Source organism: Mustela lutreola, chromosome 1 (assembly GCF_030435805.1).
Source record: "Mustela lutreola isolate mMusLut2 chromosome 1, mMusLut2.pri, whole genome shotgun sequence".
NCBI lineage: Eukaryota > Metazoa > Chordata > Mammalia > Carnivora > Mustelidae > Mustela > Mustela lutreola.
In genome coordinates, this window is record NC_081290.1 from 163,265,156 (window position 1) to 163,406,042 (window position 140,887).

At 46.0% G+C, this 140,887-nt stretch overlaps 1 protein-coding gene and 2 long non-coding RNA genes across 9 annotated transcripts in view; 1 reads left to right on the plus strand and 2 right to left on the minus strand.

The window, feature by feature from the left end:
* Positions 1 to 54,401: 54,401 nt before the first annotated feature.
* Positions 54,402 to 90,290, minus strand: SLC25A37 (solute carrier family 25 member 37). Of its 5 annotated transcripts, none has more exons than XM_059178014.1 (4): positions 89,950 to 90,290; positions 58,974 to 59,202; positions 56,892 to 56,948; positions 54,402 to 55,042 (listed from the first exon to the last, which is right to left on the minus strand). In XM_059178014.1, exons 1-4 carry the CDS (start codon positions 90,160 to 90,162, stop codon positions 54,522 to 54,524), a joined length of 1,020 nt encoding a protein of 339 aa, XP_059033997.1. In that variant the 5' UTR covers positions 90,163 to 90,290; the 3' UTR covers positions 54,402 to 54,521. The 5 variants fall into 5 exon arrangements, with proteins under 5 accessions (XP_059033997.1, XP_059034006.1, XP_059034034.1 ...); XM_059178023.1 differs by lacking the exon at positions 89,950 to 90,290 and adding an exon at positions 64,878 to 65,026; XM_059178051.1 differs by lacking the exons at positions 58,974 to 59,202; positions 89,950 to 90,290 and adding an exon at positions 58,496 to 58,947.
* A 63-nt stretch (positions 90,291 to 90,353) lies between these two features.
* Positions 90,354 to 112,587, plus strand: LOC131834009 (uncharacterized). Of its 2 annotated transcripts, none has more exons than XR_009354711.1 (3): positions 90,354 to 91,597; positions 92,158 to 93,660; positions 112,469 to 112,587. It is a non-coding gene; the product is annotated as an uncharacterized LOC131834009 (long non-coding RNA). The 2 variants fall into 2 exon arrangements; XR_009354712.1 differs by lacking the exon at positions 112,469 to 112,587 and adding an exon at positions 104,115 to 104,292.
* An 11,554-nt stretch (positions 112,588 to 124,141) lies between these two features.
* The window catches only part of LOC131820074 (uncharacterized), a 17,414-nt gene continuing 668 nt past the window's right edge, over positions 124,142 to 140,887 (minus strand). The window contains exons 2-3 of one of the 2 annotated variants that reach the window (XR_009349452.1): positions 131,228 to 131,288; positions 124,142 to 124,710 (exon numbers count right to left, since the gene is read on the minus strand). This is a non-coding gene — a long non-coding RNA (uncharacterized LOC131820074). The remainder of the gene's footprint in view (positions 124,711 to 131,227; positions 131,289 to 140,887) is intronic. The other variant, XR_009349451.1, reaches the window with a different exon arrangement.

Here is a 140,887-nt window from a genome sequence, read left to right on the forward strand (position 1 = left end):
AGCCTTGTCTCAAAATACACAATTCAGTCTACAGCAAGAAATGAACCATAAAAAATATTGAACATCAGATCTTATGAGTGAGCTATTGACTGATAATTGAAGTGTGTAGTTTTATTTTATTTTATTTTATTGTTTTTAAATTTTTATTTAAATTCAAGTTAGTTAACAGTATTGGCAGTATTGGTTTCAGGAGTAGAATGTAGTGATTCCTCACTTACATACAACAAACATCCAACGCTCATCCCAACAGTGTCCTCCTTAATGCCCATCACCCATTTACCCCATATCCCCCACCTCTCTTCCAGCCACCCTCAGTTTGTTCTCTATAGCTAAGAGTTTCTTATGGTTTGCCTCTCTCTCTGTTTTTACCTTATTTTACTTATCCCTCCCTTCCCCTATGTTCATCTATTTGGTTTCTTAATTTCCACATATAAGTGAAATCCTATGATACTTGTCTTTCTCTGATGGACTTATTTTGCTTAGGATAATGCATTCTCATCACATCCATGTAATTGCAAATGGCAAGATTTCATTTGTTTTGATTGCCAAGTAATATTCCATTATATGCACACACACACCCCCACACACATCTTTATCTATTCATTAGTCAATGGGCATTTGGACTCTCTCCATAATTTGGCTATTGTTGATAATGTTGTTATAAACATCAGGGTGCATGTATGCCTTCGAATCAGAATTTTTGGATCCTTTGGGTAAATACTTAGTAGAGTAATCACTGGATTGTGTTGTGGGACATGTATAGCTTTAAAAGTAAATATTAGGAAGGAGAAAAGGTTGAAACTGATTATCTAAGACTCCGTCTCTAGTCTAGAATATAGAAAAAGTAAAACAAAATACACCCAAAGGAAGTAGAAGAAAGATATATCCTCATAAAAATTAATGACTACAAACATATCATAGAGAAGATCAACAATGCCAGAAGTTACTTTCTTGGAAAAACTAATGAAGTTGACAAACCACTGGCAGGATTAATCACCAAAAGAGAGAAAAAGGAAAAAAAATTAAGGTTAAAAGGGAGATGTAACTATAGAAACTACAAAAATCTAAAGAGACATTAAGGGAATATTAACAAATTAATTATGAATAATTAACTAATTACACTTAATCAGTTATTCCATCTGCACAAAAACCTGAATACAGGTGACCATTTGTAGCAGTTTTACTCATAATTGCCAAAACTTGGAGGCAACCAAGATGTCCTTCAGGAGATGACTATGTAAATAAGCTATGGCACATCCAGACAATGGGATATTGTTCAGTGCTAAAAAGAAATGCGCTGTCACATCATAAAAAGACACCGTAGAAACTTAAATACTTGCTACTGATTTAAACAAGTCAATCTCAAAAGGCTACATATGGTATGATTCCAACTATATGACATTCTGGAAAAGACGAAATTATAAAGATAAGAAAATGGTCAGTGGGTGTCAGAGATTGGGGTGTGCAGTCGTGGAGGGTGGGACGACAGATGAACAGGCAGAGAAAAATGGACTTAAGAGCAGTAAAACTACCCTGTATGATATTAGAGTAATGAGCACATGTCATTTTATATTGGTCAAGATCCATAGAATGTACAACACCAAGAGTGAACTCTCATGTAAACTATGGACCCTGGTGGTTATAATGCGTCAATGTTGGTTCATGAGTTGTAACCGATGTACCCCTCTGGTGGGGAAGGTTGGCAGTGAGGGAGGCCATGCACGTGGGGGGAAGTTGTGTGGGAACTCTGTACCTTCCAGTAAATTTTGCTGTGAACCTAACACTGCTCTAAAAACCAGTCGAGGGGTGCCTGGGTGCCTCAGTGGGTTAAAGCCTCTGCCTTTGGCTCGGGTCATGATCTCAGGGTCCTGGGATCGAGCCCCACATTGGGCTGTCTGCTCAGCAGGGAGCCTGCTTCCTCCTCTCTCTCTGCCTGCTTCTGTGACTACTTGTGAACTCTGTCTGTCAAATAAATAAATAAAATCTTGAAAAATAAATAAATAAAAACCAGTCGATTTAAAAAAGCAATTGGAACTCCAAAATCTTTGAGTTGAATTGTGACTCCAAGAAACAAGTTGTTGTTCTATACATCAGCCAGTCAGATAAAAAATAACAAATTTTAAGAGATAACATTTATAATACCCTAAAAAATATGAAGACATACCTAAAAGTAAATCTGCAAGTGATGTCCATCACTTTGTAAATATAAAAATCTTATTGAAAGACACTAAAAGATATTCATAGAAAGGCATACTATGTTTGTGGAGAGAAAGAATTCATACATTAGAAGTATTATAAAGTTTGGGCGCCTGGGTGGCTCAGGGGGTTCAAGCCTCTGCCTTCGGCTCAGGTCATGATCTCGGGGTCCAGGGATCGAGGCCCGCATCGGGCTCTCTGCTCAGCGGGGAGCCTGCTTCCTCCTCTCTCTGCCTGCCTCTCTGCCTACTTGTGATCTCTGTCTGTCAAATAAATAAATAAATAAATAAATATTTAAAAAAAAAAAAAAAAAAAAAAGAAGTATTATAAAGTTTGACAAAATTATCTAAAAGTTATCAGAAGAGCAAAGAACCCATAGTAGCCAGTTACTTGAAAGACAAACTACAAGGACTTGCCTATGAATATCAAGAATTAATATAAACCCATAATAATTAAGGCAATGGCTAGACGAACTGACTAAGAGAACAGAAGAATGGAAACTTGCTTCATGATTGAACCAGCCCTGCAGATTGATGGGAATAGATGGTACTGGGAAAATTGGATCTCCGTGTTGAAACATTGACATTGGGCCCTACCTCACACCATTCACTAAAGTCAATTCCAGGTAGCTTCAGGACTGAAATGTGAAGGACAAAACTAGAACTCTTCCAGAAGTCCATGTAGGAGAATAGATTTAATACATAGGGGTAGGAGAGGATTTCTCATCCTCAGAAAACCAAAACTGCAAGCTATAAAAGTCTATAATAAAACTAAGAATTTCCATTTGTCAAAAAAATCACTAAAAGTCTGAAAAAGCAAATACAAACTGAGAATATATGTCAGTTTCAGCATTCACGTCATGAATATTTAAAGAATTCATTCAAATTAAAAAGAAAATTATAAATAATCCCCCCAAAATGGGCAAAAGACTCAGACACCTTATGGAAGAGAAAAGCCAAGGAGCCAATAAAAGTGAGAAAAACAGATAATCAACCTCATAAGTAATCAGAGAAATGAACATTTAAACTGTAGCAAGGGGGCGCCTAGGTGGCTCAGTCAGTTATGTGTCAGACTCTTGATTTTTTGCTGAGGTCATGATCTCAGGGTTGTGAGATGAAGCCACACGTCAGGCTCCATGCCCAGCACAGAGTCTGCTTGTCCTCCCCCTTCCTCGGCTTCTCTCTCTCTTTCTCTCTCTCTCTAATAAATAAATAAATAAATAATTCCTTAAAAGTTCTTATTTATTCATTTGTCAGTGAGGGAGAGAAAGAGAGCACAAGCAGGGGGAATAGCAAGGCGAGGAGAAGCAAGTTCCTCACTGAGTAGGGAGCCTGCTGCGAGGTTCAATCCTAGGACCCCAAGATCATGACCTCAAGCAACTGAGCCACCCAGATGCCCCAATAAAATCTTTTTTTTTAACTGTAGTGAGAGACATTTCTCTTCTACAAGACTGGCAAAAATTTAAAATTCTTTCAACATCAAGTTTCTACAAAGTTGTGAGCAACCAGAACACTGGGAGGCAGGCAAATGGGTACAGATACTTTGGGAAACAAATTGGCATCTTAGCAAGGCTAAAGACACATGCACAAACCAGGGGTGCCTGGGTGGCTCAGTGGGTTGAATGTTGGACTCTTGATCTCGGAGTTATGAGTTCAAGCCCCACCTTGGATTCCACCAGCATGGAGCCTACATTAAAAACAAAACTTAAAAAACCCTTAAAAGATAACAAAACTTGTGACCCAAAAGTTTCACTCCTGATCTGTACCCTAGAGAAACCGTCACAGCCCCAGGGGAGATAGATACACGAAAGAATGACTAGCGGTGTTTTTGCAACAGCAACAAAGTAGAAATAACTCAAGTTTTCATCAACAACATTATTATTAAAACATTAGGGCATTCTCTTACAGTGATCCTTTGTATAGCAAAGTAAATGAACTACAGTTTGAACTTTTAACATGATAGTAAGCAAGAATGCATGTCAGGAGTGAAATAGTTGAGGGGTTGAGGGGGAAGAAGTGGGGAGTTGCTAATCAATGGGCATAAAGTTGCTGTTAACCAAGTTGAGTAAGTTCTAGAGATCGGCTATACAACATTGTGCTTGTGATTAACAATACTGCATGAAACACTTAAAGATCTGTTAAAAGGGTAGATCTCATATTAAATGTTCTTACCACAATTTTTAAAAAAAGAAAAATATTGTAATAAATGTTAATGGAAAAAAATAAAAGCAAGTCAAAAAAGAGTGCTTACAGTCTCATGTAATAATACATAATATATATAATTACATATATAATGATTACACATATGTAAATATACATATATTTATGTAAAATAAATAAAGATAAACCTAAACAATGTACTGCTTTGGAATGTTATCATATTTGGTAAAACTATAAAGACAAGTCAAGGAATAATGAAATAAAAATGCCTTTAAAAACAAAATAAAATAAAAAATAAAAATAAATCTTACACTCAGATTTCCTTCTGAGTGTAAGAAAACAGGATACGGTTCCAGGATGTGCATAGGAGAATTTCAAATGTAAGGGTTATATAATTTTTTTTACACTGGATGATGGGTCATATTTATTGTAGCTATATACTATTTTGATCTACTTTATGTTCAATTATAAGACTTTTTAAAAAATATTTTATTTGTTTGACAAAGAGAGATCACAATCAGACAGAGAGAGAGGAAGGGAAGCAGGCTCCCTGCTGAGCAGAGAGCCTAGTGTGGGGCTCCATCCCATGACCCTGGGATCATGACCTGAGCTGAAGATAGAAGCTTTAACCCACTGAGCCACCCAGGTGCCCCAATTATAAGACTTTTAAAAATAAGTATTCATTCATTCAGCAAATACTATTGCATCACTACTGCATCACAGGCACTGTTCTAGGTGCTTAGGATACCTCCATGAATAAAACATCCCTCCTTGCCTACCTATGCTTGTGAGGGATCAGTCATAGCGTAAATCATAAATAATAAACATTATAAATAAGTAAACAAGGTAGTATGTTCCAAGATGACAAATGTTATGAAGAAAAAATTCTGAGTAAGATAAATGAGAAATGGTGTTGGATGGGAAGTTTTGCCAAACAGCTATTTTGAAGAATAATCTGGGTAAAAGGAAGAACCACATGAAGGCTCTAAAGCAGGAAAGCATCCAGGGGTTTGAAGAAACTGGGAGGCCCCTGTGGCTGAAGTAAAGTAAACATAGAGGGGAAACAGTGGAACGTGGGATCAGGGAGGTACTGGTTAGGGGTGGAAGTGAGGGGTGAATGATGACCACAGCTTATGTAGGGATTTTGAGCAAAAGAATGATGTATTAGCTTCCCGTTGCTGCTGTAACAAATTGCCACCCATTTAGTGCCCTCCCCACCAATCAAAAACTTAGTATCTTTTTTTTTTTTAAGATTTTATTTATTTATTTGACAGAGAGAAATCACAAGTAGCCGGAGAGGCAGGCAGAGAGAGAGAGAGGGAAGCAGGCTCCCCGCTGAGCAGAGAGCCCGATGCGGGACTCGATCCCAGGACCCCGAGATCATGACCTGAGCCAAAGGCAGCGGCTTAACCCACTGAGCCACCCAGGCGCCCCTCAAAAACTCAGTATCTTATAGTTCCTCTGGGATAAAGTCAGGGTTGGCTCTTTTTGGAGGCTGGAGGGAAGAATCTGTTTCTTTGCCTTTTTCATCTTCTAGAGGTGGTCCTCATTCCTTGGCTCTTTCCTCCATCTCCAAGGGCAGTGGTTTAGCAACACCCAATATTTTACCATCTAACTGCTTTCTCTCCGACTCTAATTCTACTGCCCCCCTCTTCTAAGTATCATTGTGATTGCACTGGACCCACCCTGATAGTCTCTTCATCTTGACAGCCCCAATCACAATTGCAAAAGTCTCCTGCCATACAAGGTAATACATTCACAGGTCCCAGGAATGAGGATGTGGATACTGTTGGGACAACAAAGAGACCACAAGAAACATGATTGAACATATTTTAAAGGGGATTTTGCAAGAGTGGAGGTAAGCAATTAGGAAGTTACTCTAATCGTCCTATTGAGAATTGATGGTGGCTCACACCAGACTGGTTGGGGAGGGATGTGGGGTCAGATACTGGATATATGTCTAACAAAATGCAAACGTTATCTCATTAAGATAGGATGAGGGATGTGAAAGAAAGGGAGAAGTCAAGAGTGAATCCAATTATTTTTTTTCACTTGAGCAACCAGAAAACTCAAATTACCACTGGTGTATGTAGAGAAAACCATGGACCAGTACATTTTGTGGGGGAAGATCTGTTCCATGTGTACACTGAGGGAGACCACAAAAAATAGGCACATCCTTATATATAATCCTTCTTGGTGATGTGACTCTGCCACTCGTGCTTTTGAGGGGTGAATGTTACTTCTCCATCCCTTGAAACTGGAATGGCTTTGTAACCAACAGAATGGGGCAGAAGTGACACCATGTGACTTCCAATCCTAGCTTCAGGAGCCCTTGCTGCTTTTCACTACCACTCCCTTGGAAAGCTTCCCTGAGACTGCCAAGAGACCCTCCTCTCCCTGAGAGGGAGAAGCAGGCTCCCCACTGAGCAGGGAGCCCCATTCAGAACTTGACCCCAGGACCCTGGGATAATGACCAGAGCAAGGAGTCTGGTCTAGCTTGCTTGAGGATGGCCAACCAAGGAGAGCAGGCATGATGACTCCTGGGAGGCCCTCCAGAGCAGCCAGCCAACCACAGGCACCAACCACCGGATATGTGACTGAGACATCTTACACCCCGCAGGCCAGTTGAATTTTTAATGGTATCACAATGTCTTTTTCTTTTGTCATTCTTTTTGTTCTGATTCAGTGTTACTGCTGCGTATGGTGGTATGCAGAGATTGGATTCCCCTGCCTCCTGATTTCTGATTAATTAAGGCCAACGGAGTGCACTGGCTGGAGATCCAAGGCCATTTTTTTTTTTAATATATTGCAGGATCATAGACTTAGGATACTTTAACTCCTCACAGTGCCACTCGATCTTACACATGATTGTTGTCTAATATTTTAGTTTCTGATTGTTTTTATAGCCACTGTATTAATTGCATGTATTCTAATGAAGTCCGTTCTTACAGATGTATACAATGTGGCCTGTCATTTTTCACCATTTCTTCTTAAAGAACACTTCTTATGTCTCAGTTACATTTAATTTTTACTGAGTTTGCTCCTTAATAATTCTTTCAGAGGGTTCTGTGAGGGGTAGACATTTTCGCTTTATTTTTCTGAAAACATCTTCATTTTACTCGGAACTTTGAACATAGTTTGAGTATAGAATTCTATGTTCACATGTATATATTTTCCTTTGGCACTTTATTATTTATTTGTCTTTGGCCTTTATTTTTGAAAAGTCACACATTTAGTGGCTCTAAAAAACTCAAATTTATTATCTTCCAGTTCTGCAGTTCCTCTGGGATAAAGTCAACCTGTCAGTGTTGGTTGTTTTGGAGGCTGGAGGGGAAAATCTATTTCTTCTCTCTTGGTCTAACTGTCATTTCTTGGTAAAGGACATATCTTTTTCTCTGGATGCTTTTAAGATATTATCTCCATCAACCCTACCCACACCTCTGCCTATGGTATGTCTTTGTGTGGCTTTATTTGCATTTATCCCACTCAAGACTAATTATACCACCCGGATCTGAGTATACTTGTTTTTTTTCATAATTCTGTAAAAATTCTCATCAGTACCTCTTCTTATGTAGATTATTAAGAGCAAACAGGGTGTTGTGGGTCCCTCTTATACCTTCAAAGCATCCTAAACCACCCCTGCGTTACTCAAGCAACACTATTTCTAATGGCCTGTTCACATGGCTTGTGCTATATTGTAACCTCCAAAGGCTCAAAGTCATGCATCACTTTAGTTTCATAGTTGGACCACAACCACCTTGGATAGTTTGGGTTTGGTTTTGGTTAGTTTTTCTCAAGTTTTTAAATCCTTTTCTATTTCTTATCTGGGAGAGCAAGCCCACACCTTCTTCACTATGTGGCCTTTTTTTTTTTTTTTTTTTTTTCTTTTTAAGGTTTTATGGGAACCAGGGTTAGGATTAGAATGAGACAGGCTCATGCAAGGGCAGGGTTGGATCCTGCCTTTATTTAAAATTTTAAACTTTTGTTCATCATAGATTTTTTTCATGTCTATTTTTACAGCATATTGAATTAAATGTGATTTATCTTTATGACCAAGGTTTTTGGTAAAGTTTGCACCCAAACTTTGCTCCACTTGCCTCATCCTAGTCCCAGTCCACCTAGAATCCTTACAGCCCTTCAAGAAAAAATTTGCTGACCCCTGCTGTTATCTACTGCTTGGATTCCATTCTTCTCGAAGACTTTCTTTTTTTAAGGCTCACTGACGTTGGTTCGAATTTGACTGATTTAATTTTAGACTACTGCCCAGATACCATCCTGGAATTTCCTTATTGAGCTCCTGAGTGAGAGACGCCATTTCTCAGATTCCATACCATCTCTTGACAGAAATTATCTCTGAAAATCTTCTTATGTCTGAAAATGATTTTAGCTTTGTGCCTGTATTTACTGATAGTTTGACTAGGTATAAAATTCTAACAGCAAACTTATTTTCACTCTGAACTTTAAACACTTCAGCCTACCGTTTTCTAGCATCTATTATTACTAACAGGAGGTTGCAGATAAGAATTCTGATACTAGTCTGATTTTTCAGACTTTTTTTCTCGTGAGCAATATGTTGCCATCTTTGCGTCATCCTTTGTGCTCTGAAATCAGGTGAGGGTCTCTAGTCACATGTCTTACCTCCTTACCAAAGTAAGGCTGGATGGGGCATTGTATCCAGAATGTTAGCCTCAATAATTCCATATTCATCTCTTCATATTCTCTTCTCCCTCAATATTCAAATCTCTCTTCTAGAGAGTTTTTATCTGCGCCTGCTACTGTAAAGACAGCTGCTCGCTGTCTCTCTCTTTCTCTCCATCTGACCCCTTTTTAATGCTCATGTACCTATTTGGGGGGGATGGGAGGAACCTTGAGGGGTTCCCATGAGGGAAAGATCACGTAGAATAAGAGTCAGGAAATGTGGTGTTGCCCCTATTTCTGGCCACTTCTTTGCCTCATGCAGGAAATATATCCTCTTGCTAATCAAAGAGTGGGTCTTGACCAGCAGCCTGGGCATTATCTGGGGACTTGTTAGAAATGAAGATTCTCAGGCCCTGACTCAGACTTAATGAATCAGACTCTGCAACCTAACAAATCTGCAGGTGAGTTGTGTGCACCCTAAAATTTGGTTGACATTGATTTAGCCTCTCTGAGCCTAAATTTTCTGTGAAATGAAGTTTTTTTTTAAGATTTTATTTACTTATTTATTTGTCAGAAAGAGAAAGGGAGAACATAAGCAGGCAGAGCGGCAGGCAGAGGCAGAGAGAGAAGCAGGCTTCCCACTGAGCAATGAGCCTGATGTGGGACTCGATTCCAGGACCCTGGGATCATGATCCGAGCCGAAGTCAGTGGCTTAACCAACTGAACCACCCAGGCATCCCTGTGAAATGAAGTTTTAACCCCTACATAATCTTATTGCTCTAAAATTGTACAGTTTTATCAGTGAAAGTCCTCTTTCAGCTATCTTTTGAGTCGTGTCTCACAGTTAGATCCAGTGAGTGAAGCCATGAGGTGTCTTGTTGAGGTAATGGAGAATGGTGAAAGCTTTTCACACGTGGATTCAGGGACATAGGTGTAGTCACAGAATGTTCTCTAAGAATTTAGTGTCATCAGTTCCACTGGAGCCAGCCACATCTGGAGCCATTTGGGATCTCTGAATGCCACTTTCATCCTGGATGTTGTCTTTGAGGTTGTTACATATGAAAGGCCAAGAGTCTTTGGAAAGTCTTTGCAGAAATGACAGAGGCTCTCTGAAGATCTAAGAAAAGCTGCATCAGAAGAGAATAAATGGGATTCTAATTAGAAAGACCACCACAAAGAAACATGGGCATTCGGCCTTGACTATGACCTTCAGGGAGGCCTCTGTCCTTCTCACTTCTGCTCTCTGGCTCTCTTAACTAGTCCTGAGAGACACAGAGATTTCTGAAGCTCCCACGGGGGACAGAAAGGTCCCCTCCATGACATATCCACACAGAGTGGTTGTATTTCTGAGGCCATGGGAGATCTATGACCACCAGCAGTCCCCAGGGATGTCCCACTGGAGCCAGAAAAAGGACTGCCCCATGCAGGAGCTACTGCAGAGCGATTTTCCAGGGCAGCAAATGATCAACCCCCTCTTTGTGGTTCTCGACCCACCCCTCACACTGTACATATATCATACCTGTGATTACAAAGTAATTCGGCGGCTATTTTGTTAGAACAACACAGAAAGCTATTATGATTCAAATGCATAGGAGTTCTTGTGTATTTATTAACAGTTTCAATCAGCCACAATCATGTCTTAGATAAACCTTAGGGATACGAAGCGGACCCCACCAGTGTAAACTGAAGATATGTTATAGGGGAAGCCATGTAGGGTAGATAAGCAGAGCCAGCCTGGAATATCCAGACATGGGTTCAGGCCTTGGCTCAGATTACAGCCCTGGACTCCTCTGTAGATAGGAAATCCAGACTAGATGACTCCTCTCACTTCTCTGTGCCTGAATTTTTCACAAATTTTTACACTGATAGTTTGAAAACACATTGTGGGGCGCCTGGGTGGCTCAGTGGGTTAAGCGTCTGCCTTCGGCTCAGGTCATGATCCTAGGGTCTTGGAATCGAGCCCCACATCAGGCTCTCTGCTCAGCAGGGAACCTGCTTCCCCTGCCCCCCCTCCCCCCGCCTGCCTCTCTTCCTTCTGGTGATCTCTGTCAAATAAATAAAATCTTAAAAAAAAAAAAAAAGAGAGAAAAGGAAAACACATTGTGGGCAGAGATTCTGTATGTTACTCCTTGTATATCCCCACTGAGATCTAATCAGACCTCATGGTATGACAGGGACCATGTAAGTCTTTTCGCAGAACAGATGTGTGAACAAATGGCTTGTTTCTGCCTAATCTCTACCCCATTGTTGCCGGACGAAAATAAAATATTTTCTTCAACTCTGTGCCATCTGGGTCATAAAACTGACTTTGCTTCAGAAAGCTGTTTGCACCTGTCTCTTTCTCTTTCCCTCTAAAATGAATAAATAAATATTTAGTAAGGGTGCGGGCACCTGGGTGGTGCAGTTGGTTAAGCGCCCAACTCTTGGTTTTGGCTCAGGTAATGATCTCGGGGTCACAGGATCGAGCCCCGCACTGGGCTCCACCCTCAGCATGGAGTCTGCTGGAGATTCTCTCTCCCTCTGCCTCCCCCAATCATGCTAGCTCTCTCTCTCTCTAAAAAAAAAGAAAGAAGGAAAGAAAGAAAGAAAGAAAGAAAGAAAGAAAGAAAGAAAGAAACCTTGAAAAAAAGAAAACTGTTTGCACCAAAAATCTTACAAACATTGGTGGCCATCAGTGGTACTTTGCCTTATAAGCAGGTTTTTGTATCTGCCAGAGGCCAGGCAGGAAACCTGAGGCACTCTCAGAACCAGTAATTTGGGAGTTTTGTAAAGGAACTGTTTTACAAGGGTGTGAGCAAGGTTTAGGAAAAGCCCGAGGGATGATGCACTAGGAGCCTGCCCTGAGGGGGAGCAGCAGGGGAGCCCTCACCTGGCAGAGGCCTAAAGGGGAGGTAGAGAGAACAGGTGCTGGAGGCCACAGGGAGAGCTGAAAGGAGAGGCCCCCAGAGGGGGCAATGAAAGGGATACATCGGGGAGAGCAATGGGATGCTGCCTGGAGGCTTGGGGCGGGGGGATGGGGGTGTGTGCTGAGATAGAGCCAGGAAAAGCAGCCCCAGAACCTCCTGTCCCTCTGGCTACCTGTCTGGTGAAGCCTGGAGGTACACAATTATTCCAGAAAAAATTCGGCAATAATAACCCTTTTCCCTCCCAAGGCTCTCGGAAAGGTCAGAAAATTTATTTTTGGAAGACGAATGACAGTGCTGGAAACAATTTTGTTTTAAATGAGATTGCGTGATCAGAAAAAGGGAAGCAAGGAAGTCACAGATCAAAGCACTAGAAGCAAAAGCAATCCTTTCCAGGAGCATCTCAGAGAACCTCCAGGCTTGGGGCATGTGAGAAAAGAAATGCTGGCCCAGGGGGACAGTTATCAGGGTTCACCACAAAAGGGAATGAACTCTTTTCTCCATGGCAGCTGACCCCCCCAAAGTTAAGCATTTTGGCTCGCAGTTTCCTTGAAATATATTCCCCGTATTTCTATCAATAACTTATGTTCTCATTAGACCTCTGCTCCTCTTGGACTAGCAAATCTAGCTCTGGAATAATCTAGATCTGGACCTCTTTCTGGACTGATGAGACCATTTAGGTCCTTCCCATCCCCACACCCATGTCCTCTCTGGGCATCCTTCTTGCTGGGGTAGAGCTGCAGTCGAACACAGCAAGGGCAGTGCCTGCATGGAGGGTGGGAGTGGGGTGGGTGTAGGGGTGTGGGGGGTGTGGGGGGGGTGTGGGGAGTGGCGATGAGATTGGGGTGGGGGGGTTAGGGGGTTTGGGGGTGCTTCTCAGTGTTGGTGGGAGAGACTAAGGGAACAATGGATACATGTTTAAAAGGCTCCCATCTAAAACACCTGTTGTTCTGCGCTCCAGAGCCTTCCACACCCCAGGGCTGCATCCACATACCCTGAAGAAAAAACCTGACAACGGTCATGCGCCCACCTCCTGACCCCCATCCCCAGCAAGAAGCTCAAAGGGAAACAAGAATTTGACCAAAGAAAAAACCTATGCCAACTGTTTACACAAACCAAACCATGGGAACGTGCTTGCACAAACCATTCTGAACCTTGCTGTTTCTCCCTATATTTTAGCCACAAATTATAAGATACTGGAAAATTCTCCCTGTCAGCCCAGAGAGAGCCTGCCTTATTCTTTATTTTGTTTGTTTACAGCTCTATATTACTTCACAGTACTGATGTATGTTATTTAAACAATTTAAATATTTTTTAAACAATTATTTAAACAATTGTTAAACATTATTTAAACAATTTAAAAATGATTTTAAAACGATTTAAAAACAATTTAAAAAATTATTATTAAACATTTATTTTTGATAGTTCAGGTTGCATTAAAAACTTTCTGATCTTTGCCAGTCGGATAGGAGATAAATGATAACTTGGAGTACTTTTAGTTGCCTATACCTAATTATGAGGGAAATTGAACATCTTTTCATGTATTTAAAAGACATCTGCATTTTCCCTTCTGTAAGCAGCCTGTTTACATCCTTTCCCATTCTTTCCATTGGCTGTTGGTCTTTTATTACAAATAGAAACCAATTTGGGGGGCTGAAAACAATGGAATTAAAACTGGTTTAACATTTCTGAAGTAAAAAAACAATGTAATTATATTTAGATGGCAAATCAATTTCACCATTTTAACATGCAGCATTTTTTTAACTTCACAAATTTAGCTTAACAATAAAGAAATACACAGCTAAAGCCACCAAACTCTTATAATCTGAAGACTAGAAAGAATCTTCCACATTATTTAGCACTATTGCTTCATTGTATGGGTATAACTGAGAGAAATCAAGGCAAGCAGCCTTAGTTAATAGAACTAGTTAATAGAATAGAACACCTCCCAGATTACTAGCCTGGGGATCTTTGTATTCTATTTTGTTGCTCCTTTTAATCTGCTATTTGGAGAAACCAAAATTTTCTGTCCTTGAATCAAAGTTTCTTTTCAAAAAGATATGGAAATAGCCAGCCCAAACCCTTTGAAGAAACCGGGGACATCTGAGCTCAATTTTGCTGGGGTGCTTCTCCTAACTGCTTCCCTGGCTCTCCCAACCTTGACCTTAAGCCTCTGTAAAGGAAAGTGTTCAAAAACGCTGGGTAAACGAACAAATATTTTGGGTTTCTCTCCAGCGATAGACAGGACAGACCAAGGTGGCTGGGGCAGAGGTGCGGCCCGGAAAACTTGAGAGTCCAGCATTGTGCTGAATCCTGCCATCCAAGGTAAACATGCAGCTGAGTGAAATTTCAAGCCTTTGGCTCTTTGCCTCTATGTCTGATCCCTTATAAAAGGACATAATATTTGATGAGAAACAAAAGATGTGAGCGAAGCAGGTAATAATCACGTACTGAGAATAGATACAGGAACTTAATTGTTTAGGTCCTGGATTAATAAGTGACATGGGGTAGAAAACTCCAAATGAAAGGACTAGGCAAGAAGCAGTGTGTTGGGAACAATATAGCCCCTCCTTAGGGGCTCACCCCTCCAGGGTGAGGAAGGATACTTTGGAGGGTGACGAACCAGAGGCCAAGCTCTCTTCTTTGAGTACAGAAGAAATCAGTTCATGCCCACATGTTGTTTTGGTAGTCTCTGAGGAAAAAAGGCACTCCTAGGAATGCGAGACTGAGAGGGTTGGCTCCGCTGAGTTGTACCATGAGGGAGAGAGAATAGCAGACTATCTCTGATGAACCGCACAGAGGACTGTCTTAGCAGTAGTCCCAGGGAAAACTGCCTACACAGTCAGGACTGCTCTGTACAGTTGGGCAGCTTGGTCAATGCTCAAAGGCACCGTTTGAAAGAATGCCTGGGCTGAAGTCCAGCCTGCCTATCAATACCCAAATTACATGGGAAAAAGGAGTCTTTTTGTAAACATAGCTTCAGGGCTGCATCTGCCTGGAGGGGAGCACTTTTTCCTAATTCAGGCAAAGGTGTCCTATAGACACCTGGCAGCTTGAGCTCTTATGACAAATGCAGACTCTTAAGCCCTCGCCCCACCCCAACGGCTCAATCAGAATCTTCCCCTTAACCACATCCCAGGTGACTTTGTACACTCATTAGTCTGGAAAGCACTGCCCTAAAGCCCAGGAGAACGTATCTCACTTTGCAGAAGGGGAAACAAACACACAGGAAAGTATTTCCTTAGAAAAGAGATGGGATTGCACTTAGGCCTCCTGACTTCCAGCCCATTACTGACTTTTCCAGTAACCTTTTATTAACTCTCATCTGTTTTATCCTAGCAGCACAGCCCAAGGACTCATGGCCTGAATCCCTCATGACTTTTAGGGCTGTAAGCCTCCCGGAATCCTCAAGACTTCGGATTTTTTTTTTTTTTTTTTAAGTCTCTCAGTTGGAATGGGGATCGTCAGATTATACCCAACCCAGCGCCGTGGAGCTGCTCCTGCCCTCTCCTGCTCAGAGCGCCAGTCCTCAGATTCCAGCCAGGCTCCAGGTCTGAGGGTGTGGGAGAGGGCTGGAGCGCACGCATGCGTGTTGAGGTGCGTGGTGTCTCGCGCGCAAGCATGAAGAGAGTGTGTGGAAACAGGACGGACAGAATCACTCTGCATGCACGTCTTACTCTTGGACCTGTCTCTTTATTTAGGGTTTTCGTACTTTTCCGAGGGCCTCAGCCATCCCCTTAGCTGGTCATAGAGTCCCGAAGAAACTGGGCTCAGTGTTCTTTGCGCTTCTCATATGTGCAAACAGATCGTATTTCTGCACTTGGGGTGTCTTTCAACTGAAGTTGTTCCATTGTTGGTATAATTGCTCTTTCAGTTACTCCCTCCCTCACTCTCTCCCTCTGTTAAATTCAATCTCCTTACTATCCAGCCTATAGGAATAGGGAAGGAGTGCCTGTGCTGTTCAGTCGGTTAAGCGTCTGCCTTCGGCTCAGGTCATGATCCTGGGGTGCTGAATCGAGCCGGGCACTGGGCTCCTTGCTCAGCAGGGAGCCTGCTTCTCCCTCTCCCTTTGCCGTTCCCCCTCCCCTTGCTTGTGCTCTTCCCTCCCTCCCTGTGAAATAAATAAAATCTTAAGAAAAGAAAAAAGTAATAGAGGAAAAGTATAGGGGGAAAGTCTTGAGGCAAAGGTATTGAGGAGGGAATTCAGAATTCTTAAAAACATTCAGGTGCCTTGTAAAATTCAGTGCAAATTGAATTCTGCTTCCAAATGATCCATTTGGAGTAGGAAGCATCATTCCCAGTTAAATATCAGCTTGCCACTTCTTAGAGAAAAGCTGTTAGGTTTTTCTCCTTAGCATGTTCTCATTATCTTTCTTCCCCATCTCTTTCTTCTCTCCCCTCTCCCCTTGCCCACTCTCTCCTTTCCCTCTCTTTCTCTCCCCTCCCGCTCCCACCAGAGGGGACCACTTTCATTTCCTCTCAGCTGATTATCATCTCCCAAGCTCTCCATTGTGAGTCCTGGGAAAGAAAGGAAGACAGTGGAAACAGGTGTCCCCAGCGGGCTTCCCCAGTGTGAGAGGCTGTTCCCAAACAGGGGCTCTTCCCCTGCCCCCTCCATCCCTCCATTCTTCAGGGCTCCCGGCGCTGGAGCCTGGGGACCCTAGGCGCTGGTGCACACAGAGGCCGCCAGGTGTCTCCAGCTGATGTACCTCCTTGCTGAAACCACTGACTTCTGTCCCTGTTCACAGACCCTCCCCCACTCTCTTTCCCCTCCACTTCCATCCATTTGTCAGGCACGCCAAAAATTGCTGAAGGAGTTTCCACCAATACTTTCTATCAAAACAAAAGCCAGAGGAAGAACCTTTGTCTTAGCTTGAGAAAGCAGGGGTTGGGGTCCAAAGTTTAAGAAAAGTGGAGACTTGACATTTTTGGGTGACCACAGATCAAGGACACAGTAGGAGGGCTGGGTGGCTTTGTGACCTCCTTCAGCCTGCTCACGCGCGCGTGAGAGGAGGCTTTGGACTCATACCCATTTTCTTCTCTCTCCTCTCACCCGCTTGGTCTTCAAAGCAAGAGGGTGTTTCTTCCAGAGGGAGTCTCAGCTCATTGATAATCAAGTTATAGGGAATGTAGTGAGGAAGGAGACATTTTTTCATCAAAGTTGCCGGGCCTGGCCCAAGCCACGTATTTCCTTGATTTGGTCTGTCCCTTCACCTCTGTGAATCTGAATTCTATGGGACACCAAATTAGGATCATGCTGGTGACCTAATCCACAATTTTGAAAGAATCATGTTAGGTAATGTACGTGAAAGAATTTTGGAAAGTATAAATTGCTCTAAGAGCAGAAGGAGCTGTTAATATCAAGTTATTGCTTAAAGGCTATATGGTTATAAGTTTGGGAGTGAATTCCTTACCAATCCAAGCATTTGCAATAAAATCAGGGAGTTAAGACCCAGAGAAGTCAATAACAGCTAATAATAGGAGGAACAGAGGCATGTGGGACAGTACAAATGAATAGCTATAGACCTACAAGGTGTAAAAAAAAAAAAAAAAAATACACCACAGACTGAAGAGTGATTTGGGAAGTTCCCATTGAAGAGATGGGAGCTTGTAGGAGTTAAATTGTGTCCCCCAAAAAGATATGTTGAAGTCCTAACACCCCAGATATCACATGTGATCTTATTTGGAAAGAGAGGCCTTGCAGACGTATGCATTAAAATGAGGTCACACTGGATAAGGATGGGCCACTTAATCCAACCTGACCAATGTCCCCGTAAGAAGGGCAGACACAGATCCAAGGAGAACACTATGCAAACAAACAAACATACACACACACACACACACACCCCACGTGACAACAGAGGCAGAGTGTGGAGAAATGCAATCACAAGCCTAGGAAGGCCGAGGGCCGCTGGCTACCACCAGAAGCTAGGAAGAGGTGAGGAAAAATTGTTCCCTACAGATTTCAGAGGGAGCACAGCCCCCCTGACACCTTAACTTCAGACTTCTGGCCTCCAGAACCGCGAGACCAATTTCTGTTGTTTCAGTGCACCCCGTTTGAGCCCGGTGTTCAAGCAGACTTCGGAAATGGAACCAGGAGCTACCTAGGATCTCATGAGCGAGGCTCTATCCGACACAGGCAAAGCAGACAAGAAGGAAATTCTCTGTGTGACATTAGATCACAGAGGAATGGCCCCCAGTCAAGTTAATCATTTCTCAATATGCTCTAATATCCTGGAAAAAATATATGTCTTCCATCTGGATAGGATCAGCAATTTCTATTTTACTATCTAGTGATCAGTATTATCTTAACTTTGCTACCCTGTGTATTTGATTTGGCTGTACAGACCCTTTCTAAACTCCTTCTCCTTGCCCATTACCTATTTATTGTCCCTGAAGAATCACACTGACCCTGTTCTCATTTTTCTTTTTTTTTAAATCAGGGTTTGGCTTTCCCATGTGTTGGTATTCAGATATTAGTGGTACTCAATTTCCTGGTAAATTCTGACATTTAGCTCTGAGGAAAGCAGCATGAACATTGTAACAAGAAACTCCTGAAGCTCTATAAGCACTGTTGGACCCTCAACTGATTTTGCTTCCAGGAAATCCTGTTCTCTGAAGAAGCTGTTATGGTCTACTGGACCATTATCCTACCTTGAGAAAGATCTAAGAGCCGTATTTACACGTTCAGCTGTCATAGATCCAAAGTAGCCATTAGTAATGATCAGGTAAATAGAATAACTTCAAATGTCCCTAAATACATATTTGCAGGATAATAGGCTATTGGGTGAGGTGTTCCTCTTTTAAATAAGCCCAGTTTTTGAAGGAAATTCTGGCTAGGCCACAAGCACGCTGGGTAAGGTTGCCCTCGGTTGTGTGTCTTACTAGTTAACATATCATGGCTTTATCTGATAATGTCTTGGCATTCTTTGGGTTTGCAAAGGATGATGTGGAGCATGCAAGATGGACTTAAGGCAAATCTCAGGATACAAACCATTATTCTAAGTGTTAGAGCAGGGGCTTTTGCTGACATGCCCCCAAGGTTAGTAACAGATGTCTACATGTTCGTTTCCTTGTTTCATAAAGTCTAACAGAAATCAGTCATTTATGCTCAAGTAACCAACGGTCTCGTTCAAGCCTCACCAATGTGTTATAAAGATGAAGACTTTACAGTCTGGAGCCAGACTGCCTGAAATTTAACATGCTAAATATGAAACCTCGTCCAATGCACGAGGAACTGGAACCTCAGTTTTTATCAGTAAAATAAGGATGACAATAGTATCCAATCGTATGATTGCTGCAAGGCTTACCTGAGTGGAAGCAAAGTAGGCATTTAAGACAGGGCTGGACATACAGTAAATTCTCAGTAAGGACTTCTTATGACTTTTTGCTTCTAGCTAAATTATATGAAGTCCAATCAAGTATTTTACACTCATCAGAAACTCTACTTAGCAAAGGTATATATCTCAAATTAATTTTTATGAATTATTAAATAATATATTCCCAAGATGCCTCTTAAAACCTGTTTTATGCAAAGGAAAAAAATTGAAAGGGTCATTGGTAAAAAAAATTTTGGAAATCACCATGTTTGGGAGATTTTTAAGACTCTTTTGTTTACATTGTGTTGACATAGCATCCAAAACCAGAAGGGGAACCATAGAGCGAACACTTCCTCAAAAGAACCCAGTCCTTAGAAGCACTATAATCTTAATATAATAATAATAATTGTAATTTGGCCATTGGACACGGTGTCTCAACCTGGCTCTCTCAATTTCCCATTAAAATATCCAAGGACACTCAGAAAAACACAAAATGAAAATGGAAATTGATTAACACTCTAATACAAAAATCCAGGAGGGGTCTCGTTTAGGTAAGGAGCCAAAGAGAAGGAAAAAACTGCTCAGGATAATACGAAACTTAAAACACAATGCACCAACATTAAAACCCATGCTGGAGGGAGTAGCTACACGACAGTTGTCACCATCATCGAAGACTAGAAAGCCTTCCTGTCCACCCTCGAGCCAAGCCAGGTAGCTGCCTCTTTGTTCATTGTCTGAATTCCCAGGACAACTTCTGCATTCCTCTACTGTATCATTTGCCACATCACATTGATACTATCTGTTTGTAGGTCCAAATCTGAATCTAAATTGTAGGAACCGTTGTATTAGTCGTATCTGCATCTCCAGTAACCAAAGGGACCTGAACTAAGAGAGAGCAAAGTAGCTCTGGGATATGCAGAGGTGTTGACTGAAGCTATTGGCTGAACACCTCGCTGCCCATGTGTGAAGTGGGATTCCACGTGGATAGGAAAAGAATCACCAGAAAGCCGTGGATGAAACAATTTCTGGAACCCAGGCAAAGCTGAAGATCATTCCTGCTTCAACCAGTCAGAGTGGAGAGCCCTCCTGATGTGTGGATATGGGTGGGGGTGTACTGATGGTGAGCAGGCTTGTACGAACTTGACATAGCTGATTGTTAACTTTCGGGGATTGTTTGATGTCACATTGGTAGATTGAAACTGGCCAGAGTAGGAAGTAAACAGACACTGTAAATTGGGCTTTATTTTTTTTTCGTTGAGAACCAGTTGTTAAATATGCAGCAACATACCACTGAGCATGGTGTAGGGTCTTTAGAAAGAACCATGCTTTAGTAGTTCAGTAGTTTCATCCTAGGACAAAATCTACCCTGAAAAGAAATAAAAACAAAAACTAAAAAGGCAAGCCTCAAAAGGATCAAGGTGATCTACAAGAGACTTAACCTTAACTTACCCTCAATTAAGATCAGACACTCTTGAAGGTAATACAACAAAATTCAGCTCTTAACACTATAACGTTCATAATCATATGAGTAGTCTTACATCCATTAAATAAATTTAATTCTTCTCGCAATCCAGGCCCAGAGGATCTCATTGAATTCTATGAAACATTTAAAGAAGAAATAAGACCAAGTCTATACAGATTTTTCTAGAAAATGGAAGAGGAGGAAACACTTCCTGATTCAAAATGCTATGAGGCCAACACCACCCTGCTATCAAGACAAGGCAAGAACATTCCAAGACATTACATTACAAGGAAACTGCAGACCAATATTCCTCATGAACATAGATCTAAAATACTTAACAAAATATTAACAGACCAAAACCATCAATAATATACTAATAAATGATGAGCCAGTGTTGTTTACCCCAGGAGTGGGATGTCAGTTTAACATCCTGAAAATCAGTGCATGTAAGTCACTGTATTAACACATTAGTGAAAGAAGTCAGACATGAGACTCTGTACTGTATGATTCCGTGTATATGAAACTAGAAAAGGCAAAACTGGAGTGGCAAGAAACCGATCAGTGATTGTCTGGACTGTGATGGAAGGAGGGGATGTACTGAAAATTGGCAGAAAGAAACTTTGGGGTCTAATGGGAATGTTACTTTTTTTAAAAATTGAAGTATAATGAACATACAGTATTATATTAGTTTCTGGTGCACAAAATAATGATTGGTCAAATGTTACATTTCTTAATAGTGGAAGTAGCTATGTGATGTTTATCAAAATTTATCTAATGGTCCACTTAAAATGGGGGATCTCATTTAATATAAGTCATACCTCAAGGAAGCCGATTTAAACATTTTTTCAGCCCAAATCAGCAAATACCCTCATGACAAGAGCAGCTTCTATAATCCTTTCCTTTCTCTAGGTCTCCTCTTTCCCTTCTTTGTTTAGCCTAGTAACCCTTAGCACAATGTCAGCTCTGGGTGGCTGGTCCAAATGCCCTGACCTGCCACCACCAGAAATGGGAGTCAGTCATGGATTTGCTCTGTGGAGAGTCTCTGAGAAAAGGTGAAGCGTGGACTTCCAGGCTCCTCCTTCCTTTCCTGCTTTTGTCAAGTGAGTGAAGGTTTAATTAAGGCTGGGCCTCCTGATAAACTGTCTTCGGTTCAGTCAGAAACATTTACTCATTTATTGGGGACCATAAATATGTCAAGGACTGGACTTAGGAGTCAAGTGACCAGATTTTAGAACCGGTTTTTGTGTGAGCTTGAAAAAGTGAACAATTTGCTTAACATTCTTGGCTTTATTATCATCCTTCAAAAAAAAATAAAGATCGAGAATTCCTAAAGTATTGCCAATAAAATCTGAGTCCTCATTTCCCTGAGGAAAGACTTCTACAGAATTACTACTCTTTTCTCACAGCATTGCTTTGACCCATTCATCTGCTTTCTATGTATAGCTTCCAAAATCATGTCTGTAATATTTTAATGCCCAATCACATTCAGTTAAGTAGATTTAACATACAATAACACCTCATTAATCTAGCACTCAGCTCTCTTGATTTCTCAATTCTGAATAAAATCAAGGATCAGATAAAAAGCTTTGAAATAGGGAGGAAGAGGGGGCTCTGAGTCGTCTAATGAAAGATTGGGGAATTTTTCTGAAAGAAGAACGCCATTGGCTTCCTTAGGGTTAACTCCCTGGGAACTTCACATCCAAGCCCAGTAAGATTAGTTAATTGGTTCTCAAAGCCATACTAGGTAATCATCAGCAGATTAAAAGGTCCTGACAAACCAATGACAAGGGAAGAGCTAAAAAAAAAACCATAGAATATGGGTACAATAAAAACAAATGATTCTACTGTAGAAAATAAACTGTTCTGTACACATACTTCCAATAGATCCTAAGAGAACCGATATTTTGGAGCTAAATGTGATTACTAATGCCATTAATACTACTTTCTTGTGTTCTAAGGGACAGCTCCCAGATTTCCAGAAAAATGGATGGGTCCTCCAGAATGACTCAACCTTTGAGTTTTGGAAAGATGATGTTGGCTGTAGTATATCTTATTTAGCAGCTGTTTCATATGTGTAAATGTTGTGATCTTCACTGTCCTGAAGCTCCCTGAGGGGAAGGCCAGGTCATATACATCTCTGTGCCTCCCATACAACCATCTTTGTCTCTCTTGTGGGACCACCGACACCACCTTCACACAGGTGTAGTTTGGGGAAGGGACCCAAGTGCCTAGACAGAGGCTGGCACACAACTCCTCTTCAATGAATGCTGGCAGAATGAATGACCTTAGTATGTTGTGGAGTTCCAGAAGTGCTTGAATGGTTTATTGACATAGAGATATTTGTGCTCTCTTCAAAGCTGTATCACATGCTTGGAGTGCCATCGTCTCTCTCTCCAAAATTTACTAATCTTCCCCCCAACAATGTCTGAAATCCCACAAATTTCCAAAGATTTTCCTGAGAAGGTCTGATGGTTACTTTTCAATCCCACGAAGAGTAGACCACAGACTCCAATGGCATTTGTCCCTATGCTCTTCCCAAAATGTTCTTGCTCGGGGGAAGAACTCAAAATTTCTCTGATCTCTACTCATATGTGACACAAATAGTTTACAGATTGGGCTTAAGATTTGTATTTTGACTTATCTTTTCTCTTTCTATGTTCATTCACATCACGTGGTTTTATTACATGCTTTTAGCGTCTTGGTGAAACATGCCTTTGTAATGATTTTTTTTTTTTTTTTACAGTTTCCTGTAGGTATTTAGGTGCTTAAAAAAATACCTTAAGAAATACAGTTGAGGGAAAAAAGAGAAATACGATTGAGGGAGTCAAGGATTCATACACTTCCAAAAGAGTATCTTCATTGACAGCAAAATAATTTAGAATGAAAAAGAAGAGTATTCACTTGTGAGTGACACTTCTGCAAAATTCTGGGACAGGTCAATAAGTCTGCTATGTAGCCCTTATACAGCTAATGCAGGGCTATGTGAGGGAGAGGATACCAAAATGATCTAATCCAATGGAACAATTCTACATAACTATTTAATACATTTAATTTGTCTTTGTATAAATATAAAAATAAAACACATCTTAATCTTGGAAAATTCAAGAAAAAGAAAAAATGCCCTACATTCCCACCCTGACAAGACTACTTATATAGACTTTTGAAAGGCTATGGGTATAGTACCCAGTAGAAAACCCAGTTCCTGCCCTGGAGGAGTTGTAGATCTCAGTGGAAGGAGACAAGAGCTACACAGCTGATGTAGCTTCAAACTAGATGAAACTGTGTATAGTTTCCAAGTGCTAAATGGAATTTATAAAGTATTTACAAAGGAGAAAAAAATACAGTCTCTAGTATCTTGGCCTCCAAAAATGCTTTAAGGTACTATATCCCAAGTATGAGAAACTACCCAAAAAACAAGACCCTCTCTTCCAGGGACCCAATGGCTGAGTAACAAGCATCAGGGAAATGTTCCTGCCACCAGTAACTCCCACTGAACATGTGGGAGACAAGGATTCTTGTGATGCAACCAACCTTCAAATAGGTTGGGTTATGAGAGGTTCTGCAAAGCTTTATCCCTATTTACACCCCTACTTCAGTACAGCTTGACACCTCTGTAGAGTCCTGGCCAAAATAAATTCCAAGTTAAGCCTGAACATTTGGGCACATACTAAAACACTCTGCAGCTAGAGGATACTAAGTCCGCCATTCTCCCAGAACAAATGGTCGCCTGCGATAAGCAAGCAGTAATGAATGTTTGTACTGGAAAATTCTTAAAATGTACACTTAGATGTGCATACATGTGCCAAACTTCCCCACTCGATGAAAAGCATGGCTTCCTTGATCCTGGGTGGGTGGCATTCTCTTTCCATGAAGTGGTGTCAGAGCTGCTCTCCACTCAAGGCACAAGAATTTGCTTTAGTTAGGATCTTTTGATTTATAACTCGGTGTCTAGTTTTGAAATTCAAATTCCATGCAGCTGAAATATCATTTGTTTCTCTCAAATCAAGTTTTAAAAAAACAATAAACAAGGTAATAAATGTCCACTCGAATGTTGTTAATTCCCTGGCCTGCTAATATTTCTAAGATTCTTTCCAAATCACAAACATTATGACTTAACCCTAGGGATTCCAGAAAATTGAGTAAACAGTTATTTAGGATAAGACAGAACAGGATCAGGAACTATCAGAGCTGTGCATGAGTCTTGGAGGTGACCGAGTCACATTTGTCCATTTGACAGTGGAGACTTTGAGACATTAAAAGATTATCAAGGCAATGTCATAGCTAATTAGCTGGAGAAGCCCTATGCGTGCTCCTACCTTAATGAAAATTCAATGAACCATTTGTTGAAAGTCTTGCCTATGTTAAGAACTTGTATGTTCTTGCATCTGGATTTATCGAGATGGAAACATTTCTCAAGGAGTTTACATTCAAATTTACATTAAAGATCGCTTATCATTTGATCTTGGGAAAATGTTAAATAGTTAACATTTAATACTTTCTGGGGTGCCTGGGTGGCTCAGTGGGTTAAAGCCTCTGCCTTCGGCTCGGGTCATGATTCCAGGGTCCTGGGATCAGGCCCCACATCGGGCTCTCTGCTCAACAGGGAGCCTGCTTCCCTTCCTCTCTCTCTGCCTACTTGTGATCTCTGTCAAATAAATAAATAAAATATTTTTAAAAATATTTAATACTTTCTTTGGTTAAAAAAAATCTTTCTTAACCATCTCCACTTAAGGAGGATGGCAGTACGGCACTTCAGATCCTAAAATCTAAAGGGGATCCTCATTATCCTAATATAAATGATCCAGGTGTCTAAGCTCTGATACCGTGTAAGGAAGAGAGAGTTGTTTTAATAAGAAAATGTTCACTAAATGCATTTCAACCTAAAAACTAGTGACCAAACATCCCTTCTTACTCAGCACAGTGTTTATCTTATCCTTTGGGTCAACATTTTTGTTGAAAATATCATCATAATGCCAAATGGTTGCAAAATAAAATTGAATCCCTTACCGAAAGAATTCATAAAGTAAATCAAGTTTACATGGAAGAACTGTTCAACCTCATGCAAGGACATTGGTAAACAAAGAACTGCTAGAAATAAAATGGTTAATGGAAGAGAAAATCCTAAGAATGGTGACTAAAAATTTACTCCAGAAAAGAATGGTCTAGGAGCACTGGTGGCTCAGTGGGTTAAACCACAGACTCTTGATTTCTGCTCAGGACATAATCTCAAGGGTGCTGAGATGGAGCCCTGTCTCAGGCTGCACACTGGGCGCTGGGTGTGGACCCTGCTTAGGATTCTCCCTCTCCCTCTCCCCACCACGCCTACCCCACTCCCACACTCATGAGCATGCAAGCTCTCTCATTCTTAAAAAAAAAAAAAAGTCTGAGTATCCTTGAATTAAGAGAAGCCCTAGAAAAAATTAATAAAGTTCTTGGATATTTTTGCAAAAATGTTCTGGTTTATAGGATGAAACTCAAAGAAGAACTAAAGGCCACTGTATTCTGCCAGCCTATACATTTTTCAGAAAAATCACACACTCCAAGAGAGAATGAATACTTAGGTCATTCTTTTTGTTCGTGCTCAGAATATAACACAGTTTTAACTTAAATAAGTGTGTTTTATATGCAAAATAAGATAAACTTATTTTTAAGACTTTTAATTTGATTCTTAAAGATCTAGATCCTGCCACTTGTTAATTTGAACATCTGTTCTCAATTTCAAGTGTACTTTATAGCCATGATTTTCAGTAACAGAGATGACCTGTAACTGGAGATATGAAGGAGTAGAAAGTGTAGCAACTTTTCTAGGGTCTCGCATCTAGTACTGGCTGCACTGAGTCACCTAAAGCTCCCGTCTCCCAGAGACTGCTAATCTCTGAGCAAAGATGTAAAGAATTCGCCTTGTATTTAACAGTGTCTTTTCCCAATCACGGTAAGAATTTGATGGCAGGAGAAGTAAAAAGGTGCTGAGGAAAGATCTTATAGCAGATCAAATAAAATTTGTTTTCCCTTCACTTTAGCTAAAGAAATGACATGTCTAAAATTGATCCTAATCCTAAACGTACATTCCAGGGATAAGACTTGCCCATTTTAAAGTGTGTTCTGGTGCAATTAAGAGACACACTTAAGATAGGGATTAATCTTGATTATACTGTTTGGGGTTCTTTCTTTTTTTTTTTTTTTAAAAGAGAAACTACACAGAGGAAATGCTAACAGTCTCCAGCACCATCACCAATGCTGTCTCGCAAAGCAGAAGAGTTCCAAGTTGTTATGGACTCAATGTTTGTGTCCTATGGACTCAGTGTTTGTTAGGGCTAAAGCCCTAACCTCCAGTATGATAGTAGCTGGAGGTGGGACCTTTGGAAGGTAACGAGGTTTCAATGATGTCATGAGAGTGCAGCCCATCATCGGATTAGTGCCCATGTAAGAAAAGGAAGACCAGCAGACTATCCTGTGCTAGCACTCCTTCTCCTAGTCTCTCCTCTGCCACATGACGACACAGAGGGAAGGTGGCCATCTGCAAGTCAAGAAGTGGGCCACTCCAGGAACTGAATCGGCTACCACCTTGATCTTGGATTCCCAGCCTCCAGAACTGTGGGGAAATAAATGTTTAACTGTTTATGCCACTTGTCTGTGGTATTTGGTTATGACAGCCTGAGCTAAGACAAGGTCTCCAGGCCAGGTTTTGGCTCTAATTTGATGGCTTTCCAAGAGGCCACAGTCTCCTCTCATGTAGACATGAAGGAGACATCATTGTCTGGAGCCAGTAGGTTAGAGATGTGCTATCTCACTCGGAAGGACAGGGACCCATTTACCTGTGCATCTCAGAGAACAAAACATCCACTGTATGACTTGTGAGCTGTGGCCTTGGCCCTAGACTCCACTAGTGATGCTACTTCACCTGCCCACTAGACCTTGGTCCAACTCAGAGACAGTCTACACAGCAAATATTGAGGCCTCTGCCTCGACCTTGGGAAACACCGAGGTCTCACCTTTCATCATTTCAGGGAAAAGCTGGGTCTGGGAGAGGAGGGCATCCCTAGGCTCTCCCGTCAGGCTCAGGCCTACCTACTGCCCAGGCCTCCAATCCACCAGATTTACTTGATTCTTGGCACAGAACATGAAGGAACCCCAAGAATTTCTGCCCCGATGCTGATGCCCATGGTGAACCTGTCTTGGTGACGGAAGGAGCACAGATGGAGGTGGATGGAGAGTGAGTTTCCTCAGCAGCCCCCAGGGGCTGCTCCACCCGGAGTTGGGTCAGCGGCAGCCTGTCCGTCACAGGGGCCCCGCCTCCTCTCTGCGCAGCCGCAGTGCCCAGGGCCCGCAGTAACCCCGCAGTAACTTCCTGCCGTGGGACCTGTCCTCCGGGTTGTCTTTTCCTCTCATCCTCACACCGCTGGTTTCTGCAACCACCGGAAGGAAGGTCCTGGGCTGGGCTGCACCGCTCCCTCTGGCATGCCGCTAGAGGGTGGCTCCCAGCAGGGCCCCTGTCCACCCCAGGATGGCAGTGGGGCAGGTGGTCTGTCTCTGCACAGACACCACCTGCGCCCCGGGGTTCAGCGTACCTAACCCAAGGCACAAGCTCACCCCTCGGCTCGCCTCTACACACGGCTCCTCCGACGCTCACCGCCTCAACTAAGCTCAACTCAGCACGAAGCTGAGTCGGCAGTCCGGGGACCTCTCCACTCTTTCCTCACAGCCAGCTGAGCCAAGGCTTCTGGTCTGGGCCCAAATTCCACCCTTTTCCCATTCCCGGCCGTACACAACTGATGCTATAAGAGGCCTCCCAGCTGGCCTCTCGGACTCCAGCCTACAGGTTTTCTGATTTCTGACCCAACCTTACTGATCCGTTCCTGCTCGTGCTCAATTATCTCTGACAGTTTCCTGTTATTGACGATTTTAAATCCTGCAGGACTAGGCCCCCAGGACCTGGTTCGGTTTTCCTGAGCCACCCGTCGTGCGCTCTCCCTTACATCCTGCACTCAGGCCTCTGCGATATTCGTTAGACGCGTTCCGGGAATTCACCCCAAATGTCTTTGCTGTGCCCCCTCCTCCGGAAAGGCCCAAGCTAGCTGCCAAATTTTTAGCCCAATTCCAGTATAAATGTTACAGTTTTTTAGTTGGCTTTCCTGCCATCTTCTTGATCTAAATTTATGCTCTGTTTCGCAAGTTCATGTGTCACTTTGTTAATTAATAGGATGACTCTGTGTTCCTCTTTGCTTGGGACAGTTCTGGTTTATGTCTGATGTTCCTGTTTGTTTGTTTGTTTATGAGGAGTAGGAGACAGGAAGAGAGAGAATATTAAGCAGGCTCCACACCCAGCAAGGAGGCCGACACAGGGCTCGATCTCCTGACCCTGAGACCTGGGCTGAAACTGAGGGTTGGATGCTTAACTGACTAAGCCACCCAGGTGCCCCCTGCCGACAATTTATTAATAATTTCCTTTTTTTCCTTTTCTCCAGAAATGTCCAGACTAGGACAATACATGATATGGCTACTATATACATCTCATTCTTGTATTCTAAAACATTATATTCTAATTCTTTATGTACTTTTTACGTGCCTCCTGCCCTATCGCTAGGTTTGAGGTCAGGAATGGCTACGTCTCTCCAGGTTGCCTTCCCCCAGGCCCAGCCAGTGTCACAGAGTAGATGTTCAGTATTATTTCTTTTAAGTACACTTTGGTTGGGCCCCAAGGGATGAATGTGACTTGAAGAAGCAGAGAATAGAGACATTTGTAAGATTATTATGTTACAGTGATACTAGGGGTAATGCTGAGATATTCCATTGCAGAAAATATACTTAATTCCAAGCACATCCCAGCCTTGACATGAGGATTTCCTGATCTGCTGAGCAAGAGCACACATGAGGCTTCAGAACATGAATTTAGGGCCTTAAATACAGGTTAAACGTTCAAAGAATAATGGTTTAAAGGGATGTCAATTCCCTGGCCTGCTTTGGAGGCTCTAAATCTAAAGATAAGCAGTGAGGAGGAAAAAACGAGGTATTCTAGATGTTCATGATATGTCATGCATTATTGCATGTAAATGCTATCGGAAACTGTGCGCATTTTTGTAAATATGTCAGTGAGTATATAACTGGTACATTCATGCGTGTGTTTGTGTCTGTGCACGTGCGCACGTTCACTGGGCACATGGAGGGATGGTCTAAGTCATGCTGTTGCTGTAAATCTGGTGATCTCCAGACACCCAGGGGCCGCTAGCAAATGACTGCCGAGTCTGATCCCAGCCCTCAGGACAAAGACTCTTAAACCTGTAACAAGAACTTCCCGGTGACTCACCTAGAAGGCAAATCATCAGAGCAAGGGCATGATGAGGCAAAGATTAGAGCACTGTCTGGGGGAAGTGGCTGGTACCAGGGGAGGGCATAGTTAAGTACAGCAAGACATGCAGTAGGATTGTTCTCTTGATCATCTCCAGTCGTTGATGCTGGGGTTCTAGGGTTGTCTGTCTTAGTGCCGCGGGGAGCACAGAGCTTTGTAGTCCCGTCAAGTTCGAGGTTAAAAAGGTACGAGGCAGCTTCCACACTTGCATTCACCTGTTGGAGCACAGAATGCAAGTGCAGCAAGGCCACAAGGATGCAGAAATGATTGGGAGCCCCCCAGGGTTTGGGGACCCGGAATCATCATAGGACTCTGGGGAGGGGGTACTCTTGCAGAGACAAGGGAAGCTGCTTGATGAGGTCAGGGCCACCGAGGAGGAGGACAAGATGAGCAAGGCCAGACTGGCCATTCTTGAGCTGTATAAGGTCCCAGGAACTCTGAAGGGCTAAACACAGGCATGAGGGGTTAGGTTGAAGAGATTAAGTCAAAGACACCGATTTGTTACAAATAGCATGACTTTGCTGGACACTCTCAGCACCAGCTGGTAGTTCTTGGGAAAAACTGGTGCGTGTGTGTATGACTGGATTTACTGAGTTTACAAAGAGGATATGTTCACATCTGGACAGCTGGAAGTCCCACTCCTGGCTGCTTACATCACAAGTGGTTTCTTAGATAGTGGAGAGAGTAGACAGCTTGCTCATTGTGGGAGCACTCATCTGCTACATTTTGGAAAGGAATTTCATTGATATTCATCCTGGTAGCATCTGGAATAATCAGCCTGATGCAGAAGTGAAAACAGAATTTTCTGGAAGGCAGAGTAAATGGGTGTTGATGTGATCAGAGGTTCTGAGTTCTAAGGGAGCGTCCCAGGACTTAAAAACCTTTCTTTCATGTATGCCCCTGACAGAGGCACCAGAGGAGGTCTGAAACCCTATCTATCATTAGGGCCATACTCTTTGGGTGTTTGATGCTGTTTGTGGCATTTTGGTGTATTTTTCTGGCTGGAGGTTGTTTCTAATAGATACTGCATCCACATAGTTGGGATACTATAGATGTACCTTCTTAGTTGATACAGGTTAGAGTCCCCCCACTTGCCTCCCCACCTGGCCCCCAGTTGTTGCCCATTCACAACACCCTTGTCCTTGGTATTCTGTGTATCCTTCTAGCATCTTTTTTTACATAGACAAGCAATAGAAATATATATTCTCACCTCCCTCCTGTATTCAAAATTAACATATTATATAATTGTTTCATTTTTGTTTATTTTACCTCTGCATTTTTTTAATTAAAAATTTTTTTACTTAAAAAGTGGGTGTCTGGGGGCACCTGGGTGGCTCAGTGGGTCGTCTTTGCCTTCGGCTCAGGTCGTGATCTCAGGGTCCTGGGATCGAGCCCCGCATTGGGGTCTTTGCTCAGCAGGGAACCTGCTTCCCCCCTCTCTCTCGGCCTGCCCTATGCCTGCTTGTGATCTCTCTCTCTGTCAAATAAATAAAATCTTTAAAAAAAAAAAGTGGGTGTCTGACACCCTTCCATATCAGAATTTAACTTATTATTTTAAAATGGTTTCTCGTAATTGTCATGTAAGTTGTATAAAATATCTTGCTATTACACATAACTTGGCAAGAATGGGTCCAAGAGAAGCTTGTCAGAATGGTCACTTTGCACAGGTGCAAGTGTATCTGGAGAACAAATTCCCAGAGGTGGAAAAGGATATATGGGTTTGTAATTCTGACAGATGTTGTGTGAGTCCATGTGTGACTTTTTATTTTGGAAACATTTTAGATTTATAGAAAAGTTGCAAAGATAACGTAGAGTTCCCAGACTCCTAACAACATCAACTCTATCCATCTTTTGCTTGTAATTTCAACTTTTGTAAAAAAAAAAATTCCATGGTGTTTGTTATGCTCTTTGTTTAGTTGTTTTTTGGGTTCATCTTTTACATTGAATTATTTAATTCATCTGATTTTATTTTGGTATATGATAAGGAGAGTGATGCCTTATAATTTAAGAATTTATTTTTGCCCTTTCTATGAAAATTTTCAAGTATCCTAGGATCTCTCATTAGCTAATACTTCCCTTATGTCCTGGTGTGCAATTCTGCTATTATTATATATAAAATTTTTATTCAGACTTGGGTTTGTTTGTGGCTTGCTATTCTGTTATGTTGATCTGGCTTTTAAGAATTGTTGCTTTGGGAACAATTTTGTATTTTAATTGCTTTATTTCTTCCATTGGTTTCTTAGTTGATTTTCTTGAATTCATAGGGAAGCCATTATGTTTGCATTGTTTTTGTTAATATGATAATTTTGTCTTCTTTTAAAAGAATACTTATTGTTTTTGCTTTCATCCCCTGTTTTATTCCATTGACTAGAAATGAGGAGGTAGAAAAAAGATAGAATCAAGTGCACAGACAATGGAGTCTCACCTTAGAAGGAGAGAAGTCCTATTTCCATCAGACAATAGGGAAAGACAAATGGGTTCCGAGAAGTAAGAAGTGAGAAGGCAGAGAGTTGAAGGCCTTCTCCTATGGTGGTTCATGTGTCTGTGGAGTGGGAGGCAAGATTGTCTTCTCAGAGACTGTAGATGGAGAGGTAGAGGAAGGAAATGAATGAATGAGCAACTTCCTCTGGGGAGGATGGCAGGGGCATAAGGTTCTCAGGTTCTCAGGTTAAGAACTGGCACCGGTGGCTCAGTGAGTTAAGCCTCTGCCTTTGGCTCAGGTCATGATCATGGCATCCTGGGATCGAGCCCTGCTCTCTGCTCAGCGGGGAGTCTGCTTCCTCCTCCTCCTCTTTCTCTCTCTGCCTACTTGTCATCTCTGTCTGTCAAATAAATAATAAAATCTTTAAAAAAAAAAAAAAAAGATGAGAAGGCAAAAGGAACATTGTGAGAAGACACTGGGGGTGTAGAAGCATGTGTTCTAGAAGGGCACTGTGGAAATCTTCAGGAGTGAGAGATGCAGTAGAAGTGTGGGTCATGGAGATGAAGCTCCAAACACTATAGGCATGAGAGCACTGGAGCAGAGAGGCGATCAGAGAAGCCTCCAGCTGGGATCTGACCAAGCAACACAGGGCTGTGCAACAAGGACTTGTTAGTTGGTGTGCAAAGTTTCTAAAAGGAGCAGGGCCAGAGTCCCATGGTTTACAGGCAAGTATGGAACTGGAGAGGAGTTGCCACAACAGGAATTGATTAACCTTCAAAGGGAGTCCCAATCCAAGAGAGCAGAAAACAACAGAACAGAGAAATGCTCAAAAAGAATTGTCAACCAAGCTTGATATCCATTGAATATAGTCCTCAAGGCAAAACAGAGACATTCTCAAAGGAAGGAAAATGAAGAGTTTGTCACCAGAGGATCTGCTCTAGAAGAAATGTTCAAGGAAGTTCTCTGGCTGAAAGGAAGCAAGGTTGAAGGGAAATCTAGAACTTTGGGAATGAAAAAAGATGAAGAGTGGCAGATAAAATCTAGATGAAAATAATAGACTATTTTTCTTGTCATAAGTTCTTAAAAATATGTATGATCACTGGTAGCAAAAATCATTTTATATCATTCAGTGCGAATGGAGTTAGTGGGGATAGAAATGATGCAGCTCCTTGGGACAACTGGTCAACAGTTTCTTATAAAGTCAAACACACATATACTATATAACCCAGCATTCCTGATCCAAAATATTTACCCTAGGAAATGAAAACTTATTACTATATAGAAATAAGGTTTTGAGTGGTTTTATTCATAATCACCAAAAACTAGAAGGCATCCAAATGTCCTTCAACAGATGAGTGGATACACAAACTGTGCTACATCCATACAATAGACACTAGTTTACAGTTTATATGACATTCTGGAAAAGGCAAAACTATAGAGATGAAGAACAGTGTGTCAAAGGTTAGAGGTGGAGGAAGAAGTCGATGACAAAAGGGCAGTTCAAGGGAATCTGGGGGGGAGCAGTGGAATGTACCTTGATCTGTACCTTGATTGTAATGGTTATTGCAAGACTCTGCTCATCTCAAAATTCAGAACTGAACACCAAGACATTTCACCATTCTTTTTTTTCCTTAAAGATTTTATTTATTTATTTGTCATAGAGAGAGAGAGAAAGATCACAAGCAGGGGGAGCAGCAGGCAGAGGGAGAAGCAGGCTCCCTACTGAGCAAGGAGCCTGATGCGGGGCTCAATCCCAGGACCCTGGGATCATGACCTGAATTGAAGGCAGACACTTAACCAATTGAGCCACCCAGGTGTCCCCATTTCATCATTCTATATGTAAATTTATAAACACATTTTTTAAAATTTAGCAGTCTGTTAATATCTTCAGTTTCTAATGTCCCTCCCTTAAGTCAACACACATATTCCTAAAAGCTAAATTCTTAAAAGCTAAAAGCAAACTGGACTCTTGTACATTTAAATATTTAAAAATTAACTAAGGAAGCTTGCTTTGAAAGAGAATCTTACTGTGAATTCTTTTGCAGAGTAAACTTGGTGCCTCCAATAAGCATTACGATCTATGTGAACCTAAAATTTTAATTTCACCATGTACTTAAAGGAAGGTGAATGTGTAACACAAGATTTTTCAGGCTCTTCTTTCTTTTTCCATAGCTCTGACCAAGAGTGGGCTAGATGAGTCATTCTCACAGCCTTTCCCAAGGCAGTTCATGTCCCCCAGGACTTGCCACTGGAGAAAGCCATGTTGCCTAACTTAGGGAAGAGGACACTAGAAGGCGGGGCTGCGGGAACCCAGGGCACCAGGACTCACCCTTTGTTAGATGGTGCTTCCAGCTGAAGGTCTCTGGGGCCTGAGCCCTGTTGAACCGGATCATGGCCACATCCCTCCTCTCACCGTGCCAGCTTCCGAGCACTCTGATGTCGAGAGCAAACAGCAATGCCATGAGAAGGAGGAAGTTGCCTTTGTCTTAGCTTGGTGCTTAGTGATGTATGTCAGAGATGACACCTGTTCAACAAAGCAGGTAAACTTTGTTTAGCTGCTCTGCCCCACCGGTTTGCACATCCTGGTCACGTTTCCTTGGTTCTCACTTTCCCAAGCTGTTTCAGGTTCAGCGGTCTTTCAAAAATCGGACAACTCTGCCTTTGCCCCCACAAGGAAAGTGTTCCTCTCTGGGCTCAACAACTTCCTGAAAAAACAACAGTTGACAATGTCATGATTCTCAATCATGGAGCATAATAAAGGCCTAGGGGAGTTGCCTCCAGAGCTAACCCAATGTGGCTCTCTCTGCAAACTGAAGTCTCCTTTTGGAAAGGAGCTGATCCACTCCTCTACACACAGACATACACAGACACACAGACACACACACACACACCAATTTCTCTAGCTCTAAGCTCCTGACAGCATTGTTTCCTCTACAGTTTGCTGCATGGAACTGCTTCTGCTTCTCTCCTGGCCCCATCCAGCAGTCCCCACCTTTACAAAAGAAGGCAGTGGCATAACTAGGGAGGATATACTAACGTCGTAAAGCACGCAGTTCTCAAATTCTAGGAAAGACTGTACTATAAATGACCTCTCACTGAACCAAAATATGCCTGGAGTTTATTTTCCTTTTCTGGGACTCTCACTCCAACTGGAAGGATAAGTGAATATTGCTAAAGGTTTAAAGTTCAGTGTGAGTCAAATTTAAATTGCTTGTCCCCTTATTATTAAGAAGCCAAAGAGTATCCACTAAGAAGGAAGTCCACAGGCCCCTGGTCCAATCCAGCCAATCCACTCCTCATACAGTGCCGGGCTCCCCCTGTGTTACCTGATCTACCTGTTGCAGGAGGGTAATGAGTCAGGAGGACTGGTGAACCCCTCCAGACCCTGCTTCGCCCGGCTGCCAAGCCAGGTTCACCCTGAAGGGCTGCATGGCTGGACCAACTGTAGGAGCAGAACTGTTTAAATGACTTCAGAGGCCTGACTTCCTACGTCCTCAAGCCACATCAAATCAAACATTTTAAATTTACCCACATCCCACATTAAATTGGATTTCCACATGGCTACATAAGAGCTAGAAGCAGTTGACTCATTGATATAATGTTTTATAGACATTTAATTAAATGTTATTTAATTTTGATTTTGTGGTTTTCTTTTCATGTTTTGAAATTAACACATTTCTTTTTGGGTTCCAAATATTCCTGCTGTCTCCTGTAAAGCTGGTCCTCCTAAGGCACCATATCTATAGTGTGGAATACATACAATGGCCTTGCATAGAAGAATCCAGAAATGGCACCTTTGGACCAAATCTGTGGTAGGTCCAGCTCAAAATGTTTTCTTTCTTTCTTTCTTTCTTAAGGATTTTATTTATTTATTTGTCAGAAAGAGAGAGAGCGAGAGCGTTTGCACACGCAGCAGTAGAGGAAGGCAGAGGGAGAAGTAGCCTCCCCACTGAGCCAGGAGCCGGATGTGAGACGAGCCCAGCATCCCAGGATCATGACCTGAGCCAAAGGCAGCCGCCTTACCAACTGAGCCACTCAGGCATCCCTCAAAATGTTTTCATCAACCGGGGGCCAATATGTTTGAATAGAGGAAGAGCTTGGATTTCTAACCCCTAGTGGCAGTCAGTTTAACTTACATTATCAGTTCAATCTTTACAGCACTTTTATGTGTTTGGAATTATCATCCCCACGTAAAGAGGGAAAATAAAGCACAAGATTCTTAGTGACTTGTCCAAGATCCCCCCGCCAAAAAGCAGGCTTTTGAACCCAAGTCTCGTGGCCCTCAAATCCAGAGTTTTCAACTGAGTCTTGTCTCCAGCGAGAATAGCAGAAAGTCACAACTGTCCTTCCTGACAAATTTTGCTACTTTCAGTGATTACTTGAAACTCTGTAATTCATAGATTGCTTATATTGTTTAGAAGCTATTCATTTTTTTCTCTTTATCTTTTTGTCCAAAGTGACCATGCTAAGTTGTAAAAGGTAATCCTGATATAAGTATTTGTTTTGTTGTTTTGAGGGGCTGGATTCTGATCACCTTCTCCTCTCTCTCTCTCAGCCTTACGTCTCATGAGGAATTTTTCCTCTGGACGCCGACATCACACACCGTCTGTCAAACTCACTTGGCACTTGGAACCCAGGGGCAATTGTTGATTCCTGCTTATCAGGTCTCTCTTAAATTATACTCTGGGACCCTCCAGGGAAAGATGGGATCTTATGCTTTTTACTCTCTCCCTTAGCAGTGGGGTTAAGTCGTAAATGATTCTTGGTTTCCAGTTCTGCTGTGAAGCTACCCAATTATGTCAACTTGGGCAAGTCACTCAACTCCTAAGTCTCTCCACTAACAACATGGAAACTATAGTTACCTTGCTTAGCTAAAGATAAGAAAGCAAGCTGAGGGTTGCTTGGGTGGCTCAGTCAGTTAAGTGCCTGACTCTTGATTTTGATTTAGGTCATGATCTCAGGGTCGTGGGATCAAGTTCAACATCTGGTTCCATACTGGGTGTGGAGCCAGCTTAAGGTTCTCTCTCTCCGGGGCACCTGGGTGGCTCAGTGGGTTATGCCTCTGCCTTTGGCTCTGGTCATGGTCTCAGGGTCCTGGGATTGAGCTCCACGTCCGGCTCTCTGCTCAGCAGGGAGCCTGCTTCCTCCTCTCTCTCTACCTGCCTCTCTGCCTACTTGTGATCTCTCTCACTCTGTCAAATAAATAAATAAATAATCTAAAAAAAAAAAAGATTCTCTCTCTCCCTCTCCCTCCGCCCCTCCCCACCCGTCTCTGCCCTCCCCCATCTCCCTGCCAGCTTGTGCTCACTCACTTCCATGTAAGCTCTCTCTCAATCTCTTCCCCTCTCTCTCTCTTAAAAAAAAAAAAAAAAAAGGAAGGCATCTGCCTGGCTCCATCCGTTCTGAACACCCACACCCAGGGCTCCTTGCTCAAGGGGAGTCTGCTTCTCCCTCTACCTTTCCCTCTCTTCTGCTTGTGATCTCACTCTCTTTCTCTCTCAAATAAATAAAATGGAAAGAAAGAGAGAGAGAGTGACAGACAGACAGAGGGAGGGAGGAAGGAAAGAAAGAAGGAAGGGGGAGGGAGGGAGGGAGGAAGGGAAGGAGGAAATCTGATACACATGTAAGTGCTTTGCAATCTAGAAAATACTATGCACATTTGCCGGGTGATTAACCAACAGCATCGCTGACTGACACTGACAGGAAAAGCAGGTTCCTGGAGTCTTTTGCCAAACTGAGAAAACTCATAGACAGTAACGGTTTTGCTGCTGTGGTGTTGGCTTCCCAAAACCAGGGCAAGTGAGTGAGCCAATGGATGGGCTACAACGTGACAGCCAAGTCAGCAACTGAGTCTCAGGAGAACAAGGAAAAATTGTCAGGCAATGGCACTCTTGTGAGACCCTTGTGAGCCTCCTGGCCCCCTCCAGAACTGAGACTGAAACTCAACCCCTGATGGTACCATCTAATCGCTGAGCACCGGGAATGTTCTGAGAGGTACAGAGGTACAGGTGCAAGCGCAGACACCAGTACGCCAGGAAGGCGCTTTGTCAAACCGCTTTCTTAAAGCCCTGAGTTGTCAGAGTGAAGACACTCTCTGTCGTGGTAGGACGAACTAACACACAATGAAAACTGGAGGAAGCTGAGACAGGAGAGCATGACTGGGATGGAGGCTCCAAAATCAGATTCTTTGAGTCAGTCTGGGTTTACCAATTCACCAGGAAGATGTCCGCCATGGAAAAATAATTCCCTCCACTCCTGACCCCAAATGAAAGCAGAGCCACCACTTGTGATAGAATCCCGAGCAAAGAAAGCCACCCGGGCTCAAGGCCCAACACAGCCACACCTCGGTCTGCCCCTCAATCTAAAACCCATCTCCTTCCCTCGCCAAGCAGTCGTCTTTGTTCATCTGGCCCTTTTCCAAACCTTCAGCTCCTGCTCACCATAATCCTAAGTCTCCTAGAAAGGCCTTCCCTTGACACTCCCCACTCAAAGCTGGTGTGCTCCCAGCTGTATGCCCAGAGCACACAGCCAGCCAAGTCTCCTCACTCACAGCCTACTGCACCCACCCCAGCATCTATAGCGTCCCCTCCTCTGAACTCATAGAAGACGTGAAGCAGGCATGGCCTGGCTGTGCTTTCTTGTCTTGTAGAGCGAGCTTTTCTAGAAACACGTGTAACCCACTGGGCATGTTTTTTGCTTAGCAAAGCCTGAGTTAAGGACCTCAGTGCAGCTAGTGTATTTGGAAGATGATACCAGAAAACAGAAGTAAGAGAGTGGGGCGCCTGGGTGGCTCAGTCATTAAGCATCTGTCTTCAGCTCTGATCATGATTCTGGGATCCTGGGATTGAGCCCCACATGAGCTCCCTGCTCAGCGGGAAGCCTGTTTCTCCCTCTACCACTCCCCCTGCTTGTGTTCCCTCTCTCACTGTGTCTCTCAGTCAAATAAATAAACAAAACCTTAAAAAAAAAAAAAAAAAAAGTAAGAGCGTTCACAAAGTCAAAGGGGAAGAATGAAAACCAGCCAAGGATGCATTCTAAACCGGCTGACGCCTTCATCTACGGGGACTCACACCCACCAGGATCCCCTGCAGAACTATGGAATGTGTGCTGGGCATCGTCCTAACTAGAGAGGGGAGGCTGGGGCCGATGGCCAAGGAGTCCTGTCTCCTTGGAGGCTTCGACTATCCCACCCTTTGTCCTTCAGGTCCTGCCTAGCACAGCTAGCTGAGTGACCTTCTTCAGCTTCAGAGGAGGCCCTGAGGTAGCTTAGGGCTGCCTCCTTTTTGCTACAATGCTCCACAGGTCACAAGATCTGCTACACTGAGCATGCGTGTGCTTTCTCCAAGCAACTAGATTGCAAGCTCCTTGAGTGTAAAGATCCTAAAAGGGGAATGAAAATGATGCAAATGGTTTCAGTCATAAATGAATACGGTCTTGGCTAAAAAACACTTTGAGATCGTTTGCTTTTTGTTGTTTTTGCTTGATGGCATTTTGCCAATGTGTTTCTCCTATGCTCTCATCAAAAAGAAAACCTTCTGGCCCTTTATATGGCAAAGACATCATCAGATCAAGAAACAGTGGAAGAAAAGCAACCGTTTCCTTTTGTTCTGTGAGGCAACAGCTGTGTTTGTAATAATACAGAAAGAGAAGTGGGGAAATCTTACTTTGGTCTATCAGATCCTTGTTAACTCTCACTCTGCCCATCCTTCAATAAGCTGGGGCAGCCCAGAGGGCTAGGTGACCTTGGACAAGTCACTTCACCTTGCTGAGCCTCAACTTCCCCACCTGTAAGGCAGAGACAGTAACTGTGCTGACATCACAGGATAGCGTTGGCATTACACATGCCGGTGTTTGAAAAGATGCTTGGTAGACTGTGAAAAGGTAATTCAAATATCGGGCATGATGGTAGCAGGCCTGGCTAAGGGTAACCTCTCCCTGTAACAAGCCCTCTTGTACTCGGCCAGGGGGAGCACTCTCCCACTCTCCTGCTCTGAAAGAGCCAACTCAGGTTTTATACCATCTAAGGCTAGGTGTCCCATACTGCCTGCTATTATTAGCTACATAGGCACCATGTGTCTCTCTTGGTCCTGTGCTGTCCCCTGGTATACTTTGCACTTTGACAGTCCATTGAAAGGGTTTTCAACTTCCCCCTGGCTCCTGAGCTTGCAACATGCCTCCCCACCTTGACTTTCTCCCTCTGACTCACACCTTAGTCCAGAGTCAGCTTCGATCCACTCTTCCATGAAACACTTCTCAGTCTTCCGCATCCATGCATTTCATAAGGTTTGTAGTCATTGTTTTGTTTTTCCGGTGAGGAGTACCTACTAAGTGCCAGGGCCGTGTAAGGTATAAGGAGCCCAGTGGCAAACCTATCAGACTTGGACTGTCTCTTCGTGGATCCAGAGACCTTACTCATGATAATGGTCTGGAACTTAGACAGTTTGCCTTGTGAGTTTTTTTCTTTATGGTTATTTCATGCACGTACCTTGTACAGGCTCAGCGTGAAGCTAGATGGGAGTAAAGCTTTTTTGGGTACCTTCTCACTCAAGCAAAACAGTGTGTGTGTAGCATATCTGTCAAAATACTTGGCTGTAAGGCAAAGAAAGACACGGGGAACGTCCCCCAAACTATGGTACATGTTCAACACAATGATCAATTACAAAAATTTTAAAAGCACAAACATACCTTGATACAGATATGACTACCAGACCGAAAAAAAAAAAAAAAGAAGTTTGGTTCAAAGTTCCTAGACAAACATAAGTTAATGCAATTTCCTTTAGAGATGTTCCCTTTTGAAAAATATTCTGGTACAATAAGCTTCCAGAAGCTGAGACAGATGTGGGTTTCCAGTTTGAGGGGTGAGAAGAGTGTGATTCTCGTATTAATGAAAATCAGATGCCACCTTGTGGCCAGAAATAAAAACTCAAGAATTCAGTTGGGCAAAAGAATTGATTGCTCTGGGAATCAAGTATAAAGTTGCCTTCCCCAAGTAATCTGCTCCATCGCCATAGGGATAGTGTTTTCTCACATTAAACTTCTTTGCTGTGATCTATGAGGTTCTACATCCACAATTCTTAATTCATACACACCTGACAATTACAATCCTCCTCAAGCCCCCCCCCCCCCCCCGTTCTAATCTATCGGGCTGGCTGTCACTTCACCCAAAATCCAGCGTTGATCAACCCTCGATAAACTCCCAGGGAAATTTTGGTATCTGAAGAGTAAAAATAACATAGAAGTTATTTGCAAGGACACTAGGTGAAAGAGTTTCCCTTTGTGAGAAAATAAAATTTCAATTACAAGGGAATGAATGCTTTGCTAAAAGTTGTCTACAAAGGAAGTAATTTTTAAGACATTTTATCATTTGTAATACTTATATTTTGCATTATTTTATAAATCCAATATTTTTTGTGGTACTATTTTAAATTGTTTTTCTTTTATAAAATTGATAATTTGTGATATTTTTTAGCCATATATTAAGTGGCCAATTTTCACAGCATTGCAAAGTTCAGAATTCCCCTCAAACCAAGAGTTATTCAATAGAAAAAAAATCAAGATAAACATAATCATGTCTCATTGCTGATATTGCCATTTGGGTGATTTTTTTTTAAAGTTTAGAAATGCATCAATTATAAGACAGAGACTATCAGAGTAGATTAAAAAAACAAGCCCCAGTGATATTTTGTCTACAAGAAACCCACTTTAACATATAAAGACACACATAGATTAAAAGTAAATGGATTGAGGGGCACCTGGGTGGCTCAGTTGTTTAAGTATCTGCCTTCAGCTTAGGTCATGTTCCCAGGGTTCTGAGATCAAACCCTGCATTGAGCTTGCTTCTCCCTCTCCCTCTGTCTTGCTTCTCCCACTCCCCCTGCTTGTGCATGCATGCATTCTCTCTCTCTCTGTGTCAAATAAACAAATAAAATCTTTTTAAAAAAGTAAATGGATGGAGAAAATATTCCGTGCAAAGTTAATCAAAGGACTAAAGAAGTAGCTATATTAATCTCAGACAGGACTTCAGAACAAAGAAAGTTTTCAGGCATAAAGAGAGGCATTACATAATGATTAAGGGATCAGTTTTCAAGAAGAGAAAAGAATCTCTAATGTATATGTACCTAAAAACAGGACATCAAAATACATAAGGCAGAAACTGATACACTGCAAGGACAGATAGATAAATCCCCTATTATAGTTGAAGACTTCAATGCCCCTAGATCCAGCGGGGGGCGCCTGGGTGACTCATTTGGTTAAGCCTCTGCCTTTGCCTTGGGTCATGATCTCAGGGTCCTGGGATTGAGTCCCTCAGGGGGCTCTCTGCTCGGCAGGGATCCTGCTACCTCCTCTCTCTCTCTCTGCCTACTTGTGATCTCTCTCTGTCAAATAAATAAATAAATAGAATCTTTTAAAAAAGAAAGAAAGAAATAGATCCAGTAAGGAGAAAATCGGTAAGGACATAGTTGAACTCAACAGCACCATCAATCAACTGGATATAATGGACATCTATAGACTATTTCATCCAACAACAATAGAATACACATTCTTCTCAAGTTCACATAGAACATTTACCCAATGTAGAACAAATTCTGGACCATAAAGTACACAGAATTTTAAGAATAGAAATCATACAATGTCTGCTTTTAGACGACAGTGGAGTTACACTAGAAATCAATGACAGAAAGATAGCTGGGAAAGACTTGGAGGTTAGACACACACTTCTAAATAACATATGGGCCAAAGAAGAAATCCAAGAGAAATTTTTAAATATTTTGAACTATATGAAAATTAAAACTAAAATAATTAACCAAAATTTGTGAGATGGAGTTAAAAGAGATCCCTAATGGGATCCATCAAAAGAAGTGTTTAGAGGGAAATTTATAGCACTGAATGCATCTATTAGAAATGAAGAAAAATCTGAAATCAATCATTAAAGTTTCTACCTTAGGAAAGTAGAAAAGTAAAAGGAAATTAAATCCAAAGTAAACAAAAGAAAATAAATAATAAACATTAGAGCAAAATTCGATAAAATTGAGAACAAATTGAGAGATAAAAATCAAACTAAAAGGCTAGTGTTTTTTTTTAAATTGTTAAGTCTCCAACCAGGCTAAGAAAAAACAGAGAGGATATAAATTACTAATATTACAAATGAAGGATGGGACATCACTACAGATCCCATGGATATTAAGAGAACAACAAAGCATTACTATGAGAAACTAATGTCCATAGATTTGATAACCTAGATAAAATAGGCCACTTCCTTGAAAAACACAATCTGCCAAAACTCACACAAGAAGAAATAGACAATTCAAATAGGCCTATATCTATCAAAGAAATTAAATCAATAATTAATAACCTTCCAAAGCAGAAGACACCAGATCCAGATGGGTTTACTGATGAATTCTATCAAATATTTGGGGAGAAATTATACCTGTTCTCTATAATCTCTCCTAGAAGATAGAAGCTGAGGGAATTCTCCCTAATTCATTCTGTAAGGCCAGTGTTACCCTAATACTAAAACCAGACAAAGATATCACAAGAAAAGGAAAACTACAGACTAATGTCTCTCATGAACATAGATACAAAATCCTCAACAAAAGATAAGCAAATAAAATTCAACAATTTGTAAAAGAATTATAAACCATGACAAGTTGGGATTTATCCCATGTATGCAAAGCTGGTCAACATTTGAAAATCAATTAACATAATGCATCACATCATCAGGCTAAAGAAGAAAAATCATGATTACATCCATAGATGCAGAAAAACCACTTGACAAAATCCAGTACCTATTCATAATAAAAACTTTCAGTAAACAAAGAATAGAGGGGAATTTCCTCCACTTGATAAAGAGTATCTACAAAAAACCTATGACTAACATCATAATTAATGGTGAGAAATTTGAAGCTTTCCCAGTGAGGTAAGGATCAAGGCAAAGATATCCCCTACCACCACTCTTTTTCAACATTGTGTTGGTAGTTCTAGCTAATGCAATAAAACAAGAAAAATAAATAAAAACTATTTAAAACTACTTAAAAACTACACTGCTGGGGAAAGAAGGAATAAAACTGTCTCCCTTCACAGATAACATAATTGTCTTTGCAAAAAATTTGAAAGAATTTATTTTTTTAAATTCCTGGAACTAATAAGTGATAGCAAGTTTTCAGGATATATGGATAGCATACAAAAGCCAATCGCCTTCTTATATTACCAACAATGAACAAGTGGAATTTGAAATTCAAAATACGGTATCATTTACACTAACAATTCCAAAAATGAAATACTTGGGTCTAAATCTAATAAAATATGTACAAGATCTATATGAGGAAAACTGCAAAACTCTGATGAAAGATATCAGAGAAGAACTGAATAAATGGAAGGATATTCTATGTGCGTGGATAGGGTGATTCAATGCTGTCAAGATGCCAGCTCTTAAACTTGATCTATAGATTCAACACAATTTCAATCAAAATCCCAAGAGGTTATTTTGTGATATCAACAAACTTATTCTGAAGTTTATATGGAGAGGCAAAAACCCAGAATAGCCAATTCAATATTGAAGGAGAGGAAAGAACAAAGTCAAATAACTGACACTACTTGACCTCAAGATTTACTATAAAGCTATAGTAAACAGGACGGTGTGGTATTGATGAAAGAATAGACAAATAGATCAATAGAATGGAGTAGAGAGCCCAGAAATAGACCCACGTAAATACAGTCAACTGATCTTCGACAAAGAGCAAAGAAACACAATGAAGAAAAAATAGTCTTTTCACTATTGTGGACATAAACTGAACCATGAATAAGATCACTGGAAATGCTAGAGAATCAGGCAAGAACCAAAGGAAACTGTTAACACTTGGGTAAGACCCAGCTTCTAGACCAATGTTTTTTTCAGTCTTGGACCCAAGGCAGGTGAAATTTGGACATTGCCTTGAATCTTCTAGTACTTGTTTATTTGTGGTTTTTGTTGTTGTTGTTGTTGTTGTTGTTGTTGTTTTTACCTAGGACTCTAGTTATTGAAAGTACTTACCCATTAACCTCATGAAGCGCAGTGCTCCAGAAAAAGGGTTCTATAGGTTTTTCATTGAAGTTTGTGCATTGTCTTACTCCAGACCTTACACAGATACAATTAGGGAAAGGGAGAAAGCTACTGAAATATTTCACTCACGTGGTTGCACTATGCTCAAAATATGAGTCTTGGAATATGTATTTGTCATCTGTCAAGCCTAAGGCATCCACCAAGAGGATGTTCTCATCATTCAGCAGAAAGCCAGAATCTACTTCCACAAGTCCACAACCCGATGAGAGCAAATGTTCCCATTACCACTCTTCATTTCTTCCTTTTAAGCTCCCTCTTCCTTAAAGGCGGCCACCACAAGGGCCCGCGTGACACTAATGTGGAACCCAGACATGCACCATGCCTCCTTCTGTCGCTCTGGACTTCATGAAGCTTCCTTTGGGTTCTGCTTTTTAGTCAGAGCTGTCGTCCGTGAGTCCTTCACAGCCACAGAAATTCACGAGGACTCCAAAGCAAGGACAAGCTCCAATGGCCATGGGTCAAAGACAAAAACATTGCCAGTATCATCTGGAGCTGTAAGTTTTTTCCCACAGAGGAGTTTCAGGTAACAGTGACCATGGGTTGAGCTGTCCCTCTTAAGATGGCACACTGTCCTCCCACCGGAGCTCCAGTGGTTCTCCCCAGGTGCCCCAGCTACAGTAGAAAATGAAAGATCATGGCTACCGTGGGTAAATAACATAAGCAAAGAGCTTCCTAATGAGTCCGTATCAACAGAAAACTGGAATTCTAAAGTGTCCTCTCGTAGCCACACATTCACCAAAGAAAGCTTGCATGTTCCCCCAAATAATATTATTTTCAGGAGGCAAGGCTAGAGAAGTAAGTTTGGAAGTATTCTCAAATTGTATAAATGTAAAGGAGATTCTAAATTTTAAATATGGTATTCAGCAGAAGACCCCTCATGGAATTTCTTCCCTTCCCACTAAACTACTGGGATAGCCGGGATATTCTACAAATCCTTTACTTCTGGATAGATCTCCAGTTCGTTTCCAGCTTTTGACTTTCACGAACAATCCTGGAACAATCCATTTCCAAGTACTTTTCTAATTATCACCTTAGGAGGCTATGGGAATATTACCTCCAACATACTAATAATGGTGCTGGAAGGGAAAGCAGCTAAACGTGGCAAAGGGGGGATTTAGAAGGGACCTAGAAAAGGCAAAAATCAGGGGTGGGGTGGGAAACAAGCCAGGGACAAAGAGGACAAGAGCAAGGAGAAAAATCTGGGAATTTAAAAAATGGCTTATTTGTTTTTCCACTATGCATAAGCAGGTCAAACAGATGATGCCTCCTCCTTCAGAAAAGCCTCAGCTCTTGGCAACTTTCATGGTTTTCTGACCACTCCAGTGTCTCCCAGTTCCTATTTCTTTCATTATTAAATATGAGCAGTCCACAAGGTTCCTGTTGTCTCCTGGGGCTCTCATCTGCGAGCACAGCTTGTGCCATCACACCCCTTCAGTTAATGGTCAAATCCTGAGCCCTAGTTCCAGCTTTGCTCCAGCACCAACTTTGATTCCTTCTGGTTAGATCTCTCCCCCTCGGGTATCCCACAGGCATTCCAAACACAACGGGACTTCAGAAGTTTGCAAAATACAACTAACAAGGATTATTGCTCTTGTGCAGAACAAGGGAACTGTTAGGTGGGTGGATGGGGGACTGCGAAGAAAGAGTGAATGAACAGCAGTTTCTGTTCTCATGGGGCACAGATCCTGGACAGATGGCATCAAAATGAAAACTGAGGTAGGCTCCAGTGGCTCTAGACCAGGGACTGATGAGGAGAGAGAGAGACCACATGTGATATGAGAGTCGGGAAGAACTTTGCAATGGAATAGTATATGCCACCTTCAGGGCACCTTACAGATGGGACTTTGGGAGTGTCTGGGTGGCTCAGTCAGTTAAGCAACTGCCTTCGGTTCAGGCCATGATCCCAGGGTCCTGGCATGGAGCCCCACATCAGGCTCCCTGCTCGGTGGGGAGCCTGCTTCTCCCTCTCTCTCTCTGCCCCTCCCCCTGCTTGTGCATGTGTTTTCTCTCTCTCTCAAATAAATAAATAAATAAATACATACATACATACAATCTTTAAAAAAAAAAAAAAGATGGGATTTTGATGGGCAGAGAGGGGAGGTGGGGCAGAAGCAGGAGAGGGACGAGGACATTCCAGTGGGAACGAAGATCTGGACAGCCAAACTAATGGAAAGAGCCCAGATGTCCATTGACAGATGACTGGATGGAGAAAAGGTGGTATATATATACAATGGAATATTTCTTGGTCATCAAAAACATGAAATCTTACCATTTTCAATGATGTGGATGGAACTAGAGGGCATTATGCTAAATGCAATAAGTCAATCAGAGAAAGATTTCACTCATATGTGAAATTTAAGAAACAAGACAGAGGATCATAGGGGAAGGGAAGGAAAAATAAAACAAGACAAAATCAGAGAGGGAGACAAACATAAGAGAGCCTTAACTGTAAGGAACAAACTGAGGGTTGTGGAGGGGAGAGGGTAAGGGTCTGGGGTAACTGGGTGATAAGCATTAAGGAGGACACCTGACATAAAGAGAACTGAGGGTTATATCAATTGATGAATTACTGAACTCGATCTCTGAAAGTAATAATACATTGTATGTTAATTAATTTAATTTAAATAAAATAAAATAAATTTTTTAAAGAACTGGAAAGAAGACAGCACTGCTAACCTATTTCTCTTTATTCCTTCACACAGGAAGCTAAATTGGGCACTGGCCTATGAGGAGAGGCTATTAAATTAAATGGGCAATGAAGAGGCCTTGAAGGTTTTGAGCAAGGGAGTAGCAAGGTAAGCCTCTGACAGCAGGGGGCAGGAGTCTCTTGGGACTAGGGGACAAGTGTTACTAAGATCTGGGGGGATCTCCAGCAGGCACCTGGACATTTGGATCTGGAGCTCAGGAGAGAAGTCGGGATGCTCTATCCCACATCTGGGAACCATCTTTCCAGAGAGGACAACTGAAGCTGTGAAGGCCGACCAGCACAAGAAGTAGGTGTAGAGACGGGAAGTCCAAAGGCAGCCATCCCTAGGGGAGCCAGAAAGAAACTGAAGCTGGTTGGGGGCAGCCAGGGATGGTAGTCGAGGTAGGCAACCTGGAGGAGGGCAGGAAAATGGAAGCCAAAAGAGGGGAGCCAAGAAGGCAGCTCTTCACCAAAAGCTCAAAGTTCTGATGGTGTGCATGCCCAAGGAGAATCCGGGATAGAAGAGATGGGTGGATGTAGAGACAAGGTTCTTTCTCTGCCACCAGCTGTTGTTCCTTCCAGCCAGGTCTCTCCCTTGACACCGCCCCTGCTCTCACCTTGTCCTACACTCATGAACCCCACAATCCCTGTGGGTGCCACTTTTACACTTTCATCTGCTGCACGCCTTCTGTTCTGTCACCCTTCCAGCCTCCTCATTATCCCACTTCTGGGCAGTTTCACCGGGACACCAAAGCAACCATCTCCTGACTCCTTGGTATTCCTTCTCCACTCCATCTGATCCACTCTGGCCAGATGATGCTTCCTAAAGCCGAGCTCCCAGTGTCCTCTGCTCCAAGACCCTTGATGGCTCCCTACTACCTATGACTAAAGTAAAGGTCACACGCCTCCTGGTGGCAATCAAACTCTGATTTGCTGCTTACCACTAGGGCACCTCCTACAATGCTCAGAAGGCTGCAAACCGAGCTCTTCTCTCTGGTTGCACTCCTTACTCCTAGGCGCACCCCTGTGTTCTGCCTTAGACTAAAGACAATGCTTTTATTCCCCCATGAGCTGTACTAGCCCAGTTGCAGTCCCTCCCCGTGGTGGGGTTTCCTCTTGCACAGCTCTGGGCTTGTTACATTCTTCTCTGAGATGTTTGTTCCTTAAGGCCACCCTTGCGGGGAGGATTGGAGTCTTGGGGAATTCAGACTAAAAGAAGAGCTGGGCCCCACAGGAAAGGGAGCCCCTGCCCTTCGTAGCTCTCCTAGGGCTGGCATCTCAGGAGCGTGGTATGCCGGAGAGGGTCGTCAGTGATGAAGATGGCCCCTGCCCCAGGAGGAACTGGGAGGGCCAGCACTCACTTGAAGAGGCACAGGTTGAAGCTTCTTTCAAGCCCTTCTCTCAGCGCACGTGTTCCAAACACCTGCTGCGTACCAACCACAGGGCTGTGTGTCCACAGGGGTGGACTGAAAAGCTGGTAAGTCAGAGTCCTGGCTTGCAGCCCTTGTCTGTTTCTGTGCTGTGAAGATTCCGACCATTGATTTCTAGCTAGCCATGGGACAGTCCCAAACACAGAGCCGGGAAGAAATGCACCCAGTCTGCTTCAGGGAGCGGGGCGCAGGCCGGCTCCAGTGCACTGCGGCTGGGGGCGGAGATGGGAATAAGGGGGCCACGTCAGTCATGGTCACAGAGTTTGGTCTGATGGCATTATAACAGTCACCGTTTTACTTCCATGTCCCCCCCCCTTTTTTTTTTTAAGATTTATTTGACAGAGAGAGACCCACTGAGAGAGAGAACACAAGCAGAAGGAGAGGGAGAGGGAGAAGCAGGCTCCCTGCTGTGTGGGACTCGATCCCAAGACCCCAAGGAACATGACCTGAGCCAAAGGCAGACGCTTAACGACTGAGCCACCCAGCCACCCCTCCTAGTCCTCTCTTGTATTCCCCTAGTGGGTTAAGGCCAGACAGGGCAGGAACCGCAGCTTATACCTGGCTCTCTTTCCCCTCCCCAACCCCCACACCAGGCACAGTGCTCTGCTTATGGGATGCCCTCCAGCCTGAGGGGCAGGGAAATGACAATCGTCTGCCAAATGGCTATATAGGCACTGCAGTCACGCCCTCCCGTACCTGCCACCCCCGCCCCCCCAGAGCAGTGGGAGCAGCCACAAGCCACAGGTCAGCTTTGCAAAGCACGGGGTTGGCCTTTGGTAAAATGACGTAGCTGTGAGTTTACCTCAAGCCTTCCGTGTTCTCTCATCCCTCTACCCACTTCCCGCACCCTTGCTGGTGGCTAGTTCTCAGACCGGGTCTCAAGTCTGACTCTCCAACCTCGCTGAAGCTTTCTGTGGCGATGCTGCCAGCAGGTTCAACGACCTCCAAGCTGTGTGAAGCGTCAAGACTTGTCCCTGGTTTTTCAAAGGGGTCTGAGACCTTCTTCCCTCCACCCCTCTCCTACCTCCAGAAAAGGCTTAGTTATCTGGGAACTGTGTGAGGATTCTGTTCACTCTTGGGCCTTCCATGAAGGACCCTGATTGAACCTCTGCATAGAGGATATGTGTGTGTGTGTAACAGGCATGTGCCAGGTACCAGGGCTGCTCACACCATACACTCGCAGCCTGTCACGCTCACACTCTTACACTAAGAGGAGAAACTGCCACCTTCCTTCTCTGGAGAGCAAAGCTAGAGGTGGCCCTCGGCTCTCACCTGGGGCATGATAACGTGACCGTCCTGGTTGCCCGACATGATGATCTGCTCCCATCTCTAAGAGAGCTGACCTGGCACTTTCTACCACAGCCCTGGACCTGGTTCTTCATGAGCAAGGCTGGATGAGGCACCAGCACCCCCAAATCAGGCTCCTTCTCTCCATCCACTCTTCTCCTTTTTTCAATATTCCCGCCACAGAGCCCACAACGCTTCAAAGATCAAGGCTTTATTTTCTCTAGCTCCAGTGTCATGACTAGAGCAGCATATCTGAAATACCCCGCACATAAACACACAGTTGTTCCTGTTCCAAAGAGCCGGCAACAACTGGAGGCAGCTACCATGTGATTTGCTCCAGGCACCTAGGAAACACACGCTCACCCTGAAAGACACTGCTCGTCTTACAGGCAGGAAGCAGCGGCACATTTGCATTTAACAGACAAAATCCATCTTTAAATATAAAGTTAAATAAGACCTTATGGGTGTAACAATGTGTTAGAGATGCTGCTTTAGGGGGACTTTGGAGGACGGCGCTTAGAATAAGACATCATAAAAAATTTAAAAAAAAAAAAAACAAAAATAGAACACAAACACGGAAGGACTATAGGCCAGTCAATAGCTAGATTCAACCCAAAGTTAAGAAAAAAGGAGTTGAGGATTGAAGCTGTATCACATCTGAGAAAAATCCATTTTTTATGCTAAAATGAAACTCTGACCTACAAGGGACTCCATCTCCCATCTTGGTCTGGGCATAAGAGTTCCTGCCTGTGTGCACACGCTCTACACTCGAGAGGCATGCCTGACTGCAGAGGTCACCCCAAATATACAGAAGACCAAGCACGTGCCATGATTATGTCAAGCTGGTCATCACTGGGGGTGGTAAGAACGTTTGCTTATTCAGTTACTTCTCAATGTCAAAGTCCCCATTGACAAATGGACTATAGCCTGCACAGAGGAGCACAGATCAAGGGGGAAAATCAATTCTCAAAACATTGAGACCACTTACATTAGTTTAGTGCTTCACCACTTCCAAAACCCTGTTGGATACACAGCTCATCCAGCCTCATAAAGGTCCAGTGGGGAAGGCAGGACAGGGGGTGTCACCCCATTTCCCAACCAATCCTATCCACACAGTGAGGAAAGCCACGGGCAGACCTTCCAGCTCAGTCCACAGAGTCTTACACCGCCTTCCTGCCTCTCCTTCTTGCGTCCCTTACCCAGAGTTTTCCCAGAGAAGTTAAGTTTGTTTTCTGAATACCATCGAAAACAAAATCCTGTAAGAAAGAATACTTTGTAGCAGCAGAGTGGCACTTTTTTTTTTTAAGATTTTATTTATTCATTTGACAGACAGAGATCACAAGTAGGCAGAGAGTGAGTGGAGGAAGCAGGCTCCCCACTGAGCAGAGAGCCCAATACGGGGCTCGATCCCAGGACCCTGGGATCATGACCTGAGCTGAAAGCAGAGGCTTTAACCCCCTGAGCCACACAGGCGCCTCAGAGTGGCACATTTTAAGAGGATGAGAAAGGGTGGCTGGGTAACTATTCCAGAATTCTCTCTAGTTTTCTTCCTTTTGCAGAATCTAACAGTAATGGACAGAATATTTGAGTAGGGGATGTAAAGACTTCCCAGACCACCACGGTTTCCACCGGCATTTTGCACCCCTACGTGGGACAGAAGCTTGCTGCACCTGGTTTCCAACTGGCAGCGGGCAGGGAGTAGTTAACTCCAAAGGAAACCAGCAGCGTAGCCTTCCCAGCCCAGGAGCAAGGTCCTGCTTGTGGAGCACACGTGGGAGCTGCTTGATTGGGCATCCTTCTGTCTCTGACCTCAAAATGACTCCTGAAGGCAGCATGCAGGGTCTCAAGATGAAAACTGTCCCACTGCCACCTGGAGTTCTTGGCTCCTCCAAAGGACCGTGGGTCTGAGCCTCAGTCAGGGGCGCTACATTGACCATGGGGCAGGTCAGGGGCAAAGGGCAAAAGCTAAAGGTCAAGGCCAGGCCCACGAGATTGAATATACATGTTCTTCCTGCTCCTTTTTAAAGAGCTCCAGAAGGAAACCGTGAAGCCATTTAGGCTTCCCTTGGAGATGCCTGGCGGTCAATCAAAGGACATGGCCAGGGAAAACAAGCTTTTCTTAGTGATCGTCTGGCTCAGATGCACCTTTTCAGAAAACAAGGCAGTTAGGCCTCGAGTTCTCAGCTGATGCAGACAAGTGAGGCTGAAGATAGCTCTGGAGAGGCGCCCTGACTCAGACACGTGGGTCTGGGTCTCACTTCAGCAGCTGGGCTTGGTCAGAGGGCCTGGCCTCTGTCCCTGCGAGGTGAGAGGCTTCGTGCCCTGTGAACTAATGGTGGGCAGAGGGATGGACACATGTCAGAGGCATACTTGCTGTTTTTAAAAAAATCCCTGAAACCGCACAGGGAAACAGATTTAGTACACACACACACACAACAGCTGGGGTGCCAGAGTTAAAGGTCGAAGCAGAAGTCCTAGGGAGGCCTTATCCCAACTGCCTGCCCAACAAGTCATAAAACCTTGGCATTTCAAGAGCTAAGTGCTGGCCCAGGGAGGCAGACATCACACCACTCACAGCGCGGAAGTGTCAGCAGGAGTGAGGCTAGTCCTCCCAGTCCTGCTGGGGGCCACTGTCCTCCAATGTGACCGATCCTGCCACCATTAGGTGGGACAGCATCTGTGCCTACGGCAAGAGAAAATACCCTAGAGCCGGATTTTTGGCCCTGGAATTTTCAGGAAAGACAGGAGGAAAAGGCACACGCAGGTGATTAATTGAATAGAAGGAGAAAAAAAAAGTAGCTGAGAGTAATATATCATTATTTTGATTTTGTTTGCAACATACCTCCCCACCCCCCACGAAAAGAGAAATTCAAAATATAAACTTTATTATTTTACATTCAAGTGAAACTTCCATCTGGGGGCTCCACACAATTTTAGGCCACATTCAGCAATTTATCACTTTGGTGCCTTTTCACTTAACCCAACAGAAGAAATCAGCCCTCTTTTTTTTTTTTTTTTTAAAACAGCTTGATATTCCCAGCTGTACCACTTATTTATATGCACGCACGTGCACACGCGTGCGCGCGCGCGCGCACACACACACACACACACACACCCCAAAAACTTCTACATAGAAAAATAAAGGATAAACATTATCCATCTAGTTTGTACTGTTTGTGTACTAGAACTTTTATATACAGAATTCTTTTTTTCTTTAATGTTTTCAGTCGCTGCATATTTTTCTCCCCTCCCGTGTGAGCTGCGATCTTAGGGCAGGCAACGGCTACAGGGAGGTGGAAAAGCTACATTCCTGTCAGGGGAGGGAGAGCAAAAGCCACCCCTTGTTCCCCATCTGAAGTCTTTCCCCACCTACCACCTCTGCGGACGGCCTTCTGGTAAGCGGCTGTCCCATCGCCTCCCCCTCACTCCCCCTGCTCTCTCAGGCGTCAGGGAGCAGAGGGCCCACCCTGCCAACACCCAAAATGACCTTGGTGTGAGGACAAGGGAATGGAAGCAGGCAGGCAAAGCCTTTGACAAATAAAAGATTCTGGAATCACTGCCCACGCCTGTTCCTTTAGTATGGAGTTCGACTCTCCAGCTTGTGCTTGGTGAGAAAGTACTTGAAGAACTCGTAGACGGACCAGGAAATGGCAGTGGAGGGCATCTGGTAGATGATGCGGGCCTGCATGCCTTTGAAGTAGCCAGGGAGGCCATTGAGCTGGTACACCATCCTGAAGGCATTGGCCATGCCCGACAGCCGGCCGCTGATGTTGGCCAGGTTGAGAGCCATGTTCTCCTGAGTGTTGAGGAGGGTCTTACAGACGTCCAGGGGCGTGGTGGCGGCGGCGGCCAGGGCCCCGGCCAGCCCGCCCGAGATGATATGGGACTGTGGGTTGTAGCCCCGGTGGGGGTTGACCTGCTCCTGCAGGAACTCGTAGGTGATAAAGTGGATGGACTGGAAAGGAATGTTCATGGTCAGCTGCGTGGTGTAGCTCCGGTAGAAGGCCCCCAAGCCCTCGGTCCTCCAAACTGTCCAGACGCAGCGGAGGGCGGACTGGTGCGGCGAGTCGTACATCTGTAGGCGCTGCTTCACCACTGCGGTCAGGGCCGCCAGCAGGCAGGTGGGTAGTAGATTGGGTTTGGTGCCACCCCGGGGTCGGAGTAAAACAGGGCGGCCAAGCCATAAAGAGAAACAAGCAAGTTTAGACACACTAGCAACACAGGTCCCAGAGAACAAGCAGGCGCGTGGCCCCAGCCCGAGGAACCTGAGCCCGCTCCAAGCTCTCCCGTTTACAGAGGTGACCCCAGGATCTGTGCTCGGCTTCTCCTGCCTGCAGCCCACATAAGGTGGTGGGGGGGAATCCCCAAACCAGGCAGACTAGATTCGAGGATCTGATCCCCCAGATCCGGGAGGCTTTCAGCATCACACCTGCGGCCAAACTCAATCCCGCCCTCCCGCCCCTCGCTCCCCTCCCCTGGTCTCTTTGCTCTCCCAGCTGCGCGTGGGTCCCGCATTTTGTTCCCTGTATGTGGATGGTACACAGGGCTGTTAGCTTCTGTATGTCACAGCACTCTTAGAAGATATACGGGAATTATGTGAGCCTAAATTCAGGGATAAACTCCAGTGAAGACCCTGGCTTAAAAAGCAGAACTGCGGGTTCAAAGGCTATGAGGCAATGGGAGGGCCTCAGGCTTGAGTCCTCATAGCCCCCACGCACTGCCAAGTGAACACATGCAGTGTGCTTGCCTTTAGAGAAATGAAGTCTTTAAATCAATATGTCAAAGAGAAGAGAGGGAGCTGAACTTCACTTGTTTCTCTCTGAAAAAGAGCAAAACTCTTGCCGGCTTGACATGGGGTAATTAACTGGTCACCGACCAGGTTCCTAAATGCACTGCCTTCCACACAAACACAAAGCCCACCTCTCCCAGTCTGGCCCATCAGACCCCTACAGGTCAGAGCAGATCCCCTGTCTGCTAGGGAATGGGAGGCAGCTGAGCACAAGTAAGAAATGTTCGCAGCAAAAGACAAAACCAGACAAACTTGTAACCCCAGACTTGAAATGCTGACATTTTACCTCCGATTTTCCCTTCTGGCAAGGGACCATTTTTCAGATGGGGAGAAATGTTGAGAGGGTCCTACATGTCACACCGAGAATAACCCAGCTGGGCGGACACCCGGGACCAGGCCCCCGAGCTCCTTGCTTTGCAGACCTGGGTTGGTTAAGGACTCACATCTGCATGGCTGACAACTGTTTTCCAGTGCTTCCCAAATTCCAAATAATAATAAAAAAAGATAATGTGGGAGGAGCTGGCTAAGCCAAGATGGCCCAAGGTTAAAGCACAAGTAGAGTGAGGCATTCCTAACCCTCCTCTCTCTGTATCTGCGTATGTTCGAGATGGTCCATGCTAATTTCAGATTTTTAAAAAAGCCAATTGAACCCAAGCCCTAGTGAATGGCTTTTGATAGCTTCCCCCTAAATTTGTCTAGGATTGATAAAAGATGACAAGGGCCTGTGCATATGTGTGTGTGTGTGTGTACGTGCCTGTACACACACGTACACGTACACACAGGTTTTACAGGAGTGCCAAGGACTAGCTAAGGGAGCTCGTTAAGACAGACTCCCTGTCTCTACCCCCAGAGACTCCAATTTAGCAGGTCTGGGGTGGGACTTGAATTAGCATTCCTAACATGGTCCCAGGAGACGCTGACGCTGCTGCTGGCCCAGAGATCACAGCCCCCCTCTCTGTCCAAGAGAACAGGAGCACCATAGGCTCCAATGCTCAGCCCCTTTTCGAGGCCTTCGCTAACATGGTAAAGAATTCTGCTTATTCTGACTGGGGGCCGGAAGTCCCCTTCCCCGACCTTCTGCCTCCCCCCACCACCATTTTTCCGGCCCCTTCGCCCATCCCCTCCTGCCATTCCCTGGGGACCCTGAAGCATTACCTTCTGCTGGATTCATTACCGCATCGTGGAGCAGAGTGGCCATACTTCCAGCTATCCCTGCAAAACAAACTCCAGAAAATTACCCTCTGCGACCGGGTGTTCTGAGGAAGTTCCTGGAACTTAAAATCAGACAGAGCCCTGCACAGAGATTTCTGAGAAGCCAAATCTATGCCCAGCTGCTCCCAGGTGAGCATGGACTCTTCAAAACGGAAGGTGATGATTGAGTTGTTGGGGGGAAAACGGCACCACTGGCCACATTTTCATCCTGCGGATGTGAAGTCAATGCTGGGAAAGGTTAGACCTGCCGATGGCCGAGGATACCCAGAAACTACACTTCGTGGCTTTTCCCAGTGGAAAACTGTCCAGATTTCCATTCTCTCCTGTCCTTTACCTTTGTCTACAAACCAACTTACTCTGCTCTGGAGCTGGGGCAAACAAAGGGGAGGATATTATATATATAGCCAAGGGGAGAAAAAGAAAAGAAATTTAAAAAGAAATATCCTTAATAAAATCCAGGCATTTTCAAGAACACAGGCAGGAGAAGCAGACGTCAGGAAGCTCTGCACAGGGCAGATTTCCAGGGTTGGTTTGCAAATCAATGACCTGTCTCAGAGATGGCAGACCCCATCCTGAAGCTCTCATCTGGCCTGGCCTCAAGAACCAGGAACTTCTAAAGGCTAATTCAGACCTGGAATTTTGTTTTAGGGTTTGGTTTCCCTCCCTGGGCAGGTGACACTGCCCAGCAAGTAAAATTAGCACCAGAAGCTGGGAGGAATGAGCAACCCAGGATAACGCTTCAGAAATGCGGATAAAGCCCCCTCCCTCCCCTTCTGCACACAATCACGATTACCACCAGAAAGGTCAAACAAAAAGCAACCAGAGCATAAAAATCGTGGCAAAACAGGAACAGCACTGGGCAGAACTGTGTTCCATCCAACCACCTCCAAGGGCGTCAGTGACTCCAAGGGACTAAACCATTACACACAGCAGTTTCACCAAGAGGCAAACCCCAAGGCCATGGACTCGGGGAACAGCATCAGAGTGTGATCCTTAGGGACTGTCTTGAAAAATGCAACCAGGGGCCCATTTTTTTTTTTTTAAAGCAGAAGAAATGTCTGCAAACCAGCCAAGGTTTGCTGATGGAAGGGATGCTTTTGGGTTCTCTCTTAGTAGCACAAAAGAAAGGGGCGGGGGTGGGGGGGAAGCTGCTGCCGGTCACTCTATGTCTTCGGTGTTGAAAAATGAGTTTTGTTAAAGTAAGGACACCTTATTCCATGTGACACAAAAACCATCAAAAGCAAAACCCACAGGAGAAGGCAAAGAAAGAGCCACCACTGAACCCGCTGAGCCAGACGTAGGAGCCGTTCACCTGCCCGCCGCCTGCCCGCCCGCCCGCCCGCCCGCCGCCGCCCAACCCAAGCCCCCTCCCCGCCACTTCCCCTCAAAACAACAAAGGAAAACTACTCCAGCCCTTGCTCGCAGACAGATGCAATCGAGACCAACAGAAGAGAATGGGGGTGAAATCCCCATTTTCCCAGAGGCTTAAGGTGGGAAAGATGGCCTGTGCTGCAGCAAATCCTTTGTCAGCCATAAAACTTCTTGACCTTTTAAAGCTTAGTTAGATCTTGACGTTGCAGAGACCTGTTGAACCAGTTTTTAAATAGTCTCAGAGAAGCTGTCCAGATAATTTTTTTTTTTGAATCCAGCATTGTAAAGTTTTGTTTCTATTCAGGGTTTTGTTTTTTTTCCTAGATCTGATTATTAATTGCTTTTCAATGTCTTAAAAAAAAAAATGAAAAAACCCACGCAACAATGTAAACTGAAACACCTCTGTCACCGACTTCCCCCAGGCTTTAGAAAGCGAAGGAGGGGAAGAGAAAAAGCGCATGTGTGTGTGCACGTGTGTGTGCGCGTGCGCGTGTGTTTGGGTGTGTGTGCACACACGACTCGAGAGTTCTTTATTCGTAAGCAAGCGCAGCGGAGATGAGGCGTCAGGCTGCTGGGTCACAGGGAGGAGAACCCTGGGGAAGGGTCTGTTGAAGGAGAGAGCTCTCTAACTCCAGACAAACGCTTTCAAAATACCGTTGGCTAGGTGGCTGTTTCCTTGGTGGTGGAAAACGGCATTTAAAGTCCTTTTCATGTTTTCATAGCAGGCAAAATACAAGGCGTGGGCCGGCCCTGCGCCCAGCATCATCACGTTGAGGCCTCGCAGGGGCCTCCAGAAGCCTTCAGTCCGAATGATTTTCTTGAGGGCTCCGTAGACACTCGTGTACTGCGCTTTGGGATCTGGATTCAAACTCTGCATTCGTGTCTGGGGGAAGGCAAGGAAATAAAAAAGGTGGAAGTTAACACGGATGGTAAAGAGGATAAACACACACACACAACCCAGGGAGACAGTAAGAGCCAACTGTCTATTTTCATTTTCACGGGATTCCTCGGTGAGGAAAACACTGATTCCCTCCTTCCTGGAGTACGCTCCCGGCCGCCCACCGCCCTTCCCCCACCCCCCACCAAGTAAGCACCTTTGTTCGCAAGGATTCCATTATGGCCGGCAGGAGGGAAGAAGGTTGGGGGCAGGATATGAAACAGGAAGATGGACCCTATCACCGTCAAGCTCTGTGACCCCTGAGGAATCCCTTAACCTCTCTGGACCATGGGACCACCAGCCTCCCCCCATTAAAAAAAACAGGATGGTCACAAACGTCGCATGAAACACGGTATGTGAAACCCTTCATGAACTCATGGGGAGTGTTCTTATCCTGTGGTTGCCCCTCTGGTCCTAAAGTCTATGTCCTCACTCATCGAAGACCTCCATGCCTGTTCAGCCGCCACCAGGAATCTCCCAGGGGTCCTCCAGACCTCAGCCCACAGCTCCTCTAAATGCATTTTATATTTTGTCTTTAGAAATTAGCACTTACAAATAAATAGTCCTGTTCCTAATCTCCTCCTGTGTGCACCCTTGTCTCCTTGAGGCAGAAGCCCGGCTTTCCCCATCTCTGTTACCCTATCCGATGACCAAGGCTCTTAAGTGGGTATACAGTTAATCTGTGTGTCAACGTAGCAAGACCATGGTCCCCACAATGGCTCCAACTACAGCCAAGCACTAGTCTAAATGTTGCTATGGAGGTATTTTCATAGAGGAGATTAACACTTAAATCATTAAATTAGACTGAGTGAAACAGATTAACTCTTTCTGTCTCTCTCTGTCTCCTGGTTTGGTGTCGCTGGAGAACCCTGATTGGTCCAGGAGATAATATCTACCCCGTGAAAGACCCACCCAAGCCCAGTCCTGCAACATCATGCCTACCTCCACTCCCCTCAACACACAGTCTAGAGGAGAGGGTCTCCGACCGTGAGCAGGGATATCCTTTTACCACCAAAACAGAATCATACTCAAAGCTAATATGTAAAATGGAAAAAGAATTTCTCTAATTGAGAAGGGGGCGGGGTTGGGCTCTCTTCACTTCCTGTCCCCCCAGCAACCCAGCAACTCTGGGGCTCCGAGGAACAGGAACACAGGAACAGCGTGAAAACCAATGATCTAAATTAACACTCATATGTGGAATTTCAGAAACAAAGGAAAAAAAAAAAACAAAGGAAAAAAGAGACAAACAAAAGGACAGCCTCTTAACTACAGAGAGCGAACTGGTGTTTGCCAGAGGGGAGGGAGTGAGGGATGGGGGAACTGAGTGACAGGGATTAAGAGCCCACTTATTGTGATGGGCACTGGGTGATGTATGGAAGTGCTGAATCACTATATTGTTCTCTCCAAACGAATAGAACACTCCATGTTAACTATACTTGAGTTCTAAAAAATAAATTTTTAAAATTAATGGTCATTTTCAGAAGTCACCGGCTAGTAAAAACCACAGAGAAAATGGGCACATCATTGGCAACTTGTCATTTTGCCAAGAAAGGGCATAAAAACTGTTCTTTAAATTAAATTTAGCTTTATTAAAGAACTCATCACTTGCGGCGCCTGGGTGGCTCAGATGGTTAAGTGTCTGACTCTTGGTTTCGGCTCAGGGTCCTAAGATAGAGCCCCACATGGGTCCTGTGCTTGGCGTGGGGCCCGCTGCTCTCTCTCCCTCTGCCCCTCCCCCCGTCCCCCTCTCTCTCTCTCAAAAAAAAAAAAAAACACAACAAAACAACTCAGCACTTTACCCCTTGTTTTCTGGTGAAAATGCCCCCTGCCCAGCCCTTGGCAGCTGCCTCATACCTGGGCCCACTTGTGGGGAGTGCAGCGTGGGAATGGATGGGGTCAGTGTATCCCTGTGCCTTTCTGTTGAACTGTTTTCTACTCTAACATGATTCCAAAAGTATTTGAGATGGTTTCATAATGGGGGACACATTATAAGCAAACCAGAGCAAGGGAAGGAGAAGGTGGGAATCTGTCAACCTAGAGGGGCCTGACTTTGCTCTGTCGGTGCTCCTGGCAGGGGCGAACCAAGAACGGGAGCACAAAGTGTCCACAAGCACAGCCTCAGGACGGCTGAGACTACCCAGGGCACTAAATCCTCAAAGACACTTGAAATCGCTCACATTTTACAGCAAAGAAAGCTCCATAGTCCCCCTACCCCCCAGCCTCACAGGGCTTTCCCCCTTAATTGCCCCTGACGAAAAGCAGGAGCACCAGGCAGGAGGGGGCAGAGGGACCAGGGATGGAATCCAGATCCCATCACTTCCATTGTGCCCCTGGGCTAGACAGTGACCCCCCCTCCCCACTTCATCGTCTCCTGTGACAGAATCGTTGAGATAATTAAATCTCTGTGACCATCGTCACACGTTACATGTTAATGACAATAAAGGATGTGGTTCTAGTTATCTAGCCCTGCAGAGGTCTAAGCATCTTGGGGGTCTGGGGGGGGCAGGGACTGTCTTATTTATAATGTATCTACCACGCTTATTACACCGTCTAACTCACACCAGGGGGTCAATAAATGTCTGTCCAACGAATGGATGGACAAACAAATGTGCGCGACTTAGGGTACCAACAGGGGTGAGGGGGTACTAGAGCTCTTATTTCACTCCTCCCTAAAATAGGAGTAGCTTTCCTGGAGTTACCCGTTCCTCCCACCACCCATTCCCTATTGATTAAAAAAAGTCCCCATTTTGCTGCATTGCTCAAGCCCAGCAGTGATCCGCTGAGCTACACACAGGGCTGAGGCAGCCTGTCCCTGGGGTTGACTTCTGCCAGTCCTGTGCCCAGGGGACAGGCCCCCCGGGATGGACACAGAAGCTAGCTGGCTGCCTTCTCCACCCCCACGGCCCCAGTTTCTGGCCTCTGGCAGCAAGACCGGCCTGTGGCGAAGGCCTCCCTTGGGTCCCGGGGGGGAAACAAAGGAGCCCCTTACAAGCAGTGTGAGAAGACACTTGGGACGCGGAATGAGGAGCTGAGACGCTGGTTTCTGACCTGACCCTGGCACCTACAGGGCCAGTGGCCTTGGCCATGGTATCTCATATCTTTGGTCCTCAGTGTCCTCACTAGGAAAACGAAGGAAAGGGCTGGAACAGTGGCTGATTACCAGAATCACGGGGAAATGCTTAAAAATGTCCCTCCGGGCACCACTCCAACACATGTTGATTCTAAATTTTTTTTTTAATTCCCTAGATGATTCTGATCATCACTCCCTTTGGAGAACCCCTAAAAACAGGGGGCCCTCTAGCCCTAGCACTTTCTTTTCTTTACTTTTTTTTTTTAAGATTTTATTTGACAGAAATCACAAGTAAGCAGAGAGGCAGGCAGAGAGAGCGGAGGAAGCAGGCTCCCCGCTGAGCAGAGAGCCCGATGTGGGGCTCGATCCCAGGACCCTGGGATCCTGACCTGAGCCGAAGGCAGAGGCTTTAACCCACTGATGCGCCCTGCATCCACACTTGGCAGGAGTGGGGGGGCACCTGGGTTAAGTGACAGTGGGTGGTTGGGGAGGCAGTGAATACAGAAGGGGGCAGAGGCAGGAAGCTTTAGAGCAGGCCATTCTGACCCTGTTGGTCTGAATTCCAGCGCTAGGACCTAGAACAGGTTCCTCAATGTTGGGTTGTAGAATAATTACCCCAGCAAGCTCCCAGAAAGCTGGCAGCATTCGGGATTGAGGTCACCGTGAGAAAGGCCTGACTCGAACTGGGAGGCAAAGATGGCCTACCTACCCACCCTTTCCTTGACAAAGCTGTTCACACTGGCCAGCCCTCAGACTTACAAGGGAAAGCTGGGATTGATTCTCACCTCTTTCTTTTTATTTTTAAATTTTTTTTATTTTTAAAGTTTTTTAAATTTATTTGACAGGGAGAGACACAGTGACAGAGGGAACACAAGCAGAGGGAGTGGGAGAGGGGTAAGCATGCCTCCCAAGGATCAGGGAGACCAATGTGGGGCTCTATCCCAGGACCCTAAGATCATGATCTTAACGACTGAGCCACCCAGGAGCCCCTCACCGCTTTCTTTTTAAATTAGGAGTGAGACAGCTGGAGTAAATTTTACTGAACAAAAATGCGCCACCCTGGAGCACCTGGGTGGCTCAGTGGGTTAAGCCTCTGCCTTCGGCTCAGGTCATGATCTCAGGGTCTTGGGATCGAGCCCTGCATTGGGCTCTCTGCTCAGTGGGGAGCCTGTTTCCCTTCCTCTCTCTCTGCCTGCCTCTCTGCCTACTTGTGATCTCTGTCTCTCTAATAAATAAATAAAATCTTTAAAAAAAAATGCGCCACCCCCTGTGGCCAAGAAAAGGACAAGTGGGTATCTCTCTGTCCCGGGGTCTACTCAAGGGAGGCTACATTTAATGACACAGGCTTGGGACATAGGCCAGCGGCCCCTGAGCACAGAGGAGGACTCAATCAAGGCCCCTTTGGGCCCACCGTGGCCAAGTTCGGGGCCAGATCCTCTCTGGTAAGACCTTCATTTCCCAACCTGCCCACAGGGAGCTCCCACCCTCGATCGGGCACCAGGATGCAGAAGGGAGAGTCACTGGGGAAGTAAGTAACAAGGAACGTGGGAGATAGGGGAGAAGGACAGACTGTCCATGTGCTTCAAAGGAGCTCGGAGGGAAGAGAGGAGAGGCCAATCTGTGAGCATGGTTGTGGGACAGGTTGAGAGAAGATGAGGGGGTCACACAGTGGCCACAGCGGAGAGACACCCCCCCTCCAGTTTAACCTCTTTTTTCTTTTTCAGTGACTCTACTTGTAAAAGGTGCAACTCAGGGCCAGGCATTTCTTAGTGACCTGTGGACCAGAGAAGAAGCTGGGGTTGAGTGGAAACCACCCAAGGGGCCTGTCCCTGGCTGGATGAATGAATAAACAAAAAGGGATCCATAGAGACTATGGAATATTCTTTGGCCTGAGAAAGGAATGACACTCTGGCACAGGCTACAGCTCGGGGGAACCTGGAGGCTATGACGCAGAGTGAAATAAGCTAGGCTCTCTCTCTCTCTCTCTCTCTCACACACACACACACACAGTTTGATTCCGCGTAACATGAGGTACTGGAGTCACCCAAAAACCCATAGAAACAGAAAGCAGAATGGTGGTTGCCAGGGGCTGGGGGAGGGGAATGGGGTTGCTCTCCCGGCACGGGGAGTTTCGCTTTTGCAAGATGAACAGTGCTATACATGTGCTTGGGACCACAAAGCCTAAACACGGTTAGGATGTCGAGTTCGACGTTCGTATATTTTACCACGATGTTTTTTTTGAAAAAAGCGCTGGTGTGAGGGTAGACAGAAGGAAAAAGACATAGAGAAAGGGCAGAGATTAAAAAGCACAACCAAAACAAACCAAGAAGACAGAGATGAAGAATTTCACAAACCACCTTTCCTGTCCTGGGTTTCAGTTCCTGCTCAGGCCTAGAAAAGGCCTGCCCACCTTTTCTTTATAATAAATTCCCATTCTTCGCCTTTTAATGCTCCACTCTTGGAAATCTGGAATGTCCATTAGCATATTAAAGGCTCTGGGAAGTCCTTCAGAAGAGCTGGAGAGAATTTTGGTTAACAAGGCACTTGTTACCTGTTTGTTTGGGGCAACAGAAACCCGGTCTCACGGATCCACCTCGCAGGACACACTTTGAGAAAGCAGGAAGCCCAGAGAGCCGCTCCAGGCGTCAGGAGGACCCCGGCCCCCCAACCCGGGGCAGCCCAGGCCCGGAGCAGCAGGCAGGAGGAGCCTGGAAGACAAGTCCGAGAAGCAGCAAGGCCAAGGACCAGCATGAGCCTCTGGGCGGGTTACCCAAGCACTCGGAGCGGAAATTGAGAGATCTGGGTCTCGGGCCTGGTTCTGCCACTCACTGTGTGACTGAGCAAATCTCCAGCTCCAGAAGGGCAGTTCTACAGGAGGGCTCCAGGCCCGTGATACAAACGCTTTATTTGCACTAAACAGGCTCCCTAAGCTCTCAGCAAGGCTGGAAGGGAGTGAGGGGTAAGCCCCTTGGTGCAAACGTGCCCCTAAGAAGACAAATCAGGATGAGCCCACCTCGTTGTGTGGCTCCCCTCTCGAGGGGAGGAGGGTGGCCCGAGAGTGGAAAATGCCTGCACTGCCTCCGGTGAGCTTGCAGGATCGAATGACAGGAGCGGCAGGGGCCCTGCGCGGAGGGCACACGGAGCTGGGAGCTGGCGCCTCTCTTTTCAGACAGAAAACTGGGGTGCCCCGCAAGAAAAGCAAAGGGAGCCAGCGGAGCCTGGCGGGTAGACCTCTGACCTCCCTGCATGTCCTGCCCAGCCTGAGGACCTGCAGCATCACGGGGCCACCGGCCTCCCACCCGACCCGGATCCCCCGTCCTCCTTTCTCAGTATTTCTCATAACCAAAGAACAAGTGGCTGGCTCCGCCGGCAGAGTATGTGACTCCTGATCTCAGGGTCGTGTGTTCAAGCCCCACGTTGGGCACCGATCTTACTTTAAAAATAAACAAGTAAAGAAAAAACCAAATTCTTCCCGTGTCAAAAATACATGCACTTTACAGACAGGAGAAGATAAAGTGAAATATACTGATTCGTCCACTCGAAAGCATTTTGCCAAGCTCGCCTTTGAAGAAGGTGCAATACGGGGCAGGGCAACAATGAGTGTGTGCAGGGCTCCCGGGTCATGGTGTGGACAAACATCCCAGCACAACAGGTGGGCACAATGCCCACCCACCGAGCGGACCCCAAAAGGCTACCCAGAAGTCTCTCCCAGAGCAAGGAAATTCAGTTCAGGCACCCGCAGAGTGCTGGGAAAATACTGTATCCTATCGGTGTCTGCTGCCCAGAGTCCGCTGCAGAATTAGCAATCAAATCCGTATGTTTAATTCTATTCCATCTGCCAACTGTTCCCAAGAGACGCTGACGGTCAGTAAATGGAACCACAGCCTAAACCAGACTGCAGGTCCCAACCCCAGCCCCCTCCCTATTTTCTAAGGCAATGGCCAGCCACCCACCGGCACACAGCCTCACCCTTCAGCCCCATGGCCCGAAGCTCTTCTGCTTACATTCACAGCCCATCCACGGCCCTCTGTGTCCCCAGTGCTGGGGTCTGCTGGTGACACTCCAGCTCTCACCTGCCACCACGCAGCACAGACAGCATCAGGCCAAGGAGCCTGTTCCCACGCAGGGCTTGCTGGCAGAGACACAGGCGCACAGACCCCTGTAGGCAGCTGGGTAAGAGAGGCATTTTGGCACAGGGCTTTGTGAGGAAAGAACTGTCTTCAGGAATGAAGCTGCAGACCTCACGAGGGGTTTAGAAAGTACTATCCTCGCCTTCCACAATCCTTAGGAGGCACACAGCACAGCAGAGAAGAAACCCAAACCACATCAAGGAGAACCACGTTCAACTCTCCTGAATCGAGGACTGCCAGCATTCCAACTCAGAATGTGCGTCCCAGCCTGCAACCTTGTCCTTACTATGTATGATAGGGAAGATGGACGGTCACCCCCGGCCGCTGAAAACATTTGCTGAAATCACCAAAATCATGAGGATACAGCCCGGCAGCAGCCCCCCCCGCCCCCCCCCCCGGCAATATTAACCACACTGTTAACGGCAAGCAGAGGCACATCGAAGTTTATTCCCAAGTTCAAAATTCCCGATCCCGTTTTCTTAAATCTCCCAAATTGGCAAAAGTATAGACCTAGCTTTATGTCTTTATCTTTCTTTTTTAATCAAAAGGAAAACTTGATCCTCTTAAAGTTTAAGAACCAGCAAGAGAAAAAGGACTCCTTAAAAGAAGTCCTGGCCTCCCCGCACCCCCCCAATCAAGGACGGCACGAGGTAGGGAAATGAAGCATGTGGCGGAGTAGTGAGTGAAGAGTTCCTGGCACACACATTCTGAAAGGCCCTCGTGAGAACCACTGTTTCAGCGCAGGGCAGGAGGGCCGGTTCACTGTACCATCAGTGAGACGAGCTGCACCAAAGCAAAACAGAGAGATGAGAGTTGGTGGGAACACGCCTCCGGCTAAATCATGTCTGTGCCTCACCTATCAGAAGGACTGGACTTCCCTCCGTCCACGGTCACCCGGGTGCTTCAGGGAGGGTGGGAGGCAGTGCGCTCACACACACGAGAGCAAACCAGCAAGGCCACTCTCTTTCCATTCACGTCCCACAGGCAGCCTGATTTTCATGTGAACAGACCAGCCACGCTCCAACACTCTAAAGTATGGGGCCGGGCCTGCGAAGCTTCCACACCATCTCTCACTCTTACTCTCCAAACGGTGTCCCAAAACCTCCAGGGCCCATTAGGGATGTCCTTCAGGGCACTGCTGTTTCTAAGGATAAAATGCCCAAGTATTCAGTAGAAAATACAAATCCCACCAAGACAGCCAAAACCAAGTGTCTCAGCCTCCCAGGGAAGAAGCCATGGCCCCAGACACGACTTGTCCTGGGAATAGGTCACAGCGTGGGGAGTCAGGCCCCAGGTCGAAAAGGGAACAGTACTGCAATTGCTAAGAAATGGAGCTCTCTTTACGATCCCTTCACCTGAGGTGATTTCTTGACTATATGCAGGGGTTTACCTTGATTGGAAAAAAAAAAAAAAAAAAGCCCAACAGGGCAGAGAGAGGAAGTGAATGATTCTGCCCAGGGGGAAGGTGAAAGTGCAGGTGGGTCTGGGAACCAGAGGAAGCTAAGGCTGAAGGGTATGCTCCAGGGGAAATGCGGAGGTAACTGCGATGGAGAGGGAGTCCTGGGCTCAGGAGAGTGCCTGAGCATTAGATAATCAATCAATGTTTGCTGAGAGAAAAGCAAGTAGGGGCTGGACGATGGGAGGCCCTGACCAGCTCATTCAGGCATTTGGAATTTCCTTTACAGTCCAGTGTCTTCCATGGTTAAGTACCGCCCGTGATGGGAGCTATGAAGCCACATGTAAGCAACACAGAGCGGACCTCCAGCGTCTTGGAGAAGGGATCAGGGCCAGGCCACAGAAGTCCTCCCTGCCGGGTCTGGTTACAGGCTGGCCACATTCTGCTCTCTCCAAAGCCATGGCCACAAACAAGGACACTGTGCCACCAACCCATACCCACGGGTAGCAGCTCACCGCCCTGCTATGGCTCAAAGCACATTCCCACTTTCCTTTATCCTAGGAGCTAAGCCTGGTCACTCCTCCCCTTCTCTGGAAGATTCTCCCGCCAACGGAGGTAGGGATGAAAGAATCCGTGCCTGGCTCAGACCCAATGTACCCAAGACATACTTAGAACATCCAGCTTGTGGTCGGCCCAAAGGATTAAATTATTGCTGCTCTACAGGTGGGAAAATTCCCAAGACACCAGGTAACAGGACTCGGAATGCACGGGTGGGATTGGTGACCCCACCAGGAGCTGGCAGAGCGGAAGAAAACACTGGGCTGGAGGAGAAGCCTGAACCACCAGTCACTCCTACTCACCTTGTCTGGCTCTAGCAAGGGTCCTGCTTTCTAGTCCCACATCTAGTATTAAGGACTGTGTGCCCTAAAGCACTAGTCAGCTTGTTTGTCTGAGCCCCCAGGGCTGCTTTCACAAAATAATTATAATAATAATTATAATTGGGCAACAAAATTATAAATAAATAATAATTATAAATATATATGGAAAACCAATGATCCCCGTCTTACAAACAGGGAAACTGAGGCACAGAACGGCTAAGGAACTAGCTCCCCAGATCACAGAGTACACGCAGAATGGAAGCCAGGCAGACTGGCTCCAGAGCCATGCTCTGAACGAGGAGGCCCCCCCAAAACTCTCACCAGGGGGTGGACAGTTAGGGATCACAAGTGATCTCCAACTTCCTTCCTGTCTCTGAGGTCCTCTGCTTCTCCTACCAAGCTAAGCGATCACCCTGTGTGTGCCCGACCTTTTTAAAGAGGGAGTAGCCCCGACTACGTTCAAGTCACCAAAATCGCCACTGGTTGAGACCACAAAGCTCCTGAGAGTCCTACCAACATCTGTAAGCTGGGTACTTGCAGAGAGTCATGAGCCCTGCCCCATGGAGGTCACAGAGCTTCACTGTTTCGCACTGGTGGCCATTAGCCTGGCCAGTGGGCCCCAAGCGCAACTGGGTAACCGCGCCTCGTTCAGTAAGAACCCATTCTCTCCCCTCCAAAGGAGCTCGAGCCATTTGCTCACTCAGGTCATGGGCAGGAGGGGCATGCTGATGGATGAAAGCCTGGCACTTCTACCCTATTCAAAGGCAAAGACTGAATATTCCAAAGTTCAGGCAGCTTTTGGGCTAGAATTTAATTCACTTCAAGATCCTGGCTTGCCCAGGGCCTCCCCTGACTCAGTAGCCTTGTCTATGTCATTGGCTTATAAGACGCCCCACCTACGAGTAAGGACAAGATGTCAGGGGCAGAAGTGAAGAGATACTTGCTCTCCGAAGTGCTTTCTTCTCCCTGCACGTCGGTAAATTGGCTGAGCTATCGGCACGCCACATCAAAGAACAAATTTAATGCAAGAATCCACACGGAAATACCCTAAAAGCACATGACGCCACTCCGAAGGCACCAAGACTACCTGAGTACAGAAGAACAGAGTCCGAGCACCGAGTCTCCATACGACCATTCTGGGCCCTGGTAGCTCTGCCATGACGGCTCGGCATGGTGGGGCTCCCGATGGGCTTGTTTGACTTCTGAGTTCTGCCACCCATGGAGCCCCCCAACTTTGTCTTCTCTAAAGCTCCACTTTGTCTTCTCTAATGAGGAACTAGTATGTGACCTGCCCAAGCTCCCAGGGCTGGTCACCACGGTGCCAGCACTGGTCAGCACTCCAGCTCCCAGACCCTGCCCTGCTGTCCATCCTTCAGCCTTTTGTTGAAAATCCCAGCTGTGGAATCTCAGACACACCTTGTTCAATCAAGCTCAGAAGGTCCCCGGGGTTTGAAGCATGTATGTTCAACGGAAAATTACATGTTGGGCTTCGGCTCTAGGCCTGACTCTGTGATCAGGATCCGAGGACGCCAAGACGTCCCCTGTCCTCAACCACCTCGCAGCTGAAGGCCTGTTCTACTCTGCAGCTGTATGCGCTTGAGGGAAGTTACTCAACTTCTCTGAATGGCGGTTCCCTCATCTGCGAAAACCCCTCCCTCACGTGTGTCCTTGCCACGAAGACACAAGGAACCTTTTCAGCACAGGGTCACCTGGCACAGTACTCGAGGTGCTCAACACATGCTTATTGTCTGTGTCATTATTTTCGTAAAGGCTCCAGCATGTTCCCTAAACCACCGCCGATGTTAATAAAATGGCTGTGAAATCTTAGTAAGAACCACCAGCAAAAAACTAGCTTCATCTTGCCGGAAGGTGTGGGGCTTTCCCTCCTGCTTGCTGATGACTGGCTGTTCAGCACAAAGGATCTCACTGCGTGTCTGAGCTGAACACCAGACTACAGAGTAGGATAGGCCGTAAACCACACACGCAATAGACCCCCAGATCCCAGAAGGAAGTGGCCAGCCATGGGGCCCAATTCCTGTAACCTCACAAGGTAGGGAGAGGCATGAAACCCAGCCCCCACCCCCTCTGGTCAGAAAGAGGCTGGAAAAGCGAGGTGGCCTCCTTGTTTCCACTGAATTCCAGATCCACAAGGGCCAGCACTGCTGGCCGGAGGGCCCTGCCTAAGTTGAAACAGCACCACTCCCTGCTTCCGCCTCAGACCTCTGCACCTTTGGCAGGTTATTCTATCTCTCTGAGCCTGTTCTTTTATCTGTGAATGGGGGATCATAACAGCACCTACCTCCTCCCCGCTCTGTGAGGATTAAAGGAAATAATGAATGACAAGCCCTTTGCCTGGGGTCTGGCATGGGGGGGGGGGGTTTGTTTGTTTGTTTTTTGGATAAACTGCAAATTCCTAGGAAGATGTAACTTTTACTCTAATTCCTTCATAAAACTCATTCCCTCTGGAGGAGATCAGCCCCAGTGGGGAGCAACACCCCGCCCCCAACCATTACCACACACTGAGACCAGACTACCTGAGTCACCCTCAGGCTGAGCAGCTTGTAGTTCTGCTGTTTCCTCAAAGAAGAGAAACTAAGGCCCAGAAAAGCCAGGGGACTTAACCAGAGCACCCACAAGGGCCTCTGTCCCTCTCACCGGCCCCACTCCCGCATTCCCCTCTCCTGGCTCTCAATTTCTAAACGAATGGACCTGGCTGCTTACATTAATCCTGATTATGTAACAAAGGGAACTTGGGTAGGCTGAAAGGTGGAGGGAAAATCACCAGTGTCAGTTTACACAGGCGCAGAGGGTCCAAGATGACAGTGCCTCACTCAGGAAGCTGGCTCGCCAGGCCTGGCTGCTCAGCGGCAAGGGCGGTTCTGGAAACCTTTCACCAGTGCTAAAGTCCCAAGGTTCCCTCACACTGCTGACTGCAGCCCATTCCCTCGAGGTCACCACCATGGAGAGGGCCCTCCCTGTGCTCAAGAACTGGTTCCTCTCTGAACTGTAGAGAAATAGCCAGATGGGGCCAAAGAGGAGCTATAGCACTGGGCACGGGGAGTCCTCTATGGGTTCTGCCCCCTCTCCTGTGTTCCACAGTTACCCTGCAGCACCTGGGCTTTCACCGCGGGCGTGGGCGTGGGCAGGCTCGCAGGTCCCTCGGATTCTGGGGGATCAATCCACACAGTGCTGCAGGATGTTTCCACCAAGCATGTCTCACTTCCCCAAACAGCGGCAATCCCCCCAAAATATGCACTTAAACCTGAGTATGACCGAACAGACAGAGCCCTGTTCCAAGAGTAAGAAGACCCAGACTCCAAGCCAGCAATGCCTTCAAATCCCTGAGGACCTCGAAGCCAGCCAGCCTAGCTAGGCACCAACATGGCTTTCCACCGGGAGGTAAATCCCAGAAAAGATTTCTACTGTTTTGTTCACGATCTATTACAACTTCAAATATCTGTCCATAATACTATGTCACTAAGGAAGTCCTTTTTGGCCTCGTACAGTCTAGACTTGTGAACCCGGCAAAAAATCCTTTGAAAAACAAATGTGTGTGCCATGAGGCACCTAGAATAGCCAAATTCAGGGGCTGAAAGCAGAATGGGGGTAGCCATGGGGTTGCAGGAGGTGGGGGAAGGGAGAGTGGTTGTTTAATGGGGACAGTTTCACTCTGAGAAGACAAAGAAGTTCTGGAGGGTGGCTTCACAACGTGAATGTACTCAGCACTACTGAACTGCCCGCTCTAACATGTTAAGATGGGGGAGGGAGGCTCCTGGGTGGCTCAGTTAAGCAGCTCAGTTAGGCTCAGGTCATGATCCCAGGGTCCCGGGCTCCCTGCTCAGTGGGGAGCTTGTTTCTCTCTCTCACTCCTCCTCGTGTTCTCCCTCTCTCTTTCTCCCCCCCCCTCAAAATAAATAACATCTTTTTAAAAAGTGTTAACATGGTCCTGTTCACCTGAAACGAACACACACTGTATGTTAACTACTCTGGAATTAAAATTTAAAAACTCAAGGAAAATGAGAAGAAAGAAAAACAAAATAGTCATGATGGTAAATTTTCTGTGTATTTTCCCACACACTTTTAAAATCCTAAATTTAATCCGTAGCTCGTTCCACAGGCTTTTCATCTGAAATCCTGTTACAATCAGATAATTCCCTAGACTTCCTCCAACAGCAGAGAGAGCAGTTTTTTTATTTGTTTGTTTTTGGTGAAAGTTACCAGGGGTCTCGAACACAGCAGGATCCCCTAGATACAGCAGTATTCCTGGCTCCAGGGCCACTCTTGGAAGGAAGCCCCGGAAGGTCAGCCCAGGAGTCCTCGGACAGCAGGCAAATGTTCCCCAGGAGGCAGAAATGGCGAAGATGCTGTTTGAATTTCCGCCCTTTCCCGGAGGCTGTCCCACCAGCCTTGATGAGGCCGTGCTTCCCTGTCCAGGGCTCGCTGGCCTGGGCCACCCCAAAAAGACATCATCCCAGGGATCAGTACCCCAGCTGCTCAGGCACGGAGGGAGCTGTCAAAAGCCAGCCGAGTGTTTGCATGTGACAGACTGGGTGACGACATGGGTGACAGGCCATCAGTGCCAGGGAGCGCCGTGAGGGACGGCCCTGCTGGAATCTGTCCCAGACAGGCCCAGCGAGCCGGGCACCTCTGAAGCCCTGCGTACGCTTCTCGAGTCAAGTGTGGTCCTGTCAGCCTCCGCAGCAGCGGCTTCCACACCCTTCTCGGAGGCCAGGCCGTCTAACTGCACGCCCCACCGTGAGCCCATTATCCACAGGAAGAAAAGGCTTTTCAGAGCAGCCCTGTTGCCAGCCTGCTCTTGCTCCTTTCTCTACTTGTAATTATTAGCAGATGATGCGTCTGCATGCCTGTCTTCCAATAAAATCTGAGGACACGAAGGAGGAGACGGCCTCATGCATTGGTGATCTCAGTGCCCCAGCATCGTGCTTCATAAGGCGGACGAGATAACCGGCAGTCAAGGTCTCGGAGGTGCACAAAATTCCACCCACAGGCATACACAAAGGAGGTCCTTAAAACCCCGCATGCACGGCCCCTTGCCGAACAGCTGTCTCCTTGCTGCCTGCTCCCCCAAAAAGCTACCCACTAGCTGTGTCCCCCAGCACTATGCGTCTCACTTTTCTGGGGCCTCCTACACAGCAGAGGAGCCAGGGATGGAAGCCCCAATCAGAGCTGGGCTCCGGGGCTCAGTGCGTGCTAGAGGTCTGAGGAGGGGTGTGAGGTAAATTTCCCAGGTGTTACTGAAGCCAGATTTCCCCAAAAATGCTGAGATCCCATTATCTCCATAACGCTGTCTGATTTATGTGCCGCTGGAGGCAGGTCACAACTGGAAGGGACGTTCCCCTGCTTTCTTCACACACCTTGCACACCAGCCAGTAACAGAAAGAAACCAGAAATACCAGGAACAGCACGCCTGATGTTCTCAGGGTCTCTCTTGTGGGGGTGGGAGGGTGAGACCAAAGGAAACGTCCCAGAGATCCCCCTCTCAGGCTCTGGGATCTACTTACACGTGCAAACGTCTGCATGTATAAATTGTCTCATAAGCTTTTGGGGGAGTCATGTTGAAGTTTTACTGGATGCCCAAGGGTATGGCGGGGGCCTACAATCATGGGTGAGCTTTGATGCTGACTAAAAACCCTTGTGGTGGAAACAAGAGCTTTAAAGGATTTGAAGGGATTCCAGAAGTGAGCGCAGGAGACCCGCATGGTCAGACAACGGGGTTTTTCTCCCCACTGCACAAACATCATCAGTGTGCCCACGAGGGTGCTGTGGCCGAGTCCTCGCCTTCGAGGGGATCCATCGTCTTAGTCAGGACAGCAAGAGTAAACCAAAAACCATACAAGTAATAAAACGACAGAGTCTAAGGGCCCTGAAGCAAAGCGGAAGGGGATGGTGCAAGGAGAGCCAAGGCAGGAAGCCTCACTTCCATGGGGGGGCGGGGGGGCGTCCCGAAAGAGACTCTGAAGCCTGGGGAGTCAGGCAAGTGGACCTCAGGATGCAGGGGCTTCCTGGGGCATAGGTAGTGTGGCAGGTGGGAAGGAGCCAGCCATCCCAAGAAGGGTATCACTGGGAGCTGAGCCCACGGTGAGCCCTGAAGTCCACGGCAGGAGCAAGGATCGGTTCACCGTTCAGTCTGTGCGGTTCTGACCTCCGGCCTTGGACGTGGGAGCAGAGGAGGAGGAAGGAGGTAAGAAAGGAGGTAAAGCACACAGGAGAAGACACATTTCTCACTGTAAAATCTAGACAGGAATGCAAGCCATGAGGAGAGCTGGTGCTCCCGTTACTATGAGGGGACACCCCCGAAAGCCTCTCAAGGGAGGAGCTCCACTTACCCTGCCATTCCCAGCAACGCCCCCCCAAAACCCTCGGGTCGTCAGGGCTAATCCATCTGTACTGCTGGCAACGCTGCCTGACCTTGGCCGTGCCAGCTGACCCCTCCATGACTCAGCTTCCTGATAGTGAACTTGTAAAAGGTCCCCGGCAGGAAGGAGTCAGAGTTACAAACAGGGCCTTCCAGAAGTATCTGCTACACAGCTCCCCTTGATTCCAGGGTGGGGCTGTGGCCATTCAGCATTTCTGGAATTGCCTGAATGAATGGTCTGCCATCTTAAAGCACTGTAGTTGGAGGTTGGAAGGAAATTAAACAGACTCTAATCTCCAGTAGCCTAGTTAGGACTAGCAGACCCTCTGGGATGCAGGGATCCCAAATGGTACTTGGGCAGCCGCTCCTCTCCCTGCTCCTTATCCCCCTGGTAGAAATTCCAGGACCGGGGTCTTCCAGTGTCCCACTCCAAACACAAGTGCCTCTAAGTCTATATATTCAAAGTCAGAAGAAGATGTCCCAAAGTTATAATGCCCCATGGAAATAAAGGGTGGAAATTTAAAAACTGAAAACTTGCAAAGAGATCATTTAGTTTGGATTCACTCTTGCCATTTTACAGATGAAAAAACTGAGACTTGCACAAGTGAAGTGCTTCTCTCAGAGTCACTCGGTTGGTGGGCCTCCGGTCGTCTTAAGCTAATTACAATTCACTCTCGAGGGCAACTGCTAAAAAACAATAAAATAAAATAAAGTAAAAGGCAAATGCGAACGTTACGTGCGCAGATGTACAGAAAGGATCTGCTTTCGCCTTGCTTTTCTTTAGTTTGTTCCCTGACCGCCATGCTCAAGTTCTGGGTTGACGAAGGTTCTCCCTGTCCCTTAAACTGACTGCTCAGGAATCAGAAATCTGTTTCCAATTTAAAGCAGTTTCTGGTAAAAGTCCAGCTTTGCAGTGACTTTCGGTTCTTAGGGTCCGAAAGAGAATTTCAGAAACTTTCTTATGCCTGTATTATCAGAAAATACAAACGACCCTTAAAAGAGACACTCGGGGGAAGTTCAAAATGAGACTCCTTAGCCAAGGTCAGGCAGAGCACCAGCCGCCGGCCTCAGAAACCTGTGGAGGAACAGGGCTGAGTCCAGGGAGAACGGGAACTCACTTCCACCTGAAACTGTCCCTACGTGCACGCCCAAGAGGACAGATAACAGCACCAGCACTTCTCTGCTTCCTTCCAACACTCGAAAGATTCTTTTGGAAGCACAGAAGGCGCTGGGCCTCCTACCAACTTGTCAATATATTCCTTATTGCTATTCCTTGCTTTTATGAGGAAAAGTCACTTCTGAAGCGGATGTTCTTAAAGTTCTAGGTGCGAACTATAAATACGCAGTAATTTGTGAAGAAAGTTCACTGGACGCCATCCTTCCTGGACTGCGTAATACATGTATGTTAATTCAGTTTATTATCTGAGAAGCTGAGATTCAAGGGGGAAAAAAACACTGAAACACAATCACATTAAAAGCGAGCTATCAAGTCTCACATACTACAATAGGATTTTAACCATTTTGCTGGCCACTTCTTATCTGGGCACTTTCTGTGATAGAACTTCAACCAGATCAAATCTTGGCTTCTCCCAGGACCGTTTCTTCTGGGTAACAGCTCAGCATTGTCTAACGACACTGAAAAGGCCCACACATGCCCTCCTCCAAAACACTCAGCAAACAGACTTGGTAACAAAGACCTCCTGTGCCAGGGGAATCCGCAGACACAGAAAGAGAGGGCTGACCTTGGGGTCAGTCGATTCTTGCCCGTGTCACCGGACTGGCCTTTTGGAGAAACAGGACTTGGCTTCCAAAAGCGGTGAGTTCCAGGAACTTCTGTCTAAACCCTGGAGGAACACAGACACCAAGGGGAACATTCCTCAAGAGCCTGGTTTCAGGCTCTTTATCAAAACTGCCACAGGCGGATGGGACAAGCCCGGGAAACTGTGCTCTCCGCATTTTCTAGAAGGCTCCACCAGAGCCAGACAGGCTAAAACGGAGGAGGGGATGGGGAAACACGTTCAGCTCCACAGTGGCCTTTAAAAAGCAAAAAGGAATGACATTTGCATCTGTGTGTCAGGAAGAAGTACAGGCACTATGGACTCTAGATAGGTCTCCACCCTCTGGAAAGCACACTGGTCACCTACACTGTCTGTCAGGTCTCTCCTTGTAACCCTACAAATGGTGACCTGTGCTAGTAAAGGTCACTCAGGCAAACAAACCCTAAACCTCTGTAAGTCACATGACGGTATTTAATTTTTAGCCATTTCTCTGGCCGCTGCTGCAGCTGCATTTGCCACTAATGCCACCCATTAATTATGAGCCAATTAGGAGCAGAAATGCCTTTGAGATGACAGCCGTCATCCCTCCCTCCTTGTTCCCGCCTTCCTCTGGTCTTTGGCACTGCGGTAAAAAGTCCCACTCGGAGGGAAAGCCACAGGCTGTCATTTGGTAGCTGGACAGGGAATTAAAATCCCAGAACATGAGAGAGAAAAAGAAGAAATTTCAGAAAAGGGCGGGGCGGGGGCAGAAAATTTCAGAACAGGGGGCAGGTCCCACGTGGAAGACCCGATGTGGTGACCTCAAACTATGAAAATGGTCTCTGCGGATTCTGCAATCAGAAGGCTCAGAGCAGAACCCCAAAACCAGTGTCAGAGGGATGTAGGTGTCCTGCTTATGGCCAGGCACCTTGAAGAGGACGGGACAGCCTAACAGACAGAGAGAATGGCATGGCTTTGTTCTAACATCTGTATCCCCTTTGTTCTACATATAGATACTGAGCTAATTCCTGGAGGTGCCTTTTCCTGACCCCCTGGATGAGGTGCAGGTTCCCTGAGGACAGGCTCAACATCCACTACAGGAAGGAGTTGTCAATCTATCTGTCCTCCCCGCCGGACGGGGACTTCTGTCAGGAGAGACCTCCCAGGTCTCGAGCCTTCCAGCTCCCCCGGGGCCCCGCACACATCCTTACTCTCCATACGTCCTCACTCCTCACTTAATTTAGTCATTCAGTGAAATCCAGCAGATGAAGTTGCATTGTTGCAAAGGCCTTTCAACTCTTCCAAAGTTCTATGAATCAGGCTAACACAAGCCCACGTTTAGCAAATAAGCCATGGAGACAGTGACTAAGGAAAGAGACTGACACGCCCTGGGCCCGCCCCTTCCAGCCTCACACACATGTATACACACACACCAACATCTCTCCTTTGGAAAGGCTTCCCGGCTCCGGTGTGACTTCTCTGAGTGGCTCATCAGCTAACCCCCCTGGCTCCTTTAATCCAGGCTCGTGACAGCCCCAGGACATCCTTGGGACATCCCGTCTTCCAGGGGAGAGGGGGGCACTGCGAGTCAGAGGCAGTGCCCGGCGTGTTCCTGTCCGGAGCAGGCCCGGCTGGCAAGCTTCCTGCGGGCTGCCGGTGTCCACCCACCACCTTCCGCACCTACTGCCAGGCCGAGGGCAAGCCAGGCACCAGCCAGCAAAACCCTCCAAGAGGGGAGCATGCGGAAACAAGGACCGGAGGACCTCAAGACAAAGGCGTCTGTGTCCTACCTCTTTCCCCTCTTACTTCTCTGGGACAGCAGTCATTGAGAAAACAGGGAAAACAGACACAGGAGGGACCACGGTGGGAAAATCCCAGCCCCAGCTGCCTGGCATTCGAGGGGCAGGCTCACTTAAAAAGTAAAAGTGAGGCTATTAAAAGCTGACCCGCAGAGAAGAACGGGACCCTCACGGCCCCGAGCACCCCTCACTGCCCCGGGCACCCCTCACTGCCCCGAGCACCCCTCACTGCCCCGAGCATCCCTCACTGCCCCGGGAACCCCTCACTGCCCCAAGCACCCCTCACTGCCCCGGGCACCCCTCACTGCCCTGGGCACCCCTCACTGCCCCGAGCACCCCTCACAGCCCCGAGCACCTCTCACAGCCCCGGGCACCCCTCACGGCCCCGGGCACCCCACTGCCCTCCCTGCACGCAGCCCGTCATTCACGAGCCTTCATCTCGGTGGCCACACGCAGCTCCTCTCAACATCAGCCCTCCGTGATCAATTTTAAATGTGTTTCAGAGCATGCCCTGAGGACAACCCAGGGAAGGTGGCGGGAGCAGGGGGGGCCACCCCGGTCCTTACTCAACAGATGGGAGACACTGTGTAAGGAGAGAGGTGAAGCGCCCGAGGCCACGCTGCGAATCCAACAGTGGCTGGAAACAGAGCCTGGATTTTCCATTCCAATGAGCTAACCTTACCCCTTTAACAGGATCCCCACTGGATAATAAATACCGTGACCTGGCACCTGCGGAGAGCTTTAGACTTTTTCAACAGTAGAAAGGTTTGTTTGCTGCAAGCCCATCTCTATTTTCTTCCTAGAGGCAGTGAGCAGATGGGAAAGGGAGGCACGACGGTCATTGCTCCTCTTCCCTGTGGAAGGGAAGGAAACCGCTACCCTAGCCGACCGAGGAATGATGACCGTAGTGCTCTTCCCAAAAACAGGCCGTCCTGATCCTGGGTTTCAGAAAAGGATTCTCAGGCCAGTCCAAAGTCAAATCACAATACTGAGCTCCACGTTTCAACTCCCTACTGACATGAGAAGGGGGCCACAGCGGCTGCAAGTCGATCCAGAGAGAGAAGTCAGACCTACAGCCATAACCATATGTCATCATCCCCTTGCCCTCTGTGCTGGAGTATCTGACCGAAGAACTCCTACTTATACGTTAGAGCCCTGCATTCCATGCTGGACTTTTGAGTCACTGCTGGTGCTCCCTTCACTCCAGTTCCTCCCTCCCAAGAATGCAGCTGGGGCCGAGTCAGCTTGTCTCAGAACCCAGCTCAGGGGCCCCTGCTGCCATTAACGTGTGATTCTACTCCCCAGTACCTCCTTAGCTTTCTCCTGCCTTTTCCCTTCCTCTTTGTCCCGCCTCCACTCTTGAGTAGAAGAAAATGCCCGACTTCCAGAGCGTCTTATTTTTCTGAAGTTTGGTTTTCTCAAAATGAGAAACAGCACATGTCTTTTCCCACCTTCACAGGAGCGCTAAGAGAATCCACTGACAGAATGCAAGTGAGAACAATACAAAAACAGTGCAACATACAAGTGCAAAAGCAACATACAAGTATCAATAGGCGTTCACGCAATAACACCTTTAGAAACGACACAGGAACTAAAATTAACTGAAAGCTTACCAGTACCTGATGCTATTCTTAACACTTGCAGTATATCACAATGAATTCTCATGGCAACACTCTGAGGTGGGCAGTGTGATTACCCCCTCTTAACGGATGAGGAAAATGGGGCACGGAGAGGTCAGTAGCTTCTATAGGCACTGTCCCAAGGCAGTCTGGCCCCAGAGCCTGCTCTGTGAACCTGAACCACTCTCCTCTTCATCATGAAGCATGTTACCTCCGATAATATCTAGGATTATCTGGGCATGTCCAGGTTTACAAAAGCCGCCCACAAACGTGATCCTGCCTGAGCTTCTCAAAGGCCCCGTCAAGTGGGGAAGCAGATGATGTTAGTCTAGGAAACTAGGATTAGCCTGTGAGACCAGGAGACACCAGCCTAGCCTAGAGAAGTACCATGGTCAAGGTTTCAAAGCTGGTCCATGGCAGGCCCCGAAATTAACATCTCAGAGCCTACTGGGGCCTTCTAGGGTCTTCCACATACGGCTTCCACCAGCACATATGGCTCTCTCCAGCCCCTGCCCAAGGAAGGATCTCAGATGGAGCCTTTACCGCCATGCCAGGGAACCAAAGCTGTCACTCCAATGAGCGACCACGGCAAGGGCATTTGCCAATCAGACCTCGGCGTGCCGCTGCTTTCTGGGTCTCTTGCTGGACACGTCTGATGGATCCAGAGGCCCCAGAGGAAGTCCCCTCGGCGACACGAAGCTGCAGCCCCCCACTTGACCCAACAATGGCCAGACGTTTCTTAAAGCTGTTACGCAACTCTTGCTTCAGCCAAGCTGCTGCTGGGATTTCCATTTCAACACGTTTTGTTTTCTCTTCAGAGAGAAAGCGTGAATGTGAAACCGTAACACCTCTTAGTGACCAGACAACGGCCCTTCCCAACTGACTGGGGTTACTGGTAGGGTGGAGAATGTTTTCAGAGGCACCTTTTGGGAGCCAAGTTCAGCTTCCAGAATGACTAACCATCTCAGGGGTGAGGGAGAGGATTGCGGGGGGCGGGGGTGCACATAGAACAACTAAGGGCCACTGTTTTCTCCAGGGCAAGGAGCCAACTCAAGATTACACGGCAAAGAAGTCCGGAATGATGTTCCCTGGGCAGCCTCGGGACCTGCAAGATGGCAGAGCCTGCACACCCCAGACCTTTTGCCCCTTTGAAAGCAAACACCAAGTTGGGCCCTTCTTCCCCTCAAAGGGAGCCCGTCCTGCCACTTTAGCTCAGGATCTAATTATAGCGAGCAATGCTCTGAGGCCAGGGGCCAGCACTTATTTTTGCTGTCTGGTGTCTATAGCACAGAGACGAGCAGGGAAGGCGCTCAGGAAGTGTGGAATGAAGTGGGTGGCCAGAAGAATTAATAGCCTCATCGGGATAGAACGGTGGCTTGCGAATTCTACTGCAAAACAAAGGACAAACAAAGGGGCTGAGCATGTTTTAAAGAACTTTTCCCCACCACATCTCTTCTTTTGTTTTAGAGATTTATGTATTTTAGAAAGCAAGAGTGCATTAAGGGGGCATGGGGGGGCAGGGGGAGAGAAACTCAAGCAGACTCCCTGCTGAGCACGGAGCCTGATAGGTGGCTTGATCCCACAACCCTGAGGTCACCACCCAAGCCGAAGTCAAGAGTCAAGACGCCCAACCGAATGAGCCACCCAGGTGCCCTCTCTTCCTCCCACACCTCTTTAAAACAACAACTGTGCCTACGTTCATTCAACCGCTATTCACAGAATACCTTTATCTGTCTTGCTCTGACAGACAAGTCAGAGGGGAGAAGATCTAGGCGTCTGCACACTGCTCAAGGTTCAGGCTTTGTTCTGTAGGCAACGGGGGCAGCTAGGGGCCTATGAAGCAGAGAGAGGGACCATCTGATACGAGATGCAGAAGATGGGGCTGGTCCTCAGCTCCTGGCACGGGTTCTGTTGCACGTGCAGAACAGGCTGGGCTTTCCATTCCAATCAGCTAACCCTACCTTTTAGCAAGTTCCCAGTTTGATAAAACCATGGCCTGGCACCTGCAGAGAGCTGTTTTATACTTCTTAGACTGTATTCACTGTTCAGAGTTCATTGCAAACCCGGCTGCATTTTCTTTCTAGATGTAGAGACAAGACCTGAAAGGAGGGCAGGGTAGGCATTGCGACTCTTCCCTGTTTAAGACGACAAAGTTTCTGAGGGAGGGGGCCCAGGCTGGAGGGGAGGCGGGGATGTCTACATGGCACATCCTGGACATTGAGGCAGCCACATCTAAGACATGTCTGGGAGGCCACAGATACCCAGCTTCCAGAAAGGCTGGACCAGAGACACCAGTCTTCCAACTGTGAGCGAGCAGGACGCAGACAGAAAACTGCGGGGAGCAGAGAGGGTGGGGGGCTGACCTCTAAGGAAGACCAGGCAGCTGCCCCCTCATCGGAGAGGCCAGGAAAATGATGACTGATTTTATTAGCCAGGAGATCACTAGCAGCCTCTGTGAGGTTTCCAGCAGAGCGGTGGCCACAAAGCCAAAGGCCTGGCCAGTGAGGGGTGGGGGGAGGAGGGGAGGAGGAGGTGAGGAAGCAGAGACCAAGTGTCCAGGATCCTTTCCTAACCCTGGTTATTTTGAGGAGAAGAACCCCTGGGGGCACATGGGGTCAAGGTGAGATGTCCTGTATTTGTTATTTAAGATGGGACGAGTCTGGACTTTATAAATGCTTGTAAGAAGGAATCACAGGTCGGGGGAAGGCTAAAGATACTGAAACCGAGTTGCTCATGAGAAAGACGACCAAAATAACTGCCACCATGAGCATTTATAGCACACGGGCAGCAGACGCTACAGCAACAGCTTTCCGAGAGATGCCTTGTTCAATTCTTCCAACAGCCCTATAAGGGAGGGCTCGGTATGAACATCCCCACTCTGCAGACAAGGACACTGAGGTGGCAGAGGTCACTCCCGTGGCCCAGGGTAGAGGCAAGGCTGAAACGCAGGTGTATGCAAGCGGTTCCCACGCACTGCCTTTCCCAGGCCTGATGATTCCCCTCTGACAGAGGCAAGACCCTTGTACCTTACGACAGGAGGAAGGCAGGGAACAGCAGGCTGGTTGGAAGGGCAGTGAGAGGAAGGTGATCTTCACTGTGAGCTACGGAGCAAGAGGCCACACAAGGGGCTGAGAAAGCAGAGGGATGGGAGTGTGAGGAGCTGCTGAGAAAGTTGGGAACAGGCTGACCAGAACACACAAAAGGGCAGGCTGAGGGCCCCAGATGCACGTGCACACAGGGCACCAGTGGAGGCAAATGTGAAATTTTTTTTCCAGAAGGGCTCGACCGCCCGATGGGGCAATGGGTCATCCAGGACTGGGGTTTGGGCAGACCAGTGAGGCAAGGAAAGGGAGGTCCTGGGAGTGGCTGCAGTGGCCGGCCACAGGCTCTAGGCTGGAGGAGGAAAACAGGGCCAGGCGGAGGCCCAGCCCGGTGGGGCCAGGCTAACACAGCTAAATTCGGGATCTCAGAGGTAGAAAAGTGCCAGGTTAGGACAAGGCCCCGTGGAGTTACAGGCCATCAATCTGAGGGGCATAAAGAACACAGGGGTTTGGATGTTAGTTGGCTGGCGACCAGGAGGGGATGTTCTCAAGAGTGATAGCGGGATTCCTTCGGGGTGGAAACAGTCTTTGCAAGCATGACGCTAACGTCCAGAGAGATTGGGGAAAGAGAGGCACAACTATGTTGTGGACCATGACAGAGATGAAGATGAGCACTGAGCCCCAGAGAGCACTCTGGGCACGGCAGGCTCCGGCATCCACTGCTTGAAGGACTTCACCCTCACCACCACTCTCCCCTTTCCACCGATAGGAGACAGGGCACAGGGAGAAAAGGTCCAGGGTCACGCTAAGCAGAGCCTGGACGCCCTCCACACACTGGTGCCCCTCACCACTCCTTCTCCTGCCCCGAGGTGAGCAGGTGAGAGAGAGAGAGAGAAAAAAGAGGAAGGACAGGAGCCTCAAAGGAAGAGCGAGACTAACAGGCTGGTGGGTCACAGTGAGAGGCCAGGAGCCCCAGAGGTGCCTGGGCTTGAGCTGGCGGGAATCTTAACACTTGAGAGGCTTCCGGGAAGGAGTGACCTCAGGGGAAGAGGTGTCTCCCTATCAGGACAGGGAGACGGAAGGAATATTCGGTGCCGATACAAGTGAGCATGTTCCAAGCAACTTCCGTCGGGTGTGATGAAAATCAAGGAAGAAAGCAGTGGAAAGCTCAGTCGGGAGAGAGAAACCAGCAAGAAAATTATGATCTGCGTTTTACGGACAAAGCAATTACGACTCAGAAAAGCTAAGCCGGCTCTGCCCCAACCAGTACATCAATGACTAGGGATCTGAATCTCCCCAAGATAGTTCTCGGAGGGTGAGACATGTGGCTCAGAAAGAGCTTGAGGGGAAGTTTAGAGTTAAAGACAAAGTGATTAGATACGTCCCCTCTATGGAAAATGTCAGCCAGAACATTCTAGGTGGAGGCGGGGAGGGGAAGGGCAGGCTCGGGGCTCGTGATGCTTGCTGAAGAGCTCGTGCAAACAGCCAGCCCGTACAGATGCATCTGCAGCCGGCACTGAGAAGGCCAGAGGGCTCACCAAGGATTAGAAAACGAAAGGAAAATTCTCTGAGAAGAAAATGTTGGGTCCTAGGAGAAATATGAAGACAGCCAGAATGTTCTGGGGCTTGAGAGAGGCTACTTTCAACACAGAAGCTAGTTCATCCAGTGAGCTGGGGAAAGGCAGCCCTCCTGAAGTTGAAAGGGGGTCAAGAACCGACGCCCATCAAAAAGGGAAAGTGGACCGCAGTCGATCACTGGGCCCAAGAGCAGATGGGATGAAAGCTCTCACGAATGAGATGGCCAAAGGTAGCTAAGACATGGCCAAAAGAAAACCAGGAAGGGATAAGGGACACACACACTCCACGAGCTATGACCTCTCCCATGAGCCAGGCACACATCCCCCATGCGGGCAAAACTGCCTCTCCCTACTGAAGAGGTGAAGGTGCCTTCCTTGTCCACTAAACTCCTAGGGGAGCCCCTCAAGCCCTGACCCAGCCAGCCCCTCCCCCACTTCCAGGCAGAGGGGGCTGGGTAAGGTCCGCCCCCTCCTCCAGCAGCAGGCCTGCAAGGTGCAGATCCCGGCTATGGGCGTCCTCAGGAGGCAAAGAAAAGGACACAAGTTCAAGAACATCCCTTCCAAATGCACCTTTTAAAAAAGCATCACCCACTTAAGGACAGAAAAAAAGGGAGGGGAGGAACCTGAAGAAGACAAGACAGGAGGAGAGAGACAGAGAAATCACTATAATTTTCTTGCAAGAACTCGAGCAATTTGGGATTTCACGCCCTTTTGAAGCCGAGAGGCATCTACTGAACTGTACTTGGCTTTGAAAACACTGCAGTGGGATCCAGAGGGGGCTCCGGCTGCGGCCTTCCCCTTCCGGCTGAGCACCCTTCCTACCAGCCAGCTTGCACCGCTGGGACCCGGAGGAGCAAACTCAGAAGTGGAGGAATGCTGAGCTGTCCTGGCACCTGCCTGGCTCGCTGTGGCTCAGAGCTCAGCAAGGCCAACTGCAGAATCCCCGGAGGCCAACCGACGTTTCCAACTGGCTCAGCACCCACCAGCTCCTCGAGAGAAGGCTGAGCCTCACCCCCTGGCTGCCCGCTCCTCCTGCGGACTGCGCCTGGCCCGGGGAAGGGGGGCTTCTCCACGCACAGTTACAGACAGCGCTTCCTTGAGAAGCCAAGGGAAGGGCCGAGAGAGGGTCAGGGGAAGTTCCCTCGCTTCAAATCTTTCCTGTTTCCTTTTGCCCCCTGCTTTCACCACCGTGGGATTCAGCATGGTCTAGAGTGGTGTGCCTAATCTGGTTGGAATTTCCTCCTCCACCCACCTGGCATTCTCCCCATGGTCTTGAGCACTCTCCCGACCCGGGCTTCCTACAGCCACCCCACGTGCTGGCCCCAGGGACCATGCCACTTGCACACTCTGGGGCACCGGCGACAGAATCACGGAAAACCCACTGCAAAGCCCCAGTTGGGAAGGAAGTAATCACTACCGGTTGGCTAAAGGGTTGCGGAGTCCCCATGCTCCGGTCCTTGGTTCCAGGCAGACCCTACAGTTACTGGGAACTGACAGGAGATCCGGGTGACCTGGCCCTTTAGGGACTCAATAAGTACTCACACTCCACCCCTGGGGACTAAGTGAGAGAAGGAGGCACAGGAAGGAGCAGAAATGTTGCCAAAGGTCTTCCAAATAACCCTTTAATAATCACAGACTGCTGTAGCTTCAGAGACATTACCCATCATCAGGTTCAGTGCTCCTCATACTTTTTTGGCCATAACTGCCTGTCAGAATGGGGTTGTACACAGTCATCCAGGGGACACGCGCGCACACACACACACACACACACACCCCAAACAATTTCACCAAGCAACACGTCTTACTGCAGGCCACACCACACTCACTTGTATTTTGTACTTTCACCATTAGAGAAACTAATCTTTTTTTTTAAAAGATTTTATTTATTTATTTCACACAGAGAGAGAAAGCGAGAGCGAGAGAGCGAACACAAGCAGGGGGAGTGGGAGAGGGAGAAGCAGATTCCCCGGCAGAGAGCCCAAAGCCGGGCTCCATCCCAGGACCCTGGGGTCCTGACCGGAGCGGAAGGCAGATGCTTAACCCACTGAGCCACCCAGGCGCCCCTAGAGAAACTAATCTTTCTTAAAATGTTGATGCCATTAATGGGTCACAACCCACAGTTTGAAAAAACACAGGTAATTAAAGTGACATTGTGGGATGTTGGTTAGGATAGGACTTCATGGGAAAGCATATTTAACATAATAATTTTAAGCACTGATAAGGTTGGCTTTCTGCCCCTATGACCACAAAAGGAAGCAGCTCATCTGGCTCTGTGGTCAAAGTGACCAGCACTGAGTTCCATGGTCCACACCACTTAGGACAGAAAAACTGGGAAAAGCGGGTCCACCTGTTACTCTCACTTAACCCCACGTACTCAAAGTTTAAAATGTGTACCTTATAAAATCAGAGATGAATTTTTTTTCCAACACACAATTCCCACTGCCATGGCTTCGACTGTAATAATTCTTTGGAATTTCAAGTATCATAAAAGAGGACAGTGGGTGTTCTGTGTATGTAGAAAGGGGGACAGGTTAAGAATGGGGAGAAATACTGAACTTGCCCGCAGGCCCCATTTTACAGCCACAAAACTAAGGCGCAGAACAGTGGCTAAGGCATGAAGCAAGTTACAGGCAGGGCTGGAAACCCAATCCAGGCTCCTGACTCCCATTACTCATGGTCTCCATCACCCAAAATATTTAAGAAAAATACAGTCGAGGTTTCCCCAAGTGATGCATGGTTGTGTCCCTGTTTTGTCATGCTGGGCACAGACAGCCATGCCGATCTTGGTAGACCTTGGCACTTGGCCGCAGCCTCCCTGGGATCATGCAGCGGGGCTCACACCACTTAACCCTCTCTCTGTGCCTTTTGTCTCAGCTGATACATGAAAATAAGAATCCTTGCTACCCTCTCCCGAGAAACTGTAGTGAGAAATGAGGTGCTTTAAAAACCAAACCTGCATGCTTAGAAACAGAAGCCCTTACTAATTACCTAAACAGGGCCTTCATTTTATAGTCAAGCCCTATAAGATGGGTGACTCGTCTGGGACGGCCCTGTTTCCTATCCACAGGTGATTACTTCACTGCTATGTGCTAAGTACACAGTGACATCTGGATTAAAACATGCGATGTCTACGGGGCAGAAAAGAAACTAAACACACAATTTAAACATATGAGACAAATACCTCTTAGGCTGACACAGGGAGTTGAAAAGGCATGACTAATTACATCTAATCCTAAAGATAACCAATAGTGGTGCTCCAAGCCATGCTCAGCAAAACCTCACATGTGGCATCGTTCCCCAATGGAATGTTCATCTCTGCCACCCTGTGAGCCGGGTGCCTGCTCGAATAACACGTTCCTGCCCCTAACTCTCCTCATAGTCTGTCCAGGGCATTGGACACAACAGCTTCGAATATGGGAAATTTTATTACATGTGATGGATTCTTTCCTATACAAATGCCTCCAGGTATCTGTTCAGGGTCTTTCCTGGAGAAGCTGTGAAAACCTACCAGGCAAAACTCTCTCCCATGCCCTCCATAACCCTAGCAGCAAAGACCATTCCTTCCCTTAATCCTCCCTGGGGATGCTGGAGGGTCCGAAGAGCTGATGCCTCAGGCAGGGTAGCATCATCAAAGGCTTGGGCCTCAAATTACTGCAAATGCCCATGCTTTCTCTCACTGGATTCGTGTCTGTCCACTGACTGCCAGCTCCCAGAGAGCTGCCCAGGGCAGAGAAAACCCTGACTTTGACATTCTGGTCTTCACATCTCACGTGTGGGGCGAGCATCAACAAGACAGCTGCCAGTGGGGGAGCTCTGTGGGCCCTGCCTTTCAAAATAACTGCCACCCAGAGCCGTCCCCAAGTCTCAGAAAGCACTCTGGGGCTGGAGTCAGAGGAGACAGGTGGAGTACGAGCCTGGGCAGGGGAATCAGTTCATAGCCCTTTGCCTCCGTTTCTTCATCTGTTAATCCCTGGGTTTGCTGGACGAATTCGATGAGTTATGCCTACAGAAGGGCAAAATGTCAGTGCCAGCATTACCTTCCTGAACAGTCGGACAGAAGGCAGCTCTCAGTCTAACAGGGAAAATCCGCCCGGCTAACGCTGCCTCCTTGCACAAATGCTCGTAAAACTACCTGGGGAGGTGACAGGCAAACCGAGTGCCTATTACACAACCCACAGTAAGAGTTGGATAGCCCACGCTCTTCTCGCCTGCCCTCCTCCCTGCAACAAAAAGAGAAGGCAAATGTCACTGCAGGGCTCCCTGCCTCTATCTAGGCTGCTGCCCGAACTTCTGGGGGAAGCGGTGCAGAAACCCTGAGAAAAGGGGATCACGTCGGGCGTCGCTGAACCGGTATTCCCAAGAGAGCTGCCAAGAACCAGCAGAACCCCTGCCAGTCCTCCGCCTGCCCAGAGACCCGGGAAGCAGAAGCCACACACACCCCGGCCGGAGGGCGCGCGGCCGAGCCGGGGCCACGTTTCTCCGCGCCAGCTAGCGCAGTCAGCGCTTCCCGGCGGCACGCTCCCTCGGAAAGTGCGCACGTGGGGGCAGCCGTGGCCACCCCTCATAGCCCGGAGGACGCCTCTCGCCGCGGCTCGGACACCGGACGCGCCAGCGGGAGCCGCGAAGAGCTGGAAGCCCGAAGTCCTCGAATCTCGTGGGCAGGCGTGGTAAGACTGTGCGGAGCTGCACCGATCGCCTCTCGGGCACCCCGCCGCCACCACCGAGACCAGGGGCGCTCGCCAATTCTTCTCCCCCGCCGCAGCGCCGCCAGCAGCCCGGGTCGGGAAGGCGGTGGGAGCGGCGGTGCGCAGCACCGGCCCAAGCACCCTCGTGGGCTTAGGGGCGCCCCCGGGGCCCAGGCGCGCGGCGGAAGGAGCGGCGCGACACGCTCGCGGCAGGAGCTAGGGTGCCGCGCCCCACGCCCGCCGCAGCCGGGAGGAGAGGCGCTTTGGGGCGCTCCCCCAGGCTGCTCTTGCGCGGGATGCAAACGCACGCGCGCACGCGCTCCCCGGTCCGCTCGCTCCGTCCCGCAAGTCTCTTCGCGCCTCACCTTCACCGAGTCTACCGGGTACATGACCGAGTGCTCCAGGATTCCGGCCATCGCTCCGGCTGTCATGTGGGTGGATAAGGAGGCGCTGGTCGGCAGGTTCTCATAGTCCTCCGACCCGGCGTCCTTGCAGCCGCCGCCGCCGCCATCTCGGCTGTCCCCATCCATCCTGCGCCCCACAGTCTGGCTCCCTACGCCGCCGCAGCGCAGCTCCATCCGCCAGCTCCGCGGGGCGCGGGAGGCTGCAGGAGGTGGGCAGGGAGGGGGAGGGGGCGAAAAACTTCACTTCTTAAAGTGGGAACCACCTCCCCGGTTTTGCGGCGCCTGACGCCATGGCGGGCTGGGGTGGAGCGAAGAGGCCCGACACACCAATCGCTGGAAAAGAAGAGGCCGGCCGCGGCCCCACCATTGGTGTGCGGGACACTGGGGACCCGCCTTCCTGTGTGACGTCACTGTCCAGTGCAAATTTCCAAGCAACCGGACGGGGGCGAGAGGAGACGTTGGGGTGTCCCGGGAAGTTGTACAACCTCCAGGGTGCTGCTGCGGCGCTTGAGGCTGGCTGGGCGGAGGAGGGGGTCTGGTAGTAACTGGAGAGGGTTGTCCAGTTCCCCGGCGGGGACATGCCCATTCCCGGGGGTGGAGGGAGATCAGAAACCACGCATAATCTTTTTCCAGAGCCCGGGGTTTTGCAAATAGTGTTGCTCAGCAAGCGTTGGCATTCCTAAGGCCTGGAGAGTGGACAGTTACTGCGAATGCCATTTCTGGAGCAGTTATGATAGTCAGGTAGGGGGTGAGGGCACACGTGCGGGCGGAGTGGAGTTCGAGAATTGGAGACTCACTGCATGCTATCAGTGGCTCATACCTCCTTTTGTGCAGCACAAGGGCATATACCGTGGAAGAGACAGAGTCAAGGTCCTGTGCTAGGCTGCTTTGCTGGGAAGTACATCGTTTAGCTGAAATTTTTTTCCCTCGCTGGAAACACACAGAGCTAAATGCGTTCCTCTTCTTATTCTCACAAAGAAGCTTAAAGCCACCCCGTCCTGGACTGAGCAAGACATGACTAGTCATCAGAATGGAGCTTTTCAGCACCTTCAGCACATTTTTCTCAGGACTAATAAGCCTGGGAGGTCTTTAGAGGCCGGTCTCTCACTCAGGTGCTAAGTGGCTCCCAGTAAAATCTTAGAGCATTACATCTACCTGCCTTCTAAGACTCTGGTCTCCGGGTTCTTAAACTCATCTTGAGCTGACCTCTTAAAGTGTAACACAGGTTGCTTTATTTCAACCTAAACAGTATTGTCTTGCTGTATTTCGGGGATGGAGGAGAAATCAGAAAGCAGGGGACCTGTCTATGGAAGTCTTCTCTGGGAAAGTAGGGCACCTGCACGTCTAAATGTTCTGGGGCTTAAGACTTGGCACTTCTGAGATACCAGACACCTTATCCAGAGAAGCCTTCTGGTCAGGAGAGCTGGGCCTTGAGATAGGAAAGGGTGGGGGAGATCCCCAAGATGCTGCACCCACTCTACCCTCACCCTGCTCCCAAGCTTCAGGTCACAGCAACCCAGGCACCTTCCAGGGATTCGAGATACAGTGATGTGAGCATTGTCCTTGAAGGCCAAGGGCACCAATTTCCCATTTTGGGTAGCGGCCAATAGTAAGTAGCTCCCAGAGGAAGTACTGAGGTTGTTACAGGTAGAAGCAAGCTCTTTGTTTAGTGTTGGCAGAGAAAATTTTCCCTGCTTTTACCATAGGTGATTTTTAAGAAACATTCATTAAAAGCCACTGATACCCACTTGCAAATGGATACCTTTTAACCAGTATATATTCTTAAAACAGTTGTCCCACTTCTGGAAATGTGCCACGAAAATGTAAATATGCCTAAGTCCCTCTTCAAAGCACTATTTATAGTACTAAATAATTGGAAACAACTGAAATGTTCAACTAGAAGGGGATGGCTGAATAAATGATGACATGTACATTGGGGTCATCAAAAATTGTGGTTGTGTTATGCAATAAGATGAAAAATGATGATGATACAATGTTGGGCAAAGAAACAACATGAAACTCTATGACATTTACAAAGATGTAAACATTAGACACACAGGAAGAGGGAAGTGGTCATTGTGATAGTGATGTAGGATTAAAGGTATTTTTACTATATTTTTCAGAACTAAATAATACATGTGTCATTTCTATAACTTAATTCTTTTTTAGGATGTAGTCTTCTAATGGATGAGGAGCCTTCTGGACTTTGCAATGGTGATATTGGTGGAGAGAAGCCATCCTCTGGATGATTAAGGGGACTCCTGGCAAACGTAAACAGGCCCATAAACTTAAGAGATATCAGACGTTTTAAGAACTTCATTAAGGGGGCGCCTGGGTGGATCAGTGGGTTAAAGCCTCTGCCTTCAGCTCAGGTCATGATCCCAGGGTCCTGGAATCGAGCCCCGCATCGGGCTCTCTGCTCAGCGGGAAGCCTGCTTCCTCCTCTCTCTCTCTCTCTCTCTCTCTCTCTCTGCTTGCCTCTCCTCCTACTTATGATCTCTCTCTCTCTTCTCTCTCTCTCTCTCTGTGTCAAATAAATAAAATTTAAAAAACTTCACTAAGTAAATATTAAGCCAGAATAATTTAGAAAATATTTGGAATACTATAAGCATTCAATATTTTTTTCTCATCCTGTAAGGTAGATATGGTGGGTTGGCACTCAGCATCTATCTTAAACTCCTTCTTGTACTGCAGTGGCCAGAAATTTGTAAACCTCATTAATCAGATCCTTGCAGCTCATAGTCCAGATGTGAATTCTTATATTGTGCCAGTTGGATGAACTGGAGAGATCTGGGAGGCAGAAAAGAGAAGGAGGTCACCTTCCTGCTGCTTTGATGTTTTCTGCTGCCTAGCAAAGCCATAGACACTTGGATAAGAGTGGGCAATGACTTTCCTCTTGCAACAGCCCTGCAGTGTCTGGTCACCAGATTCATGGATGTCAAGAAGCAATGTGGCAGCAGGAACGGTAGCAACCTCCTGATCCCTGTACCGTAGCTTCAGCAGATGGCCTTCCTCGCCTTCCAGGACATGCCAGAGGACCCCTTGGGATGCCAGTTTGGGAATGTGGATCTGAGAGTTTTTCCTGAAGGCCCAGCCTAGGTTTCAGCTCCAACAATACTGTATATGGTAGCAGGAGGGCATAATACGGAAGGAACCATTCCTGGACATCAGAATACAGCCACTAGCCCTGGTCCTAGACTTCTGTGCAAGGCTACCAGCTACCATCACCCAGTGCTTTAGCCCCACTGTCAACAAAGAGGGCATAGGGGCTCAGGAGCAGAGCCGTGATCCTTTCCTATAGAGTGAACCTGGAGACTCAAGATGACTTGGCTCGGTTCCACTGGGGTCTCTATGTAAAGTTCCTGAATGTGACATTCTGAAGATGTCATCATACTGCCATAGCCCATCTGGGAGCCAGCCTTCATTTTGAAAGGGGAGTGGGGAGCTGAAGAGGGTAGAAGGTGAAGAGCACTTGACTTGGAGTTATGGACTTGTTTGAACCCTGGTTCCGCCATTTACTTGCTATGTGGTTCCTGCCCATTGGTTGGCATACTTCCTCATTTGTTGGTGAAGGAAGCACAAAAAATGAGAAAATAAAAATCTCGTGGTGAAGCATATATGATTTGGGAGTACTGAAAGGAAAGAAAATGGGAAGGAGTTAACAGTACAGAGGTAAGGTCTAAACTTTCTCCAAAATCTTACTTTTTTCCCCACAGTCATTGCTCCAACCCTGGCACCCACGTGCCCACCTCTTCAACACACAGACATAGTAACACCTTGCCCAGATCTCAGCCAATGCTGTGGCTCCCACCAGGGACACCCTTGTCTGCCGGAGAGGGGGCTCTGTGCCTTGGAGCAAGGGCAGCTGGTATGATGTCTCCAAGATCAAATATGATGTGGTGTGGTTACTGCAGGGGGTGGGGGGAGTGGGAAGGGGTGCATTTTGTCCTTGTTTTTCTCAATGTGCTCTCATCCACATATCCATTAATTTTAAGTGAGGTTTATCTGTTGGGAGGGCTGCAAGGTCCTCTCGATATGCTGGATCCCTCCCACTTCTATATCTGGCCGTGTATTCCCAGAATCTCACTCTCCCAAGGACACCATTGTGTTTCCTAAAAGCTCTGTGATTCATACTTTGGAATGAGTTTCTCCACAAGAGAGGCAGAAGAAGAAATGGAGGCAAAAAGCTAGTCTTACTCCAGAGCCCCATGTCAAATAAGGAAGTCGTGGGTGAGAGCCATCAAGCCCAGGGAACACAGAGCTGATTCACTTTACCATCTTTTCCAAAGGATGCTGATGGGCAAGGGTCAGAGCTGGGGGTTTGATCAGCAGGCTGGGGGTCGAGTGTCGACCTACTGTGTCTCCTGAGAGCCTGACCTTGTTCACACTTCTGCAGACTCTACTGTTTGAGTCCCCTGGTAATCATCCATGTGACATGGCTGGGACCCACTGCTCGGGGACAGTCCCCTGACTCCTGTTCTATGGATGCCTGTCCCAACAGCCTTAGCAGCTGCCCCATGCACTTTCACTGATGAGACACAATGATGTCAGCTGCCCTCTCCCCACATCAGGGGCCACACTGTCCCCGCACTGCTGCCATGCCCACTGTACTTAAGAGCCCATCCCCTAGTGAATGGCTCAAGGCTCCAGAATTGGACGGGGGTGTAGCAGAAGAATGCCAAGGCGCAAAAAGGTGTGGAGGCAAAGCATTGGCTAAATTCTGGGTGAGAGGCGCTGTGTCTGTGTGTTTGCATGGGCGGACCTGGGCCCATCCAACTGCTCACACCCATAGTTCTTCCCTCTCCTCCCCTTTTCCCACAAATATACTCAATTCTCTAAAATCCCTCTTTCCTGCTCCACACCTTAAGGTGTTGCCCTGGTTCTCCCTCCATCCTGAAGTCCTTTGAAAGAGTATCTCCCCTTATCTTTACATACTCACAATGCAGAGTCACTCCTGAAGCTTCTGCACGCCAGTTTCTAAGCCCTGTGCTTTTCTAAATGTGCTCTGGGAAAGGTCACCGAGGGCCTCAGTGCCAAATCAGCATGGTCCAGTCCTGACCTCTTGACTGCCGCCGCCTCTGGAATTCCTCCCTCACTTCCCGTCTCTTCTTGCACTTCCGGCTGTGCCCTCTGCCTCTACCTTGTCTCTCCAAGCCCTGTCCTTGGAGCTCCTTTCTTTCCCTCCCTTTGGTCCTTTCTTCTGTCCCCACATTCCCATCACCAGTCCTGGCTCTGTCTTACTCCCAACCTCTCCCCCGCACTCGAGCCCCACGTTTCCCTGTGCATCACAGGCAGTGCCATCTCACCCCTCCACCTGAACCAAAAGCTCAGAAGACACATCCGTGTCCCAGGACTGCCATAACTGAATACAACACACAGGCTGGCCTAAATTAACAGTACGATGCTCCCTCATGGTTCTGGAGGTGACAAGTCCAAGATCAAGATGTTAGCAAAGCCAGGCTCCCCCCAGGGCCACTAAGGGAGGACCCTCTTCATCTCTTCCTAGCTTCTGGTCACTCTGGGTTATGCCTGATGGTCTTTGGCTTGTAGATGTATCGCTCCAATCTCTGCCTCATCTCAATCCACTTTCATCTCACCTTCTCCCTGTGTGTCTCCATGTCTACTGTCTAGATTTTCCTTTTCTTCTTTTTTATTTTTTTTAAGATTTTATTTATTTGAGAGAGAGGGAGAGAGAGCAGGAGAGCGGGAGGGGTAAGAGGGAGAAGCAGACTCCATACTGAGTGGGGATCCTCATGCAAGACTTGATCCTGGGACTCCAGGATCATGGCCTGAGCCAAAGGCAGTCACCTAAGCAACTGAACCACCCAGGCAACCCCAGATTTTCCTCCTCTTATGAAGATACCTGTCATGTTGGATTAGGGGCCCATACCACGTCAGCATGCCATTATCTTAACTTGATTACATCTGGCAAAGACCCTATTTCCAAATAAAGCCACATTTTCAGGTTTTCAGCAGACATGAATTTAGGAGGGACTCTATTCAACTCAGTACAGGGAGGTAGAGAGGCAAGAGGTGCAAGGGGAGGGGGGCAGGCGACCTGGGTTTCTGTCCTGAATAATGTCCTTGATGCCATTTCCTTTATCTGTGAAAGGAGGGGTTGGAATCGGTGGTGGGCAGGGCCCCCTCCAGCTCTATCTTTCTGATCAAAAACTGAATTCATAGGGCACCTGGGCGGCTCAGTCACTTAAGCACCTGTCTTCGGCTCAGGTCATAGTCCCCGAATCCTGGGATAGAGCCCCACATCGGGCTCCCTGCTCAGCGGTTAGTCTGCTTCTCCCTCTCCCTCTGCTCCTTCCCCAGTCTTGCTCCTCACTCTCAAATTTAAAAAAAAATTTTTTTTCAGTTAAAAAAAGCTGAATTCATAATCTTTCCTTCTAAATGGCAACTCCTTCTAATGCCATTTTTACCTGTATTTTGCCAGGCAACCAAATGGCAAGCCTAGAGTCTTTCCCGACTCCTCTCTTTTTCCTCCTTATTTTAGTTGAAGTAAAATTAACATATTAGCTAATTTCAGGTGTATGTTATAGTGATTTAATAATTTTATAGTTTATGAAATATCCTATTAGTTTCATGTGTATGTTGTAGTGATTTGATAACTTTGTACTTTATGAAATAATCCCCACCATGTCTAGCTATCATCGATCACCATATAAAGTTATTACAATATTACTGAGTATATTCCAAACACTGTACATTATACCCCCACAACTTACTTATTTTATAACTACAAGTTTGTACCTCTAATCCCCTTCACCAATTTTGCCTTCTCCCCACCCCCTTCCCACTCTGGTAGCCAGCAGTTTGTTTCTTGTATCTTTGAGTCTTTGTCTGTTTCTGTTTCTATTTTGCTTGTTTATTTTGCTTTTTATATTCCACATATAAGTGGCCTTTATTGTGGTGAGGTACATTTTTTCTCTACCCACTTTTTTGAGTTTGCAATCATCATAAAAGGATGGTGAATTTTGTCAAAACTTTTTTTCTGCATCTATTGAGACGATCGTATGATGTTTATCCTTTGTTTTGCAAACGTGGTGTATCCTCTTGAGAGATTTGTGGATGTTGAACCATCCTTGCATCCCTGGAATAAATCCCCCTTGATCATGGTTATGCTCTTTTGATATATTGTTGAATTCAGTTTGCTGATATTTTCTTGAGGATTTTTACATCTGTGTTCACCAAGAATATTGGCCTGTAATTTTCTTCTTTGTGTGTTAGCTTTGGTTTTGGTATCAGAATAATACTTACCTTGAAAAATGAGTTTGGGAGCATTCCCTTCTCTTTAATTTCTTGGAATAATTTGAGAAGGATATGTGCCAACTCTTCTGTAAATGTTTTGTAGAATTCACCTGGGAAGCCATCTGGTTTTGGATTTTTGTTTTGGTGGAGTTTTCAATTTTATTACTTGTAATCAGTCTATAAAGATTTTCCATTTCTTTGTGATGCAGTATAAGAAATTTGTATGTTTCCAGGAATTTATCCATTTTTTTAAGGTTTCCTAGTTAGTCAGCATATCATGGTTCATAGCAGGCAATTATTTTTTGCATTTTTGTGGATTTCTTTGGGCCCTCTCTGTTTCTTGATGAGTCTGGCTAAACGTTTATCAATTTCTTTTTATCTTTTCAAAGAACCAGGTTTTAATTTCATTGCTATTTTTGTTGGTTTTTTTTTTTTTTTTAGTCCATGTTTCATTTATTTCCTCTCAAATCTTTGTTATTTCCTTCCTTTTAATTTGGGGTTCTGTTTGTTCTTCTTTTTCTACCCTTTAGTTATAAAATTAGGTTCTTTATTTGGAATTGTTCTTTCCTGAGGTAGGCCTGTATAACTATGAATTTCCCTCTTAGAACTGGTTTTGCTGCATCCCAAAGATTTTGGAAAGTTGTGTTTCCATTTTCATTCATCTCAAGGTATTTTCTGGTTTCTTCCTTGCTTTCTTCACTGACCCACTGATTGTTTAGTAACACTCCTCTCTTTTTCTCCCTCAAAGATCCTGTTAACCCTGTGGAGTTTTGGCCTCTTAACATCTCTTATAGCTATGGTGACTATATAGTTTTTCATCCAAATTGGGACAATTTTTAAAAAGATTTTATTTATTTATATTATATATATAGAGAGAGTCCAAGCAGGGAGAGTAGGAGAAGCAAACTCCTTGCTGAGCAGGGAGCCTCATGCGGGATTCAGTCCCAGGACCTTCGGATCATGACCTGAGCCTAAGGCAGACGCTTAACAGACTGAGCCACCCAGGTGACCCCAAATTGGGTTGATTTTTGAGAGTAAAAAGGAGGTGCTGTTAAAAATTACACCAGGACAGAAAATATAAACAGACTGTTCTAGGAAAATTCGGACATATGGTCACCCTACATATAGCCAGCCCTTGCTTTCCATCCCCAAACCTTCATTGACCTATAGCTCTGTCCCTTCCTTATATCCTCTTGTAAGAGAGGGCTCTCCGTGTCTCCACTTGCTGAAATGGTACTCATTTCTCGCTCAGATAGCTCTGTTTTCATGAAGTCTTATCTGACCCGGAAAAAGGGAGCTGAACCCTGTCACACTTTCATGCTTCCTCCATGGCTTTTGCTACCTCTCACTTTGCATTACATACAGTTCTAGTAGCCATGTCTTAGCTCTCCCACTATAATCTAAGTTCCTTGAGGACACAAGCTGGGTAAGCAATCCATATTTGTTAAAGGAGTCAGAGTTTCTTTCAAAAGAGCCCCATATTCTCACACAACATTAAAACACTGCAAACTCATGATCTCCAGGAAATTAAAGCATGTCGCTCTTTAGATCCCAAGGCTCTGAATATATTTTGTCAAAAAGAGAAAAAAAGGGGCACTTTCTTTTCTTCTGAAGGACATGTCATAAATGCTAACTTAAGTTGCTACTTTTCTTAGGAGCTTGGAGTTGCTACGCTCAGGAACTGAAGAGACCTAGAAAGTGATATAGTCTGTAAGTCTCATCTCGCATATCACAAAAGAGATCCAAAAGTTAAAGCAACTTGTCCAAGGACACAAAGTGGTTAATGGCAGAACTGAGTTCAAACCCCAGGTGTTTCATTCAGTACTCTTTCACTCCACACCTTTGAAATAAACGTGGAGGCTGATAAGACTCCTTTATTACTGCCATTAGTCATATCTCAGATGGCTGATGTCTAAAAATCAATAGTCATCAATCCTCCATTCTGGCCAGGTTTGCCTGACACAGCATGTTAGCACATGGCCACACTTGCCAAATTCCACATGGAAGATTTTTGGTTTTTAAAAAATATTTATTTATTTGAAAGAGAGAGAGAGCACAAGTAGGCAGAGCAGCAGGCAGAGGGAAAGGAAGAAACAGGCACTCCACTGAGCAGGAAGCCTGATGCGGGTCTCGATCCCAGGACCCTGGGATCATGACCTGAGCTGAAGGCAAATGCTTAAGGACTGAACACCCAGGCACCCCTCCACATGGGAGCTTTACACTGGGCTCTGGTCCTCATGAATGACGGATTGTGATCCTTCAGTGATATAGTGAGCATTTTCAAACATCTCAGATAGACTACTAAGCCTAAAAGAAGTGCTCCTTAAGGGAATATAGGAGAAATAGAAAGCATGTGCTTTGTGGGGCATCTGGGTGGTTCAGTCGGTTAGGCTTCTGCCTTCAGCTCGGGTCATGATCCAGGGTCCTGGGATCGAGTCCCACATCCGGCTCCCTGCTCAGTAGGGAGTCTGCTTCTCCCTCTCCCTCTGCTGCTCCCTCCTACTCATTCTTCTCTCTCTCTCTCTCAAAAATGAATTTTAAAAATCTTAAAAAAAAAAAAAAAAGAAAGTAAGAAAGCATGTTCTTTGGAGACAGACCAGGATTAATTAAACAAATACCTGCTGCTTCCAAGAATTGTGCTTGAGCAGAGCAGCTCATTTGCACATTGGGGCACCAACATTGTGATTTTTCATTTGGGTTTCATATTTGTTTTCTCTGTCCATAGTATCCTGTTATGCATGGCCTGTCTCTCCAGACCTCTGGACATGTATCTTTCTAGTGCGCGCTCAGCTTCAGCTGCTGTTGAAGAATGATTGCCGAGCAATTGTGAATTAACAGGTGAAAGACACCCAAAGATGCCTTGGTCACTAGTGAACAAAGCAGGGGTGAGGTTAGCACTTGCTTGTCTCTCCAGTCAAGGAGAAGTATTAACCAAGGATCACCACTGGATTACCCAACTCTATACTCCCCTTCAGAAACGGAGAGAAGGGAAGAGTCCCATGAGTGCCCTCAGAGAACAGCCAGTCCAAACCCCTCAGGTACTATGTTGGAAGGTGAACACCAATATCCAAGGCTCCCAACTTGGTTTTCCTAGAATGGGCTGGAAGGCAACTTTCCCTAAAATATAGCTCCAGTCTATGGGAAAATTCCATCACACATAAACTGTGAAGTCCATAATTCCAGGGGCGCCTGGGCAGCTCAGTCAGTTAAGCATCTGTCCTTTGCTTAAGTCCTGGCCTCCAGGTCCTGGGATAGAGCCTCACGTCAGGCTCCCTGCTCAGCAGGGGAATTGGTTTCTCCCTCTCCCTCTGCTCCTGTGCTCTCTCGATCATTCTCTCTCTCTCTCTCTCTCTCTCTCTCAAATAAATAAAATCTATTTTTAAAAATTCCTTAATTCTGTTTGTTAATGACGTCTCCCTTGCTAATATCCTTCTCAAGTTAGCCCAAATGTAGTAATCCACAAAATTTGTCTTGGTAGTTTTTCCCTCAGAAACCTGCCCAACCAGGACAGGTTATCAAAAGCCAAGGTATTTGGTCAACATAATCGGAAGGAGCATTTTTAGTCTGGTTTTTAAAACTAGCTAAACTGATACAACCAGCCTGGAAAACTGTCTGACAGTATGTACTAAACTTGAACATACATATGCATAACTTTTGACCCAGCAGTTCTTCTCATAATATACATCCAGCAAAAACATATACTTGGTTCCCAAAATACCAACATACACTTGGTTACAGGTACCAGGTATATTTTGTACATTTACAAAAATGCGCATGGCAGCACAATTCACAACAGTCCCCAAATGGAAAAAACCCAGATGTCCATCAGTAGCAGAATGGGTAGGTCAACTGTAGTATGTTCACACAAGGGACTGTGAGCGGCAGTAAGAATGGATGATGCCCAGCTCGAGGTGACTACATGGATGAACCTCAGACAGGTAATACTGAACAAAAGAAGCCAGACACAAAATATAGACAAAGTAGAAATCTTTTTAGATAAAGCTCAAAGCAGTCAAAGCCAATTGTGAATGTTAGCAATCTGCACAGTGGGGCGTCTGGGTGGCTCAGTCCGTTAGCTTTCTGTTCAGGTCGTGATCCCAGGGTACTGGAATTGACCCCGCATTGGGATGCCTGCTCAGTGGGGAGCCTTCTCCCTTTCCCTCTGCCCCTCCCCCTGCTCGTGTTTGCTTTCTCCCTCCTCCCCGTGTCTGTCCACGTCAAATAAAACCTTTTTTAAAAAGGAAGAAAAATCAAGGCAGTGTTACCCTAAGATTCTCGTTGTGTTCTGTTTTTCTAACTGGGGGCTAGTACACAGGTGTGTTCATTCTGTGGAAATTCGCTGAGCCGGGCTCTTGTGACTTCTGCACTCTTCCACGTGTTTAAGTCCATACGTAATAATAAATATGGAAATATTTCTATATTTTGGAGGAAAAATATAACCTCTCTTTTTGCATCGACAAAACTTGTAGATGATAGATCCAGAATGGAAATATCCTACTAATCCTTTTTCTGGCCCTCCATGCAGAGAAGTGTGAGGTAAATGGAGAACCAGGGGTATAGAAAATTCAGGGAAGGGTTCCTCCTCCCACAACCCTTTAGAACTGAATCTAGGGTGACCACTGTTCTTGTCCCTCCATTGGGACAATGGAACAATGGACAATGGAACCCTCGAGTTTCCAACACGCCTCAGTGCTTCTTTTTGTTTTTGCAAGCTCTTCGTTCCTTGGGGAGCATGCCGCCCCCTGGGAGTTCCCCACTGTCCTAGGGCTGAAGCCAGACCCTGCAAAGCTGCTTTTCCAGGAGCCTTCCCCACTCTCTGAGTCTCTGGCACACCAGGTTCCAGCCACGTATCTTGTCTGGCTCCGTCCTCAAAGCTCTGTACTTGCTGTTCCCCCTGCCAGCTCTTCCCATGGGCGGCCTCTCATCTTTCAGTATTAATGTCTCATCCTCAGATAAAACCATCTAACTGAGTCCCCAGTCACTTTTTTTTAAAGTTTATTTTTTTAAGTTATCTCTCCATCCAACATGGAGCTTGAACTCAAGACCCCGAGATCAAAATTCACACACTGTTCTGCCTGAGCCAGACAGGCACCCTGTCCCCTCCCCAAAATGTATAATACTCGTTGCTCTCTCAAATGATCTTATTTATTTTCTCTCTCCCTCCCCCGTATTGCTTCCTCTCCCTCTCTCTCATTCGCACGCACACACACACACACACACACACACCAGAAGCTTCAAGAAAACAGACAGTGCGTGTCACATCTTCATGACTGTGTCCCCAGTGCCTGAAACTATGACTGACACAGAGTCAGCTGTCACTACATACAACTGACTATATGTGAATGACTATAGTGAATGAATATATAGAATGACTATATGTCATATAGGATGACACTCTATGTCACATACAGAATGACTATATGTGAATGAATAAATGCAATGTCACTTCCTCCAGGAAGCCTTCCCTGACCCAACAGCCCACACACAAAAGTCCTTTCCACAGGACTTTTCTAGGATTTGTTTGCTACATCACCCACATGACATTCATCATTCACTACTTTGTAATGTGGCTCATTTCAGTACTTGCCTTGGTCCCCCTTGCACGCCCCTGGAAGGCAGAATTCCTGGTCTAAACTTCCTTCTATCCCCCAGACCTGGCTCACGGCAGGCTCCAAACCTCCTGCTCATAACAGAAAGCAATAAACACGTGCTCAGTCCACTGAGGAGGAAGCAGAGCCTAGTAGAAAAGTGGACTTTGTAGTCTGAAGCTCCACTTACCCCTAATTACCTAGCTGCATGTCCTTGGACAATTTACTCAGCATCTCTGGGCCTGGATCCTCTGTTGTAAAATGGGTGCTGGAATTCCGACAGCATAGGACTTAAAAAGAAGTTACATTAAGCAATGTGTATGTGTGTGTGTTTAAAAATGTCCATTTCCCTTCAACGTTTAACAATAGTTTGTCATCTCTGACTAACCATGGACATATTTCATAGCATGCTTATGTTCACCAAAGGTTTTCTCTTAGGCAGCAGTTAATTCTGTGGGTTTTTTTTTTAATATTTTATTTATTTGATAGAGACACAGCAAGAGAGGGAACACAGGCAGGGGATGGTGGGAGAGGGAGAAGGAGGCTTCCTGCCAAGCAGGGAACCGGATGCAGGGCTCAGCCCAGGACCCTGGGATCATGACCTGAGCCGAAGGCAGACGCTTAATGACTGAGCCACCCACGTGCCCCTAATTCTGTTTCTTAAGTATTCTCCTTTCTCCCCCCAAAAAGGCAAGTATATCAATTGTTGATCAGAGTGTTCTTGATAAATGTAAGTGTATAAAATCAGGGTATGAACACAACTTGCTCGATTTAATAGGCTTCATATCAGTGTTCTAATAAACAGAACCCATTCAAATTCTCACCATTAATTTCACACCCACAAATGTGACTTCAGAGCCATAGCAATCTCTTGAAACGGGTCAGCTTGGTGCAAGTAAGGGATGCCTTACTGTACACATTTGTGCAGGTAGGAACCCTCCCCTCGTTGTCTGTGTGACTGCTTCATACTCCCTCGGCCCCTGTGCATCTCCATTCCCAGAAGCTGGCAGCCGAGTTGTAGTAAACAATGACCACTGGTGTCCCTCTGGAGAACTTTCCAGCCACTTACATGTCTTATGTAATACAATTCTGAGGGCTGTTATTAGGGAATAAGATGGAGAGGGGCAGGCTGTGTAATATTATCGTATGGTTGGGTCCATCTGTCGTTGTCCCCCGAGGGCTGGTTAATGGAACCTGTATCAGCGCAGAGGCAGGCGTGACTCATGACTCTGACCTTGACCAGGTTCAAATCAACTTTTTTTTTTTTTAATCTACTACCAGGAAAAGTCATGGAATACGGACTTATCAACCTCTTGGAAGACATAATACCAGGAGGAGTAGCTTCCCAGAATGCTGAAAGTCAAGGTTATTTTTAAAATCTCTAACAACAGAAAATTGTACACTTGAACCCTACCCAGCGTGGACAGGCTATAAGGCCAGAGTGCTCGAGGACTACTGAGTCTTCACACGACAGTAGTTGCCTGTAAGGTTAGCATAAGCTCCAGCTTTTAGAGCATTTTTCCTGGATCTCCTCACTTGGCAGGAGGCATTTACATGTCCTCTTCTCTGGGAATCCATCCTGATCCCACACCCTGACAGCTAGTTGCTCAGGCCAAAAACCCTAGAGTCATTCCAAAGTCCTCATTGTCATTTACATAGAACACCCTGCCTATCAAGAATCATGCCAGCCCTACGTGCCAATAGACAAGATAAAGTTGTATCTGTCATCTATTAATGCATAACCTGACTTTTACTATTTATAGTTTTATTCAGTATGCTTTTGTCTGTCTCCCTCCAATACCACCTAGGCTTCTCAAGAGAGAGGTCTTTGTTTTGTTCCACTGATAATTCTCAGAGTCTACAACTATACATTACAGATGATAGGAACCTAGGAAGTATTTACTTATAAGAAATATGTGAGAGTCAGGGTACCTGGATGGCTCAGTTGGTTGGGTATTCAACTCTTGATTTCAGCTTAGGTCACGATCTCAGGGTCATGGGATCAAGTCCCATGTTGGGCTCTGTGTTCATTGGAGAGTCTGCTTGGGATTCTCTCTGTCCCTCTCCCTCTGCCCCTTCCCTACGGCTAGCTCACACACACACACACACTCTCTCTCTCTCAGAAAGAAAAAAAGAAAGAAAGAACGAGGAAGGAAGAAGGAAGGGAGGGAGAAAGAGAAAGGGAGGGAGAGAGGAAGGAAGGAAGAAGGAAGGAAGGAAAAAAGAAATGAGTGAGTGTGAATGGAGGTGAGTTAGGTATCCCACTTCTGGGCTCCCATATCACCCTGTAATTTTCTCATCAGAAACTTAATACACTGTGGGGCAACTGGGGTTTATTTCTACTTTAAAAAAAAACATATATTTTAATTATATGTTGGCCCATGAATAAATCCTAGTTGTCATATAACTGTTTACTTGTCTGGTCATTTCATTAGACTGCAAACCACAAAATGCCCAGAGCTGGTCTGCCTGGACCACTACTGTGCCCCCAGCACTGGGCACGGTGCCCCAGCAGAGAAGTAGTACATTTATTGAGTGCCGGGCACATATCTAATATTTTACATGCACTAATTCATTCATCCACACAACAAACCAATGAGGTGTATTCTGTCGTTACTCCTATTTTATAGATAAGGAAACAGGCTCTGAAGAGTTAAAAAACATGCCCAGTGGCATCTAGTAAGGGATGGATCTCAGAATCTGTCCTACAAAGTCTGGCTCTGGAGCTCAAGCTCCAAATGACTGCCCTGAGTTGCCTCACCTTTACAAGGTGTCCAATAAAACACGTTCAATAAATGAATCAAGGAAATATGGCTGCTCAAAAGGGCTGTGTTAGTAAAGGGTTGAGATAAGAGAAGCTGTAGTCCCGGAAGAGAGTACAGGTCAACTCAGTTTAGGATAATTCCTGGTGTTTTGTTTTTTTTTTTTTTTTAAGATTTATTTATTTAAATGACAGAGAGAGAGACAAGCAGACAGAGCAGGGAGTGGGAGAAGCAGGCTCCTGACTGGGAAAGGAGCACGATGCGGGACTCGATTCTAGGACCCTGGGATCATGATCTGAGGTGAAAGCAAACGCTTAACAGACTGAGCCATCCAGGCACCTCTAGGATAATTCCTATTGAGAAGGAGATCAGAATATTGAAGTGGGTCTAACAACCTACCCCACAGTGGCAAAGCATTGGCAAATTATGAAATAGAAACTACTTGGCCTTTGAGGAATTGGCAGTGAGGGCTCAGGACCGCTCTTCAAATCCAGGGATTCCTGTGGGAAGGGAGCCAGTCTGAGGCTGTGGGCCCCAAGGGAAGAGCTGGGCAGGCGGGTGTGAGTCACAGAAAGGCAGGTTCCTGATCACTGTGTGGAGGAATTGATAATAACGTCTGAAACCTGAGGGCCCATCAACACATGAATGGATAAACAAAGTGTGGTGTGTACATACAGCGGAATATTATCAGCCTTAAAAAGGAAGGACATTCTGATACAGGCCACAGCATGGATGGATCTAAAAGACATGGTGAGTGAAATAAGCCAGTCACAAAAGGTCAAATACTGTAGGATTCCACTTATTTGAGATACCTAAGGTAATCAAAATCATACAGAGAGAAAGTACAGGGGTTACCAGGGCCTGGGGGGACCAGAATGGGGAGGTATTGTTGAAAGAGTATAGAGTATCTGGGACGATGAAAAATTCTGGAGATGGACAGTGGGAAGTTCGTACAAGAGTGTGAATATGCTTACTGCATTTAAAATATACTTAATGGAAATGTTTATGTTCTATATATTTTACCACCACAACAGAAAATAAATCAACAAACAAGGAGACAGTGAGGCAATAAGCCTCTACCATGGGCAGTGAACAAGCTATGGCTCCATACTGGGGACAATCCCACGGCATTCTTGAGTTTGGGTGGGAGTTGGACGGTGTGGCCCTCCCAGCCCACCCCATAAGACGTGACTACCATAGCCCACATTTCTCAGGTGAGACAACTGAGGCCTGGAGACGTCCAGGAGCTTGCCCAAGGCCTCGGGGTGCTAAGTGTGAGAAGAAGGGCGGGAACTCTCCGAGTGGGCGCTCTGCTTCTGTGTGTTGACTGCACTGTGTCCAGGAGGACACCGAGAGAGTTCTGTGACTTACACAAGGTCACGCCAAGCCACCAAGAGGGCTCACGTCTTCCCAAGCTCTGTTGCCCTCCTCCAGTAACTCCGTGCTGCCTCCTGCTCTTTCCTTGTCTGCTCTTGGCATCAAATGCCTGACACGGGCATTTCTGGTCAGTCACTGGGGGCACTAAGCTGCCCACTGGGAGGCACACCCTCACACAGCTTCTGAGGGGGCTGCCATGGCCAGGATGTCCTATGACACACAGAACGCGTGGCCCAGCACTGGCTCGACCATTACTGCTGTTTCAGGGTCAAGATTCCTGGGCAATAAGCAAGTTTCCTTGTTATTTCCCTCACCATTTCTCATGTCACAACTTCTGTGTTCCCTTACTTAAAAGCGGACTGGAAATGATGACTTGCGAATAAAAGCTCTTGCATAGACTCAAAGCCCATTTTAATTTTATGAGCATTGTGCTTTATATTTGCCACAGTCTTTAAATGCTTTGAAGCAGAGTCTAGACCAGCACGGCCCAATAAAAATACAACGCATGCTGCGTATGTAATTTTAAATTTTCTGGTAGCCACATTAGGAATGTAAAAAGAGCACCAGGGCGGCTCAGCTGGTGGAGCTTCTGACTCTTGGTTTCAGCTCAGGTCACGATCTCAGGGTCATGGGGTCGAGCCCACATCAGGCTCTGTACTCAGCCTGGAGTCTGCTTGGGATTCTGTCTCTCTCTCTGCCCCTCCGCCTGTGTGTGTGGTTGCTGGCTCTCTGTCTCTTAAATAAATAATTTTTTTAAAAAAAGACTATAAAAGGAAACAGATGAAATTAATGTTAGTGATATGCTTTATTCCTCTCAGTTGGCCCAAAATAATTCTTGGTGAGGTATTTTACATTCTTTTCCATATTGAAATCAGTGCATATATTATACTCAGAACACGTCTCAATTCAGACCAGTCACCTTTCAAATGCTGATAGGCTGGTGCAACTGGTGAGACCAGTGAATGGGGCAGGTCCAGTCTCTGCTTTTCAAGGAGTTTGATGGTAAAGAGGAAAGAGAAATAAGGCATGTTTAAAGGGGAGCCAGGTCTAGTAAGAGTTTTATTTAGTACAGAATGCGTGATTACACATTGACTGTGGGGACCAGGGGATGGTGCTTCTCACAGTTTTGGCACTAAAAAACATTTGGGTTCCTTCTGAGGTCTAAACTTGAAAATCTATGCACAATACACTGGAGGTAGGTGGTTTTCTGCAAGAGAGAAGAAAATGCCCAGGTCCCTAAACTCTGACTGATAATTGGTTGAAAATTGCAATATTTCAGTTAAAGAAAAAAAAAAAAAAAAAAAAAAAAAAGAATGGACCTTGAAGTTGAGGCCACTAAGCTAAGTGAAGTAAGTCAGGCAGAGGAAAGCAAATTCTGTGTGATCTCACTTATGGCAGAATTCATAGAAAAAGAGATCAGATTTGTGGTTTATCAGAGGCTGGGGTGGGGGCAGGAGGGATTGAAGCAAGATAGTCTGATAGTATAGACTTAGGGTTCTAAGAAAAATAAATACCCGGGATGGAATGTATGACGTGATGACCACAGGAACACCACTGCATGAGTATGAGTATGTTTGAAAGATATTGGTAGAGTAAATCCTGAAAGTTCTCATGGCAAGGAAAACAAAAACTTTTCGTAACTGTATGAAGTGATCAATGTTACCTTATTGTGGTACACATTTCATAATATATGTATACCAAGTCATCACGCAGTATATACAGAGCTTATAACTCAATAAGCCGGGGGGTGTGGAGAACAGGTTAACCAGAAAGGGTTTTAAAGTCTAGAAGTCAGAGGAGAGACATGGATAGAAACCTCAGCAGCACCTGTCTGGTCAGAGATGAGGAAAGAGGCAAACTTTCATATCCCATTCTTCAACAGCCTCTCTGGTACCAAGACACATGGGGACATGAGTGCTGACAGCATGCTGGCATTCTGTCCTTTGGCTTGATGATTACAGAAAGGCCTGATATTTAAGACATCAAGAAACATCTAATTTAGGCCATCTGTACCCCAATGTTCATAGCACCAATGGCCACAGTTGCCAAACTTTGGAAAGAACCAAGATGCCTTTCAGTGGACAAATGGATAAAGAAGATGTGGTCCATATACACTATGGAGTATTATGCCTCCATCAGAAAGGATGAATACGCAACTTTTGTATTAACATGGACAGGACTGGAAGAGATGATGCTGAGTGAAATAAGTCAAGCAAAGAGAGTCATTTATCATATGGTTTCACTTATTTGTGGAGCATAACAAATAACATGGAGGACATGGGGAGATGGAGAGGAGAAGGGAGTTGAGGGAAATTAGAGGGGGAGGTGAACCATGAGAGACTATGGACTCTGAAAAACAATCTGAGGGTTTTGAAGGGGCGAGGGGTGGGAGGTTGGGTCAGCCTGGTGGTGGGTATTTTGGAGGGCACGGATTGCATGGAGCACTGGGTGTGGTGCATAAACAATGAATTCTGGTACACTGAAAAGAAATTTTAAAATATTAAAAATTAAGGGGCACCTGGGTGGCTCAGTGGGTTAAAGCCTCTGCTTTTGGCTCAGGTCATGATCCCAGGGTCCTGGGATCCAGCCCCGCTTCGGGCTCTCTGCTCAGAAGGGAGCCTGCTTCCTCCTCTCTCTCTGTCTGCCTCTCCACCTACGTGTGATCTCTGTCTGTCAAATAAATAAATAAAATATTTTTTAAAAAGATTTTTAAAAATTAAAAAAAAAAAAAAGAAACGTCTAATTTATCCAAATGCCCTGGTTCTGGCTCTATGCTTTGGGTCACCCTTTGGTTTCCATGAAGCTTGCCCACCGAGAGGGAATGCACTAAGACCCTCACTCATTTATGTTCCACGATAAATGTCTGGGTAACCTGGCATCCTAGTCCCACAGATTATTAATCTTGTGCATTTGATAGATACAAACAGCCACTTGAGGAATCAGAGTACACTTAGGGTACCAACAAATGCGGGTTTCTGAATCTGGAAGCCTGTGCTCCTTATCCCAGAATGTGAGGTCAGTCGCAACCACGTTAATGAACAGCACCCAGGAAGTGGCTGTGGCTTATTTATTTGACACATCATCTTTGAGTCCCTTCTTAATGCTAGATACGAGCTGGGTGTTGGGAACACCAAGCCCCGGCCCTCTTGGAGCCTCCGGTATGGCTTCTACTGCGACTTTCAGAGAAATGAAAATGACAGCCCTCTCCTATGGTTCTCAGGCCAAAAAACTAACTTTGAAAAATAAGATAAAATTAATGCAGACTGAAGGAAACTTCTCTAGGCCTGTCCTACCATGCCCTCAGGTTTTGCTGACATGAAGTTTGTCTTTTAATGAGTGGTTTCCTGTTGTGGGCTCCTTCTTGAAACCTGGCTCCATGGTCCTGTGTGGTACCTGGACAGGCGAGCAGGAAAGAGCAGCCAAGGCCATCTGGAGTCAGGGGAGGACTGGTGGCAGGCAGGGAGGGAAGGCAATCAGGTGTGTGGACACCCAAGAGACAAATCCTCCATAAGCCGTTATAGAGTACCTAGGGATCCAGCTGGGTCCCAGTGTTTTTCCGTTTCATTGTGTTTGGAAGTGTCGGCTTAGCTACGAAGTTGTACAAAGGGCCCTTAGAGGGCACTAAGTGGAAGTTGCCGGCCTGTCTGTCACTTGTTCCCATTCCATATTTAGCCTACAAGGGCTCTGAGAGGGGAGAGCTCAGCTGTATTTATCACCCGTGAACTTGCCAGGTCCTTTTCAGTTGATTAGGAGATGGGTGGGTTGGGTCCTGTATCACAAACCATCTGCTCTCAGGCCAGAGACACATGTATGAAGGGAGATGTCCCCCAGCAGTGGTGGGTAAGCTAAGATAAGCTGGGAGTGACCGACCAAGCAAGCACACCCATCCCAGAACCCGGGAGAAGAAAGTCTCTTAAAGATGCCACATGAGGGATGTGTGTTTCCCAAGCTGCTTTGATTGTCCAGAACATTCAACTGTATGATTATGGCTACAGGACACATAGCTAACTGTCATACATTGTAGCTAACTGAGGACACAGCAATGTCCAGTGACGTCTAGTAGCATATGTCCTTTTTATGTTGTCTAGGAGGCGGTTTATAAATGGTAGCTACTCTACAGAGATCATTTAGAAGCAACACATCAAGGAGTTGTTGAAACAAAGCTGGGCTGCCTAAGAATGGCTTGATGCTGAAATACAGTTTCTCAGGTCCCACTCCCAGAGATACCATTCAGGAGGTCTGGGGTAAGACTTAGGAATCTGTGTTGTAGCAACCATCCTCTCTCCTGTGCCCTCATTTACACACTGGGTAATTTGGAAAAGAAATATCCGAGGACCTCACTTGGAGAAGGTCTGTGAAAAGGACACTGGGCCCATTAATTGAAGGCCTGGACTTGGCAGTAGCTGTGTGACCTTGGAGAAGTCCCTTCACCTCTCTGTGCTTCCATTTCTGGCTATAGAATGAGAGCACTGCTCTTTCAGGCCCTTTCCAGAACTGATATTCCAGAAGTTTTGGCCGACTCACAATGGGCTTCCAAGGCTGTGGGTGTTCCAAATTTCCTGGAATGGGACCCTACCCTCAGACTGAGCTAGACTTTAGGTGGCGCAATGGGCAAAGCTCCCCAATGATAGAAGGAAGATGGAGACAGAGGGTCAGGAAGAAGCCAAGAGATATAGGCAGCCCATCTAACCCAGATGTGCATGCTTTGTCCTGGGGTCTCCATCCTCATCATACCCTTGGTGCAACAGCATGGACCCTCTGCATGGGCCCAAGAGGAGGGTCACGGCCCCTGGATGAGACTTCCAAACCAACCACCAAAGTAAGTACTCTTTCTGGAAGGCATGGGGGCACTTTCTTCTACCTGTTTTTACTAGATCAGCTCACGACCACCGGAGTTAACGTCTAACGAGCCATAACTTCCTGAAGTCAGAGGCTTGGGATCTAGCTGTGTGTCACCAGGCTTTTGGGTCCCAGCAGCATGAAGAAAAGTGAACAGTGACATACGAGTAAGAAAAGTCCTTATCTGTGACACTTGAGCGTGGCAGCCCTGTTTTATACTCCCTTGCCTTCCCACCTGTGATGTTGCCAAGAGGCGGCCGGAGATTCCAGGCCTGGCTCTGCAAAGCCCCCCACCCTCCCGGTTTTCTCAGCGGGATGGGTGGTGTCTGACAAAGACATCATTAGTGATCTCTTGCTGTATCTTGGAGATTCTCAAATAAACCACGAAATCTTGTAGCAGGTACTGTATGCCTCCAGTTTCTGTCTCAGTTTAGGGTTATTCAGACATCTGTTGGCATCTCATTTTTGTGGCAAGAACCCTGCACCAAAAGCCAAACCTTTGACCTTGATGGAGATGGCACTGGCAATAAATGAGGCCCTTCTTTCCTCTCTCCCTGTTCTACCTTCCAGACTTGAAGCTGGGACTTCAGAGCACCACCGGCCACGAGAAGGAAGTAAAAAATAAAATCATGACGTTTGTGTGTTCTTTTCTTTTAGGGCAGCCTCCCAGGATGAGCCTCTTACACTGAAGACTTTACAAACCCCTCCCAGAAGTTAACCTCTCAATCCCTGGTGGAATAGAAGGAAAGAGGGTGTTCCAGACGAAAAATGGACAGTGTAACTTGGGGCAGCCTTCGCAAATGGTAAAGCAGGGAAAGGTGTAACTAGGTGTTCTGTGTTCTGTTTAAAAAGGCAGAGAAGTAAATAAAAAAATTATAGAAATAGTTCTACTCTAAATCATTATAATGAACAAAAATGTAAAAGACATTAAAAGAATAAGCAAGCCCTCAGCCCTCTGAGAAGACTCATTCCCGGAAAGTAGCTACGTTTAAGTCTAGTATTGTCAGTAAGTTGTAAGTCAAGTCCTTGGGGTGTGCTGGGTAATAGAACGTTGATGAGTAGATGGCAAAAGCCATTTTCTTAGAACCTCTTGACCTAGTCTTGGCTAAATGAATCCTAGAACCTTCTTCAATACTTCCAAACTTTGGGAAATTACCTAATTTTCAAAAAAAACCTGCCACCCTTCCCAAACTCAGTGCTGTGTTTGTATCTAAGTTGGGGGGAAGGAGTTTATATTTAAAGGTAACCTAAAACTAACTTTTTCAGAATTTTTTAAACTTTCATCAGTCCTTGAAAAAACTGTGTCGGGAGTACCTGGCTGACTCAGTCGGGGAAGTGTGAGACTTTTGATCTTGGCGTCATAGGCTCGAACCCAATGTTGGGATTACTATTGAAAACTTTTTCTTTTTTTTAAAGATTTTATTTATTAATTTGACAGAGAGAAATCACAAGTAGACGGAGAGGCAGCCAGAGAGAGAGGGAAGCAGGCTCTCCACTGAGCAGAGAGCCCGATGCGGGACTCGATCCCAGGACTCTGAGATCATGACCTGAGCCGAAGGCAGCGGCTTAACCCACTGAGCCACCCAGGCGCCCCTATTGAAAACTTTTTCTTAGGGAAATGGTCCTACACTGTTGGTGGGAACGCAAGCTGGTACAGCCACTCTGGAAAACAGTATGGAGGTTCCTTAAAAGTTGAAAATAGAGATACCCTATGACCCAGCAATTGCACTGCTGGGTATTTACCCTAAAGATACAAATGTAGGGATCCGAAGGGGCACCTGCACTCCAATGTTTATAGCAGCAATGTCCACAATAGCCAAACTATGGAAGGAGCCCAAATGTCCATCAACAGATGAGTGGATAAAGAAGCTGTCATGTACAATGGAATACTATGTAGCCATCAAAACCTGAAATCTTGCCCTTTCCAGCGATGTGGATAGAACTAGAGGGTAGAATGCTAAGCAAAATAAGTCAATCAGAGAAAGACAATTATCATATGATCTCACTGATATGAGGAATTTGAGAAACAAGACAGAAGATCATAGGGCATGGGAAGGAAAAATGAAACAGATGAAATAAGAGAGGGGGACAAATAATAAGAAGGTTAATCTCAAGAAATAAACTGAGGGTTGCTGGAGAGGTGCTGGAGAGGTTGCTGGCTGGGTGATGATGGACATTGGGAAGGGTGTGTGCTATGGTTAGCGCTGTGAATTGTGTAATACTGATGATTCACAGACCTGTACCCCTGAAACAAATAATATATTATATGTTAATAAAAAGAAAACTTTTTTCCTTAATTATAGAAAGAAAAAGTGACTAAAGTGACTGTCTTCTTATCACAAATGTGATGGACCAACATTCTGGAAATTTTAGGAAATGTAGATAAGAAGAAAAAAAAACAAAGTAAAAATTACTTACAATTATATTCTAAGAGTTAGGACTGCAAAAGTATATCCTTCCAATCCTGTATCTTTTATTTTTAATTAAACAAGAGATACATAAATCCATGCACCTTTTAAAGAAAATCAGCACATCATATATAAAACCAAACTATCCATTGACCACTTCCCATAATCCCATGCCTTTCTCTCTACCTAAGTGACCAACCGCTCTTGGGAGTTTGGTGTGTTCCCTTTCAGAGTTTTATAATTATATATAACATATTTTGAGGTTTGTGTTTTACATAAGAGACATACTACAGATGTGGTTTTGCAATTAGCAATGTTTTAGAAATCTAATCACATTAATATATAGACCAACTAATTTCTTTCAACTGCTGAATAGTATTCCATTGTATGAATATACCACATTGTTTTTGTCCTCTCCATTTTTTACAGGACACTTAGGATCGTTAACAATCATTCTACCTCAAACAATGTTGTAGTAAATAGCTTACATAATTTTTTCCATGTCTCTCTATTTTAAATTCCTCCAAGAAGAAACTGTGGGTGCCAGGCTCTGTCCCAGGTTCCCCTCAAGTTGCTATGCAGAGTCTGAACATTCTTGTTTCCCGGCAGTCTCCATGACCCTTTAACTTCCAGACCTTTCACTATGGCCAGTGTAATAGGTAGAAGCTGCTATCCCCTCATTCTTTTAATTAGTATTTGCCTAATAAAAACTATTTGAGTGTCTTCTTACAGGTTTGTGGCCATTTGTATTTTTCCTTCTGTAAATTGTGTATTCATATCCTTTGCTCATTTTTGTAAAGGGTGGCCTTTTTTTCCCCTTGTATATCTGTTACATTCATTCTTTGTTACATGTGTTGCAAAATTTGCTCAGTCTCTGGTTTACCTTTAATATTGTTTGGGATATCTTTCACCATGTAGTTGACCTTTGAATGATTCAGGGCTTAGGAGTGTGACCTTCTCCCATCCTCAGTAGGAAATCTGCATATAATCTGAATTCCCCAAAACCTAACTATTAATAGCCTGTGGTTGACCAGAAGTCTTACTGATGACATAAACAGTAGATCAACATACATTTTATATGCTTTTTATATTTTTATATTGTTACATACTATATTCTTAAACTAGAGAAAAGAAAAGTTTAAGAAAATCAGAAGAAAAAGAAAATACACTTACAGCTGTACCATAAGACATCCACATATAAGCAGAACCATGCAGTTCACAGGACCAACTGTACAGCTCTTTTTCTTATTTACAGTTAAGATAACATTCATTCATGAACTTAATTTAAATAAACTTAAATTTAATTGGACTTTTACTATTTGAGTTTTGCATTCCGTGACTTACTCACAGTCTCCTTTTCTCTTTGATCATACTGATATTTTTCCATACTTGTTCCCCTAATACTTTGAAATTTTTGTTTTGAGGGTTTAGGTTTTTAATTCATTTAGAGTATAATTTTGTGTATCGTGTAGGGTAGAGACTTGCTTTCATTTATTTTGTCTGCATATAAATACTGATTCTCTCCAGGTGCCTACGTGGATCAGTTAGTTAAGCATCCTACTTGATTTTGGCTTAGGTCATGATCTTGGGTCATGAGATCAAGCCCCCCGAGGGGCTCCATGCTCAGCACGGAGCCTACTTGTCCCTCTCCCCTTGCTCAGGCTTGATCTCTCTTTTTCCATCTCAAATAAATAAATAAAATCTGAAAAAAAAAGATAAAATATTGGTATTCTCTTAATACCATTAATTAAATAACCCTTTTCCCCCTACTGAATTGAAATGTGCATATATTAGTTTCCTTAGTATTGTTTCTGGATTCTTCTTGAAATCATGTTTTATTGACCTCATTCTATTCTAGTCTTACAAAAAAAAAAAAAAAAGACACCAATTTACGTACTCTGCAGTGTGTGTTTATTTTGTTTTACGCCCTGCTTTTTTCCCCCCACAACCTACTTTTGTTTTACAACCTACTATTTTGCTGAAAAAATTGCAACAGGAGAATGGATAAGTTCTGATAATCACTGTAGAACAATTAATAGAAACTAAAGCCATATATGTCAACATGGATACATTTCCCCAATATGATGTTGAATTAAAAAAATAAAATAAACAAAAAAAATTTCCATACAGGGACGCCGGGGTGGCTCAGTCAGTTAAGCATCTGCCTTCAGCTCAGGTTGTGATCCCAGGTCCTGGGATTGAGTCTGGCATGGGGCTCCTGGCTAAGCAAGGAGCCTGCTTCTCCCTCTGCCTATCGATCCCCCCGCCTGTGCTCTCTCTCTCTCTCTCTTTCTCTGACAAATAAATTTTTTTTTTTTTTTAAAGTTTCCAGGGGCGCCTGGGTGGCTCAGTGGGTTAAAGCCTCTGCCTTCAGCTCAGGTCATGATCCCAGGGTCCTGAGATCGAGCCCCACATCGGGCTCCCTGTTCAGCGGGAAGCCTGCTTCTCTTCCTCTCTCTCTCTCTCTCTGCCTACTTAGGATCTCTGTCTGTCAAATAAGTAAAAAAAAAAAAAAAAAAAAAAAAAAAATCTTAAAAAAAATTTCCATACAAATATCACAGAGAATCTCATTTACAGAAAGCTTAAAAATATATAAAACAACACAATATCATTTAGGAATACATATATAAAAAAAGAAAAAGGAAATTCATGAGGCCAATGGCAACCAAAATGTAGATTAAAGGTGGATCTACCACGAAGCTTATGGAACTTTATGGAACTTACGCTTCTCACTCACATGAACCCTTTATGAGGTCCTATACTGAAATTTTATTTCTTAATTTTGTACTTTTTTTTTTCCTTAAAGAGGCTGTTTTTCCCCAGATTGTATTAGCTTTAAGCTTATCCATGGAGTAGGGTAGGGAAGAAAGAGGGGGAGAGAAGGGGAGGGGAGGGAAGAGGAAACCAAGGGTCTCTCCCAAAATACTGCTAGCCCCTCAGGGCCTACCCTGCCACCACTAGGCTGACTTTGGGGCACTCAGGCCTGGCTAGGCAGCATCTGGATAGGATGCTGCGGTTCAACCCCTTGCAGGACTCCGGGCAGGGAGGAGACCTCGCAGAAGCCGAGACGGTGAGGAGTTCCTGGGAGCACTGCCCACAGCTCACAGAGGGGATCAGTTCATTTTTCCAGGGACAAGTTCTCCAGGCCAGTGGCTGAGTGCCTTGGGGTTGTGTCCAGGAGGACGGTTTGAGACACCAAAGCCCCCTAGAGTGGCAATTTTGCTCTAATTCTTTAAGCTTCTTTTGGCAGGACTAAATCTGGCTTCCTTCACTCCAAGTCTGTACCATTTTAGAAAACAAACCAACTGGAACAGAATAAATGGCAGTTCTTACACCAACGGAAATCCACCCTATGAACAACTTTCCATGTGGTGAAATATCCTTCTGTAACATCTTTCGTGGCTATGGAGGAAATGTCAAAATTGACTTAACCAATCACCTATTGTTAGATGTTTAGATTGCTTCCAGGCTCTGCTCCATGCCAGAACAAACATTCCTACTGCTCACCCCCGGCCTACGGCCTTATTATGTAATTATGTCTTTAGAAAAAAAATTCCCAGAAGTCAACTCCCTGGACCAAAGAATCTGATTATTTTCAAGGCTTTTGAGATGGATTGCCAAAGAGACCTCCAAAAAGCTTGTATCGATTCACCCAAACATCAGTATAGGAGAGATTCCCACTGGCAACTGAAATAAACACTAAATATTTACGTTAAAAAATGGTTGTTCAGGGACACCTGGGTGGCTCAGTGGGTTAAGCCTCTGCCTTCAGCTCAGGTCATGGTCTCAGGGTCCTGGGGTCGAGCCCCGCATCGGGCTCTCTGCTCTGCAGGGAGTCTTCTTCCCCCTCTCCCTCTGCCTGCCTCTCTGCCTACTTGTGATCTCTGTCTCTCTCTCTCTGTCAAATAAATAAATAAATAATCTTTTAAAAAATCATTGTTCATTGGACTGACAAAAAATGAAATCTCATAGCTTTAATTTGCCATCAGTCACAAGACTCAACTGCCTATGGCTACCACTGTTTCTTCTGAGTCGATTTAGTATTCATGTGCCTTGTTCTGTCCTCTGTTAAGATGTTCCCCTTTTCCTTACTGATGACTCAGAACTTCTTATTTATTATGACATTAACTTCTTTTCATGTATGTTATTAACACTTTTCTTTTTGTTCTCTCTTGCCTTTACGTTTTATTTTTTGTGTCTTTTGACAGATATTTGTTAAATATATTAATGTTTTACTTCTGATTCTTTATTTTTTTTTAAATATACCCCCCCATTATGTAAATATTCACCTATATTTCCCCCAATCCTTCCCTGACTTTATTTTTGGAATTATTTTTCTAGGCTGAGATGGAACTCCCTTTTTACCCCAAAGAGTTAATCATTTCATTAATAAGTCATCTTTCTCCTCCTGATTTTAAATGAGATTTTAATTATATAGTGAATTGAGTCTGTTTCTGGACTTTCTTCTGTTTCCATGGATGTGTATGCTTTTGCCAGCATTATTTTAATTATTGTAATTATGGTATATGTCATTTCTAGTATTATGGAAATTCCTCATTTCTTTCTTTGTTTCAACATTAGTTTCTTTATACTTGCATGTATATTCTTCTAGAATCATTCTGGCAATTCTGCTTTTTTCCCCTTTACTTGTAATACAAAGAGTGTTAATGATTTTTCTTAAACTCAGTCAAGGTCACAACTAGATGTAGTTGGAAAAGAGAAGGGACATTGAAAGAGACACTTACAAATCTACGTGAGACATGAAAGACTTTTTTTGCTCTGATCATTTCACAAAGAACCAGACCTTAAACTCCTCCAGCATGTCCCAGAGCCCTACCACTCATGGCATAAATGAAAACCTTCTGTTGTAAAAGGGAACGAAAGAGAAACTATGATGACATAGGGGTAGAAGTAAAAGAAAGGAAAAAAGATCTGAAATTAAGATGAACTCAAAGGCCCATGAAACCAAAATGCTGAAAGTAACCTTAAAGAAATGATGCATGGTTTCCATTTGTTCCCCTTCATTCATTTTCCGTTTTGGGAAAAGAATAAAATAAAGTAAAAGTCTAGATGTTTCTAGGAAGTTACAGAAAGTGTTTCCTATATCCCCTCATTGAATTTATGAAGTACAGAACTTGCATTTCAAACAGCTAAGCAATAGCAGCATCTTTGAGTGAAAGTCCTGCCCAAGCCAGCATTCCCCTCCAGTGCCTGCCAGGAATGGCCGTCCAGCCTCCACTTGGCTACCGCCTGACTAGGCCCTGACTCACTGCCTCCATGAGCTCCTTCCATGTTTAAAAAACCTATTATTAGAAGGTTCTTGCTGCTATGAAGTCAAAGCCTGCCTTCCAGTATTCCCTCCCCCTTGGCCCCTGGTTCTGCCTTTTCGAGTCAACAGAGGCCTTGCTTCTTTGAAGGTGATTCTCATGTCTCCTTCTGTTTTCTCTTTCCTGCTCTGGTCATTCCTGATTCCTCAAACTAGGCTTTTAGGACATGGTTCTAGATCTCTCAACATCTCTGTCTCTCCTCTGGCCATGTTGTAAAACAGCCAGCATTTCTTTTAAAGATGAAGCGTAGAACTTAACTTCATCCTGTAGATTCCATCTGACCGTGCAGTAAACTGGGAGAAACTCATTCCTTACTTAGCTTTTAATTTTAAAAGGAATGCACCTGTGCTTACATTCATGCCTAAGCTAAGAGACACAGGCTTTAGCCTTTTGATTGTGTCATCAAGAAAATAGCTTGGGCCCTTTTCACATCAGCAAGTGAGCCAATTTCACAGGGCAAGATGACCAAGAATTTAGACTTTGGTAAAATGTGGGAAAGCCAAGAAGAAGCCAAGGAAAGGCCTTGCCATGGAAAAACCGAAAAGTCCAGGTGGTGGAATTAGGGGTGCTGTGAATGCTTCTGAGCCCAGGAAGAGATGGAAGCCTGGCGACCAATAAAGACACCCCCGGAGGAGTCGGGTAGAGTGCCTTGTTCAGGCGCCAGCCTCTGCACCAGCAGATAGAGGATTAAAGGAGCAAGGCTTTGCCACATCTCAGTCTTGCTCCCTGTTTCTTGGGATCCCTTGGGAGCAGGGTGGGCTTACATTTACATATTGTCCTTACCAAGGTGTGTGCCCAACCATGCGATATGGAAATGAATACTCAGGACCCCAGTTACTGTATCTAGTCCCCTTGGGGAACTTCTGTCGAGTCTCCTGGCAGCTTCTCACTAATCTACCTCGGGCTGGCCCTTCGGGGCCATGCCATCAGCCCTCCCTCCCCTGAGGGTGAGCTTGAGGGCCTAGGCAGGCAGGCAGGCGGCAGCGGGCAACTCTGCCACGAGCTGGGCCCTGGAACTGGGGGAGGGGGGTGGTAACACACCACACGGCAGAGGCAGATCAAGAAACCCGGGGACCACTCTCTGCTGTTGCCACCAGATGGGAAAATCAAATATTCACAAACGGGCCCTGCCTGAAATCCAGGAGGAGGTCTAATTACAGAGCTACGGATCTATGTTTTCTGTTACCCTAAATCCTGGCACAGACCATGGTGAGTAAGTCAGGAACTGAACACTGGCTTTCAAGGAGGGGAGGAGGCCGGACGGGGAGGGTGGGGGAGGGAGAAGTTCACTGCGCTTCCATTGGTAGGAGAGGAGCACGTGATCCCAGGAGCACTAGGCTCTTCCCGAGCCCGGAGATTTCTTCAGCTAGTTCATGGTCAGTGGGCCTGGCCTACCTCACCTTTTTAGGGCTTTGTTTGCTTATTAATCTGTCTCTTATAATGTAAAATCCATTCGGGAGTCCCTTAGGATTACATATATCCTCTTACACTGCTATTCTTCCCGGCAAATTAAGTCATTGAGGAAATACAAAGCAGCCTGGTGAGTCTTAGCTTTTGCCACCATATAAGGCAGAGAGAAGGTGTTGAAGGAGAGGTGTTTCCTCTCTCTTGGGTTCAGCCAGCTGGAAAGCAGGTCTCTCCTTGCAAAGTGTCCAGCGGAGCCCGGGGCCAGCGGTTATAAAATAGAGGGGGAAGAGAAAAGGTGGCAGTATCGTGCGTGTCCCCTCTGTCCCAGACTCCACCCTGAGCCCCGGTCATCTTAGATGTGAAGAGAATGACCAGGGGACCAGGGACAAAGAGCCCCCTCCACGGTCCCCACTCCCTGCACCCCCTCCCTCCCTCCCTGGGGAACTCTAAGCCCTAGGCAGAGGGATCCCACTCATGTCCTCCCGTACCCACTGAGCTTCCTATAAGGTTTTTGGGGTATTTGCTGAACCGTTCGTTTGTGTTGTTAACTTTCATTTGTACATCATGTCTCCCAAACTCAACCGTGCCCCTCACAGCTCATCACTGGGCGCAAGAGGAAAAATAACACCTCTTGAATGAATGGAGAGCCCTGTACTGCTTGCTGCCCTGGCCCACAAGAGGGAGGGGGGACCCTTCGGGAATATTTCCACATACTGGGCAACACTGGGGAAGCTTTTCAGAAAGCTCAATACAGAGCTGAGTTTATCTTTATGTACTACTCTGAATCTTTATGCTCTGGATTGGAATATCCCTGCAGAGGTCATTTGTGAATGGTCCAATGATTGGAGATTTAAAAAAAAAAAAAATGTTATCTCATGGCAAACTCCCAGCAAATACAGGAGAGTTGCCCTAGCCTACCAGTCGACCTTAAGGAACTCAACTCATGACTGATTTCATATCACTTCTATTCTGTCCATTCTTCCCGCACCCTCCCCAATCAGGATTATAAACAAAAGACATCAAACAAACAACACACATCATGTCTTTTTGTTTCTAAGTATACAGTGCATATCGCTGAAAGATAACTTTCATTTTAAATAATCACTTCTGTGCTATCATCAAAGCACTCTGGTCTTTGAGGCAGAGACTGAAGGCTGATGAACCCCTCATGATAAGCCTCTGTTCCGGCCTCTATTATTATCACATGTCATGGGCATTATTATCGGGACGCCATGGGCACACTGAAGTCTTCCTTTATGTCCACCCTGCCACTCCCCCTCCTTCTCTAGTCACCTGCCCTCAGGACTGGCTTCTTAAGGTTTACGCGTATATCCTTGGAAGCAAATATGGCTTAGAATCCCAGCTCCACCATTTCCCAGCTCCGTGACCTTTGACAAAATACTTAACCTTTCTGTGCCTCAACTTCCTCATCTAAAAGCTGAGTCAATTCATAGTACCTACCTCATAGAACTGTCAAAGTTAAATATATTAAAAATACTATGAAGCTGGGGTGCCTGGGTGGCTCAGTCAGTTAAGCATGTGCCTTCAGCTCAGTGCATGATCTCAGGGTCCTGGGATCCAATCCTCCATCAGGCTACCTGCTCAGTGGGGAGTCTGCTTCTCCCTCTGCCTTTGCTCCTCCCCCACTCGTGCTCACATACACACGAGCACACTCTCTTTCTCTCTTTCTCAAACAAATAAAATCTTTAAGAAATTAAAAAAAAAAAAATTCAGGGTGCCTGGGTGGCTCAGTGGATTAAGCCTCAGCCTTCAGCTCAGGTCATGATCTCGGGGTCTTGGGATCAAGTCCCGCATCAGGGTCTCTGCTCAGCACGGACCCTGCTTTCTCCTACCCCACTCTGCCTGCCTCTCTGCCTACCTGTGATCTCTGCTTGTCAAATAAGTAAATAAAATCTTAAAAAAAAAAAAAGAAAAAGAAAAAGAAATAAAAAAATTCCAAGAAGCTCTTGGAACAGTACTTGGCACATAGAAAGTATCATGTGTTTGCTTTTACCATTTATTCTTTGCTTGGGACACACAACGTTTCCACCAGCGCCACCACCTCCCTGAATTCACCGATGACAGCAATAACCCCATCACATCTGCGCAGCGACACACGTATTTCTTTTTTTTTTTTTTAAGATTTTATTTATTAAAAAAAAAAAGATTTTATTTATTTATTTGACAGAGAGATCACAAGTAGGCAGAGAGGCAGGCAGAGAGAGAGGAGGAAGTAGGATCCCTGCTGAACAGAGAGCCCAATGTGGGGCTCAATCCCAGGACCCTGAGATCATGACCTGAGCTGAAGGCAGAGGCTTAATCCACTGAGCCACCCAGGTGCCCCACAACACGCGTATTTCTCAAAGCATTTTCGTACCATTTATCAGGTACAATCTTGCCATAATCTGTGATGGCGCTGGGAATTTGGAGGTGTTAACACAGAACAGGGGAGTGCAAAAATTCAGCTACAAATAGTCCCATTCATGATGAGGAGAAATTAGAACCAAAACAAAGGGCTAACAGTAGAAAATTGGTTAAATAAAATTTGGCATACTTGTTATGTTCTATCATCATAAATGAAAAAGAGAATTTAATGACATAAAAATGATTCATGCTGAATGAAGTGGAAAAAGAAAGTTACAAAAAAGCATGTAAAGTATGAATCTACTATGTTTTTTTTTTTTTTTACCTTTTGGTATGTTATGCTTGTTAAAGACTGAAAAGACTGGGTGTTATACGTAACTAATTGAATACTATGTCAAAAACTAACAATGTACTATACAGTGGCTAACTGAACACAAAGGAAAGACTGAAAAGATACACATCAACATATTAACATTATTTCTCAATGGAACAACAAAAAGCCACTTTTCTTGTGATTTGAATTGCTTCTTTTTAAATAAGCAGATTATTAAAACATTATTTATTATTTGGGGGAAGAGAGAGAGAGGATGAGCAGGGGAGAGGAGCAGAGGCAGAGGGAGCCTGACACGGGGCTCAATCCGAGGACTACCGGATCTTGACCTGAGCCACCCAGGCACCCCTAATAAACAAATTAACATTGTTTTATTATATTGGTAGTACTCACATGGCTTCATGGCATAGATTAATAATAATAGGTTGTGTCTGAAATTTCTGAGCGCAACATAATGAACACCTATTACATTTACAATAAGGAAAGGTTACTGTTTAAAAACAAGATGCAAAATTGTATTTGGTTACATAAAAGATAAATGAAAACAGCAAGATGTTAATGGGAAACTTGTAGCTGATTTTGTCTTTATATTTTTCAGACCTTTCCAAAGCTTTTATTCTGAGAGCACAATGTTGTTTTTAGGTAGATGATTCAGATAGGGAAACTGAGGCACGTAGGTGGGCAGGAAGGCTCTCTGGCTCCAAACCAGAGCAGGTGTGTTCATTCCTCCCCACAGATGCCCCCTTTTGGGTCCATTTCTGACATGTGACTTATAGTCCAGGCTATGATGGTCACAGACGGCTGACTTTAAGCCTCTCATCTCAGCAGAAATGGGCTGCAGGGCCGTGTGTATTTGGGGTGAGGCTGGAGATGCTCGGCACCCCAGAGGCAACAGCAAGCCAGCCCTTGGCTGTGCCACCCCACAGCTGTGCGTGTCCAGATTCTGAAGCAGCAGCCATCTCCCCGCTCCAGACGCCAGGTGTGAGGGAGGAGTAAGCTCAGCCTGCAGATGTGTTCGTCCGTGATAGCAGTCCACCCAGGCCAACCACTGTGGGTGTATTTCTAGGACAAAATAAAATAGGAGTAAAAGCCAGTTGAGGTGGGGAAAGAAGAAGAAATGGGAGAACAAGAGAAAAGCAGTTAGATCTGTTAACAACCCAGGAAGCAGGGAGAAGGAGGGTCGGGTGGCCCAGTGGACAAGCCGTGGGTTAGAAGTCAAGGACCAAGGGGCTCTCTTGCACCCACTGCCCACAACTGTGTGATCCAAAGCATGTCTCCTTCCTGGGCCAGGGCCTCTTCTGCAAGACGCAAATGTCACTAAAGGGGAAGACGGGTTCCTGGCTTCTAGAAGAGAAGATGAAAATGCACATTTGCCCCGATACTCACAGGAAGAGTGCTTGGTTCACGGCCTTCCCACACACACCTGTTTGGATCGGATAGGCAGGACAGCTTGCTGACATTGTCAGACTTAGGCTTCTTGATCTGTGGGTGAGGAAATGGCTCCATCTTGGTGATACCACACTGAGAGGCTCGGGCTTGAGCTGGCCACCCCCTGCCTGGCCCAGACTGGTGTATGAGAGAGTGGCAGGCCTGGACTATCTTCAGGGCTGTCAGCTCTCAGTGGCTCGGTAGCTTACGGTGACCCTCCAGCAGGCCCACGCTGCCCAGGAGGACCTTCACCCCTCTGTCCATTGGCCCCAGAGTAAAGTAGTTTTGCGGGACTCCCCACCCCCGCCAGATGGAATAGAAGCAAAAAAAAAAGTAGCAGTGGTCTATCACCATTAAAATGTCATGTATGGCTCTGGAAATTCTAGAGATGCTCCCCAGTTACCTGTCTTTGGACAAGGGGAGACTCCAGCAGTGATCTCAAGGCAAGAATATATGGGAAGGAGCAACACTGGAAATTGGCACAATAGGAAAGAATCGTTCTTCCTTACTCCCTCGCTTCCTAAACTTTTATTTAAAATCCCACCAAACCATCCAACTGGCATCTGTCTGGCTTTGCAGCTTGGTTCAAGTTCTAGCCCTGGATAAGAAGTGGAGGGGGCTACAACAGAAGAACGAGACTTGGTCCTGGTGACTTCATTCCAGAGGGGGTGACAGAAGCCACACCAGAAGGCCTTGACTAGCACGGGTCAGACAGCAGGTTCTGAACCAAATTACACAGATACGGTCCCTGATCACACACTCATTCTGAACTAACACCAACCCCAAACAAAACCTACAGACAGAATCATGAAATTCACCCCTGTTGGTACCAGCCTGTGCTGTCAGTGAAGATGCTATAGGGGTGGTCCTCTGCCTTAGGAGGCAGGGGCTATAGGATGGTGACTCAGTATCATGGCTGGATATTCTGAGTGTACATGAACGTCCATCTCCAAGCCATGGCAGCTAGGCTGTTAAGAAATTTATCTGGCGGCTAAAATTAACAAGTCAGGAAATGACAGATGCTGGTGAGGATGAGGAGAAAGGGGAACCCTCCTACACTGTTGGTGGGAATGCAAGCTGGTGCAACCACTCCGGAAAACAGCATGGAGGTTCCTCAAAATGTTGAAAATAGAACTACCCTATGACCCAGCAATAGCACTACTGGGTATTTACCCTAAAGACACAAACGTAGTGATCCGAAGGGGCACGTGCACCCGAATGTTTATAGCAGTAATGTCCACAATAGCCAAACTATGGAAAGAACCTAGATGTCCATCAACAGATGAATGGATCAAGAAGATGTGGTATATATACACAATGGAATACTATGCAGCCATCAAAAGAAATGAAATCTTGCCATTTGTGACAACATGGATGGAACTAGAGCGTATCGTGCTTAGCGAAATAAATCATTCGGAGAAAGACAACTGTCATATGATCTCCCTGATATGAGGAAGTGGTGATGCAGCATGGGGGCTTTAGGGGGTAGGAGAAGAATAAATGAAACAAGATGGGATTGGGAGGGAGACAAACCATAAGTGACTCTTAATCTCACAAAACAAACTGAGGGTTGCTGGGGGAAGGGGGGTTGGGAGAAGGGGGATGGGGTTATGGACATTGGGGAGAGTATGTGCTTTGGTGAGTGTTGTGAAGTGTGTAAACTGGGCGATTCCACAGACCTGTACCCCTGGGGATAAAAATATATTATATTTTTATAAAAAATAAAAAAATAAAATAAAAAAAAAAAGAAATTTATCTGGCAGTGTTTATGCACGTCCTACCCCAAGGATAACACAGAGGAGAGAAGATCTTTACTGGGACACAAAATTTACTTCCATAGCACGCATGCCACCGACGTCAGGGTGCACTTGCAGGTTTCAGATAAACCCCACGGTCCACTTCTCCCTGGCTGGGTGTATCCTTTCAATTGACTACTATTTCTCTTGTGCACTTAAAGGTACAGTTTGAGCCTCACATCCTCTCGGCCTCAGTGACCTCTCCTGCTGCCCGTGCAATTCCAAGTCAGTATTATTAAAATAAAACTAGTTCATGAGTGATTCCTATTCTGTGTTTCATATTCATGTTTCTGTTGAACTTCCAGAGCGGGGAGCAGATGACCCTAGTGAGCCCCACCCTGGTTTACCCAAAGCCGGCAATTCTGTCACCAGGAAAATCATGGCAGACTCCATGCCAAATACCTAGTGTTTGTCCCTGTTCTGCTGCTTAACTCGCCAGAAGTGAACCTCAGCGTACATCTGCCTAGCTGCTCCAGAAAGCAGGTGGGTTAATACCTACGGATAACCATGACTCACACCGTAGCCATGCCAAATAGATTGTTGAATTATATTGTTCAGACCCAAGCTCATCAGCCAAAGGGTTACAATTAAAACGGTCATTATTACAAATAGTCATCTGTCTCGTCAGTGGTAATTCCACAAGATATGTGTGATTAACATCATCTTTGTGAATAACAATTACACAAAAACACAAGCACATCCACAAATGTAAGGCTGAGATCCACAGGCTAGCTCCTTCTAGGAGGAGAGTAAAAAGCAAACTGTGCATTTTCTTTATATTTACGCACTGGTTCTAAAGCTAATGGTTAATACATTTACCTTGTTAAAAGGTTTAGAATTATAAGCTCTTCATATCATACAGACGATGTTGATAAATTACATCGTCCAGCAAGAAGATGCATCTTTCTATGTAGATATCTCTCTTTCAGACAGAAATTTATAACTGAACAAAAACTTCTTCACCAGCATGGAAGTGAGCACAAAGGCAAGGGCAATTAAGTTGCTAATTCTTTCCTCCCGGAGAAGTGTATTAGTCTCTGTGTCCTGTGTACTTAGTATATTTCCTTCCTGGATACACAGGGGAGGTCCCTCCGAATTGGAAGTCTGACACAGAGATTTTAAAACACTTACTTTCAAATACATAAACGGAAGTTCCATACCACCACTATAAAATTAGGCCTCGTCAAGTCTGGCCCAGCACAGTTTTGGCTTTAACCACGGATTTAGAATGATGTTTGATTCAAATATCCAAGAGCCAACCAAGAGGTGCAATCAGGGCTTCTGCTTACAGTGAACTACTGTAGATCATTTACATATAAAAGGACACTTTTTAAAGGCTTTAGTTTATTTCTCTAACTAGGTAAATAGTACTTGTGTCCGTTTCCTCTGGCAGCTCTAACAAATGACCACAAATTGGCAGCTTAAAATAACAAATACATATTGTCTTCCTGGAATTCTGGAGACCAGAAGTCTGAAATCGATTTCACTGGACAAGATGTCACCCTGGAGGGGTCCTTCTGGAGGTTTTTTTGGGGGGGGGCATCCTTGTTTCTCCTAGCTTCTGCAGCTGACCCGCGTTCCTTGGTCTCCTGACCCCTTCCTCCCACTCCACTCCCTTGCCCCCATCCTCCCCTCGCCTCCTTCCTCCTCGACCTTCTTGCCTCCTCCTTTAAAGTCCTTGTGATTACAAGGGCCCATCTGGAGAACCCAGGCGAACCTCCCCACCCCAGGGTCCTTCATTCAATACACCTGCCAGTCCTTGTCACCCTATCAAATCCCAGAGATTAGGACCTCGATAGCTTTGGCGGTGCGGGGGGGCGGGGGGACGACTTGTTTACACCTCATTTACAGTGAGATGGACCAAGGATAAAGTTCAGATGGTGGAGTCATAATGACATCTGAGTCCCATGCCCTGGGATGGAAGTTGGGGCTGGATGGTCAGTGAGGAGACCTGAGTTTCCATGGCCCTCTGCCGCCTCCACGGAAGGATGGCTGGAGCAGACAGTCCGCTCTGAAATCCAGAATCTGACTTATTAACCGAGCGACCTTGGGTAAGTTGTGTAACCATCTGGGGAGGAACCATGACTCCCAGGCAGGGCTGTCTTCGAGAAGAAATGAGAAATTTATGTAAGGTACCTGGCAGAGCAGGTGTTTAGGAAATAGTTTCAAACCCATTTGCCCTTCCTACCCGCACCACTGCTGGTATGAAATGATGCCTGTGATTTCTTTTTTAGTTTCTAAAAATTAAAAGCATCTCACATATACAGATGCATATGGCTATAATGGACAAAGGGAGTTCGGCTTACCCTCTGGTCATTTTTCTCCTAAACTGAGAGCACAGATGAGGGTCTAGAAAGTGGTGGCTCCCCGCGGCATTCATCGGAGGGTTACATGAAGTCCAGGTATATAAGAGCTTTGGGTAGAAAGGGAGCAAAGATGGGGTGCTAGGGTGGCCGAGTCAGTTAAGCATCGGACTCTTGATTTCAGTTCAGGTCATGATCTCAGGGTTGTAGAATCGAGCCCCGCATCAGGGTTCAACACTCAACACAGAGTCAACTGCAGATTTTCTCTCCCTCTCTCGTTTGTACTCTCTATCTCTCTCTCATGTGCACAAGCGCTCAGAGAAATAAATAAAATCTTTAAAAAATAATAAAAATAAGTAAAAGGATGAACAAGAAGGTAAGAAAAGAAATATGAGAGAACGTGGGCTTTGAGAAGATCAGAAGGAGCATCTGAGCTCACCTCACCTTGGCTATCATGCTAGATGATTTGAACTAATCAGCTCCTTGAATTTCTGTGACCCTACTTGTAAAATGGACGTTATGAAGACTACCCACCTCACTCTAATTATATACAAGTGATAATTTACATACAAATCAAGAGAATGTGTGTGCAGTGTGGTGTAAATGGTATTTTGCTCCACAAATCTAAGGTGACATCATAACCCATGGTTACAAGACAGCGTCCGGAGGGATAATGACTGTCACCCAACTTCAAAACATGCCTTCTGTGTCCGCATGGGTAAAACAGGCACACCATTAAGAAAAAATTTGCAAAAAAATACATTAACAAGACACTCATTTCCTTCTTCCAGAACCAATGCCGACACTTCCTTCTTCTTTTTTTTTTTTAAATTATATTCAGTTAGCCACCAAATAGTGCATCATTAGTCTTTGATGTTGTGTTCAACAATTCATTAGTTGCATTTAACACCCAGTGCTCATCACAACACATGCCCTCCTTAAGGCCCGTCACCCGGCTACCCCATCTTCCCACCCCTTCCCTTCTGTAATCCTCAGTCTTCTCTAGGACATGCCGTGAGCTGTGAGCATTTGTACCCAGATGCCTTGCAGGGAAGGCAGTCTGGCGGCTGGGACCGTCCTCATCTCTAGACCTCCAGGTGCCTCACTGCACTTACTCCTCCAAACTCAAACCCCATGTCTTGTTTCTAAGGAAAACAGCTTCCAAATGACACCTCTGGGTGCTTACTGCTCTCGGGGCACCCTGCTGTACTGCAGAAGGGAAAAGATCAGAAGCAAGCAGCTGACTTTTCCCTTAAGAGCACCCAAGAACTCGGGGAAGCCCACACCCAGATGCTCTCTGGGCTTTGTGGGCTACAGGATTGGGAAGCAGTGAGCCTTCTCCCCACTCAACTGGGGGCCTCCATGGCATTCATTCTTGGGAGTTAGTCCTCTTCTTGGTAACAAGCTTTCTTCCAAGGGTCCGAATCTCATGGTTTTCTTTTCTGGTTTGGCTCCAGCTATGCCCTAGGACAGTCCTAATCCCCGGGCCCCAGGATCCCCAACTTCTCGTTAGGTGGGTCGTGCTCAGTTGATCACAGATAAGCAGGAGTCTATACTAGCCATCTCCCAGTATGGCCTGCAGACTTGGCAGATCAGGAAACTGAGGCCCAGAAAGGGGAAATGACTAGGCAGAGGTGGGAAAGAATTTGGGTGTCAATTTCTGTCTTTGCCTTGTCTCCTTAGCCAACTCCTCTCCTCAATAACTCAGGGGCAGTGGCTATGGCTTCCTGCCTTTTGAATCCTTCCAGGTGCAGGCCCATGGGTGTTGGGGTGGGGGGGGGGCGTGTAGACATGTATCGACTGGGGGGACCTTGTTAATGGAACACAGGATTGGTGGATTCGGGTTGTCAAGAGCAATCCAGATTGTAGCAGGCCCACAGGGGCAAGTGCGGGGTGGGGGCAGCCCCTTACTGTCTGGGTGACCTTGGTCAAGTTTCTTGACTTCTCTAAGTCTGCATTTCTTCAACTGTAAAATGGGGGTTTGCAAGTATCTCCTCCACATCGTTTGAAGATTTACTCAGATTCACTAAGCCTAATAGGCTCTGTAGTTACCGGCTTATTTTTGTCGTAGTTCCCATTATGGTGTAATTCCACAGGAGTGAGTGCAGGGTCCCTAGGGGAGGTGGAGAAACAGTGAAAATATCAGGGAAAGATGTAGGAAAGCACAAGGTAAGCAGTCCCTTGCACGGAGGCGGGGCTGCAGGAAGTTCTGCCTAGTCTGCTGGAGGTGAGGGGAGTGGGAAGAAATGAAGCTATTCTCCTTCCTTGAGCAGAAGACCGGGGGCTCCTGTGGGCAGCCCAGAGCCAGCAGCACCAGGTCCCCACAATGGGTGGGGCCGCCCCTCCCTGTTTGCACTCACAGCCTCGGGGGTAGGGTACCCTTTGAGACAATTCAAATACAGTGCTCCATGTTGTTGAGGACCTGGCTTCCCCTGGGAACAGAGGAGCCTAATCCAGGGCAGAACCCCCCTTGGTGTGACCTCCTCCTGGACGTGCATTCTCCCCCAGAGAGCATGGGACCCGCAGCCACCTCCTCCTGCAAAGAGCTCGGGACAATGCCGGGCCGTGGAGACAAGATGGGCCAAGCTCCAGCTGGGTGGGCCACTCAGCTAAAGCATGCAGACACAGCTGTGAGGGCAGAATTGCCCTGTTACCCTGGAAGAAATGGTGGCAGAGAGACAGACGGCTTGCTAAGGAACTGGAGCGATCTCACTTGGCGGGGTGGTGGGGGGAGGCCAAACATAGATATTCATGCCCAGGTTGGCTCATTTCTGGAAGTGGGCCCTGGCCGACAGGTGGGGCTTTGCATGGGTTCAGGGGGGTTCTTCCAACTCCTCAGGTGCAGCTGTCTCCCATTTGTCACAATGTGATCATGTCCTCAATGAACACCTGCTTATCACTGCAAAAGTGTCAGCTAATAATTCAGCAGTGAGATAATTGCCAAACCAGAGGAAGGGATCTGACATCTTAAAGAGGGCAGAGTGAAAGGGAAACCCAGTTAAGACCAAAGAGATTGGCTCTGTAATCTGAAGACGGGTTTGAGTTCCAGCTGTACCATAGCCTTGTACAAGCCGCACTTCTTGGTTAGACCTCAGTTTTCTTATCTGTGAAACGGGAATGACTATCTTTCTTGGCCCCGATGGTCATGGTGAGGCTCAAGTGGGATATCTGTCTGCAAAGGTTCTTGGGAAAGTCTAAATGCTTGGTACTTGTAGTGGAATACGATAACCAACTGTCCCTCTCACACTTCGTTCCAAGGAGCTTTAAAGTTGGAAGGGAATTCTCAGCTGTACCTCAGATGGCAGAGCTTGGGACACCCCCATACCCGCCATACTGCTTTTGGAGAGGAGCTGTGTCCTCCAGTCTCCAGACAGAGCCGCCCTTCTTAACCTAGCAGTCCTATGCTTGGTTGAATCCTTTCCTTCAACCTGATGGGAATGAAGCTTTTCCACTGAGTCAGAGCAGGCCTGCTAAAAATGGCCCCTTTAAGAAGGCAGGGATGGGGACACCTGGGTGGCTCAGTAGGTTAAGCAGCTGCCTTCGGCTCAGGTCGTGGTCCCAGCGTCCTGGGATCGAGTCCCACGTCGGGCTCCTTGCTCAGCAGGGAGCCTGCTTCTCCCTCTGCCTCTGCCTGCCATTCTGTCTGCCTGTGCTCATCCTCTCCCCCACCCTCCGATAAATAAATAAAATCTTAAAAAAAAAAAAAAAAAAAAAAAAGAAGGCAGGGATGGTTGGGTCCTGTGCTGGCCACCAGGTGACTGAGTCCTTCCCAGGGTTTGGAGGGCTTTGCCCACCTGGGTGATCCTGAGCCTTCAAGATTCCCTGAGTGTGGGAGCAAAATAAGATAAAGACTCTACTAGCTCTCCAGGCGGGCTGTGTTGGCAGTGAGCATGGCTGAAGCGGAATGTGTGTGTGTGTGGGGGGGTGGGTGTGTGCGTGTGTGCGCGCACGTGTGCGCACAGGGGACATGAGAGAGGGGAAGCAAGCGAAGGGGAGGGGGTGGATGAGTCTCATTCACTCTTCCACACCAAAATGCTGTTTGCGAGTTGACTGTATGTAGGTCCTGGGTGCGTAAGGAAGATGGGAAAAGAGTCAGGAACACGAGAAGTGGGGAAAGGCAAATGAACGCAAAAGGAGACTGTTTGCTAGAATATATTCCTGGGCAGGTGGTTGGACAGGAGAGACTTCCCGCAAGAAAACCTGTCAGGGGCTGCATGGGAAACCTCTTCTGCAGGGTCATCTTAACCTCCTGGGTTTCCTTAACTCCTGACATGCATTCAAATCAATGAAAAGGGCTCTTGCCTGAAAAGCAGCTGCAGCCCTGACCCTTAGTGGGTCTCAGCAAACAGTGATGGAAGGCCAGCGTGGTTCCAGGCCTCAGTTCTCCAAAGGAAGCTGCAAGTTTTAAAATCTTAAAGCCTGATGCAGAGCCCTGGGGCCAGCTCTCAGTGGGAACCTCTCTTGGAGATTCAGGAATACATTTTGTATGTGGCCTCGGCATGAAGGAGGCCGACAGCACAATCCACTTCAGGAGCTTAACAGCAGAATGTCCTTCCCTGAGACCTGAGCAGGGCATACACCGGGACCTACTTTGCCCATTCTCAGACCCCTACCAGGAGCCCGGGGGAATTCACTCAAGCCTGCTGATGGTTATTGACAGTACATCCGGTCTATGGACAACGCAGCGAGGGCTTCAGACACACCATGAATGCAGTCTGTTTCCTGCCCTCCGGCAGCTCCCAACTCAAAAGAGAGAGAGAACATCAGATCTATTTTACAGATGAAGAAACTGAAACCATATGTGATAGCATTGAGACACTCATGCGTTCTTCCTCTCATTCATTCATTCAGAAAACTTTCCTTGAATCCACATGAGGTGTCGGCCCCGTGCTAAGTGCCGTAGGCTGATAGAAAAGACCCAGCGATGGGACACCAACTCAGACGGGGACAAATAAGTGGAACACTCTGGAATTTATATTTTGGTTGCACATTAGGGCCTTGTGATTTTATCTGTGTAGATTCAGTTTGATCATATAAACGCCATTTAGAGGGGTAAATGAGAAAATGCCATGGGGGGTGTAAGTGTGTGGTGTGTTTGTCTGGGGACACACAAAGGCCACTGAAATTGCTGCCTCACATCTCAGGGAGTTGAGGAGAGAGGGATGACTGGAGAATGATGTGGGAAAAGATAGCCCTAGCCAGTTTAAGTGGTGGGGTGGTACCTGCGAGAGGAGGGGGAGACAGTATAGCTCAGAGCCTGGCCTGGGGGTTCAACATGCAACCAAGATGGTCTAGAGCACAGACCAGGGATGGTCAAGTAGATCTGCCACTTACTAGCCATGGGATCTTGAGGAAATGGTCTAATCTCTCTAAATCTCAGCTTCCTGATCTGCAAAATGGGGAGAAATCTGCGTATCTTTCAAGGGTGTATAGGCTTCACTGTGACGATTCACGTAAATATAGTTGGCACGTTCTAGGAGCTCAGTAAGCTACTGTCATTCATCAGCATCAGCATCAATATCAAAAGTGTCCCATGGGGAAGGAGTTAGGAGAAAGTGACAATGGATGAACAAGGGGATTTTTCTGGTCAGGGCAGGCCTGAGCGGACAGAAGTCCCCTCCCTATCTCCCTGGGGGTTTCCAACACCTAGGGGAGAGACCCGCATCGTGGACCGAACCTTGGGGGCCCAGGCTGCATGGGGCTGGGACGGAGAAGGCTCCATCTGACAACGAGTGAGTGGTGGGGGCCCCAGAGGCCCCCCATCTGGGGTGGGGCTCTGGGGCCCTTGAATAGTCAAGGACAGCAGTTATCAGTCCTATCTCCCCACAACCCCACAAGGAGGCTCCTCAGAAAGAGATAAGCTCAACCCACCCATCTCCCTCCCAAAGAGCAGGTACTTTTTAGTTTTAAATAATTGTATGTTTCTTTTCTATTTACACAAATGGTTGTCTTTGGAAAGTGTAGAAAAGTAAAAGTAACATTTTACAACAATCCTGAGTCCCTCTTATGCAGTCCAGATTACATTTAGTGCTTTATTTTTTGCCTTTTAATAGATGCAATCAGCATGCAATTCTATTCTGTTTTCCCACTTAACATTACTTCGGAAGCTTTTGTTACTACAGACTTTATACACATAATTTCAAAAGTCTGCCTTTGGTTTTAAGTAGATGATGTGTTTTTATCTAATCATGCCTGCATTGTTAGACTGTTTCCAATGTCATACTTTTATAAATAACATTCACATCTTTGCAATTATCATATGATCTCCCTGATATGAGGAAGTTGAGATGCAACGTGGAAGGTTTGAGGGGTAGGAAAAGAATAAATAAAACAAGATGGGATCAGGAGGGAGACAAACCATGAGAGACTCTTAATCTCACAAAACAAAGTGAGGGTTGCGGGGGTGGGGGCTGGCAGGTAAGGAGAGGGTGGTTGGATTATGGACATTGGGGAAGGTATGTGCTATGGTGAGTGCTGTGAAGTGTGTAAACCTGGCGATTCACAGACCTGTAACCCTGGGGCTAATAACACATTATTAATAAAATTATTAATTAATAACAATTAATAATTATTAATAATTAATCACATTATTAATTAAAATTTTAAAAATCACATCTTTGTACACAGCATATTCTGTAACTTGAATTACTTTCTCAGATTAAGTCCTCCAAGTACCACTCATTTAGTTAAAGGGCATAAACATTTCAAAAGCCTTTAATGTTTTAGGTATCTCCCAATGTTTTCCATTTTTTAAAAACAGTGTAAGTAATACATACTTGCATAAAGTATGTTAAAACCTAGAGCTAAATAAAATGAGTGGAAAAAATCATAAATAATCCTACCGCCCCAAAATAACCACTTCTGACACTTTTGTGTACTTCCTTCCACGTTGCTCAGGGATCATTTTTTTAAATAAAATCATTATTTTCATGTATTTTTCCACATCATTAGGAATCTGTCTACCACATGAATTGTAATTACTGCAAAATGGCCCTTTAGGTAACTATATCATAGTTTCTTTTTTTTTTTTAAGATTTTATTTATTTATTTGACAGAGAGATCACAAGTAGGCAGAGAGGCAGGCAGAGAGAGAAGGGGAAGCAGGCTCCCCACTGAGCATAGAGCCCGATGTGGGGCTCAATCCCAGGACCCTGAGATCATGACCTGAGCCAAAGGCAGAGGCTTAACCCACTGAGCCACCCAGCCGCCCCACTATGTCACAATTTCTATCTTATTGGTGATTAACAGGATTTCCCCCTTATGTCTATTATAAATGACACTCAAGTGGATGATAAAAGACCACTGCCTTCCTGAGGACACTACCCTGTGGGAGCTCAAGCACTTTTGTATTTCGAGAGATTCACTCATCCAACGCCCTGCAGCTAGACTCAAGACCATGATACCCTCGCCTTACGGATCAAAGATACTGCACACAGAGCACTGGAGTGGCCTTTCGTAAGTTCATAGATCTAGGAAGCAGCAGAGATGAGAATGGAAACCTAATGTGTTGGGTCCAATGCTCCTGGATTTTGCACATGGATCAATTTGCTTATTTTCATTATTCTGAAACCTTCTTGTTTTTTGAGCAACTTGAGAGCAAGGTGTGCGTCAGATGATCATGTGCTAAGGGAAGTCTAATGAGGATTGACTTTTGTTCCTGGGAGCCTGAGGGACGGTCTCTACTGGTGTGTCACAGATGTCTATCCTTGACTTTATCCTATTCAGCACTTTTTAACGATTTTATTTATTTCGAGAGAGAGAGAGAGTACAAGCAGGCAGAGGGGAAGAGGGAGAGGGAGAACCAGACTCCCCGCTGAACAGGGAGACCAACGTGGGGCTTGATCCCAGGACTTTGGGATCATGACCTGAGCCGAAGGCAGACGTCCAATCAACTGAGCCACCCTGGTGCCCTATCCTATTCAGCATTTTAACAAAAATGGAGAAAGCAGGCTTATCAAATTTCAGGTAACCTATAACTAAGATGCTGAGTGACAAGAGCAAGATTCCAAACTCAGTGGACCTGAAGGATGGACCCAAACTCTTCCTATGAGGAAGAAGTATAAAGATTCTTTTTTTCTATCAAGAAAGGGAGGGGCAGGATGGATAAGAGGAAACTACACAGAGAAAGGAGGAAAACTGCCTTAATAGCATGTCTATTGAGAATGTTTGAAAATGCATTTAACTCCCCCAGCTTAGCGCTGACCAACGAGCAACTGTGGGAGCTGCCATGTTGCACAACTCCAGGGGGCCCCATTTTCATATACTTCAGTGAGGTGGCCTTGGATATGGTTCCCAAAAAGGAGCAATGGATTTAGCCTGTCCTAACAGAACTATACGGTCATTAAAGAAATTTTCATGATACTTGTTAAAGACTAGGTCAGACTTTCTTCAGCGGGGACTTCTACAATGGAGTGTTGTAGTAGCGTTGAGAGCTTGGGCTCAACTCCAAATACAACAAGGACAAGTGAAGATTTATAGCCAAGGAGCAGAGGCAGTGGATGGAAAGTTACTAAGATGAAGTATGAGGGGTAGAGGGTATTCAGGCTAAACCAACTTGACAGGATTATCGCAGAAGCCAGGCCAGAATGGTAAAATATTGGGGTCAGAGAGGGCCAAGGGGGTAAGGAATTTGCCCAGAAATCAAGGGTGGGAGTTTTTGCTCAACTGACCCAGAATTCTTGCTAAAACTTGACTAAGCACAAACAAACACAGGAGCCCAAGATTCACGGCCTCATTGAGAAGGGAGTTCAGAGTTGGTGATAAAAGGTCTGAGAAACATGTCATGCTTATCTTTCAAAAGACGTTGATTGAGTACCTACTATGTGCCAGTTGAACAGTACAGACCACAAACTAAATTGCTGTCCCAAAGAATTTTACATTCTGGTGTGAAAACAGGGAGAGACTAAAAATAAGCTAGTATACGAAAACAAGAAGCAAGATAATTATAGTATGACAAATACTGTGAAAGAAATAAAGGAGGGGAAATGGTAGAGTTGGATATCACTTCTAGAGCAATTAGTGAGGCAGAGGACAATAGAGTATGGGGTGTCAGAGAGACAGAGGAATCTCAGAAAATGGGGGAAGGGTTGATTGTGTTAAGTGCTGTGGGGATCACATAAGAGAAGAACAGAGAAGTAGCCACAGAATTTGGCAACATGGAAGTCATTTGTGGCCATAATCCCAGAGCAGCTCTGGCTGGGATATTGAGAGTGGAAGCCCAACGGGAGTGAGTTGGTGAGAGAATAGGAAGTGAGAAAGCAGACACAACCTTTCGTAGACGTTTTGCTGTGATGGGGAGCAGAGAATGGGATGTAGCCAGTGGAGGATGTAGAGTGAAGGAAGGATGTATTTGAGAAGATGGAAGGTATGAGAACATAACTGTGTGCAGATGGGAAGGATCCAGTAGAGGAAGGGCAAGTGACAGTCAGGAGAGAGGGAGGACATCCACATAATCTTTGAGATGGCAAGTGGAGATGGGTCCAGGACGCGGGCAGAGGAGTCTGCCTTTGATAGGAGCAGGGAGACAGAATGCTTACAAGACAAGTACTGTAACTGGAAATAAAATTTCCATATTTTCCATATTTTGGAAAATGGAAAATATGAGGTCAGCTGCCAGTAGGTTTGTAGGCTTCGTGGTAGGAAGATGTTCAGCACTTCCATTTTCTTAATGAAGAATGAGCCTGAAGTTGGGTGGAGCAGAACGCAGGTATAAGTAGGGAAAATTATTAAATAAGTGCCTTGCAACTGATAGGGTAGGCACAGCAGGGTGCTGGACAGAACAGAGTGCCCATGTGAGGTTCGTGCAAGTCTCAGATACTGACTCTGGCTAAGTTAGGCAACAAATCTATTGGAAGAATGGAGAGAATTCACGTGATCATAGGAAAAGTCAAAGGACCAGAGTACCAGGGACTCCATAGCAAAAACTCATGGACAGCAGCTGTTGGGATGAGTGGGTTCCATCCCCCCACATTCAGATTCCAAGGAGAGAGCATGTAATTGGCCAGACTGAGGCAAAGGACAATGACTTTATCACAAGTATCACCAAGAATATGCTCGGTGGGAGAGGAATACTTCATCCAGCAAAACTGTGGTGTTATTACCTGAAGAAGAGGGAATTCTGGACAGACAAAATGAGATGACTGCTATGCAGTCATGAATCAAAGGAAAACTAGTTAGTAGGATTGTGTGCTTTCTTCAGCAATATTTTTCTCTGGGGCAATCTCAAAGAAAGTGTGTCATTGGGACTGAACTAAGTAAGCTTTCTGGAATAGGAACTTATTATAGTAATTAGAGCTTACACAACCGTGGGAGGAGCTGGGGAAGTAAAAATCCAAATTTGGAGCTGAAGAATCAGAGAAAAGCCATGAACCAGCTCTGGCATTGGGATATGAGTGGGCCTCTGTGGAAATTCTGGAAGCTAGCCACCTCTAGCTGCTGTAGTGGGACCACAAAGGGGGCTGGGGTAGAAGTCCAAGGATGATTGTTGGTTCTCCTCAGCTACTGTGTCTGTGAGTTCACACCAAAGTTCCTGGAGTGGGACTGGTGTTCCCTGGTTAACAACGCCAGTAAGTGGGAAAAGAGAGCCAGACAGAGGAAGAGTAAGTACAAACTGGAAACCATGGTCCTTCTGTGTCTGCCTCTTACCAACAACAAGCTTCAGTGCATGGTGGCTGCTGTCTGACTTTGCCTCCCAAATCTTGTACAACCTCACTTTTGACCAACTCTAACCCTGAACCATTCAACAAAAGGGACTCTGGGAATTCTCCCAGAAGCAAGTTATTAATTAAAAAATACAACATACAACATGGTGAGTGTGCTCGAAGGAAAGACAGACAAGGAATTTGGGATTTTTTCAGGGGAGTGATTATCATGATGGACAGTAGGATCCAGAATGTGGGGGTCTTGGGAACTGGCAGCCTTAAGGTCAAAGAATTTTGTACTGGGGTCTGCTGGTTGGGTGAGTTGTAAGGATGAAAGATGATAGGAAATGGGATGGAATTTGAGATTTTGGACGAGATTTTGGACGTGTTGTGATTATGGTGATAAGAAGGTCTAAGGTGGGCCAAGGTGATGAAGGCCTACATATTGGAGGACTCATTCCTGTGGCTGATGAAGTTGCTGGGAATGGCTGGGAGAGGGCCAGAGGGAAGGCCACTGAGACAAGAGGTGAAGTCATCAGTGAGCAGTAAGGACAGGTGGACCCTGGGCTTGAACAAAGCTGGAGAGTATGGAGTAGAAGGAAAAGAAGTGGTTTTTAAACAGCGCCATAGAGAGAGCAAGAAGAGCTCCTACCCACTCCCTGGCCCTGAGGTACCTACCTGAAGGTGTAGGGAACAAAATCCATCCAACTTCTGAGAGTGCTGCAGGGGAAGGAGTGTCCTGAAAGGGGGGGGGGGGGCAGATCTCACCTACTGAAGGGAGGTGACTGGGGCATTCAGCAAAGAGGTGAGAATATACAGGGGAACCAGGCAAGCTCTCCACTCGTCTTCAAGAGGGCACAGTGAAATGGCCTCCCAGAGCAGAGGGGTGGGAGGGTAGGTCAGGTTAGGAATTATATTAAGGCTTTGCAGTTTCAAGTGTCAGAGAACCAACTCAAATATAATTAAGCAGAAGAAAAGAGAAGTTAATTGCTCACCTACCCAAAGTCTTGCGGGACTGCTGGCTTTAGTCGCCAATGCCTCAGGGACCCCAAATGTGCGCTCAGGGTGCTTC

What these genes read in the sequence shown, in the direction of transcription:
- SLC25A37 (XM_059178014.1), bottom strand. Translation starts at nt 90,162, where the DNA reads ATGGAGCTGCGCTGCGGCGGCGTAGGGAGCCAGACTGTGGGGCGCAGG. An exon ending in ACCCGGTAGACTCGGTGAAG is followed by an intron (nt 59,203 to 89,949) that starts GTGAGGCGCGAA and finishes GCCTTCCCCCAG; the next exon opens with ACACGAATGCAGAGTTTGAA. An exon ending in GGTAATGAATCCAGCAGAAG is followed by an intron (nt 55,043 to 56,891) that starts GTAATGCTTCAG and finishes CCCTGACCGCAG; the next exon opens with TGGTGAAGCAGCGCCTACAG.